A 144,179-nucleotide genomic window follows, 5' to 3' on the forward strand; every position below is an offset into this window, starting at 1 on the left:
TAGATTAGAATTGTATATGCATAATTGTGTTGCATATTTGGCATGACACAGGATTGGTCATTGAGGCATGAGTTGAGGTTGATGGTGATTGTAGTCACAATCTCGTTGTGGTATAGGTTGTTGTCGACCTAGCATTGGTTTTGAGGTAGGAGGATGGTCACCTTTTGTTTAGGCTCTTTTGAGATGAGTCATTTGGCATTACCGTAGTGGTGGATTTGTTAGTTTTGGGCCATGATGAGGTTATAGACCTCTTAGGATCCTTGATTGTTCAGGATGATTCCTCTGGAACTTGCGTTTTTTCGTGGGTGGGTACGTTTGTGGGCTGGTGCATGGCACTGTCATGCTACCGTACTGGCGAGCTACAAGTGCAGTTCGGATGGAATCAATGTTGGTTTTGTTTTGATAGGCATTGTCCTTTGATCGGCGATGATGATAGTTATTTTGGAAATCAGTTGTGGTGATTGATTTAGTTGTTGGTATGGCTGTAGTTGTCATTTTCCTTGAGGAGTTCTTGCATGATAACGCTTTTGGGATCAAGTCGATTGATTGATGTTACGGGTATTGAGAGCACTGCACTGTTAGTGTCACTTGTAGTGTCTCCTCTAGATTCGGAGTTAGATTGTTAGAGTCATACCATTGTGGTAAGGGCTCACATTTGTTTGGAGACAGGTTGTTGTCGCATTGGTTTTGGAGACAGTTTATGGCTAGGAATTGTCCTTCCTTTTACCTAGACACTCTAGGACACGATGTCTACAGGGTTCATTGTTGCTTCATTTTTACTTATGCAGTTTCGTTTACTACCATGTTAGTAGTATGATTTATGATATTGTGATACATGAGTAGGTGGAGGTGTATCCACATTTGACTTCTTGTTGTGTGGCATTAGCATGCCTTCTTTATATGCTTAGAGATGCCATGTAGTTATTGCGCTTTAGTGACATACTTTTGTGCTTATGTGGAGACGTGCAGCATGTACTTTTGATTTTTATCTACGTGAGTAGATTTTCTTTCTGGTGGTTGCATTCCTTGTCATATGCATGACTTCCAGGTTTAGTTTTCCCTTTTGTTTTCCCTCGGTCGCACGTAGTGTGTATGCGGGTTTCCACAAGGGTTTTGTGTTGGTTTGTGTTAGGGACTTCACAAGGAGTGAGTCTCTTCTTTCCATCGTGTTGTGCACTGTTTTGGGGTTAGTTGGTCCATGAGAATCATCGTTGTTGTCTGGAGTCCTTGGTGAGGATTTGATGGATTTTGGTCGGCTTACTTCCATGTAGGAGTTGAAGTCTTTGACCTTGTTGTCTTTCATTTCAGAGATGGAGTTGTGGTGTTGTCCTTTTTAGGACTGGTGGTTCCCTTTCTTTCATGTCTTCCCTTGGGGAGTTTCTGCCATGGCTGTTGACGGCTGTAGTGCTCAGAGTAAGTTGATTGGTGTGAGATCATTTTATGGGGACTTGTGTCCATATCATTGAGGATTTGTTTGATCGTGAGGTGAGCTCGATGCTCTTTTGAGAATGTCTTTTGGAGACTTGTTTCCGTTTTGGAGACCTAGATGTGGTTAACTTCTAGGAGAAGTTTTGAAGGATTGCTGTTGGATATGGCTTGTTGTGGAGTTTCTCGTCCTAGTTATGACTAGGCATGGTCTTGAGGAATCGTAGTTCCAGTGGTTGTTTATGGATCGATAAAAATTGAGGAATTTTGATTTAACTTGGTGTTTCCAAGTATGATTTTGAGAGATTCATTTTATGACCTTGGTTGTTGGCATTTTGATGTATGTGCCACTTGGTGGATTTGTATTTCGAGGATTTAGTCATCCATGATAGGGATGCGGATCTGATGTTTGATTACGGAGTAGTCTTGTAGTTGATCTGTTTCAGGGAGATATGACGGACTTTCGATGAAATGTCTTGTGGAGAGGTTCGTTTTGATTTTTGAAGGTTCCGATTTGATTTTTAGGCTTTGAATTCTTCATTAATGTTGTTGGTTGAAATATTTTGAGACATTTGAGATGCTGGTTTTGATTGTATTGAGGATTTGGGGCCTTAAGCATAGCGGTACCTATAGCATTGTTGTCAGAGTTTTGGGATTGGCCAGGATGGTCTGGCCAGACATCTTTGGACCATATCTCAACTCTCACAAAATGTTGGTCTCCGTAGTGCTTTTGGCAATGATCATTTTTGACATTGATGTCATTTGTACCAAGAGGTTTCTTAGGTAGACCTAGTGGGGGGCAGGTTATGAATTAGTGCCTTATACTATCATGCTACCGTACAAGTTGTGTGTTGTGGGCGAGTACTAGTTGCCGTCGATGCTACCTTACTGACGAGTAAGTGTGGGCGGGCACTAGATACTATCATTGCTACCACACATTCGAGTAGGTCGTGGGTGAGTTCTTGTCGCTATTCGTACTGCCACGTTGTGTTTGTTCTGTACCCTGATTTGATATGTGGTTATCTTGGAGGTCTTTTAGTGGTTGTTTTTGGTTCCTTATGATGGTTTGTCAGGAGGGACGCTTACGGTTGTTGTTTTCCATTCTTTTGTCTGACCTTGGGTTCTTTGTGTCAGTTCAGACTTATCGTGTGGCCATGTGGTCACTTTTCCCTTGAGGGGTTGTCTTGTCATGAGCACGCGGGTGCAATTGACAATGGTTTGTGTGTTCCTTTTAGCTTCGAGGTCACTGGTGTAGCGCGTTGTGAGGTATACTCGGAGATGTACTCTGTAGTTATCCTGGTTTTGCTTTCTGTTTCGTTGGGCTGGATTTCAGGGATGAAATCCCTTTAAGGTGGGAAGGTTGTAATGACCCGGATTTTTCCATTCTGAGTCTGGTTTCTTGTCGATTAGTGTCGTCTCGAGTGCTCTAGAGTGATTTTCGAGACTCTTTTATGTGGATTGACAACTTCCTTTGAGGACCGAGTCATTTCCACATTTTTCATTTTTCGACATTATTCACTTTTTGTCTTTTCCTCATTTGTCACTCTGTTTGTGTAACCACAGTTCTTGTGTTCGGAGTTGGTTTTTGACTTCACTTATCTTCATTCCCAATGATTTTTATGAGATACGTATGTTTACTTTCGTGAGAAAGTACTCTAGTTGCTCCCGGTGTCCATAGGGGCATAAATGTAAAGTTCTTTGGAAACTTTTTCTTTTCTTGGGGTATTTTTCATAAATATCTTTTGAAGATATTTTATTTCAGGGGTATCTAAGAAAATATCTTTTGGAAGATATTTTCATTCTAGGGCAGTTTCGCAGTTTTCACTTTTTGGAGGGGCCATTGTGTAATTAATGAAAGTTATTGCTCAATGCCTTGTTTTGAGTCTGGATCCTCGTACGGGATTCATTTTCACATTTCGTTGAGTCGTGGACTCTTAGAATTTCTTCCTAGACGATATTTTCCAGTTTCAGGGTTTCTGGCCCCAGTTTGCGCCAAACTTGTTTTGGGCATAACTCTCTGCTCGGGACTCAATTTTCGACGCCGTTTCTTCCGTTATTCATATTTTCTCATTTGGAATCTTTTTTGTTCACAGAGTTTTGTTGTTTAAGCGCGTCTACTCAGATTTCACTTTTCCGGACCCGGCGGGGCCCGTTCGGGACACTTTTTGAGTTTTTCTATAAATAGGGGGCCTTTAAGTGAAAAATCAGATTTTTGCTCTCTCTCTCCTCTCTCTTGGCTGGATCTAGAGACATCCATGGCTACCATCTTCTCTCTCTTCTTTTGAGCTTCTTCCCTTCAATGAAATACCTTAATGCCTTAGTGTTTAATGTTCCCCTCGGCGAGGCCTTCGATTCCAACCGATTGGAATCTCATTTTGGACATTTCTTGAGTTCTAGTTTGAAGTCAAGTTGTGTTTTTGATGGGGCTTCCTTGGGATTCATGTTCGTGGTCTTGTCCCTGACAAAACCTAGGAGTTTCGTCGGATTCGGAGCTGATTTATTTTGGTGGGGATTTGAGATTTCATCTCAAATGGAGGTAGGGAATGTTTTAGGCTTTTGTGTGTGTTGTATTGAGTGTTTAGCATGATTATACAACTTATATATGTGCCTTGTATCAAATTTAGAAAGTTGGTAATTTTTAATTCTTTGTATAAGATTTAAAATTCATGATGATATATGACTTTGATTTGAATTGTGGTATGGTAGAAAATCTTGTTTTAACATGTTGGTTAACATATATTAATTTGGGATTGATTAAATAAGAATTGCTCTTTTTAATTAATATTTATCTTTTGTGAAAGATTTAAGTTCATGGCTGTATATTGCATGAAAGTGAGTTGTATTATGCTTCTAAATTAAGTTTTGGCATGTTTGTTAACATACTTTAATTTGAGAACATTTGGTTGAGTTTGGAAATCTAGAGACTTTAATTAAGATAATTAATTAAAATCTATTTTGGTGGTTTCATGGACCTAATTAAGCTTTTGTGTGAATATATGTAATGACCATGATATGTATATTAGCATATATTAAATTGGTGCCAATTGGAAATGATTTGAAATCTAGAGAGTTTAATTATTTTGATGTAATTAGATTCTATCTTGTTTATCCATGGATTTAATCATATTTTAGAAGGTGCTTCTATTTTAAGATCATGGATTTAGACTTGTGAAGTATTCACTTGATTGTGTTATATACATTGAAGGGCATTGTTGTTAAATTTATATTCATGAGAGTATGTTTCTATATGAATATATTGTTGGCTTGTGATTTCGTAGCATTATGGATATGAAGTGCTTATTATGCACAATTGAGAGTTATATTGCTAACTTGTTACTATGTAGTAGTAATATGTATAAATTATGAACTTATTTGGCTTATTTTGGAATCTTGGAACATTGTTGAGTTGAGATGGCTAGGGTTTGGCTCTAGTATAGGGACTTAGGGTGGTCTTCCCTGCGGGTTAGTGCCCGGAATAACCATTGAGGTCTCGGTAGAATTCCGAGCGTGATGTCCAAGTCTTCCACTATTTGTTTTGGCATTCAATTCCAAGTTGACAATTATGTTTACCTTGTTGACTTGTGGTTTTGGCTATTGGCGATTTTGATGTTGTTAAGTACATCCATACTAAATTGATATATTTAGTTGATTTCACACTTTTAGATTTCTAGTTGATAACCTAGAGAATCTATGTATTGATGTGTAGTATTAGATATTCTAATTATGCTATATTGTTATATTTAGTTGATGTTGCATTTTAGACTTCAAGTTGATTATCTTGAGAATCTCTATGTTGTTACTTTGTGTAAGCATGCTCCTATGTTGTTGCTTTGTGTAAGCATGACCCTATGTTGCTAAAATTACATGAATGAGGTGATTGATGTTAGAAATGATCTTAGGTAGCTAGAATGCTCCTTGAGTCTCACCTTTGACATAGACGTTAGGTGGAATGAACCACTATAATTAAATCATGCAAACTTGTAAAACATAGGTCGATGCATGCTCATTTCCTACGAGTAGCTTTATGTTACTCACCCCTACGATACTGGGGCATATTTCAGGTACAAGAATTAAAGTTGAGACTCCCATTATGCTTGGATGACTTGTGGACTTGAAGACTTCCATTTTTGTAAAGGTTGGGTCGGAATGCCAATTATAGTCTTATTTGTCAAATGTGTATATTTAATTCTAAACTTGTAATATGTGCCTAAGCACACTTTTTGATTCTCATTTGTGTATATGACATGAGGCCAAGGGCCAAACTCCTTTTAGAATCACATTTATGTTATGGATGTTGATTTTTGCCTTTAATGAGATTATATGAAGATTCATGTGTTTTAGTATATTATTTTGCACCGGAGCGTGCATTGTCTATGAAACTCATTCATTAGCATTCATTCATCATGTATGAGGTGTGGCCAAAGGCCAAATGGCATTTTAAAACCATCTCATGATTTTAAATTCCAAGTTTTCGTTCCAAACTTCATTTTTGGCATTTTGGCCGTTGGGGGGTCATATTTTGTATCGGCCATATTTTTGAGCTGTGGACCATTGTAGCACATCTTACTAGGTAAGTTACGTTTGCGTCCATAGTCGTTTCTGGGTAAAGCTTCTTCTTTGGTAAAATGAGCCTCCTACGGACTCATTTTTCACTTTTGTTGCATATTCTGACCTAAGGGTATATTAGGAATATCCTTTGGGAAATAAATTCCATTCTTCACATGGTTGAATAGAAAACATGATTTTAGGGGGGTTTTATTTTTTGTGATTTTCTAGAAAATGTCGTCTTGACATCGGAAATCGCTTCCGAAGTTCAGCTCTCAGTTTTTAAATTTAGCAGCTTTTTGGATCCTCTGGACCAGTTTTCTTGGGAGGGCATTTTGGGCATTTCATAGTGATTATTTTTCAATTTTTCTTGTAGTCATGTAGAAAACTCGATTTTGAGGGAGGTTTCTTCCTTGTGTTTTTCCAGAAAATGTCATCTAGGCCTTCAAAAATCCATTTTTTTCAAAAAAACCCCTGCTGCCAGGTTTTTGGGTCGCACCCTTACTGCCCCTTCACATCTAAATGTTTAGATGGGTGTCTCGTAACCGGTTACATGAGTGTGGGCAGTGTTTTTGTCACTGTTTTTGGCCTTCTAACCGGTTAGATGTTCTTGGGTTGGCACTTTTTGACCGTTTTGCCCCTTCTTCTTCCGTTAGCCATATCTTCTTCATCCGGACTCCGAATCAAGTGATTCTTAAGTCTAAATTCATTAATTTTTTGTTGTCTTTCCAATGGTATACTCGGTGGCACCCACTTTTAAGCTGGAAATGATAATTTTGCCCCTAGGTTCATTCTTGTTCGTTTTTGAAACGTTGCTTCCGCATTTGATTCCTTTGGGTTTCGTGACCTCGTTGAGGGTTATATGATGTCTTAGAGCCATGTTGTATCTCTAGAGACTGTTGTTTTGTCTTTTACTTCCGCACTTCGGATCCGTTATCGGGTCATCTTTCGGTTCATTACTGACGCACCGGGTTGAAAAACTTGGGCCGTCACACTTGAATTCGGTACCTAATCAAAACCCCCAGTAACTTCGGGGTGAGTAAATAAGACTAACAAGTTTACTCGTAGAGAATGAGCATGCATGACTCGATTTCTTTAAGATTTTTAGACTGACATGCAATAGTTCAAATGGATCATGCCACCTAACGTCTATGTCAAGATTTGACTCAGGGATCATCCTAAGCTACCATAGTGTAATATCTACAAAAAATCATGATATGTATACACATATGAAACAAGTCAAGGTTGGGATAACCCAAGGAGCATGACAAGAAGTGATACATGGAATCGACGACAAGGCATAATATCTATGCAATTTTAGCACGATTGGAGCATTTCCATTTAACAAGACAAGATTTATACATGAGTTCAAAGACAAGGCATAATATCTATGCAAGTAAACAAGATTGGGACATTCCCATTAGTAAGACAAGAGTTATACATGAATCAAGAACAAGACATAATATCTATGCAAGGACAAGGCATAAAACCTAAGCAAGGACAAGGCATAAAATCTATGCAATTAAACAAGAATGAGATAATCCATATAACACGATGGTAAGTATACTTGAAATCACGAATGAGGCATAATATCTATGCAAATGACAAGATTGAAGCATTTCACATGAGAAGTTTAAATCCTCAAGGAATAACAACTTGAAATTTAAAGAGTGAAATCAACCAATGTGGAAACTTGGATATCGCCCGGATTAAAACCGTACTCTTGTGATCACTTTAGGGTTACTAACCCAAGGGTACCTTCCCCTAGTCTTGGGATCACTTTAGGGATTATCAACCCAAGGGTACCTTCCCTTATTCTTGGGATCACTTTAGGGATTATCAACCCAAGGGTACCTTCCCCTATTCTTGATTGATATCCCAAGTCCCAAAATCAACAAGTTGTGCAAGTCAAGATTGTATAAATATACAAGAAATGCATTAACCACGTTTCAAGCACAACCAAGATTTTGGAACACGCAAGTCATGCCCTAAGTACTCAACTATAATGGCATGTGAAATGTCAAGAAATCATAGTATGCAACTATATAGATAACAACCAAGATATATAGCGCATGGAGTTCATTGAAGTAAATATACTACAAGTATAAGATATATGATTTAATTACTTTCTAAGCAACACATGTGTAATAAATCATTCCAAGACAATTATGCATGTTTATTAACTACATTAATGAAACCAAGATACTAATGTTCACGATGCTTGATAAAAAAATAAGGTTCATGGAATTCAAGTCAAGTTCACAAGTTTAACAAGAATTCATAACAAGGCATGATTAACATGATGGAAGCATATAAGGAAATTTAATCTACTTAAGAGATTAAATTGTCTAGATTACAAGGCAAGTCCAATGTCAAGTTACAAGTTCATTCTAAGCAAGATACAACCATGTGAATTAAGTTCCATACAAAGGAATTAATTAAATATAAGTTTCAAAACTTGTCCGATTATTCTCGATTTGATACATGTGAAGGAACTTGTCAAGGAAAACACGAGTGCAAGGTTAGAAACCTAATCAAGACCAAGGAACCAATGAATTGATTTTGATTAATTCTTTTAATTAAAATCCCTAGATTTTGAAACTCACCCAAATAGTCTCAATTTAATATATGTGAAACTACATGACATGCACGTCACAAATGTCCAGTCGAAAATCCAATGGAGTGAATAGTACACTCGGGATAATTTAATTAATCAAATTAATTAAATATTTCTAGATTTCAAAACAAATTCGATTACTCTCAATTTAATCTCTGTTGAAGAGCATGCTAGGGCCTAATGTAATATGCTAACACATATTGATTTCAAGCTAGTTAAGGCCATGTGAATTAATCTTTCACTTAAGATAAATATTAAATAAAACCTTTAATACTTATTCAAATGTTCTAAATTTAATACATGACAATGAGCATATTAAGGGGCAATATAATATCATGCTACATGTTTAAACCAAGTCATGAGCAATCGGGAAAATCAGATTCCGTACAAGAAAAATAAATAATAAAATCTCTAGATTTTATATTTAATCATGCAAACAAGTTGTATGAGCATCACAAGCATGCTATATAACAAGAAAATAAATTATAACACCCCTTACCTCGATTTGAGATTAAATCTCAAAAGCTCACTGAAATAAAAGTGCTCCGAATCCAACGATACCGGAGGGTTTTGTCGGGGACTACATCGGGAACAAGAATCCGCAAGAAGCCCCATGAAAATCCAAACTTGACTCCAAACCCGAACTCAAAATTTGGTCAGAAACGGGTTCTAATAAGGGCAAAAGGTGCGCCTCGCCAAGAGAAACATTAAACGTTAAGGCCGAAGACTTTTCCTTTAAGAAAAGTGAACCAAAAGAGGAGAGAGAAGATGACAGCCATGGGAGGCTGTGGAATCTGGTCCAGAACGTGTGGAGAAGAAGAGGAAAATTATGTTTTAATTTTTCAAACCCCCTAGTTATAGAAAATCTCAAAAAGTGCCCCGAAAGGGTTCCGCCGGGTCTGGAAAAGTGGATTTTGAGCAGACGTGCTCAAACGGCAAAACTCCATGAACAAATAAGATTTAAAATGAGAAAATATGAATAACAGAAGAAACGGCGTCAAAAACTGAGTCTCGAGCAGAGAGATATGCCCCAAACAAGTTCGGCGCAAACTGGGTTAAAAACTCTGAAACTGGAGAAAAATGACCAGAAGGAATTTCCAAGAGTCCATGACTCGACGAAATGTGAAAATGAATCCTGTACGAGGATCCAGGCTCCAGACGAGGCATTTTGCAATAACTTTCGTTAATTGCACACTAGCCCCTACAAAAAGGGTTAATTGCGAAATTGCCCTAGAATGAAAATATCTTCCAAAAGATATTTTCTTAGATGCCCCTGAAATAAAATATCTTCAAAAGATATTTATGAAAAATACCCCAAGAAATGAAAAAGATTCTGAGGAATTGTGTATCTATGCCCCTGTGGACACCGAGAGCAACCAGAGTACTTTCTTGCAAAAGTAAAGATACATATTTTAAGGAAACCACTGAGGATGAAGGTAAGTGAAGTCAAAAACTAACTCCGAGCACAAAAAGTGAGGTTTTGCCAAACAAGTGACAAACGGAGATAAGACAGAATAGGGAAAAGGACGAAATAGCGCATAGTGTCCAAAAAGTGAAAATGCATAAATGACTCGGTCCTCAAAGGAAGTTGCCAATCCACGGAAAAGAGTCTCAGAAATTATTTCCAAGCACTCGAGACGACACTAAGCGACAAAAAACAGAATTCAGAAAGGAAAATTAAACGAAAAAAATTCATTCGTAAAATTTTAGGAAAAAGGAAACAGAGGTAAATGACCGGGTCGTTACAAGTATTCACATTTTATTTATATGACATTTAATTTTCCATTGTAGCTTGAATGCCTAAGGCATGGCTTGTGTGTATTCCATGACTTGGTTGTGTGTGGTAATTGATTTTGGTGCATTGTGTATATGTGATATACTTGTTGCACAACTTGATGATTTTGGAAAGCTTGTATAGACATTGGAAATTGTTACGGCTAGGGCATGGTTCTAGTACGGGGGATGAGAGTTCCCTCTATTTCATATAGTGCGCACTGGGTGGTACCCTGAGGACTAGTAACCCAAAATCACCAATATAATAGTTTTATTCCGGGTTTAGTTGCGCACTAAGTAGTACATTGCAGGCTAGTAACCCAGAACCACTTGTTTGATCATTGAGACCTTATGTCATTTGCCTTTCCGCCATTGGTTGATTTCACATTCAATTCTTAGTTGCAATTATGGATTACTTTTAACTTGTACTTAGGTGCACGATACTTCATTTTTTTGCTTAGTATACGTGGATTTGTATATTTGTACGCCTTATATATAAAAAAATGCTTAGTATACTTGGATTTGTATACTTGTATGCCATGAATGTCTACATTGCTTAGTATACCTAAAAATGTATACTTAAATATATATATGTTGCATTCCCACTTCATTATTGCTTAGCGTACTTGGTGTGTACACTTGTATATTGATGATTTACTTTCGAGATAACCTAGAATATTTGTGTCTTGTATACTTATCTTAAATACATTTCAATATTGATTGTATACTTGTGTATGTATACTTGTATATTGATTATCTTGTTGCATGCACCGCATGCTTCTACATTGTTTAAATTACTTGCATGATGTGGTTTATGCTAGAAATGTTTTAAGGTAGCTTATGATGCTCTTTGAGTCTCACCCAGGATATAAATGCTAGGTGGCATGGACCTTATATATTGATTTATATCAATTTAATGAACAGTAAAATGTTATGTATATGCATGCTCATCTCCTACGAGTAACTTTATGTTACTCACCCACGTAGTGGGGATATTTTTCAGTTACAGGGACCTTGATTTGGGATGCACACTATGCCATGGAAGTTTCGTAGACTTGAAGTATCTATTTCATGAAAATGTTAGCATGAAATCCTATTTGTAGCTTTGCATGTCAAAACTTGTATCTTTGATTTCATATATGTAATGTGTACATAAGTACACCTTTTACGATATATTTGACATGTATGAGATGTGACTGGAGTCCAATGACCATTATTTTGTATCCCATGTAACTTTTGACTTCAAGAAATATTATGGAAATATTGGAAAATGACAAGTCATTACTTTACCATGTTTGCATCGGGTGTCGGAATTCCATTTTTATTCTTTCATAGTGTCTCATTAATCATGTATGAAGTGTGGCTAAAGGCCAAACGGTAATTTGAAAACATTTCATAATTTTGGATTTCAAATTTTCCATTTCGAGTTCATTGTAGCCATTTTTGGCCGTCGGGGGTCATATTTTGCATTGGCTATTTTTGAGAGCCACAGACCATTCCCGCGCGCTTAAAAATACTAAATGCGTTTGCGTTCATAATCTTTTTAGCCTAGAAATGTATTTAAGGTCAAATGAACACTTGGTGCAAAGTTGCATTTTCCTCGTTTTTGGCCTAGACTGATCAGGGGTGTTCTGTGTATTTCATAGCGCGTTTTATTTTCTTCTTTCAACATAGTCAGGTAGAAAACATGATTTTAGGGGGGCTTCTTTTTCGTGTTTTTCCAGAAAATGTTTTCTTGGTACCGGAAATCCCTTGCGAAGTTTAGTTTTCTGCTATGCATGTTGCAGCTTTTTAACCCTCTTGGCCTAAATTGATCTAGGGGCATTTTGGGAATTTTATTTGAAAACTAAATTCTTGTCTTGATATGGTCACATAGAAAACGTGATTTTAGGGGGAGGTTTCTTCACAACATTTTTCCAGAAAATGTCGCCTCCGACTCGAAAACTCCGCGTCAAATCTGATTTCCTGTGCGCACCTGCACTATTTGAAAAAGTCTGTTGTAATAGCATTTTAGGGATTTCACGTCAAAAATAAAATTTTTTTTTGAGATGGTCAGCTTGAAAAAATTATTTTAAGGGGGATTTTTTCTTCGTGTTTTTTCATAAAACGTCGTTTAGTACCTCAAAATGGCACACGAACTTCAGCATTTTGCCCAGGTTACTATTCATTGCTGTCAAAACACTATTCACGGCCTCGGCGACGTCAAAACTTTGTTTTGACTTTTCTCCTCCATCCGGACTCTGAATCAAGTGATTCTTGAGTCTAACTTCATTAATTTTTTTGCTATCTTTCCAATGGTGTGCTCGGTAGCACTCAGATCTTGCTAAAAATTACTATTTTTCCCTTGGGGCTAAACTTGTCTAGTTTTCTTTTTTTAAAAAAAAAAAAAAAAAAAATTGCTTCCGCTATTCTTTCTTATGAGTTTCGTGACTTCCTATGAAGTCACGGATGTGTCTTGGGAATGATGTACATTTCCAAAGACGTTGTTTCCATGTAAAAGACTATTTTGCCCTTGGGGGCTTATTTGGTCTTTTTCTGATCTTTTCTTCTGCGTCGGTTCTCGTGGAGTTCCGTGGCCTTATAAAAGGTCACTTTGGTGTCCTAGGGATGTTGTATATCCCTAGAGACTTGTTTTGTGTTTTCGCTTCCGCATTTCAGATCCGTTATCGGGTTAAACTACGGTTCATCACGGACGCACTGGCTTGAAAAACCAGGGCTGTCACAGGTGGTACTAGAGCTCCTAGGTTCGAATACCTTAGACGATGGGTTTGGGTGCATATCATGCTTGTGTTGCCATGCTTTATGTGTTTAATTGCTTCTTAATAACATGTTTTGATTTAATAACTTGTTTGTTTGACTATGTAACAACTTGTTTAGAAGCTTACCTTAACTGTTTTAGCATATGATTTATGCTTATCTATCTTAGCATATGATATATGCTTGTTTATCATAGCATATTGTATGTACTTGTCTGCCTTCGCATACTGTATATGCTTGACGACCTTAGTACATTGTACGTGCTTGTCTGAGTTACCATGTTATTTATGTTTGTCTGCTTTAACATGTTAAATATGCTTGTTCATCTTAGCATGATTATATGCAGCATGTCGTCATACTTCACGTCCTTCTCCTGTATACACTGACATGCCTTACGTGATTTTTACTACTTGTGTGAGTAGGTAGCATGTTGCTATGCTATATGCTAGCTGTTTACTTTTTATGTCTTATTTTGACATTGCATGTTGTTCCAGCTTGGTTGGTAGAGATTAATGCCAGGGCATTGTCTCTTGGGGTCTGTCGTATCCCTTGGATATATTCTTGTCTTGCTGTATTTCTTCCTTGGGTAGGAGGAATTCATTTTGTAAGGACCTATGATGGGAACCTTCTTGTCCTTTTTGTCGGTTTGGTTGTTTCGAAACCTTGGTCCTACGGTTGATACGAGTAAAGCCCATGTGAGCGTAGAATCGCAGTCCTTGTCTGGTAGAATGAGACATAGGCCAGGGAGGCACCATTTCATTTCATTTTCCTTCGCGGCTTCATGACGTGGTCGGGGAGCGTTCAGGGTGTTGGTACCGTCTCTTGGGGTTTCGTGGTGACCTGAATGTGATGACATCATTGGGGTCTTGTTTCTATCGTCATAGGACGATGAGTTGGGGTTGACTCCAGTCCTTCCTTGGGGACTAGGAAGGTTTGTCTTCGTGAGCCTCACGGCGAGGTTCTCGTGTATTGCCTTTTTAGGGCGATAGTTTCGGGATTTGGATGGGTATGTTGGCCTAGGATCCTTCCTGTGTAGCCCTGAATAGCTCTTACGAGCTACTGTTGGGGTGTGTATGGTTTCGTGTAATTAATTGCATTGGTGCAATTAATTACTCTCCCTTGTTATTTTAGGGTTCCAATAGAATCCTGTCCAGTTCTCATTGAACTCGTTGGCACCTTGAGTTGAGTTCTCTGCTGGTGTCTCGTAATGGTTAGTGTTGGAACTATCCATACGTCGTTGTTTTATTTTGTGTGGCGTTAGGATTCCACCTTGGGTTTGATCTATTATCGGGGAAGACTTGTGGACTCCTTGTTCCAAGAACCTTAGTGTTCATTCTAAGAGATGATTTCTTTCCTCCCGGTGAGATATTGGACCCATTCGGGTTTTTGGGATTCACTTTCAGTGAGTTCGTCCTTTTGGGAGGCATTTCATCTCTTCTTGCTTTTGACTTATGGGATTGTTATTTGCATAGCCTTTTTTACACGTTTGTATGCCTTGTCAATTTGAGCATGCCTTAGAAACATGTTTAGGATACATGACTATCTGGTAGTTATGTGATGGTGTAGATGATGTGTTTTTCATTTACTATATATGTTTAACATGCTAGCGTCGTAGGTGATGTGTAGCGTGTCTCTTATGCTTGACCCCTATTTGATCGTTAGCATATTTGATTGCTCTTATACACTATGTGTTTAGTTGTATGGTGAGATTTGGTCTATATGATTTGATTTTATGAGTCATGATATAGTCACCTTATGTATGTATGTTTTATGACTGATTGTTTTATTTAGTTCATGCTTTTATCTTTCCTGTACTATGCCTGGGGTTATGTGACCTTGGTTGTCGGGAGTATGTGTGTGAGCTTGATCCGGTGTCTTGATTCCTAGACGTAGCCTTGTAATAGGTCAGTTTTAGGATGATGTGGAGGATTTTGGGTTGTTTGCCTTGTTGGGATTCGTTATGACTAGGACGATGGTGATGTTATTTAATTTCATAAAGTTTGATCCATTAGCTTGAGGGCACAGACTTGTCAGGCTTTAGATTCATGACTGGTGTTGTTGACAATGGTGTTTTGAGACTTAGGGTTGTCAGTTTTCTCGTATTGAGGATGTAAGGCCTTAAGCGTAGCGGTACCTATGGTATTGTTGTCAGAGTTTTGGGATTGTCCATGATGGTCCGGCCGGACATCTTTGGACTATATCTCCACTCTCATAAAATGCCTGGTTTCCGTGGTGCTTTTGGTAATGATTGATGAGCACTGAAAAGTGCGCAATTAAACCCCTTAAACTTAGGTATTCTAAGACCTTTATTTATCTTATTTTCCCGTCTTAGACTAATTTCATGTTATTTCCCTTTTCAGGTGCTTATCCCAAAAATAAGCTAATTCAGCCAAATAAGAGCATTAAAGAAGCTAACTCAAGCTGGATGGAAGAAACGAGCAAAGTGGAAGCAAAATGAAGCAAAGTGTAGAAATCAGCAAGTTCGATCGATCTCAACATTCCTTTGATCGATCAGAGCAAGATTGATCCAGACATTTCAAGATGGATCCAAGCCCTTATTCTTATCCAAAAGATTCCATCATCTTCGATCGATCCAACATTCCTTCGATCGATCAAAATTGCTTGATCTTATTCTCACCTACCACCCCACCTACCACTTTTGTCTCTTTCCCAAAATATCCCAAAATATCTCAGAGATTTGTCTTTATTCAAAAAGGCACAGCCAAGGATAATCGATCTCTGCAGCATTCGATGGATCTCACTTAAGTTTGATCGATCTCACCACAGTTCGATCGATCGAACCTCCTCAAGTCCGGAAAAAAAAAAAAGTTCCAGCTCATTAAAAGTTATCTTATGGTGCAATCATTGGAGGAGCCCTTGTGCACGAGTCCAGACCATTGGGTGTGACACTTGAGCTACCTATATAAAGATTTGAGCTACTTTTTACATATATACAAAGAGATATACTTAGAAACATTCTTAGAGAGGAAGAAAAGAGAGGAGGAGAGGCTAGAGATACATTCTTGGGAGTTCTTCTATTCTTCTAGGGTTTCCATCAAGAAGGAAGTCATTCCTACCATGGAGATAGCCCTTGAGGGTTAGATGGCTACTTCAATGAGTGGTTAAACATCTTCTTCGGGCTAGAGTTAGCCCTAAGCATGCCTACTAGACTCTAATGCTTTATATTTTGAGGGGATTTGTGTTGTAATCTTGTCTTGACACTTATTTTATATATGAATCTTATTTATTCAATAATTTTTGTGTTTTAATACTTCCAATTGATCATTTCATTCGATCCATATGTCTATGTATGTTAGAATAGATGTTCATGTGTTTATCTCTAGTTTTTGTGTTATTGATGCATGTCTATGTGTGTTGATGCTATGGATATAGAGATTGTCAAGGCATAGTGCTTAATAGAATACTATTGTGGTTTATTTGATGGTTCATACTCATGTCTTGATGGATTATGCCTCTCCCTTAGTTTATTTAGTTTAATTTTCATGCCCTTAGCTTAGTTGTAGTGTACTTACCTTAGTTGTTAGATATGAGGACAATCCATGCTTATTGTTTGATGTTCCATGCTTATAAATGCAAGTAGTATTATTCTTTAACCATGTGATGTGTTTGGATTGTGAGCTTAAAGGAAGGATTAATGGCTTAGTTTGATGTATTGTGCTATTTACTAGGTTGCTTAGACAATATATGCTTAATTGGTCATTCGTGCTTGTTGAAACAATCAATCACACACTCTTAAATTGCAACACATGTTTCCTCTCATTAATTATACATTGAATGTCTAGAATGGTGATGTTTAGTGGTGACCTCTAGACCCCAAGACCTCACTCTCTTGTTTTCTCTAAATTTCATTTAAATTGCTTATTTTACATTGAACTTGTTTAGTTTAGTTTATAGTCTAATCAACCAAACAATCCACTTTTAATCACTCGACCTACTAACCTATATATTGTTTCCATTGCTAGTGCACCCACAATCCCTTGGGACGATCCCTACTCACCCTAGCTATATCTTTAGTTAGAGGTAGTAGTGGCAGTTATAAATTTAAAACTTGGCCACACTATTTTGCACAAATTTGGTTGTACATCGACGACCACACCAATGATCGTTTTGGGTATTAATGTCATTTGTATCGATAAGTTTCACGGGCAAGCTTGTTGGGGGCAGGTGATGAATTAGGGCTTAATACCGTCATCCTACTATACAAGTTATGTGTGGTGGGTGAGTGCTAGTTGTCGTCGATGCTATCTTACATTATCTAGCTAGCAATGTAAGTGTGGGCGGGTACTGGACACTATTGATGCTACCGCACCTTGAGTACGTATGGGCAGGTTCTAGTCGCTATTCATTCTGCCATTTTGGTTCTGGTCGTGTTCCTTGTTTTGGTGTGTTGTTGCCTTGGTTTCCTTTGAGAGGTTGATGTTGGGTTGTATGTCAATTCGTTTAGTGAGGTGCTGTCCTTTGGTTCGTGGTTTCGCGTTCCTTCAGTTGGATCTTGAGGCTTCTAGAGATGTCTTTTAGAGATTTATGATCCTTTCCTCAGTGTGACCTTGTGTTCGGTCCTTGTTCATTTTTTCCGGTGATGTTCCTAATTTCAAGGACGAAATTTCCTTAAGGAGGGTAGGTTGTAATGACCCGGTCATTTTCCTTCCTTTCATTTTTCTTAGATTTTTACGGATAAATTTTTTCCATTGATTTTTCTTTTCTAAGTTCGGTTACTCGTCACTTAGTGTCGTCTCAAGTGTTCAGAAATAGTTTCTGAGACTCTTTCCAATGGATTGACAACTTCCTTAAAGGACCGCGTCATTTCCACATTTTTTATTTTTTGACACTATGCATTTTTTGTCCTTTTCCCCATTTGTCACTTTGTTGGCATAATCTCACTTCTCGTGTTCGGAATTAAGTTTTAACTTCATGAGTTTTCATTTCAGTTGTTTTCCTCGAAACACGTAGCTTTACTTTTGGAGAAAAGCTCGTCGGTTGTTTCTTTCTCCCGTAAGAGCGTGGATGAAAGGATTCTTCAGAAACATTGATGTTTCTTGAGGTGTTTTTCATAAATATCTTTTGAAGATATTTTATTTCAGGGGTTTTTGGAAGATATTTTCATTCTGGACAATTTTGTAGTTACCCTTTTTTAAAGGGGGGCATTGTGCAATTAATGAAAGTTATTACAAAATGTCTCATTTTGAGCCTGGATTCTCGTATGAGATTCATTTTCATATTTTGTCGAGTTGTGTACTCTTAGAATTTTCTCACGGTCGTTTTTCCCAATTTCAGGGTTTTCGGCACCGGTTAGTGCCGAACTTGTTCGGGGCATATCTTCCTGCACGGGATTCGATTTTTGACGCCATTTCTTCCATTGTTCATTTTTTTCATTTTGGTCCTTTTTCGTTCACGGTGTTTTGCCATTTGAGTGCGTCTGCTCAAATTTCACTTTTTCGGACTCGGCGAGGCACTTTCGAAGCACTTTTAGGGTTTTACTATAAATAAGGGGTCAAGAAAAATAAAACATTTTATTTTCTCTTCTTTTCCCACGTTCAGCAGCAGCCATGGCTGCCCAAGGGGCTGCCACCTTCTTTTCTTCTTTTGCACCTTCTTCCCTCGTGTAAAATGTCATAGTGCCTTAGCGTTTATTGTAGGCCTTGGCGAGGCGGACCTTTCCCCCTTATTAGAAGTCGATTCCGAACATGTTTGAGTTCGGGTTTTGAGTTCGGATTTGGATTTTCATGGTGCCTCAAAGGTTAAACTTGCTTCCCTCGTAATCCCCGACATAACCTAGGAGTATCGTCAAATTCGGAGCGTTTTCGTTCCGATGGAGATTTGTGATTTCATCATAAAATGAGGTAGGGGATGTTTTAGGTTTATATATGTGTTGTATTGATGGTTTTATAAGCATATACAACTTGTAAGCATGCCTTTGTATTACTTCTAGAATTTAATTTAATTATTTTCTATATTTAAGACTCAATTCTCATGGTTGTATATAACTTCAAATTAAATTGTAGCATGCTATTAAATTAAGCCTTGATGTGCTTGTTAACATATATTAAATTGGGAGGATTTGAATAAGTATTGCAACTTTTAATTAATCTTTCACTTGAATGAAAATTTAATTCACTTGGTTATAACTAGTATGGAATCAACTTTAATGTGATATTAAATTAGGCCTTAGTATGTTCTTTAACATATGCGAATTTGAGAACATTTGGAGTTGTTTTAAAATCTAGAGAAAATTAATTAATTAGATTAATTAATTTTATTTTAAGTGTCCTATTCACTTAATTGGATTTTTGACTTGATATTATTGATGAGCTTGGCATGTTCTATCATATATATCAAATAGAGAATATTTGAATAAGTTTTGAAAACTTATTTTGTTTATTTTCTTGGCATTAAGCTTAATTTATCTAGTTGTAACTAGTGCATAATTAGCTTGTAATATGATTTTAAAGTGGGCTTTGATATGTTCATTAACATACTTTGAATTGAGATTATTTGAATGAGCCTTGAATACTTTGTTTAATAATTTCCTTGTATGAAAGTTAATTCATCTAGTGATGCCTAGTGTAGAATTAACTTGTATCATGAAATTAAAATAGGCCTTGATATAACCTTTTACATATATGATTTGTAGAATTTTTTGAGTTACTTTGAAATCTTGAGAATTTAATTACTTAAGTTAATTAGATTCCCTTTATGCTCCTATTGAGGTAATTAGGCATTGATGTTGTATTCTTGCTTAATTTGCGGTTTGGAACTTGTTATATGGTTATATGATAGTATTCTATGAGTTGAAGTTATGATTTAACATGTAAGTATTCACATTTTATTTATATGACATTTAATATGCCATTGTAGCTTGAATGCCTAGGGCATGGCTTGTGTGTTTTTCATGACTTGGTTGTGCATGGTAATTGATTTTGGTGCATTGTGTATATGTGATATACTTGTTGCACAACTTGATGATTTTAGAAAGCTTGTATGGACATTGGAAATTGTTACGGCTAGTGCATGGCTCTAGTACGGGGGATGAGAGTTCCTTCTATTTCATACAGTGCGCACCGGGTGGTACCTTGAGGGCTAGTGACCCAAAATCACCAATATAACGGTTTTATTCCGCGTTTAGTTGTGCACTAGGTAGTACCTTACGGGCTAGTAACCCATAACCACTTGATTGGTCATTGAGACCTTATATCCTTTGTCTTTCCGTCAATGGCTGATTTCGCATTCAATTCTTAGTTACAATTGTGGATTACTTTTAACTTGTACTTAGGTGCGTGATACTTCATTTTTTGCTTAGTATACGTGGATTTGTATACTTGTATGCCTTATATATAAAAAAATACTTAGTATACGTGGATTTGTATACTTGTATGCCATATATGTCTACATTGCTTAGTATACCTAAAAATGTATACTTGAATATATATATGTCGCATTCCCATTTCAATATTGCTTAGCGTACTTGGTGTGTACACTTGTATATTGATGATTTACTTTCGAGATAACCTAGTATACTTGTGTCTTGTATACTTATCTTAAATACATTTCAATATTGATTGTATACTTGTGTATGTATACTTGTATATTGATTACCTTGTTGCATGTACCCTATACTTCTACACTGTTTAAATTACATGCATCATGTGATTTATGCTAGAAATGTTTTAAGGTAGCTTAGGATGTTCCTTAAGTCTCACCTTGGACATAGACGCTAGGTGGCGTGGACCTTATATAGCAAATTTCACCAAACCCCCAATACTATCAGTTTTTTTATCAAATACCCCAATCTATTTTAGAAAACCCCCAACACTATGAAAATTGATCACATTGCACCAACTCTTTGATTAAATGACAAAACTAATCTTCTGATATACCAAATCATTTAAAAAAATAAAATAGGTATTTTATTAATTACAAAAATACCCTTGGTGACATATATATATATATATATATATATATATATATATATATATATACATATATGTGTATATATATATGCATCTATATATTTTAAAATCAAGCTGATCCCAAAACCCCCAATCAGAGCACTGATTCGTTTGATTCTCTCTCCATCTTTATTTCCGTGCGTCTGTGTGTGTTCATGTAGAACTCATGCCAAACAGAATGTAGTACACGATCAGAGCAATTAAAACCCTAGCAATTTTTTTTTTTTGGTATACTAACAAAATGTAGTACACGATCAGAGCATGAATTAGAGTATTTTAAAAAATAAAAATTAAAAATAAAAGATACTAATCGAAAAGGATTACACTGACCTCTGCAAGTTGAAACCCTAGAAATTGGTAGATTAATTTGATGTGTGTATATACGAATTGAAAAGTTGAGAAGTGAATTAATAATTTCCACTCTAATTCATTATCAAGACCAATATAAACACTAATTTATTACTCTCTCATTTTAACAATTCACAATGGATGACGATTCGATCTCAGACCACAAGTTTATGTGTTGTTCTTTCAATCAATCCCTTTTCAAACACAAACCTCTGCAAAACCCTAGACTTTAACGCTCATTGCCACATCTTGGGCGACAGATCAGAGGTTGGTTTCAAGTCTAAGAATGGTCTGGTCTTGTCCTCAATCAGTCCAAATGGCAGAGCTTTGACCAGTGTAGGTGATTTTATTCCCGAAAGGGGGAAAAACAACAACACAGAGAGAGAGAGAGGAAGGTGTGTAGAAAGAGAAGTGTTGAAGCCTTTTCAATTTTATAATTAGAGATAAACTTTTGAGACAGACAGAAAGAGAGGGGAGTGCTTGTGAAGAGAGACGATGGCTGAAGATTCCATTGGAATTCGATTTGGCTGAAGATTTCATTGGAATTCATTTAGTACGCAACCATCCGTATGGCTTCTGAAGAAGTAAACACTGTCCGAGTCACCACCGACTGTCCAGCTCGTATCGGTTGAGAACTCAGTCGTTGGATCAATTCTCTCCTTGTCGTCCATAATTCCGGTGATGATCTATATATATATATATATATTCAACTGTATATACATTATATACAGCGAAGATGGAGTGAATTTATTCCAGCGACGAGGAGAGAATCTTTAGGGTTTATGGAAATGGAAAGGATGCGTAAGCCAAGTGTAGTGTGAACTGTTTAGGGCGAAATTGGTTTGATTAAAATGACTACGTTTAGTACTAATATATATATACACACACAAAACGCGGTTGTTTTGTGCTTTGCTGACTTAAATGTCAACAAGGCTATTTTTGTAATTGGCAAAATACCTATTTTTGCTTTTTAAAATGATTTGGTATATCAGAAGGTTAGTTTCATCATTTAATCACACAGTTGGTACAATGTGATCAATTTTTATAGTGTTGGGGGTTTTCTAAAGTACGTTGGGGATATTTGATAAAAAAAAAACTGATAGTATTAGGGGTTTCGAGAAATTTGCCTTTTAATGAACAGTAAAATGTTAGGTCTATGCATGCTATGCCATGGAAGTTTCGTAGACTTGAAGTATCTATTTCATGAAAATGTTAGCATGAAATCCTATTTGTAACTTTGTATGTCAAAACATGTATCTTTGATTTCATATATGTAACGTGTACATAAGTACACCTTTTACGATGCATTTGACATGTATGAGATGAGGCCGGAGACCAATGACTATTATTTTGTATCCTATGTAACTTTTGACTTCAAGAAATATTATGGATATATTAGCACATGACAAGTCATTGCTTCACCATGTTTGCATCGGGTGTGGAAATTCCATTTTTATTCTTTCATAGGGTCTCGTTAATCATGTATGAAGTGTGGTCAAGGGCCAAACGGTAATTTGATACCATTTCATATTTTTGGATTTCAAATTTTCCATTTCGAGTTCAATTTCGCCATTTTCGGCCGTCGGGGGGTCATATTTTGCATCGGCCATTTTTTAGTGCCACGGACCATTCCCACGCGCTTAAAAATAGAAAATACGCTTGCGTGCATAATTCTTTTAGCCTAGAAATGCATTTAGGGTCAAATGAACACTTGGACCAAAGTTACATTTTCCTCATTTTTTGCCTAGACTGATCAGGGCCGTTCTGGGCATTTCACAGCGTGTTTTATTTTCTTCTTTTGACACGGTCGGGGAAAAAACGTGATTTTAGGGGGGGTTTCTTCTTCGTGTTTTTCTAGAAAATATCATCTTGGTACCGTAAATCCCTTACAAAGTTCAGTTTTCTGCTATGCATGTAGCAGCTTTTTAACCCTCTTGGCCTAAATTGATCTAGGGGCATTTTGGAAATTTTCTTTGAAAAATAAATTCCGGTCTTAACATGGTCATATAGAAAACATGATTTTAGGGGGGGTTTTTTCACAAAATTTTTCCAGAAAATGTCGTCTCAGACCCGAAAACCCCTCGTCAAATCTGATTTCCTATGCGCACCTGCACTATTTAAAAAAGTCTGTTGTAATGGCATTTTGGGGATTTCACGTCAAAAATAAAATTTTCTTTTGAGATAGACAGCCTGGAAAAATTATTTTAAGGGGGGTTTATTCTTCGTGTTTTTTCATAAAACGTCGTTTAGTACCTCAAAACGGCATACGATATTCAGCATTTTGCCCAGGTTACTATTCATTGCCGTCAAAACACTATTCATGGCATCGGCGACGTCTAAACTTTGTTTTGACTTTTCTCTTCCATCCGGACTCCAAATCAAGTAATTCTTGAGTCTAACTCAATTAATTTTTTGCTGTCATCCAATGGTGTGCTCGGTAGCACCCAGATCTTGCTAAAAATTACTATTTTTCCTTTGGGTCTAAACTTGTCCAGTTTTTTTTTTTTTTTTTTAAATTGCTTCCGCTATGCTTTCTTATGAGTTTTATGACTTCTTATGAAGTCACGGATGTGTTTTGGGAATGATGTACATTTCCAAAGACGTTGCTTCCATGTAAAAGACTATTTTGCCATCGGGGACTTATTTGGTCTTTTTCTGATCTTTTCTTCCGCGTCGGTTCTCGTAGAGTTCCGTGGCCTTATGAAAGTTCACTTTGGTGTCCTAGGGATGTTGTATATCCTTAGAGACTTGTCATCTATTTTCGCTTCTGCATTTCGGATCTGTTATCAGGTCAAACTACGGTTCATAACAGGACGCACTGGCTTGAAAAACCAGGGCCGTCATATCAATGCACTACTAGATTAATTAGGATATAACCAAATCAATAATCAACAAAGCATGTACCCCACAAATGAATGCTAGTGTGCGCCTGTGCTAGTGTAGAATTCTAGAGTGAATTTCAAAACAATTGCAAAATCAAGATGATGTGGACCACAAGTGTAAGCATAATATCAATTTTTCAAAAAATTTACTCCTACATGGCATGCACAAGGCATACAAGGAGTATTGGACTCTCAAGTTAAGCAATTTTTAAATTTTAATTATATAGTCCTCAAAAGATCAAAATCATAGCTAACATCAGTCTTAAATCTCAATCATGCATTTAAAGCTCAACTTAAATAGAATGCAACAAAGCCACCTTACCCCCAAACTTAAACCGCACATTACCCTCAATGTGCAATGAGAATAATGAAAAAGATGGAAAGAATATACCATGGTAGTAAAGACAAGAAGTTCGGCAATGATCCATTGGGAAAAAAGTGCACCCCCAAACTTGAAATCAACAACCTACTTGAATAACCACACTCGCAACCTCACATCAAATATAAAATGGGATAAGAGGTAAATGAAATAATACACTCTAAGGCAATATATTTCAAGATGGAAGAGATAAGAGAGTAAGCCCTATGCCCTATACCAAGCATGGAAGCATGAATACACACAAGGTCATAATGGTAAAAAGATTTTTTTTTTTTTTTTTTTTTTTTTTTTAAGAAACAAGAAAAGAAAGATGAAAAATTAAAAAAATATGCAAAATGGGTGCTAAGTTTAACGTCTTTAGCAAGACAGAATGCCACTTTGAAAGGTTTTTTATTTTTTATTTTTTTATATTATTTAGAACTGTGATCTATCTAAGAATGATCGAATGAACTTCGATCGATCCAAGGCCAGAAAACCTATAGAAAGCTTCGAATGATACACAGAGAGATGATTTTTCAAAGTTTTAAAAAAATTTCTAAGTATAGAATACAGATCAATCGAAAGGAAACTGGATCGATCAAGGAAACTTGGATCGATCGGAGAAGAAAGTTCGAACGATACACAGAGAGATGAAATATGCAGAAATTTCTCGCACGATTGAACTGAGAGATAAGAGTATGTAGAAATGGTGTTTGATTGACCGAACTTGCTTTTGTGATCGATCGAACAGGGAAAAATCCTAGCATGCACAAAAAGAATGAATGATACTCAAGGAGGGCTTGCAAATTGAACATCCCTTGATAACATCAAGGGCATCACTATATCTCTTCATAGATAGGATCCACCAAAAGGGTGACTTCCATATGTCTTTGAAAAACTTGCCCCTCAATGTAGGGTTTCAACCTTTATCCATTCACTTTGAATATGTTCCCATGTTTTAAGCTTTTAATTTCAACCGCCCCATGAGGCGCAACAGAAATGATCTCATATGGGCCTTCCCATTTGGTTGTTAACTTCCCAAGAAAAATTTTTAACCTAGAGTTGAAGAGCCATGCTTTTTAACCGGGTTCAAAAGATTTTTTCACAATGTGCTTGTCATGAAAAGCTTTAGTTCTTTCGTTGTAGAGTTTTGTGTCATCATAAGCATTGTGTCTCAACTTTTCCAACTCATTTAGTTGAAGTAATTGATTCCCTCCGGTTTTTCAAGGACAAGATTGAGCTTTTTAACCGCCCACATAGCTTTGTGTTCTAGCTCAACCGGAAGATGGCAAGGCTTTCCATATACAAGTCTATAAGGAGACAAGCCAATGGGAGTCTTATATGCCGTTCAGTAAGCCCATAAAGCATCATTCAATTTGCGTGACCAATCTTTCCGGGTTGTGTTAACTATTTTCTCAGGAATATGTTTAATCTCCCGATTTGAAACTTCTACTTGCCCACTTGTTTGGGGATAGTAAGGGGTGGCGACTTTATGAGTAACGGAGTACATAAGAAATAATTCCCTTAAGAATTGATTGCAAAAATGCTTTCCTTTATCACTAATCATAGCTCTTGGCATGAGTGAAAATGTTGGATTTAATGAATTGAACAACCACGGAGTGGTTATTAGTTTTGGTAGCACAAGCCTCTACCCACTTAGAAACATAATCAACAGCAAGTAAAACGTATTGAAATCCATAAGACATAGCAAAAGGACCCTTGAAATCAATGCCCCAAATATCAAAGATCTCAACGACAAGAATATTTGTCAAGGGCATCATGTCTCTTCTTGACATTGACCCCATCTTTTGGCATCTCTCACACTCCTTGCAAAAATTGTAGGCATCTCTATGAATGGTGAGCCAAAACAGTTCACTTTGAAAAACCTTCAAGGCAGTCTTCTTTGCACTATGTGCACCACATGCAAGGGTATGGCAAAACATCAAGGCACTCGGAATTTCACTCTCCGTAATGCATCTTCTCACTATTTAATCTGGAGAATATCAAAACAAGATCGGATCTTCCCAATAGTAATTCCGAATGCTGGCAAAGAAACGTTTCTTTGCTTGCTTTGACCAATTGGTCGGAAGTTTGTCAATTGCAAGAAAGTTCACAATGTCGGCAAACCAAGGCATTTGTCCATTAGAAATTTGGAAGAGTTATTCATCCGAAAATGAATCACACATTGGTGGGCTTGGGGAAGACTCAACAACTAACCTCGAAAGATGATCGGCAAGCACATTTTCAGTGCCTTTCTTATCTTTCATTTCAAAGTCAAATTCTTGGAGAAGCAAAATCCATCTTATCAAATGAGGTTTTATTTCTTTCTTGGTCAAAAGATGCCTCAAAATGGCATGATCAGAATAGATAAGAACTTTTGACCCTAAGAGATAAGACCGGAATTTGTCAAGAGCATACACTACGGCAAGTAAGATAAGACCGGAATTTGTCAAGAGCATACACTACGGCAAGTAATTCTTTCTCAGTAGTAGAGTAATTCAATTCAGCCACCGAGAAAGTCTTGTTTGCATAGTATATGGCACATGGAAGTTTTCCTACCCTTTATCCCAAAACTGCTCCCATGGCATAATCAGAGGCATCACACATGATTTCAAATAGTAATGACCAGTTAGAAGGTTGCATAATAGGGGCAGATGATAATAAACCATGGAGTGTATAAAAAGTATCCAGGCATGCTTGATCAAAGACAAAAGGGGTCTCCTTGGCGAGAAGACTGCACAAGGGTCTAGCAATTTTGCTAAAGTTTTTAATGTAACGGGGATAGAAGCCGGCATGACCTAGAAAGGAGCGAACTTCTCTCACCGTAGAAAGTGGAGGCAATTCATAAATGAGCTCAAATTTTGCTTTATCAACCTCGATACCCCTTTTTAAGATGACATGACCCAAAACAATACCTTATTAAACTATGAAATGGCTCTTTTCCCAACTAAGAACGAGATTTGTTTCACGACATCTTTTAAGCACGAGAGATAGATTTTTAAGGCACACATCAAATGAAGACCCAAAGACTGATAAATCATCCATAGGTACTCTTCCACCATGTTCAAGAAATTTGACATCATACACCTTTGGAATGTGGTAGGAGCATTGCACAAACCGAATGGCATCCGTCTATAGGCAAATGTGCCAAAAGGACAAGTTAATGTGATTTTCTCTTGGTTTAAAGGGTCAAGGTCTACTTGATTGTAACCCGAATAGCCATCAAGAAAGCAATAATATTGTTGTCCAGCCAATCTCTCTAGAATTTAATCAATAAATGGCAAAGGGAAGTGGTCTTTGCTAGTGGCAGCATTTAACTTTTTGTAGTCAATGCATACACGCCATGAATGTAATTCCCGATTTCTTGGGAGCTATTTAGGTTGGACTCACCCATTTGTTATCAAAGATTGGATAAATGATTCTTGCATTCAAAAGCTTAACAACCTCCTTTTTAACCACTTTTTCATGTTTGGGTTCAATCTCTGATGAGTGCTGAAAAGTGCGTATTTAAACCCCTTAAGCTTAGGCATTCTAGTACCTTTATCTATCTTACTTTACCATTTTAGATTGATTTCGTATTATTTTCATTTTCAGGTACTTATCCCAAAAATAAGCTATCTCAGCCAAATAAGAGCTTAATTGAAGCAATTCTGGGATGAAACAAAGAAATGAGCCAATTGGAAGCAAAAGGAAGAAAAAGGTGGAAATCAACATCTTCGATCGATCTCAGATCAAAGTTCGATCGATCTCACCACTTCAAGATGGATCAAAGCCCCAATGACATTTTTAGAGATCTCAAAAGTTCGATCGATCCAACACCATTCTTCGATCGATCGAACTGCTTTGTCCTTATCCAAATGATTGATCTTATCTAGTTATACCACCCTACCAACCACTTTTGTCCTTTTCCCAAAAATATTTTCAAAATTTCTCAGATTTGTCTTTATCCAAAAAGCGTTACAAATGAAGATCAATCCATCCTAAGTTCGATGGATCTCAGCAATGTTTGATCGATCCAAGTCCAAGGTTCGATCGATCAAACTTCCTCTAGTGTGAAAAAGTTAAATTTCCAGCTCATTAAAAGTTGTCCTTTATCCAATCATTGGGTAATATTGTGTGCACGACCCCAGCTCATTCTGGGTGTCATTTGACCTACCTATATAAGGATAAGGATTGTTTTTTACAAAGGGGGAGCCAATATAATATCATATCATCTCTTGGAGAGTAAGCTTAGAGGAGGAGGAGGCTAGAGACACCATTGGAGACTCTTCATTAACCAAGGAGCAAATCTCTATCATGGAGTTAGCCCTTGAGGGTTAGAGAAGCACTACCATGAGTGGCTAAACATCCTCTTGGGGCTAGAGTTAGCCCCAAACATGTTTTCTACATCTTGATTTTGTGTATTATTGATGGACTAGTGTTGTAATACATGTTTTGGCACTTATATATATATATATATATATATATATATATATATATATATATATATCTTGTTTATTCAATGATTTATGTGGTTTAATGCTTCCAATTAATCATTTCATTCTATCCATATGTCTATGTATGCTAGAATAGATGTTCATGTGTTTGTCTCTATTTCTTGTGTTATTGATGCATGCCTATGTGTATTAATGCTATAGATTTAGAGATTGTCAAAACATTGTACTTAAAAGAATGCTCTTGTGATTTTCTAGATGGTCCATGCTCATTTTTTGATGGATTGTGCCTCTCCCTTAGCTTAATTAGTTTAATTTCATGTCATTAGCTTAATTGTAGTGTAGTGGTAGCATAGTTGTTAGATGGGAGGACAATCCATGTTTGTTGTTTGATGTTCCATACTTTTGAATGCAAGTAGCATATGTCTCTAACCTTGTGGTGTATTTGGTTTGTGAGCTTAATCAAAGGATTAATGACTTGCTAGATACGTTGTGCTTTTCACATGCTATTTAAACAATATATACTTAATTGCTAGATATTGTGCTTTTCACATGTTGATTAGACAATGTATGCTTAATTGGTCACCCTTGCTAATTGAATTAACCAAACACACACACACACATCAATATTGCAACACACATTACCCTCATTAGTTATTTGTTAAGGGTGTAAAAAAGCATTGCTTAGTGGTGACTTCTAAACCCCAAGATTTCTCTCTCTCTTACTTACTCTTATTTGTATTCAATTATTTAGTTTAATTTGTTCTCTAGTTTAATCAACCAACCAACCATTTGTTTGATCACTCGACCTACTAACCCTAATTGCGATTCCGCAACCAAGTACGACTCTAATCCCTTGGGACGATCCCTACTCACCCTTGCTACGTTAGTAGTAGTGTTGGTAGTGGTTTTTATAAATTTAAACTTGACCCAAAAGGCTTTTCTTGAACCGGACATTCACTACATCAATTTGGCGTGTAGGAATGGCCATCTGGTCAAATTTTGGCGCCGTTGCCGGGGATTAGGCACCGTTGTATTTGTGGAATCAATTAGGAATTAGTACTTTTTTATCGTATCTTTACTTTGTTTTTATTTTTCTTTAGATTACTTATTGTATTTGTTCATCTTTGACAAGGAACATTGAGCTAGTAGGCAAGCAAATGAGCTAAGTAAGCAAGGAAAAATGCTAAAAAATTTTAAAAAAATTGTTATGCTAAGCTATAAATTTGGAGTTGAAGTGCAAAAGGACCTTTGTGAGCTTTTTCTTACTCAATCCCTTAGTTAAATCGTCGGCCCGCGTGGAGGCTTGTTTTTAATTTCTTAGATAAATCGTGAGCCCGTGTGGAGGCAATTTACTTTTCTTTGCATTGTTATCAAAGCATGGGAGTATGTGAACATTGTATGTGGAGGAAGTTTGTTGATTGTTGATTTGTTGCGAAGGAGGAGTGCTTGCTTGTTTTGTTGTGATTTGTGTGTCACTTGTACTCTTGTATAGACCTTGTCATATCATACATTCTAAGCATTCATATGGAAAATCTAGAGGGTAATCTTGGCTACTTAGACCCACGTTTCATGCACAACCTACCTCTTAATCAACATGGCCCCGGAGTTCAAGCTGCAATTCCTCCAATGGTCCTTCGTGATCATTATAATCTTCATGCATACCATGCACCTACTTGCATTGTGTTGCCTAATTTTGAGGCTAATCAATATGAAATCAAGCCCGAGACCATTCAAATGTGTCCACTATTTTATGGCTTGGATGAAGAGGAACCATATAGGCATCTTAATGAATTTCTTGAACTATGTTCCACCGTGAGGTACATGGATGTCCCGGAGGAAGTTCTTAAATTACTTCTCTTCCCCTTCATGCTTAAAAATAAAGTAAAGCATTGGTTCAATACTTTAGGGGTAAATTCAATAACATCTTGGGCACAAATACAAAATGAGTTTTTTAAAAAAATTTACCCCGTAAGTTTGACCAATGTAATGTGCGCTTCAGTTAGAGAATTTTCTCAAAGGGGAGGAGAGTTGTTGCATGAGGCTTGGGAGAGATTGAATGACTTGCTAAGAAAGTGTCCACACCATGGTATTCCAAAATGGCAAGTTGTCTAATACTTCTATAAAAGCCTATCCGACATGCAAAAGGACATAGTTAATACCTCATGTGGAGGTTCGTATTTTGGAAAACATGAAGATGACATTTGGCACCCCTTTGAAAAAATGAGTGAAAACTCTTTGCACAAATATTACACTTCTCGGCTTGATCATGGTTTTAATAAAAAGGAGAAAAGTGTAACAGTGTATCAAATTGAAAGTTCAAGGGAAATTGTAGCCGAGGTTAAAACTCTTTCTCAAAAACTTGATCAATTCTTATTGAATCAAAAACCGGTTATCAATGTATCTCCTTTTCATCATACAACTCATCTTTGTGAGCCTTGCATGACATGGTCAAGTATTTTGCATACTACTTTCAATTATCCCCATGGACATGTTGTTAATGAACACTTTGAACAAGTTAATGCGACATTTGTTCACCCTTATTCAAATGCATATGTTCCATTGTGGAATGAAAGCCCTTATCAAGTTAAAAATCTTCAAAGAAATTACATTCCACCTCATAAAAGAAATGGAGGTTCTTAAGGATTCGTCTCTTCTTCTTTCCATCATCAAAGGATGAATGACCTCTCACCTTGTCAAATGTGTAATTCCCAAGTTGGCTTTCATTATCCTCAAGCACTTTCTAGTAATTCCACATTTGAAGACAAGGTTTTGATGGCCTTGGGTAGCTTAGAGAAGGATACTAACTTGTTACATTCCAACTCTCGCTCCATATCAAAGCTTGAATCCCAAATTGGGACTATAGCTAATGCATTGAATAGAAGAGAAATTGGGAAATTGCCTAGTCAACTCGAGAGGAATCCAAAAGCCCAATTTTATGTGGAAGCAAACCCTACATCGGGGTGTTCTTCCAAAGCTCGAGCGCAAGCCATCACCACCTTGAGAAGTGGTAAGCAAGTGGATAATAGGGTTAAACTACCAAAGGAAGATAGTGAATCGGTGCAACCTAAAGTTGTTACCCATCCAATTCCTAATTCCACTCCTACTCCTTTGAATGAAAATGTTCCTAACCAGAATTCTCAATCTTCTCCATCATCCTCTCAAATTACAAAGTCTTGTGAGCCAAAAGCTTCATTCCCTTATGCTTTAAAAGAAACTTCGCCTTATGGAAGGCAAAAAGGGAAAACACATGACATAATGGAAGTTTTTAAGCAAGTCAACATTAATCTTCCTCTTTTGGATGCCATTAAGCAAATTCCGCCTTATGCGAAATTCTTGAAAGATCTTTGCACACAAAAGAGGAAGAGCAAGGGACCAAGCCCTAAAAAAGTGTTCCTCACGGAGCAAGTGAGTTCCATTCTTCAACAAAACACTCCGCTTAAGTTCAAAGATCCTGGTGCTCCGACTATTTCTTGTGTAATTGGAACTCATAAAATTCGTAAAGCTCTTCTTGACTTAAGTGTAAGTGTCAATTTGATTCCTTACTCCATATAAGTCCAATTAGGGTTGAATGAATTGAAGCCAACCTCGGTGGTGCTTCAAATGGCCGATAGATCCGTCAAAACACCTAGGGGCATGGTTGAGGACATTCTTGTCAAGGTGGATAAATTCTACTTTCTGGTTGATTTCATAGTTCTTGATACCGAACCGGTTGCTAATCCCTCCAACCACATCCCAATCATCTTGGGAAGACCATTCCTTGCCACTGCAAATGCAACAATTAATTGTAGATTCGGGATTATGGACCTCTCTTTTGGCAATATGAGATCAAACTTAATGTTTTCCATGCAAGTCGACATCCCATAGATGAAGATGAGTGTTGCCTTGTAGATGTGTTAGATGAGGTTGTTGAGGAATCGATTCCAACGATGGTAATGAAACAACCAATTGAGCATAGTCTTTCATCTTTTTATCTAATGATCCTCTTGCTTCTTGTCTTCTTGAAATGTATGGAAGTTGTGGATTTGATAATGAAAAATCAATGAATGAAGTAAGCAATCTCATGGAATCTGTTGCAAGCTTAGATTTTCCATCTTGGAAAACTCCAATAGAACCTCTTCCTCCACTCTCTAGCACTCCACCAGTCTCATCTTTAGTCTCTCCACCAATTCTTGAGCTTAAAACTCTACCTTCCAATCTCAAGTATACATTCTTAGGACCAAAAGAGACTCTTCCGGTTATCATTTCTTCAAGTCTTGAAAAAGACCAAGAAGATGCTCTCTTAAGTGTGCTAAAAGAAAATAAGGAAGCCATAGGATGGAGTGTGGCGGAACTTAAGGGAATTGACCCTTCTATTTGTATGCATCGCATACTTATGAAAGATGATGCAAAACCCTTTAGGGATGCCCAAAGGAGACTTAATCCAAACATGAAGGAGGTAATTAAGAAGGAAGTTGTCAAACTCTTAGATGCCGGAATCATTTACCCAATCTCCGACAGCAAATGGGTGAGTCCAACTCAAGTAGTTCCCAAAAAATCGGGGATTACGGTGGTGGAAAATGCAAAGGGTGAGGAAATCTCTAAGCGTACCGCCAATTCATGGCGTGTATGCATTGATTACCGCAAATTGAATGCCACCACTAGAAAGGATCACTTCCCCTTGCCATTCATTGATCAAATTCTAGAGAGATTGGCCGGGCAATAATATTATTGCTTCCTTGATGGCTATTCGGGGTACAATCAAGTAGCCATCGATCCACTAGGCCAAGAGAAAACCACCTTTACATGTCCATTCGGCACATTTGCTTATAGACGGATGCCTTTTGGTTTTACAATGCACCCGCCACATTCCAAAGATGTATGATGTCAATTTTCTCGGATATGGTAGAAGAGTATCTAGAGGTTTTCATGGATGATTTTTCTGTTTTTGGGTCTTCATTTAATGCATGCCTCAAAAATTTAGATCTAGTGCTTAAGAGATGTCGTGAAACCAACCTTGTACTTAGCTGGGAAAAGAGCCATTTCATGGTTCAAGAGGGTATTGTTTTGGGTCACGTTATCTCTAGGAGAGGAATAGAGGTGGATAAAGCGAAGGTCGAGCTTATTTCTGAATGGCCTCCACCTTCAACGGTGAGAGAGGTTCGCTCCTTTCTAGGTCATGCTAGCTTTTACTGCTGTTTTATCAAAGACTTTAGCAAAATTGCTCGACCCTTGTGCAACCTTCTTGCCAAGGAAATTCCTTTTGTCTTTGACCAAGTATGCCTAGACGTTTTTCATAAATTACGTGAATTATTATCATCTGCTTCTATCATGCAACCTCCTAATTGGTCATTGCCATTTGAAATCATGTGTGATGCTTCTGATTATGCCATGGGGGCAGTTTTGGGACAAAGAGTGGGTAAGCTTCCTTGTGCCATCTACTATGCAAGTAAAACTTTCTCGGGAGCTCAATTGAATTACTCCACTACCGAGAAATAATTACTCGCCGTAGTGTATGCTCTTGATAAATTTCGTTCTTATCTCTTAGGGTCTAAGGTTATTGTTTATTCTGACCATGCCGCCTTGAGACATCTATTGACAAAAAGGGAAACAAAACCTAGGCTAATTAGATGGATTTTGCTTCTTCAGGAATTTGATTTTGAAATTAAGGACAAGAAAGGCATCGAAAATGTGGTTGCCGATCATCTTTCTAGGTTATCGATAGAGCCTTTTCCTAGTCTACCAATCTGTGACTCTTTTCTAGATGAACAACTCTTTGAAGTTTCCAATAGAAAAATGCCTTAGTTTGCCGACATTATGAATTATTTGGCAGTAGGCAAGTTACCAACTTCTTGGTCGAAGAACGAAAAGAATCGTTTCTTTGCCAACATCCGGAATTACTATTGGGAAGACCCTGTCTTATACCGATATTGTCCGGATCAAATTGTGAGGAGATGCATTCCGGAGAGTGAAATTCCAAGTGTCCTAGTGTTTTATCACACTATTGCATGTGGTGGGCATTTTAGTGCAAAGAAGACCGCCTTGAAGGTTCTTCAAAGTGGGCTCTTTTGGCCCACTATTTATAGAGATGCCTACAATTTTTGTAAATCATGTGAGAGATGTCAAAAGATGGGCACAATGTCTAGAAGAGATATGATGCCCTTGACCAATATACTTGTTGTTGAGATCTTTGATATATGGGGAATTGATTTTATGGGTCCATTTCCTATGTCCTATGGTTTTCAATACATTCTTCTTGCCGTTGATTATGTCTCAAAGTGGGTGGAAGCATGTGCTACCAAAACAAATGACCACTCCGTGGTCATTTAATTCATTAAATCCAATATCTTTACTCGTTTTAGTATGCCAAGGGCTATAATAAGTGATGTAGGAAAACATTTTTGCAATCAATTCTTGAGGCACTTATTTCTTAAGTACTCTGTTACTCATAAGGTAGCCACTCCCTACCATCCTCAAACAAGTGGGCAAGTTGAAGTGTCTAACCGAGAAATTAAGCATATTCTTGAGAAAATGGTTAACACCACCCGGAAGGATTGGTTAATAAAGCTAAATGATGCTTTGTGGGCTTATCGGACGGCATACAAGACTCCCATTGGCATGTCTTCTTATAGGCTTGTATATGTAAAGCCTTGCCATCTTCCAGTTGAGCTGGAGTATAAAGCCTTATGGGCAGTTAAAAAGCTCAATTTTGACCTTGATAAAGCCAGAGAGAATAGGCTACTTCAATTCAGTGAGTTAGAAAAATTGAGACATGATAAGCGCCGAATATTGCATATTCAAGCGCCCTTAATTGCATTATTTAAGTCCATTGTTTGCTTATTTTATGTAGATTATCCCCATTTGTGTGTTTGTATATATTTTTAGGTCCTTTTGCCAAAAAGGAGTACAAATAAGACTTTGTGGATTTTAGACCATCAAAAGGCACAAGGCTGAATTTCTGGCAGCAGTGGAGTCAGGACTTTGCTCTCCATTTCGACCTAGCAAACTCAAGAACTGGACTTCCCTCATAACATGAAAGATTTAAAGCTCTAAATCATCTTTCCAAATCTTCAAACGGTTTGTCATTCAGAGCTTGGAGTAGAGAGTTATGGCCTTGTTACCAGAGGTGCGGAGAACTGCCTGGCAGCAATGAAATTCTGCCTTGATCTTCATTTTCAACCAACCATCCTTGAGAATTGGATCTCTACCAAAACATAAAGTATTTAAAGCTCTGAATTAGCTTTCTAAATCTTCAAACGGTTTGTCATTCAGAGTTTGGAGCGCAAAGTTATGGCCGTTTTACCAAAGTAGGTCCGGGCGGAGCAAACCAAGCATAGGGCATTCTAGCCAATTTTCGAGTGCTCGAGGCCTTATTTCGAGTGCTCGAAATTAGGGCAGATTGCTTCACGAGATCAGCAGTGGAGTTAGGACTTTGCTCACCATTTTGACCCAGAAAGCTCAAGAATTGGACTTCCATCATAACATGAAAGATTTAGAGCTCTGAATTAGCTTTCTAAATCTTGAAACGGTTTTTCATTCGGAGCTTGGAGCAGAGAGTTATGGCCTTTTTACCAGAGGTGTGTAGAACTGCCTGGCAGCAATGAAATTCTTCCTTGATCTTTATTTTCGACCAACCATCCTTGAGATTTGGATCTCCACCAAAACATGAAGTTTTTAGAGCTTTCAATCAGCTTTCTAAATCTTCAAACGGTTCATCATTCGGAGTTCGGAGCGCAAAGTTATGGCCATTTTACCAAAGTAAGTCCGGGCAGAGCAAACCAAGCATAGGGCATTCTGCCCAATTTTCGAGTGCTCGAGACCCTATTTCGAGCACTCGAAATTAGGGCAGAATTCTACACAACTCAGCCCACTTGTGCTCAGATTTTACCTACTTTGGAAGCTCTCCTTTATGAGTTGGTTGGGGATGTTTCTTGGAGGAGAGAGAGGGCTTTTTGGGTGGATTTCTTATCTAGATAAAGAGGGGAGAGCCACACATTTTGAAAGGCCTTGAATTCTATAAGATTAGAGGAGAGAGAAGAGAGCAAGAAAGAGAGTTCTTCAAGCTTGAAGAAGGGAGCAAGAAAATGGAGGAGGTCTTCAAGCTTCTTCTTCATTCTAAGGCTCCAATGGGTAACTAACTCTTCTTCTAGGGAGGTGATGAAGTCCCTCCCTTGTAAGCATGTTCGAGTGTAGATTTTATTTTGGGATTTCAATGTATAACCTATGGTCTTTTCATGGTCTAGAGCATTTTGCTTCTTGTAATGGATCTTCATGTATTTTAATGATTATTGTTGAATTAATTATCTATCTTAGAAGGTTTATTCTTTTAATCATAGTGCTTGCACTCTCATGGTGACAATGGTAGTGAGATCATGGAATAGTTTTAATGGCATGAAGTTGGAGAACTTTGATAGTCCATTACTTAGGTTCCCCCTTTGATGGTCTATTCTTGATTCCTAACTTTATGTGCTTTTATCATTCAATTAAGGGCTTGATAATCTTTGGCTTAGGGAGCATGTTGAAGACTACACCCAAGTTTAGGTAGTTTAAGCATGTATTTCTTTGATGGATTATTCTTGTTTTTGATTCAATGAACCTCTTGTGGATATTATAGCAACCAAGGGTTGTTATGTATCATGACCATCGTTTATGTTGATTTCCCGAATTTAAATTTAGCCTAGCATGTGTATAGGGATGGAGACGGATTCACTTTCTTAGTTTTTCTTACTCGTATCTTATCTCGCTTCAATTATTGCAAGTTTCTATTTCATGCACTTCACATATTCAATTTAGTGACAAACAAACAACTCCTTATTTCCCCTTCATCATTCTAAGAACGATTCTAGACATTTAGGTTGCCTTAGACTAGCGCAGTCCCAGTGGTTCGACTTACCCGACCAATAGCCCTATTTTACAATGATTCGTGCTATTGCGAAGGTTGATGTATGATTGACCAACCGATCAAGACACAATGTTTATGATAATGCCAAACTCTACAAAGAAAGAACCAAAGCCTTTCATGATAAGCATATTATGAAAAAGTCTTTGGAACCCGGTCAAAAAGGCTGACTTTTCAACTCTAGACTGAAACTCTTTCCTGGGAAATTGAGAACCAAATGGGAGGGTCCTTATGAAATCATCTCTATTGTACCTCATGGGGCGGTTGAAATCAAAAATTTAAGAAAGGGAAACATTTTTAAGGTTATTGGACAGAGGTTGAAACCTTACATCGAGGGTCAAGTCTTTCAAAGATATTTGGAAGCTGCACATCTAGTTGACCCGGTGTATGAGCACATAGAAGATTGCATTGACAAGGGATCAAAAGTTTCGTTTGAACTTAATCCAACAAGTTCTTCAAAGAACCATTCATTGAGTGGAGTTCAAAGCATCTATCACCCCAACAAGGAGGGGATGCATTACAAGATCTTTGATCCGGGCTAAAAGAGCCCAATGTCTTGCTAGAGACGATAAAGACTAGCAAAAACATTTCGTAGGGTGTTAAAACCCTATTCCTTCCTCATTTCTATCTTAAATTTCATTTCTTGCGAAGTCTACATACTTGTTTTTGGTTTATATGCATTGATAGGAACTGTGATTAGGATTGCATGAAATTTTGTGTTGTGATTGAGCATTTTGCATAAGTTCGATCGATCTCAAATGAGAGTTTGATCGATCGAACTTCCACCTGCATCCAACACTTAGAAAAATTTTCTACCTGCATCCACCTACATCCAAATCACCTCTCTGTCCCATCGTTCGAACTTATTCTTAGATCGATCAAGAGACCTTCGATCGATCCAACTTCAAAGTTTGATCGATCTCATGATCCAACACTTAGAAAATTTTTGAGCCTGCATCAACCTGCATATTTCACCTCTCTGTCTCATCGATCAAAACATCTCAAGATCGATCGGAAGTTCTTCGATCGATCTAACTCCGATGTTTGATTGATCTTCAAGTTCCAACACTTAGCCAAAAATTTTGAACCAAGAACCTACATATTTTTGTCCTCTGTCTGATCGATCGAACATTTTGTTCAGATCGATCTCAGTTCTCCATTTCATTGTTTGACTTTGTTTTGACTTTTTCAATTTTTAAAATCCAAAAAATATTTTTATTTTATTCTCATTTTATTTTATTTTATTTTATTTCTCAAAAATACAAAAAGATTTTGTTTTATTTATTGTTTATTCAAAAAAAAAAAAATTCCAAACATACTTCGTGAAGAGATCATTCAAAGTTCAATCGATCTGTGATTCTAGTTCGATCGATCGAACTAATGAGCGACAGTTTTTAAATAAAACCAAGGATAAGATCTCATTCTCCCTCATTTCCAAACCCTAGTTCTTACGCCACTGTAACCTCACCCATTTCATCCATCTCCGGCGAGATCTCCGGAGTGAACCAGGTGTCGATCTCCCCTCTTCTCGGATCTTCTTCCTCTTTACATTTCATCTTTCCTCTCTTTGATTCAAGGTAAGATCCGAGACCCTATTATTGATTTCACACCTCGATTTGTTAAGAGTATGCTTTAAGTGTTTGATCCATTCCAATATTCATGATGATTATTGGCCATAGATGAAGTTTTAAGCTTTTCATGTATAAATGTCTATATTCGTCTTTATGTCGTGTCCATTGTAATGAATTACTTTGATTTTTGGGAGTGTGAGCCATTCTAGGCGATTGGCATTGATGTTTGTTGTGTTGATAGGCCCATGAACATGTTCATGTGGGACCTGTGCTCCCACAGTCACGGATCTGTGACTTCTCATTTTTAACAGAACACAGTTCGATCGATCAGACTTGTGTCACAGATCAATCGAAGTTGTGAGATCGATCTCACTTACTTTCGATCGATCCAACCTTTATGATCAATCTCACATACACACTTTATTCATCTTATATTCACTTCATGCTATCATATTTATACCCAATGCCTGTGATATTCCACATTGGATATTTATGCACATTGGAACTAACTTCCATTGCAAGATTTCCTTATTGTAGACCATGACTAAAATGCCAATTCTTCTACTTCAGCCACACCCGAGGCTCATGATTAGATATGTCGCTTAGAGGAGCAACTTCAGAGTTTGAAGGATATGCTAGTTGCCCTTAGAGCTGACATTGCTACCCTTCATTTGAATATGCTGGCTGCCATTAGAGCTGACATTGCTCGCCTCCGTACGGAGATCTTAACTGCCATTGATGACTTAGCCAGGGAGATCTGCGGAGTTCGCTCTACTCGTCCTGCCCCCTCTGCTTGAGACTCCTAGACTCTTTATCTTTTTATGCTCTCTATCTATGTTGTGTGTCTACTACATTTGTGATACTATTATTTTTGCAGCCGGGTCTGTCGGCTTTGACACTAGATGTATTGCACTTTATTGTTGTTTTTATCTATGATGGATGTCGTATGTTTTTATTGATACATTTTTCCTTTTAACTCCATCAGGTGCATCACAGTGAATTCAGTGAGAGAGTGATATCTGATTTTCAGAACCACCCTTATACCTCTCTCATCTCTTTATCTATTTATCCCATTTACACTTGCATGTCCACTGTGCACTAATTATCCCATTTTGTTATCTGATGAGTTTATCCAAGTGCCAATTTTCAAGACCACAGTTCATCCAAGTTTGGGGGGGCCATGCCACCCACTTTGGATACTTCAGTCCCGATCATTCTATGCCTTAGTTGCACTGGTATACTCTTTCCTTTGTTCTCTTGCACATTGAGGACATTGTGCCATTTAAGTTTGGGGGGAATGGTGCTTTGCAGTGTTAGCTTTAAATTTCAAGATTTTGAGCATGACTTTTGTAATTGAGGAATTTTTCTATGATTGGTCCATATCTAGCGATGATTTTGATCTTTTGAGGACTATATTGCTTAAAATTTAAAAATTGCTTGACTTGAGAGTCCAATACTCCTTGTATGTTTTGTGGAAGCCATTTAGGAGTAAATTTTTTGAAAGATTGATATCTTGCTTACACTTGTGGTCCACATCATCTTGATTTTGTGATTGTTTTGAGATTCATTCTAGGATTCTACACTAGCACCGGCGCACACTAGCATTCATTTGTGGGGTACATGCTTTGTTAATTATTGAATTGGTTATATCCCAATTGAGCTAGTAGTGCATTGAAAGCTTTCATTCTTGATAAAGGTGGATAACAACCCATTTTCACTAAGTAGCTGGGATTCTAGCCTCATCAAGCACTGAACTTTTCGCGCTGAAAGGTGGAGGGCCCAAACTCTAGGTGAGAAGTGGGAAATGATTAGATGGTTGTTGTTTTGATTTGTAGCCTAGTTGATTTGAGCTTGTAAGTCCGTAGGGGTATTTAAATGCCTAATGCCCTAAAGCCATCTGCTTTGGGAGTCATTGACCTAACGCTCGACCTCATGAATCGCTAGAAAGCTTAATAGATCAGCACATTGCACCATGCTTCCATCTTTGATCCTATAAAAAAAATAATTAAAAAAAAAAAATCAAGTGAAAAGAATAAACGCACCTAGAACAATAAAGCTTTAATAAAAGGTCCACTTTTTGTCTTGATGATCAGTACTAAATTTGTGTGCTAGTTTGAAGGTAAGGATGTGATTAATTCTTTAGTTGGCTAAGATAGCAACACATTTGATGCCGGTCCACTCAAAAAGGATTCTAGAGTTATTTTGATTTGCATGATCATTTTCTCGATGCGTGGAGGACCATACTTGCTTGCTTGATGTTGAGATTTTGGAAGATTGCTTGAAAATGTTTGAAAAATTGCATACTTGAGGTAGTTTTCTCCCAATGCTTGTTTGCAATATTGATACATCTTTTGAAAGAAAGAGCTTAATGTTTGTGGGTACCATTTCTGGAAACCCTCACGAGACTTCACTCGTCCACTAGGGGTAACTTAGGAGTTTAAAAGGCTTGTTGCATATGCTAAGTGCAATCGTGTTCCCAACGAAAGTAGCGTTATCCATTTATTGTTTTCTAGATTCATACTTGTATAGTTGTTCATTTCATTCCTTTACTTTCTAGTTCATTGCTAGGGACTAGCAATATTTAAGTTTGGGGGTGTGATGAGTGCTGAAAAGTGCGTATTTAAACCCCTTAAGCTTAGGCATTTTAGTACCTTTATCTATCTTACTTTACCGTTTTAGATTAATTTTGTATTATTTCCATTTTCACACACTTATCCCGAAAATAAGCTATCTCAGCCAACTAAGAGCTTAATTGAAGCAATTCTGGGATGAAACAAAGAAAGGAGCCAAGTGGAAGCAAAAGGAAGAAAAAAGTGGAAATCAACGTCTTCGATCGATCTCAGATCAAAGTTCGAGCGATCCAACATGATCAATCTCAGCACTTCAAGATGGATCAGAGCCCCAATGACATTTTCAGAGATCTCAAAAGTTCGATCGATCCAATACCATTCTTCGATCGATCGAACTGCTTTATCCTTATCCAAATGATTGATCTTATTTAGTTGTACCACCCTACCAACCACTTTTGTCCTTTTCCCAAAAATATCTTCAAAATATCTCAGATTTGTCTTTATCCAAAAAGCGCTACCAATGAATATCGATCCACCCTAAGTTCGATAGATCTCAGCAATGTTCGATCGATCCAAGTCTAAGGTTCGATCGATTGAACTTCCTCCAGTGTGAAAAAGTTAAATTTCCAGCACATTGAAAGTTGTCCTTTATCCAATCATTGGGGAATATTGTGTGCACGACCCCAGCTCATTTTGGGTGTCATTTGACCTACCTATATAAGGATAAGGATTGTTTTTTATAAAGGGGGAGCCAATATAATATCATATCATCTCTTGGAGAGCAAACTTAGAGGAGGAAGAGGCTAGAGACACCATTGGACACTCTTCATCAACCAAGGAGCAAATCTCTACCATGGAGTTAGCCCTTAAGGGTTGGAGAAGCACTACCATGAGTGGCTAAACATCCTCTTGGGGCTAGAGTTAGCCCCAAACATGCTTTCTATATCTTGATTTTGTGTATTATTGAGGGATTAGTGTTGTAATACATGTTTTGGCACTTTTATATATATATATATATATATATATATATATATATATATATATATATATATCTTGTTTATTCAATGATTTATGTGGTTTAATGCTTCTAATTGATCATTTCATTCTATCCATATGTCTATGTATGCTAGAATAGATGTTCATGTGTTTATCTCTATTTCTTGTGTTATTAATGCATGTCTATGTGTATTAATGTTATAGATCTAGAGATTGTCAAAACATTGTGCTTAAAAGAATGCTCTTGTGATTTTCTAGATGGTCTATGCTCATTTTTTGATGGATTGTGCCTCTCCCTTAGCTTAATTAGTTTAATTTCATGTCATTAGCTTAATTGTAGTGTAGTGGTAGCATAGTTGTTAGATGGGAGGACAATCCATGTTTGTTGTTTGATGTTCCATACTTTTAAATGCAAGTAGCATATGTCTCTAACCTTGTGGTGTATTTGGTTTGTGAGCTTAATCAAAGGATTAATGACTTGCTAGATACGTTGTACTTTTCACATGCTATTTAGACAATATATACTTAATTGCTAGATATTGTGCTTTTCACATATTGATTAGACAATGTATACTTAATTGGTCACCCTTGTAATTGAATCAACCAAACACACACAGACATCAATATTGCAACACACATTACTCTCATTAGTCATTTGTTAAGGGTGTAGAAAAGCATTGCTTGGTGGTGACCTCTAAACCCCAAGATTTCTCTCTCTCTTACTTACTCTTATTTGCATTCAATTATTTAGTTTAATTTGCTCTCTAGTTTAATCAACCAACCAACCATTTGTTTGATCACTCGACCTACTAACCCTAATTGCGATTCCACAACCAAGTACGACTCCAATCCCTTGGGACGATCCCTACTCACCTTTGCTACGTTAGTAGTAGTGTTGGTAGTGGTTTTTATAAATTTAAACTTGACCCAAAAGGCTTTTCTTGAACCGCACATTCACTACATCAATTTAGCGTGTAGGAACGGCCATCTCGTCAATCTCCTTTGAGCATCTCTAAAAATTTCTCATCATCTTCCATAAGAATGTAGTACATGCAAATAAAAGGGTCAATTCCCTTTAAATCAGCTACACTCCATCCAATAGCTTCCTTATTTTCTTTAAGCACATTCAAGAGATCATTCTCTTAGTCTTTTTCAAGACTTGAAGAAATGATGACTAGGAAAGTCTCTTCCGAGCCTAAAAAGGCATACTTAAGATTGGAAGGAATAATTTTAAGCTCAAGAGTGGATGGGGAGATTAAAGATGGTACCGGTGGAGTGCTAGAAAGTAGAAGAAGGGGTTCTTTTGGAGCTTCCAAGGTGGAAAATCCAAGCTTGCAACAGATTCCATTAAATTGCTTACTTCACTAATTGAACCGTCACTATCAAACCCGCAATTGCCATACATTTCAAGAAGACTAGAAGCAAGAGGGTCCTCGGAGTGGAGAGATAAAAGATTGTCCTCGGTTGGTTTTTGTACAATCATGGAAGGAATGGACTCCTCAACAATCTCATCCAAGACATCTATAAGGCAACACTCATCTTCATCGATAGGATATCGACTTGCATTGAAAACATTAAGCTTAACCATCATATTACCAAAAGAAAGGTCCATAACCCCCGATCTACAATTGATGGTTGCATTTGCAGCAGCAAGGAAGGGCCTTCCTAAGATGATTGGAATGTGATTGGTAGGGTTGACAACCAGTTTAGTATCAAGAACCACAAAATCAACCGGGAAATAAAACTTGTCAACCTTGATGAGTATATCCTCAACCATGCCCTAGGTGTTTTGATGGATATATCGGCCAATTGAAGTACCACTGAGGTTGGCTTCAAATCATTCAAGCCAAGCTGGACATACACGAAGTAAGGAATCAAATTAACACTTGCTCCTAAGTCAAAAAGAGCTCTATAAACCTCATGGTTTCCAATTACACATGAAATGGTCGGAGGATTGGGATCTTTGAACTTAGGTGGAGTGTTATGTGGAATGATAGAACTCACTTGCTCTATGAGGAATACTTTTTTAGGGCTTTGTCCCTTGTTCTTTCTCTTTTGTGTGCAAAGATCTTTTAAATTTTTTGCATAAGGCAGAATTTGCCTAATTACATCCAAGAGAGGAAGATTTATGTTAATTTGTTTAAACACTTCCATCATGTCATGAATTTTTCCTTCTTGCCTCCCAAAAGGCTAAGTCTCTCTCAAAGTATATGGAAATGGAGCTTTTGGCTCATAAGATTTTTCAACTTGAGGAGATGATGAAGAAGATTAAGAATTCTTAATGGGAGCACGGTCATCTAAAGAAGTAGGAATAGGATCGGAAACGGGACGGACGCTAACCATAGGTTGCACCGGTTCACTATCTTCACTTGGTTTTTCAACGCTATTGTTAATTTGTTTACCACTTCTCAAAGTGGTAATGGCTTGCACTTGCTCTTGGGAAGGACACCCCGATGTAGGGTTTGCCTCTACAAAGTATTAGGCCTTTGGATTCCTCTCGAGTTGGCTAGGTAGTTTACCAATTTCTTTTGCATTTAATGCATTAGCTATCATCCCGATTTGGGATTCAAGCTTTGATATCGATTGAGAATGAGAATACAACATTTTAGTGTTCATTTCCAGACTACTCAAAGCCACCAAAACCTTATCTTCAAATGTGGAATTACTAGAAAGTGTCTAAGGCTGATGAGAGTAAATTTGTGAATCATACACTTGAGGATGGGAATATTGATTCATTCTTTGATGAGAAAAAGATGACACAAAACCTTGAGAACCTTCATTTCTTTTATGAGGAGGAACATATCGATTTTGAAGATTTTTAACTTGAAAAGGACTTGCATTTTCATTCCACATTGGGACATATACATTTGAATGAGGATGAGCAAATGTAGCATTGACTTGTTTAAAGTGTTCATTAAACACATGTCCATGGGGACAGTTGTGACGGCCCAAGTTTTTAAACCTGGTGTGTCAATGATGACCAAAAGATGACCCGTTAACGGATTCGAAATGTGGAAGTGAAAGGTGATCAAAGCAGAAGAAGGGAAAGATTCCGAGGCATGGACGAGCGTTTGTCAGTGCCGAGTGCTCATTCGGCAATCATCAGTGCCGAGCGCTTGTTCGGCACTATCAAGGCTGAACACCCGTTCTGTAATGACCCGGTCATTTTCATTCCTTTCCCTTTCCTCAGATTTTCACAGATATTTTTTTTTGTTTATCTTTTTCCTTTCTGAGTTCAGTTTCATGTCACTTAGTGTTATTTTGAGTGCTCTGGAGTGATTTTCGAGACTCTTTTCTGTGGATTGACAACTTCCTTTGAGAACCGAGTCGTTTCCACATTTTTCGTTTTTCGACACTATTCACTTTTGGTCATTTTCCTTATTTTGTCTTTTTCCCGTTTGGCACTTTGTTTGCGTAACCACATTTCTTGTGTTTGGAGTTGGTTTCTGACTTCACGTATCTTCATTCTCAATGATTTCTATGAGATACGTATCTTTACTTTCGTGAGAAAGTACTCTGGTTGCTCCCGGTGTCCATAGGGGCATGGATGCATTGTTCTCTGGAAACATTTCCTTTTCTTGGGGTGTTTTTCATAAATATCTTTTGAAGTTTTTTTATTTCAGGGGTATCTAAGAAAATATCTTTTGGAAGATATTTTTATTTTGAGGCAGTTTCGCAGTTTTTACTTTTTGGAGGGGCCATTGTGCAATTAATGAAAGTTATTGCTCAATGCCTTGTTTTGAGCATGGATCCTCGTACGGGATTCATTTTCACATTTCGTCGAGTCATGGACTCTTAGAAATTCCTCCTGGTTGATGTTTTCTAGTTTCAAGGTTTCTGACCCCGGTTTGCACCAAACTTGTTTTGGGCATAACTTTCTGCTCGGAACTTGGTTTTTGACGCTGTTTCTTCCGTTGTTCATATTTTCTCATTTTGAATCTTTTTCGTTCACGAAGTATTGCTGTTTGAGCGCGTCTGCTCAAATTTCACTTTTTCAGACCCGGCGGGGCCCGTTCGGGGCACTTTTTGAGTTTTTCTATAAATAGGGGGTCTTAGAAAGAAAAATCAGATTTCACTCTCTCTCTTTCCTCTCTCTTGGCTGGATCTCATGGCAGCCATGGCTGCCATCTTCTCTTTCCTCTTTTGAGCTTCCTCCCTTCATTAAAAAGTGGTAATGCCTTTATGTTTGTTGTTCCCCTTGGCGAGGCCTTCGATTCTAACCGATTGGAATCTCATTTTGGCCATTTCTTGAGTTCGGGTTTGGAGTAAAGATGTGATTTTGATGGGGCTTCCTTGGGATTCATGTTCGTGGTGTTGTCCCCGACAAAACCTAGAAGTTTCGTCGGATTCGGAGCCGATTTATTTTGGTGGGGATTTGAGATTTCATCTCAAATGGAGGTAGGGAATGTTTTAGGATTATTTGTGCGTTGTATTATGTGTTTGCCATGATTATACAACCTATATGCATGCTTTGTATCAAATCTAGGAAATTTGAAATATTTAATTCTTTGTATAAGATTTAATTTTCATGATGATGAGAAATTTGGATTTGAATTGTGACATGGTAGAAACTCTTATTTTAATATGTTGGTTAACATATGTTAAATTGGGATTGATTAAATAAGAGTTGCTCTTTTTAATTAATATTTATCTTTTGTGAAAGATTAAAGTTCATGGCCGTACCTTGCATGAAATTGAGTTGTAATATGCTTTTAAATTAAGTCATGGCATGTTCTTTAACATACTTTAATTTGAGAGCATTTGGTTGAGTTTGGAAATCTAGAGACTTTAATTAAGAGAATTAATTAAAATCTATTTTGTGGTTTCATGGGCCTAATTAAGCTTTTGTGTGAATATATGTAATGACCATGATATGTCTTTTATCATATATTAAATTGAGGCCATTTGGAAATGATTTGAAATCTAGAGAGTTTAATTATTTTGATGTAATTAAATTCTATCTTATTTATCCATGGATCTAATCATGTTTTAGAAGTTGTTTCTATTTTAAGAGCATGGATTTAGACTTTTGATGTATTCACTTGATTGTGTTATATGCATTGAAGAGCATTGTTGTTAAATTTATATTCATGAGAGTATGTTTCTAATATGAATATATTGTTGGCTTGTGATTTCATAGCACTATGGATATGAAATGCTTATTATGTACAATTGAGAGTTATATTGCTAACTTGTTACTATGTAGTAGTAATATGTATAAGTTATGAACTTATTTGATTTATTTTGGAGTCTTGGGACATTGTTGTTACATGTGATATGGCTAAAGTTCGGCTTTAGTGCGGGAGGTATGAGTTCTCCCCAATTGAGATAGTGCGCACTTAGGGTGGTTTTCCCTACGGGTTAGTGCCCGGAACAACCATTTTGTTCTCGGCGGAAATCCGAGACGTGATGTCCAAGTCTTCCACTATTTGATTTCGCATTCAATTCCAAGTTGACAATTAATGTTTAAATGTGACTTGTGGTTTTGGTTATTGGCGATTTGATGTTGTTAAGTACATCCATACTAAATTGATATATTTAGTTGATTTCACACTTTTAGACTTCTAGTTGATAACCTAGAGAATCTATGTCTTGATGTGTGGTATTAGATATTCTAATTATGCTAAATTGTTATATTTAGTTGATGTTGCATTTTAGACTTCAAGTTGATAACTTTGAGAATCTATATGTTGTTGTTTTGTGTAAGCATGCTCCTATGTTGTTGCTTTGTGTGAGCATGACCTTATCTTGTTAAAATTACATGAATGAGGCGATTGATGCTAGAAATGATCTTAGGTAGCTAGGATGCTCCCTAAGTCTCACCTTTGATATAGACGTTAGGTGGAATGAATCACAATAATTAAATCATGCAAACTTGTAAAACGTAGGTCGATGCATGCTCATTTCCTACGAGTAGCTTTATGTTACTCACCCACGTAGTGGGGACATTTTTTAGGTACAAGAATCGAGGTTGAGATTCTCATCATTGCTTGGATGATTGTGGCTTAAAGGCTTTAGTTTTTATTGTGAAGGTTGGCTTGAAATGCCGTATGTAACCTTATTTGTTAAATGTGTATAATTGATTCCAAACTTGTAATGTGTGCCTAAGCACACTTTTTGATTCTCATTTTATGTTTATGACATGAGGCCAAGGGCTAAACTTCTTTTGGAATTACATTTGTATCATGGATGTTAAATTTTTGCCCTTAATGAGATTATATGAAATTCATGCGTTTTAGTATGCTATTTTGCGTCGGAGTGTGCATTGTATATGAAAATTTTCCATTAGCATTCATTAATCATATATGAAATGTGGCCAAGGGCCAAACGACATTTTGAAACCATCTCATGATTTTAAATTCCAAGTTTTCGTTCCAAACTTCGTTTTTGGCATTTTGGCCGTTGGGGGGTCATATTTTGTATCGGCGGTATTTTTAAGCCATGGACCATTGTAGCACATCTTATTAGGTAAGTTACATTTGTGCGCATGGTCGCTTCAGGGCAAAGCTTCTTCTTTGGTGAAATGAGCCTCCTACGGACTCATTTTACACTTTTGTTGCATAATCTGACCTAAGGGTATTTTAGAAATTTTCTTTGGGAAACAAATTCCATTATTCACATGGTCACTTAGAAAATGTGATTTTAGGGGGGATTTCTTCTTCGTGTTTTTCCTGAAAATGTCGTCTTGGCATCGGAAACCATTTCTGAAATTCAGCTTCTGTTTTTTCTATTTAGCAGCTTTTTCGACCCTCTGGACCAGATTTCTTGGGAGGGAATTTTGGGCATTTCACATTGTGTAATTTTCGATTTCTCTTATGTTTCACGTAGAAAACTCAATTTTGAGGGGGGTTTCTTCTTTGTGTTTTTCCAGAAAATGTTATCCAGGCCCTCAAAAATCCACTTTTTCCAAAAAAAACCCTGCTGCCAGGTTTTTGGGTTGCATCTTACTGCCCTCTTCACATCTAACCAGTTAGAAGGGGTTATCTAAATGGTTAGATGACTTGGGGTAGTGTCTTGGTCATGTTTTTTGGCCTTCTAACCGGTTAGATAGGTCATCTAACCAGTTAGATGTTTTGGGTTGGTACTTTTTGACCGTTTTGCCCCTATTTCTTCCGTTAGCCATATCTTCTTCATCCAGACTCTGAATCAAGTGATTTTTGAGTCTAAGTTCATTGATTTTTCATTTTCTTTCCAATGGTGTGCTCAGTAGCATCCACTTTTAAGCTAGAAATGATATTTTTGCCCCTAGGTTCATTCTTGTTAGTTTTTGAAACGTTGCTTCCGCATTTAATTCCTTTGGGTTCTGTGATCTCGTTGAGGGTCACATTGGCGTCTTAGAGTCATGTTGTATCTCTAGAGACCGTTGTTTGTCTTTTGCTTCCGCATTTCGAATCCGTTATCGGGTCATCTTTCGGTTTATCACTGACGCACCGAGTTGAAAAACTTGGGCCGTCACAAGTGGTATCAAAGCTCCTTGGTTTGAATACCTTGGACGACGAGTTTTGGGTGCATATCATGCTTATGTTGCCGTGCTTTATATGCTTATATGCTTCATGATAACATGTTTTGGTTTGATAACATGTTTATGTACTTACGTGCTACATGTGGTATGCCATTTGTTTAGCATTGTTTAAATTTGTCGTAAAGATCATGACATATGATGTATGCTAGATTAGATTTGTATATGCATAACTGTATTGCATATTTGGCATGACACTCATCAAGGCCATCACACGTTCGACACTCATCAAGGCTGAGCAGCCATTCGGCACTCATCAAGGCTGAGCATCCGTTTGGCACTCATCAAGGTCAGTCGTTCTGACCTACATGGTTAGGCGTTCTAACGGAAGGGTCAAACGTTCTGACTTATGGTCAAACGTTCGGACAGACATGGTCAGGCGCTCTGACCTACATGGTCAGGCATTCTGACTGAAGGGTCAAGCGTTCAGACTTGCATGGTCAGGCGTTCTGACTGCCGAATGACGAAATAAAAAACACAATTTGCCGAACGACAAAACAGAAACAAGAAATCAGCCGAATGACAAAACAGAAAGCAAGGAATCAGCTGAACGACAAATAGAATGCAAGAAATCAGCTGAACGACGAAACAAAAACAAGAAATCTGCCGAATGACAAAACAGAATGCAAGTTTAAGGCAACCTTGAGGCTAAATATGCAATCCCAATGATTCGAAACAAGTTTTAAAAACATACTTGTCAACTTTTAAAACTAATAGCTCTTGGCCTCATGTTATACATACAAAATAGGCATCTTCAAGTGTTCTTAGATACATAGTACATATCAAGGAAGCCATCTTAGCTTCTAAAATATCATACATCCATGGTATGCAAAAATATAACATCAAAAGTAAGCATGCAAAACATTTGCTTGACAATATACAAAAATGTTCCAAATTGCTCATAAGCCTCTAAGGATGATTAGCATCTGAGAACATAGTTTCCTTACCTATAAAATAACCCAAACAACTAGGGTGAGTAATCAAGCTACTTGTAGGAAGAAGCATATGCGTATACCCTAAAATTTCAATATCATTGCAAGATCAATATAGACGAATATAAGGGATCATTCCACTTAACGTCTATGTTCAAGGTGTTCTAAGGGATCATCTTAAGTTAACTTAAATGATTCTTTAATAATGTACTTAACAACATCAATTCGCCAATAATAAAAATTAAAACTTACAATTAAGCACTGGTTGTCAACTTGGAATTGAGTGCGAAATCAATTAGTGGAAACCTTGGACATCAAATCTCGGAGTCAACCAAGATCTAAACGGTTATTCCGGACATTAACCTGCTGGGAACACTACCCTAGTGCGCACTATAAATGGGGAGAACTCATACCTCCCGCACTAGAGCCAAACTCTAGCCATGTCATTTGTAACAATGTCCCAAGAGAATCCAAAATCATAATCAAGTTCAAAACTCATATACTATAATTAAGGCATATAAACCACCTTCCATGCACAAGTATTTTGAAACCACACAAACCATGTCTTAGGGTTCCAAGTCTAAAATGGCATACCAAATGACAAGTCCTCATCATGGTATAATGTACAATACAACACCACCAACTTATCAATTTAAATTATGCCTCAACAATAAGCTTTATATACTAAATCTTAACATTATAGTAATAAGCTTCTAAAATAATTACAATTAATAATCCAAAAGAATATAGAATTATCATCACAACAAATATAGCAATTCAAGTCAATAAGAATTGTATATGACATCAATAATTCTACACAATATAAATACTAATAATTCATGCTTAAATCAATAAATCCTAAGTCACATGCGAGGATTTCCTATAATATGCAAGACTACAATATTAAAAGCATATACACAATATATATTAAACCCCAAAAGATCATAAAACACTCAAAGCATAAACATACTTCCACCCCTACCTCAATAGAAAATTGAATCTCTATAATCCAAAGCAACCAAGCTTAAAATGGAAAACAAAACTAGGATTTTAAAGAGAAGAGTGAGAGGAAACTTTTACTTTCCAAGGTTAAAGGTCTAAGGTGAGTGGAAGGAGGCCAAAATGAAATCCAAAGCTCTAAGCCAAGCTTTTCCTTCAATAGAGGCTAGGTTCGGATGAGAGCAAAATGAATGAAGATGAGATCAAATGAAATGTGGTGGGTGGAGGATCTAGTATTCCTCCACTCACTAGGTGTTCTTACACTACCTTTCACACACACACAATGCAAAACTCAATTTGGTGCCTACATTTGTCACCAATCCATGGCTCCTTCCTAGGCTTAATCCTAAGCCTACACTTATCAACCATCCATGCCAATAAGTGCACCAATCCTAGGCCAACAAGTGGGTGAATCTCCACCCTCCACATGTCATAAGATAATGCTTCCAAGTAACTCCACCCCAATGCCAACAAGTGGTTCCATGAGAGCATGACACTTGTCACACTTTCCAAAAATTGCTAAAAGGTCCTTTTCCAAAATATTTTCCAAATTAAATTGCAAGATGGTCCCTAAGACGAAAAATAATTATTTTACATAATTACACTAAAGCCCCAAAAGTCAAGAATGTTTCCAAGAAAGTATGCATCCATGCCTTTTACGAAAAAAGTAAGCAACTAGCATGCTTTTCTACGAAAGTAAATATACAAATATCATGGAAATCAAATATCATGGATGCATGCAAAGTCAGAATCAAATCCAAGTACGAAAAGTGAGGTAATGCAAGGAAAAATGATAAACGACAAAAATACGAAACAGGGAAAAGGACGAAAAAAAGAAATCACCAAAAAAGGAAATGAAGGAAAATGACCGGGTTATTACAACAGTTGGAAGTAGAATGTAGAACATTAGACATGTCATGCAAGGCTCACAAGAATTGTAAGGGTGATGAAAATGAGATGATTTGATAACCGGTTTCTGACTTAACAAAAATTTATCAAGTCTTTGAAAAAGAGTTTTGACCTCGGCTATAATCTCCATTGGACTTTCAAATTTTTCTTTTTATTAGAATCATAACCCAATCGAGAAGTGTGATATTTATGCAATGAATTTTCACTCATTTTTTCAAAAAGATGCCAAACATCATCTTCATGCTTTACAAAATATGAACCTCCACATGATGTATCAACTATGTCCTTGTGAGTGGTGGATAGGCTTTCATAGAAATATTGAACCACTTGCCATTTTGAAAAGCCATGGTAGAGACATTTTCTTAGCAAGTCATTCAATCTTTCCCAAGCTTCGTACAAAAGTTCTCCTTCCCCATGAGAAAATTCTCTAATGGCAGTTCTCATTGAATTGGTCAAACTTACAGGGTAAAATTCTTTAAAAAATTCATTTTGCATTTGTATCCAAGAAGTTATTGAATTTGCCCCCAAGTTGTTGAACTAATGTTTCGCCTTATTTTTAAGAGTAAAGGGGAAAAGGAGTAACCTAAAGACTTCCTCCGGGACATTCATGTATCTCACAGTAGAACATATTTCAAGAAATTCATCAAGATGTTTATATGGTTCCTCATCATTTAAGCCATAGAAAAGTGGACACATTTGAATAGTCTCGGGCTTAATTTCATATTTATCGGCCCCAAAGTTAGGAAGCACGATGTAAGTCGGTGCATGGTATTTATGAAAATTTTAATGATCTCGAAGGATCATTAGAGGAATTGGAGCTTAAGGAGGGTCTTCCATGAAATTTGGGTCTAGATAACCAAGATGGCCCTCTAAATTTTTCATTGATGTAGTTATGATGAAGGTTTGGCTAGGACCGCACAAAATTCAAGCAATGCAACAACAAAATCACAAAACAAGCACTTCTCCTTTGCAACAAGTCAATCAACAACAATAATCCTCCACATACATTAGTCCCATACTCCCATGCTTTGAACAATATACAAAAAAAAAAAAAAAATTGCCTCCACGCGGGCCGATGATTTAACTAGAGAAAGAGTTTAAAAAATCTTATAAAGGGTCCTTAAGCAATTTCAATTTATTTTTCGCTTCTCTTTTTTTTTTTTTTTCTTTTCTTTGCAATTTTTTTTTTTATTTTTTATTTTTATTTTTAGCTTTTTATGCTCTTACTTAGCTTTACTTGGCTTACTTCTTTTGCTCTTCCCTTTCTTTCACCCTCTTACTCAATTCACCTAGCCAATCAAGAATAAACCCAATAAGTAACCAAAATAAAATAAAAATAAAGACAAGATAAAAAAAAAGTACTAATTCCGAATTGATTTCCAAAATACGACGGTGCCAATTCCCCGGCAACAGCGCCAAAAACTTGGTGGGGTGTCGCGGGTGCACCAAATTTGCAACAAAGTGTGTAGTGTGGCCAAGTTTTAAATTTAGATAATGCCACTACTACCACTAACTATTAATATAGCTAGGGTGAGTAGGGATCGTCCCAAGGGAAATGAAGTATATTTAAGCTTAGAAATCGATTTCGGATTAGTAGGTCGAATGATCAAAAAGTAGTTTGATTGGTTGATTAAACTATGATTCAATTAAAAACAATGAAAGTGAATTAGCAATCTAGAAAATAGGGAAAAGATAAAGGAGAGAGGTCTTGGGACTTAGAGTTCACCACTAAACACCACCTTCCTAAACATTCAATGTTTGATGGATTAGGGGGATTGTATGTTGCAACAAAAGTGTATGCCATTAATTGACTTGCCAAGCATGGATGGTCAAGTAAGTATACATTGTCTAACCAAACTAGTGAATAGCACAACATATCAAATTAATGCACATCATCAAATTAGAGAAATATACTATTTGCATTCATACGCATGGAACATCAAACAACAAGCATGGATTGTCCACTTATCTAAGAAAGTAAAGTAACTACACTACATCTAAGCTAATGACATGAAAATTAATCTAATTAAACTAAAGAGGTGGCACAATCCATGAAGAAATAAGTATGAACCATCAAATAAACTACAAGAGTAATCTATTTAAGCACCATGCTTTGACCATCACTAGATTCATAGTATCAACACATATAGACATGCATCAATATCACAATATCTAGAAATAAACACACGAACATTCATTCTAGTAGACATAGACATATGGATAGAATTAAATGATCAATTGAAAGTATTAAACTACACAAATTATTCTAGAAACAAGATATATATATATATATATAAGATGTCAAGACAAACATTACAACACAAATCCCCTTAAATTACAAAGCATCAAAGTCTAGGAGGCATGCTTAGGGCTATCTCTAGCCCCAAGAGGATGGTTTAACCACTCATTGATGTTGTCATCCAAAGCATATTAGTTTTGAAAAATGATATAATTGTCTAGTTTATTTTTATTTTTTTATCAATTATATAACTGACTTAATGTGAAAATTTGTTATTAAAATTTAAAATAAGCACCTAAAAAAAGTTTTATTATTTTTAAAAATTGACAGGAGTCCTTATTGAACTCTATATATTAGTATAACTACAAAAACTTGTTTATAGATTACTCTATTAGTTCCCTAGTGGGTTGAACTCCTTTTACGTATTTTTATTGGTTGTCATAATTAATTACTTACATATCAACAATCAAAGAGTGGTCCAACATCTTCGTTCTCCTAAAAGCTGCTCTCAATGAGCTAAATAAAATCCTAAGATCTTTCCTTTGGTTAGGCCTTGAAATGAAGACCACGGGAGCTGAAGTTAATTGGGGTAAGGTTTGCATACCTAAGGAGGCTAGGGGGTTGGGTATCCCTAACTTAGAAATTTCAAATAAAGCTGGAATTCTGATTTATTTGGGACCTGCACAATGATGATAGAAATAGACTATGGATTAGGTGGTGTAAAACTCATCTCATTAAGTCCAGAAACTTCTGGACTCTCAAGACCCTACAGCCATGTTCATGGAGTTGGAGAAATATTCTATAACTCAGATTCCCTGCAAGACTCCTCATGAAGCACATAATTGGTAATGGAAGTGACACTAATTTCTGGTGGGATAATTGGGCACCAGGTGGTCTTTTGAGCACAAGATTTCCAAGCCAAATTCTCACTAATGGTAGATTTCATATTAACATCTTAGTTGAGAGCTTTATAGCGAACTCATCTTGGTTTTTCCCACAATGTATTGCATCTTCAATCCTAGAACTCCTCACTCTGCATCCTCCATGTTCATTAAGAAGTGACAAATTACTATGGATAACATCACCCATAGGGACATATAGCCTCAAGCACACATCAACTCAACTAATAAGTCAATTATCTTTAATGCATGCAATGGCACAATTTGGTATGGAAATCGCCAGTAATCCTTCGTATGAAGCTCAATCTTTGGTTCAAATTAATGGCCTATTATGAGAATCCTAGTGTTCTATGCCAAGCTCAACCAGAATCACATAACCATTTGTTCTTCAATTGCTGTTTTGTCTCACTAATATGGAGATTTGTCAAAGATAAAGCTCAATTCTGTACCTCAATTATAAATTGGGATAACCTAATCCAACGGATTAGCATGCAATGGAAGAGTAACTCAACTTCAAATCTAAAACGTAAAGTCTGTTTCTCCTCAATAGTTTACCATACATGGGAAGAGCATAATGACAGAATTTTTAGAGGAAAGAAAGCATCACAGAGAGCTATCCTTACCCGCGTCTGCTCCACCAACACTTCCATACTGGGATGGGGATTTTTTTAGGATTGCCTATCATCAAGAAGAATTCTTTGTGAATGGGACATCTTGCCTTCATGCTGTCGTCCTCCTCTAAAACCGCCAGATTGAATTTAGCTGACCAAGCTGCCAGAGCGTTGCTAATGGGGATCATTGGACTGGAGCTTTAATACCCTCCATTAATGGTTAATCAACTGTTAATTGCGGATATTGGTTGCTTTGATTTAGGGCTTTCAAATTGTATGCCTCCTTTGGGCTGTGTTGTCCAACTATGGGCTTGTTTTGGTCTAAGGCCCACTATGTACTTTACATTTATATTTATACAGTTGCTTAAAATTCAAAAAAAATATATATATATCAAGGAGTTTGATTTAAAAAGGTTAACACTTCATTTTCCAATAGAATAGTATGTCAAAATTTCTAACCACACATTAACCTTAAAATAATCAAATAATGACAAGCGTCGCTTGCATATGCCAAAATTGATGTGTGATTTGGTGGCCAAGTTTAAATTTGTAAAATGTCACTACTACTACTAACTACTAACGTAGCAAGAGCGAGTAGGGATCGTCCCAATAGATTTGCAAGGTATTCTGGAATCAATGTTGGATTAGTAGGTCGAATGATCAAATTGGGGTTTGGTTGGTCAATTAAACTAATGGTTCAATTAAAACATTGCAAATTAACAACAATCTAGAAATTAAGGAAAAGAGTATGAGAGAAAGGTCTTGGAGCTTAGAGTTCACCACAAAGCTTCATTTCACCAAATACTAGCAATTGTAAATTAAAGGAAAAATTCACATTGTAAATTGTGCGTGTGTGTGTCAATAATTGAAAACTAAGCATAGATGGCAAATAAGCATAGATTGTCTAATCAATCTAGTGAGTAGTACAACCAATCAAATAAGACCATTAATCATTCAATTAAACCACAATTAATGTACACATAAAAATCTAGAGAGATGTACTACTTACACTCATAAGTATGGACCATCAAACAACAAGAATGGATTGTCTACGCATCTAAGAAATTAAAGCAATTACACTACAACTATGTTAATGACATGAAAATTAAACTAATTAAGTTAAGGAGGTAGCACAATCCATCAAGAAATAAGTATGAACCATCAAATAAACCACAAGAGTAATGAATTAAGCACCATGTCTTGACCATCACTAGATCAATAATATCAACACACATAGACATGCATCAATTTCATAAACTCTAGAGAAAAGCACATGAACATTCATTCTAGCATACATAGACATATGGATAGAATTAAATAATTAATTGAAAACATTAATCCATACAAATCATATAAAAACACAAGATCTATATTTATTCATGCTCAAAACATCAACTACAACTAAAATCCCCAAAAATCTACAAAATGTTAGGTTTAGGAAGCAAGCCTAGAGGCTATCTCTAACCCCAAGAGAAGGATTTAGCCACTCATTGTAGTGACCATGGAACCCTCAAGGGTTGTCTTCAAGATTGGCACCATCTTCTTCCTCTTTGCTTTCTTCCCAAAACTCTAGTTCTAAAGAGAGAAATTATTACTATAATTGGTAAAGTCTAATTGAACAACTAAAGGAATGATGAGCGCTGAAAAGTGTGTATTTAAACCCCTTAAGCTTAGGTATTTTAGGACCTTTATCTGTCTTATTCTACCGTTTTGTATTGATTTCGTGTTATTTCCATTTTCAGGTACTTAAGCTAACTCAGCCAAATAAGAGCATAATTGAAGCAATTCTGGGATGAATCAAAGAAAAGAGCAAAGTAGAGCAAAAGGAAGCAAAGGGTGGAATTTCAGTAACTTCGATCGATCGCAAGAAAAGTTCAATCGATCCAACTTTCATCGATCTCAACACTTCAAGATGGATCTGAGCTATGTTTGTTCCTATTCAAAAATCTCAAAGTTCGATCGATCCAACCTTATTCTATGATCGATTGAACCATCTTATCCTTAGCCAAATGATTGATCTTATCCAGTTGTACCACCCTACCAAGCACTTTTGTCCTTTTCCCAAAAATATCTTCAAAATATCTTAGATTTATTTTTATCCAAAAAGGCGCCGCCATTGAGGATCGATCCAACTTAAATTCGATTGATCGTACCTCAAGTTTGATCGATCGTACCTCAAGTTCAATCGATCGAACCTCCCAAATCCCGAGAAAAATCCAAATTTTAGCTCATTAAAAGTTGTCTCATATCCAATCATTAGAGGATCAGTGGTGTACGAGCCCAGCTCATTTGGGGTGATTTTTGACCTATATAAGGAATATGAGCCACTTTTTAAAGGAGCCTTTTGATATACTTTGATACACATACTTAGTGAGGAAGAAAAGAAGAGGAGGAGGCTAGAGACACCATTGGAGACTCTTCATCAACCAAGGAGCAGATTTCTTCCATGGAGCTTGCCCTTAAGGGTTGGAGGACATCATCCATGAGTGGCTAGACATCCTCTTGGGGCTAGAGTTAGCCCTAAACATGCTTTCTACTTCTTAATTTATGTATTTTTGAGGGGATTTGTATTGTGATTCATGTCTTGACACTTTTATATATATAGATCTTGTTTATTCAATGATTTATATGGTTTAATGCTTCCAATTGATCATTTCATTCTATCCATATATCTATGGATGATAGAATAGATGTTCATATTTTTGTCTCTATTTCTTGTGTTATTGATGCATGTTTATGTGTATTGAGGCTATAGATCTAGAGATTGTCAAAACATAGTGCGTAATGTCATGTTCTTGTGGTTTATTTGACGGCTCATACTCATTGTTTGATGGATTGTACCTCTTCCTTAGTTTAATTAGTTTAATTTCATGTCTTTAGCTTAGTTGTAGTGTAGTTGTTAAATAGGAGGACAATCCATGCCTGTTGTTGATGTTCCATACTTATGAAAGCAAGTAGCATATATCTCTAACCTTGTGATGTGTTTGGTTGTGAGCTTAAAGAAAGGATTAATGGCTTAATTCGATATGTTGTGCTATTCACCATGTTGTTTAGACAATATATGCTTAATTTCTCATCCATGCTTGTTGGAACAACCACACACGCACACTTTGTTGCAATACATGTTCTTCTCCTCATTAATCATTCATTAAAGGTGTAGAAAAGCTATGCTTAGTGGTGATCTCTAAACCCCAAGATCTCTCTCTGTTTTATTATCTCTATTGCATTATTGTTTACTTTAATTTAAATTGCATCTAGTTTAATTCAACCAACCAACCACTATTTTGATCACTCGACCTACTAACCCTAATTTTGATTCCTTAACTTAGTGCGACCCTCAATCCCTTGGGACGATCCCTACTCACCCTAGCTATATTTTTAGTGAAAGGTAGTAGTGGCAATTTCTAAATGTAAAACTTGGCCACATTGCATAAACTTTGGGTTCGGAGTGTGACAACTACACCAAGTTTTTGGCGCCGTTGCCGGGGATTGATTGATTGGCAACGTCATATTTGTGGAATCAATTAGGAATTAGTACTCTTTTGATCGTGTCTTTACTTTGTTTTCAATTTTTGTTACTTATTGTGTTTGTTCTTGATTGATAAGGAGCATTGGGCTAAAAAGGTGAGCAAAGGAGTATTCCAAGCAAAAGAGCTAAACAAGCAAAGGAAAAATGCTTAAAATCTAAAAAAATCGCTAAGATAAAAGCTAAAAATTTAGAGTTGAAGTGCTAAAGGACCTTTGTGAGTTTTTTCTTACTCAAACCCTTAGTTAAATCGTCGGCCCGCATGGAGGCTTGTATTTCAATTCTTAGATAAATCGTGAGCCCGAGTGGATGCAAGTTACTTTTCTTGCATATTATTGTTAAAGCATGGGAGTATGAGAACATTATATGTGGAGGAAGTTTGTTGATTGTTGATTTGTTGTGAAGGTGAAGTGTTTATGTTATTGCTTGTTGTGCTGCATTGTGCATGCATGGTCGTAGATCATTGAGACCCACTCTTGTCCCTTTAAATTTTCATCTTGAATCCATTGTTCGAAACCCTAGGGGAAGAGGTAGTTCTAGTCAATCCATTTCATCAATGGAAGGACACAATGAGGACCATGTGGAGGACCCTGGTCACATAAACCAACAAGGTATCCTCCACCCCCAATGTGCATCATGATAACATGTAAGTTCCATTAGGCATGCCAAGGCCATTTATTCATCCACCACAACAACAAGGCTAAGTTCCATTGGGAATTCCAAGGCCAATCTATGCTCCAACACCTCCTATCATTCAAGGCAACCAAGGTGCCCATGTTGCACCTCTAATTGTTAATCCTCCCCTTACTTTAAAAGATCACTATGTACCTAATGAATATAATGCACCCACATGCATTCAATTGCCACCATTTAGAGCACACCACTATGAAATCAAGCCACAAACCATTCAAATGCTTCCTAATTATCATGGACTTCCAAGTGAAGAACCTTACAAGCATTTGGATGAGTTTCTTGAAGTATGTTCCACTGTAAAATACACGGACATGCCAGAAAAGGTCTTAATGCTTAAACTTTTTCCATTCACCCTTAAAGATAAGGCAAAATATTGGTTTAACAATCTTAGGCCTTTTTCAATAACTTCTTGGGCGGAAATGCAACAAGAGTTCTTGAAAAAGTACTATCCGGTTTCTAAGACCAATGCCGTGAGAACCTCAATTTGAGAATTTTCACATGGGGATGGAGAAACATTTCATGAGGTATGGGAACGCTTTAATGAATTGCTTAGGAAGTGTCCACATCATGACATGCCCAAATGGCAATTAGTTCAATATTTTTTTGAGAGCTTATCGGACAATTACAAAGGTATGGTTAATGCTTCCATGGATGGCTCTTATATTAATAGGCATGAGGATGACGTGTGGTGTCTTTATGAGAGCATGAGCGAAAATTCTTTGCATCGTACTTTATCTTCGAAGAATAGTAGAAATTCTAGTGGTAGGAAGAGTGTTGGCTTACATCAAGTCGACCACTCCAATGGAATTGCCACCGAAATGAAATCATTATCTCAAAGGTTTGATCAATTTTTGATTAACCAAAACTCAGCGAATCAAGAATCTTCCTTCCCTAACCATTCTCATCATGCATCTAATGAGACATGTATGACTTGTTCAAGTGTTTTACATTCTACTTCCAATTATCCCCATGGACATGTGCCAAGCGAGCATCATGAACAAGCAAATGTTGTTTTTGCTAATCAAGGGAACAATCCTTATGGAAATCATTACAATCCTAGTCGGAGGAATCACCCGAATTTCTCTCGGAAAAACCAAAGGGAGGGCTCAAACCCTTCCCAAGGCGATTTTCAAGGAAAGTACATTCCACCTCCACTACAAGGCCAAGGTTCCCAAAGTTTTAGATCATCATACCAATCACAAGGAAACTAATTCTCTAATTCTCATTTTCCCAATCAATCATATTCCCAAGGAAATGTTAGAAGTCCCGCTTTTGAAGAGAAAGTTTTGACCGCTTTGGGCACTTGAGAGGCAAACACACAATTACTTCATTCTCACTCTCAATCCATTGCAAAGCTAGAAACCCAAGTAGGGCAAAAAGCTAGCACTTTAAATGCAAGAGAGAAGGGAAAAATGCCTTTGAATGCCCAACAAAAGCAACAATGTGTTGTGGAGACTCATTCCTCATCGGAAGGTCCCACAATAGAGCATGTCAATGCGGTGACTACCTTGAGAAGTGGAAAGATTGTGGACAACCAAGTGGGTATGTCCAATGAAGAGAGTGAACCGGTGCAACCATAAGTTGACACCCGTCCCGTTTCATATCATATTCCTCCTTCATTACATGTGCATGACCATATAAATGAGAATGTGTTGAAAAGTGATTTGAAATGTGATTTTGAAAAGAAAGATTTACAAAATGACTTGAAAACTTCTTGTATTGAAGAGACTTCAAAGAAAAATTCTGAAAAGGTTTTTGAACCAAAAGCTCCATTTTCGGATGCCTTAAAAGGATCCATTTCAAATGACAAACAAAAGGGAAAAGTAAATCAAATCATGGACATGTATAGACAAGTGAAAGTCAATCTTCCACTTTTAGATGCAATCAAGCAAATTCTGGCTTATGCCAAATTCTTGAAGGACTTGTGCACCCAAAAGAGGAAGAACAAAAGCCAAGCACCTAGAAAAGTGGTCTTAACCAAGCAAGTAAGCTCAATTTTGCAGCATAACACTCTTCCAAAATTTAAGGACCCCGGTTCACCTACTACTTCATGCATCATTGGTGATCATATCATTAATCGGGCTCTTCTTGACCTAGGAGCAAGTGTTAATCTTCTTCCATACTCGGTATATGTCAAATTAGGCTTAGGAGACTTGAAACCGACATCGGTGGTTTTACAACTTGCCAACCGATCAATCAAAAAGCCTAGGGGTATCATTAAGGATGTCTTGATTAAGATTGATAAATTCTTCTTTCCTGTTGATTTCGTTGTCATTGACACGGAACCGGTTCCAAATCCTAAGAGCCAAATTCCCGTTATCCTTGGCCGTCCTTTCTTGGCAACCGCGAATGCCAACATTAATTATAGGATGGGGATAATGAAGATCTCATTTGGCCACATGAAGGTAAAGTTGAATATTTTCAATCCAACCCCCAGCTCATTTGACAAGCATGAAGAGATTAATGTTGTAGAGAAATGTTATAACCTTAAAAGTGAAAGAATTGAGTTTTTGTGTGAGACCAAAGTTTCAAAAAGTCCATCTTCAACCTTGAAATCAAAGAAAGTTGTTTCAAAATCTTGTTTTGAAAGGGCGTGGAAGCCCAAAGATTCTCTTGACCAAGGACCGAAAACGTCTTTTGAGCTTAATCCAACAAGTTACTTAAAGAACCGTTTGTTGGGTGGAGTTCAAAGCACTTATCACCCCATTAAGGAGGGGATGTACTACAAAATGTTTGATCCGGGCTAAAAGAGCCCAACGTCTTGCTAGAGACGTTAAAGACTAGCAAGACATTTCGTAGGGTGTCAAAACCCTATTCCTCCCTCATTTCTATCTTTAATTTCAATTCTTGTGAAGTCTAGATATTTGTTTTTGGTTCATACGTATTGCTAGGAACTGTAATTAGGACTGCATGCACTTTTATGTTGAAATTGAGCATTTTGCATAAGGTCGATCGATCTCCAAGGAAGATTCGATTGATCGAACTTTGACTTGCATCCAACACTTAGAAAATTTTCGACCTGCATTCAACCTGCATCCAAATCACCTCTCTGTCCCATCGATCAAATTTATTCTCCGATCGATCATAAGTCCTTAGATCGATCAAAACTTCAAGTTTGATCGATCGATCGAATATTTTGTTCAAATCGATCTCTGTTCTTAATTTCACTATCTTTGACTTTGTTTTGACTTTTTAATTTTAATTTTAGATTCCAAAAAAAAAATCTTAAAATTTTCAAAAATACTTTGAGGAGAGATTGATGTTAGTTCGATCGATCTGACATTCAGTTCGATCGATCGAACTGGTAAGGGAGTGTTTTTTTTTAAATGAAACCGAGGGTTTCTAGATCGGTTCCTAAGATCGATCTAACCCTCTCAAAACCCCTTTGTCTCTCGTCGCCGCTGCACCCACCTTCTCCATCTCCAGTGAGATCCAAACGTCGATTCTTTCTCTCTCCTCTCGGATCTTTATCTCATCTCATCCTTCGATTTGGGTAAGATCCGAATCTCATCTTGTATTTCGAGCTTCGATTTGCTTCATACATGTTTTCCATGTTAGATCCATGTTATTTTGATGATGAAAATCTCCATTGATGAAGCTTAGACTCACTTTGTATATATATGTATATATGTGTATATATATTTTGTTAGATTTTTAATTTTCAATTTGATCTTGGGAGTATGGGCCTCATTAAGTGATTCGGATTGATGCTATGTTGTGTTGATGGGCCCACGACCTTGTTCGTGAAGGCCCCATGCCATCCACGTTACAGATTTGTAATTGTTCATGTTCTTTGCAAAGTTCGATCGATCGAACATATTTCTCAGATAAATCTAGTGAGATCAATCGAACTTAGTTTCTTAATTTCTCAGATCGATCATGTGAGATCGATCTCACATTTTTTGTGATCGATCGAACTTCACAGATTTCATATACACATTCCATCCATCTTATCTTGTGTCCATGCTATCTCATTCATGCCCAATGCCTGTGATTTTCCACATTGGATGCATTTTACACTTATACTGCTTAGCATGTTCACATCCTGTCACTTCCATAGACTCATGTCATTTATCTGTTTTGTCTATCTTACTTAACATACATGATTCTATTTTGTGCTTTAAACTCTGTATTCTGGCACTGACTTCCCTTGCAAGTTTTTCCTTTTATTTTGCAGACCATGGCTAGGGTCAAGACTATAGCCCGCGAACACTATCACCGCAAGGGCAGGCCGAGTTTGGATGACGAGGCAGGTCCATCTAGTGCCCAAGAGCCTACTTCACCTCAGTCTCCAGTTCACAGCCACCTACAGTCTTTAGACGGAGCATCTCCTTCACACGGTGACACTGAGGCTGACCACATACCATCTCCACCACCACAGCCAGCTCAGCCAGACAAAGAGTTAGACTAGCCATTGCGTAGATACTCACGCCTTTCAGTGGCGCACGAGTCGGTCTTCGACACAGACTTCTTTTCCTAATCGGTCCTTACCCGATCAGCATATGATGATATATTACGGAGAGGCCTTGCAGCCATTCTTTCCCCTGTCACATACCCAGTGTACCCGAGGCTAGTACAAATGTTTTTCCATAACCTTTGGCCTGCCCCGCGTAACACGGCGGAGCTGAGGACCACTATTGATGGTCACTTCATTTCTATTACAGTGGACACATTGTCCAGATCTTGCCACTATCCACATCACTGCCCTCCAGAGCTACAGGACACATATCCCACTCTCTACAGGCCATCATATGCGGACATGGCAGTTCTTCTCACAGGTCACTATGCCGATGGCGAGACTTTTGCCACCCACACCTATCTTCCAGACGACCTGTGGTTTTTCGACTCTGTCTTGTACCATAACATCTTTATGGCAAGCCATAAGATACAGCGGAGAGGTGACTTTTTGACAGCTCTGTACGCATTTTATTCACGGCATTGGCTATCTATCCCAGCGCTCATCTGGAGCGTGATAAGGAAGCTCTATGATAACTACATTAGTAAGGAGAGGCCCAAAAGGGCTAAGTATCTCTCATTCGGCTAACTCATCACCCAGATTCTACGTGATCAGCGCTATCCCTTTCAGCCACAGGAGCGCCCTGAGAGAGGATCCTGTACCTTCCAGAAGAAAGACTAGGATAAGAGCTACAATGCTATTATCATAAGATTACAAGATAACGCAGTAAAGGCGACAGAGAAGCTAGAGGTTGAGGAGGCAACAGCAGCAGCAGACTCGGCAGTGGATGACGTAGCAGTCGATCCGGCTGCCGTACATATAGATATCGATTGGGAGCAGCCTGCCGAGGACGCAGAGCAGCACTCTCCAGTTGGGTCACCCATTCACGCGCAGGAGCAGACTTAGGATTATCATTCTCCCGATCCAACGGTACCTGAGGCTCCAGCACAGACACCCGGCTTTGGAGAGCGACTCCAGGCTTTGGAGGATGCTGTAGTATTTATCCGCGCCGACACGGTCTCTCTCCGAGAGGATGCTGTCTCCATTAGAGCTGATATTGCTACCCTTCGTACGGATGTCATGACCGCATTCAGAGATCTAGCCAGAGACATCTGTGGAGTGCGATCTGCCCGCCCTACCTCTTCTTCCTGATCTCTCTATCTCTTTCCTCCTGTCATCTTATATATCTGTGATATCTGCGTACTTTTGATACTGTTATATTATTTTTGCAACCGTGTCTGTCAGCTCTGATACTGGATGTACTGTACTTTATTCTTTGTTTCTATATGCTTTCTTTATGGATGTCATATTCTTATAGTCTTATATCTGTCTATTTGACTCCATCAGGTGCATCTCAGTGAGTTCAGTGAGAGAGAGTGCTACACAATTTTCAGGACCACCCTTATACCTCTCTCTATTTTTTAGTTGCTATCCCATTTACACTTGCATGTCCACTGTGCACTGTTATTATCCCTTTTGTTATCTGATGAGTTTATCCAAATGCCAAATTTCAGGACCACAGTTAATCCCAAGTTTGGGGGGCTATGCCACCCACTTTGGATACTTCTGTCCCAGCCATTCTTTGCCTTAATTGCATTGGTATACTCTTTCCTTTTGTTCTCTTTGCACATTGAGGACATTGTGCCATTTAAGTTTGGGGGTAATGGTACTTTGCAGTGTTTGTTTTTAAATTCAAAATTTTGAGCATGACTTGTGTATTTGAGGGATTTTCTATGATTGGTCCATGATTAGCTATGATTTTGATCTTTTGAGGACTATATTGCTTAAAATTTAAAAATTGCTTTATAATAACCCGGTCATTTGCCTTCCTTTCCTTTTTCCTGAAATTTTACGAATGAATTTTTTTCGTTTAATTTTCTTCTCTGAGCTCTATTTCGTGCCGCTTAGTGTCATCTCGAGTGCTCGGAATTGGTTCCTAAGAATCTTTTCCGTGGATTGACAACTTCCTTTGAGGACCGAGTCATTTTCACATTTTTCGTTTTTTGACACTATGCACTATTTCGTCCTTTTCCCTATTCTGTCTTATCTCCGTTTGTCAATTTTTGGCACAACCTCACTTCTCATGCTCGGAGTTGGTTGTTGACTTCACGTGCCTTCATCTTGAGTGGTTTCCACGAAATACGTATTTTTACTTTTACAAGAAAGTACTCTGGTCGCTCTTGGTGTCCATAGGGGCATGGATGCAAAGTTCTTTGAAATTATTTTCTTTTCTGGGGGTATTTTTCATAAATATCTTTTGAAGATATTTTATTTTAGGGGTTTTTAAGAAAATATTTTTGGAAGATATTTTCATTCTGGGCCATAAGTGCAGTTTTCACTTTTTGGAGTGGCCATTGTGTAATTAATGAAAGTTGTTGCAAAATGTCTTGTTTTGAGCCTGGATCCTCATACGGGATTCATTTTCACATTTCGTCGAGTTGTGTACTCTTGAAATTTCCTCCTGGTCGATGTTTTCTAGTTTCAGGGTTTTTGGCCCTAGTTTTTGCCAAAATTGTTTTGGGCATAACTTTCTGCTCGGGACTCAGTTTTTGACACCGTCTCTTTCGTTGTTCATATTTTATCATTTTGAATCTTTTTTCTTCACAAAGTTTTGCCATTTGAGCGCGTCTGCTCAAATTTTACTTTTTCGGACCTGGCGGGGCCCGTTCGGGGCACTTTTTGAGATCTCTATAAAAGGGGGGTGAGATATTTCATTTTGCATCTTCTCCCCACTTCATGCATGACCTGGAGCTCCCATGGCAGCCCAAGGGGTTCTGCCATCTTCTCTCTCCTCTTTTGGTTCACTTTTCCTTGATGGAAAGTCTTCGGCCTTAACATTTGTTGTTCCCCTCGCCGTGCTCTACCTTTCCCCCTTATTAGAATTCAGTTTTGACCATTTCTTGAGTTTGGTTTTGAGGTCAAGTTATGATTTTGATGGGGCTTTCATGGGGGTTATGTTCACGGCGTTGTCCCCGACAAAACCTAATAGTTTCGTCGGATTTTGAGCCGTTCCATTTTGGTGGGCCTTTGAGATTTTCATCTCAAATTGAGGTAGGAGATGTTCTAGGTTTAAATTCTTGTTATATAGCATGCTTGTGATGCTTCTACTACTTGTTTGCATGATTAAATATAAAATCTAGAGATTTCATTATTTATTTTTCTTGTACGGGATCTAATTTTCCCAGTTGCTCATGACTTGGTTTAAATATGTAGCATGATTTTATATTGCCCCTTGATATGCTCATTGTCGTGTATTAAAATTTGAACATTTGAATAAGTATTAAAGATTTTATTTAATATTTATCTTAGGTGAAAGATTAATTCACATGGCCTTAACTAGCTTAAAATTAATATGTCTTAGCATGTTATATTAGGCCTTAGCATGCTCTTCAACATAGTTGAATTTGAAAGTAATTGGAGGTGTTTTGAAAATTAGTAATTATTAATTAATTTGATTAATTAATTTGCCCCGAGTGCACTAGTCACTCCATTTGAATTCCGACTTGATATTCTTGATCTACATGCCATATAGCTTCACATATATTTGATTTAGAATATTCGGTGAGGTTTTGAAACCTTTCATTTAATTAATTTCCTTGTTTAAGATTTAATCCTCATGGTGATATACAACTTGGAATTGAATTGTGGCATGCTAGAAAATTAAGCTTTGGTGTGGTTGTTCACATATATTAAATTGGGATTAATTGCATGAGAATTGCAACCTTTATTTTATATTTAACTTTAGTGAAAGTTTAATTTACATAGGTGTAAATTGCATGAAATAAGCTTGTAATGTGATATTACATTAGTCATTGGCATGTTCTCTAAGATATGTTAAATTGAGAGCATTTGGTTAAGTTTGAAAATCTAGAGATTTTAAGTAAAAGAATTAATTAAAATCTATTTTGTGATCTCATTAGCTTAATTAAGATTTTAACTTGATATTTGTATTGGCCATGACTTGTTTACTAGTATATATTAATTGTGGACCATTTGAAGTTGCTTTAGAACCTTGGTAATTAAATTAGCATGATTTAATTAGAGTTCTACTTTGTTGTTCCAATAACCTAATTGAGTTTTAGAATGGATATAGGTGATGACCATGCCATGTCCTTTAATATGTATTAATTTGAGGTTATTTGGAATTGAATTAGAATCTAGGGAATTTAATTATTTTTATTTAATTAAATTCTATCGAATTGAGCCATGGATTTAATTGTGTTTGAAAGTCGTTTCTATATCAAAATCCTGGACATGGACTTGTTGTATATTCATTTGGTTATGTTTTGAGCATTAGATAACATAGTTGTTATGTTTATACTCATGAGAATATGTTTTCCTTATTGAAAATATTGTTGCCTTGTGTAATGATTTGCACATTTCGAATTTAACATCATTCATGCATAGCGTGTAACGAATCGCACACTGAAGATTCGACATTCATCACATCATATTAGTTGTGAATTTAGAGAATGTATTGTATAGGTTTCCAAATTTAGTTGTGCTTAGTAGATAGTTGATTATCTTGCATATTCCTGTTGATATATGCGTTGTTGCACAACTTGTTGATTTTGGAAACTTGGGGATGTCGTTGTTTGACTATGGCTAGGACGTGGTTCTAGTACGGGGGATAGTCCCTCTATATGGTCTAGTGCGCACATAGGGAGGTTACCCATGGGCTAGTAACCCTAAAGTAACTATGTTGTCGGTTTGATTCGACGTGACATCCGAGTATCCACTTTGTTTGATTTCGCATTTCATTTTCAGGTTGATAACTAGATGATGTTGTAACTTGTTGTTTCTTATTTGTCGTTCCATTTTAAGTTACAGGATGTTAACTTTGAGAAATTGTGCTTTATGCGTTGTATTGGAAGTTTCAATATTGGTTAAATTGCATCGATATTGAAAATCGTGTTTTAACATTCTAATAAAGCTTAGGATTGATCCTATTGATTCATTTATAACATAGACATTAGGTGGCATAAACCACTACTGTTATTTTGTGCTTTAGATTCTAAGTTGATGGTTTTGAGAACTTAAACCTTGTTGTATTGTATAATATGCTCTTTTGTTGTTGAATTGCACGGATAATGTGATTCTTGTTAACTTGTATTCAAATATGATTTTTTCTTGTTATATGGATTACTCTAGACCTAGTTCAATTGTATTAAAAAAGCAATTCATGTTAATCTATGCTCAACCATTCTTCTTATCGTGTTCTTTGGATTATCCCAACTATGATTCGTTTCATACACGTATGTATATCATGATTCTTGTTGCTTAGACTCTAAGGTAGCTTAGGATGCTCCCCGAGTCTCACTTGGACATAGACGTTAGGTGGCATGAGCCCCTTTAACATGTTTCACCTTAAGGTGATAAATTTGTAAAATGCTAGGTCGATGCATGCTCATCTCCTACGAGTAGCTTTATGTTACTCACCCATACGATACTGGGGCATATTTCAGGTACGAAGACTTGGTTCGTGAAGCCTAGCATTCCTTGGATGTCGAGTAGCTTTCAAGTTTCCATTTCATGCAAATGTTAGCATGAAATGTCATTTTGTAGACTTATATGTCAAAATATGTATATTTGATTCCATGTATGTAATGTGTACTTAAGTACACTCCTTTCAATGTATTTGATATGTATGAGATGAGGCCGGAGGCCAATGACATGTATATTGTATTCTATACAACTTTTTAACTTTATGAAATATTGTGAAAATCTTGAAAAATCGCAAGTCATTGCTTCACCATAGTTGCATCAGGTGTGGGAATTCCATTCTCATTCTTTCATAGGGTCTCATAAATCATGTTTGAAGTGTGGCCAAGGGCCAAACGGTCATTTGATCCTGTTTTGCATTGTTGGATTCCGTGTTTTCCATTCCGAGTCCATTTTTGCCTTTTTGCCCGTTGGGGGGTCGGATTTTGTATCGGTGGTATTTTTTAGCCATGGACCATTGTAGCGCGTCTAAATAGGTAAGTTACATTTGCGTGCATGGTCGTTTCTGGGCAAAACCTTATCATTTGTGTTTTGAGCCTCTTGTGAATTCATTTCGCATTTTTTTTGCATATTCTGATCTAGGGGCATTATGGACCTTTCACGATGGTTTTATTTTCTTCTTTCAATATGGTTGAATAGAAAACATGATTTTAGGGGGGGTTTCTTTTCCGTGCTTTTCTAGAAAATGTCGTCTTGGCATCGGAAATCGCTTACGAAGTTCAGCTTTCAGTTTTCTATATAAAAGCTTTTTCGACCCTCTGGACCAGATTTCTTGGGAGAGCATTTTGGGCATTTTACATTACATTTTTTTTTAATTCTCTTATGAGTCACGTAGAAAACTCAATTTTGATGGGGGTTTCTTCTTTATGTTTTTGCAAAAAAATTCATCTAGGCCTCCAAATTCAGCCTCTGTTCCGGATTTTTCTAAAAAATAACCACATAGCAACTTTTGGGCTGCTGCTGCCAGCCATGGTGCACCCAGCGCGCGCGCGGCATGCATGGGCGCGCGCATGGGCATGCGCATGGGCGTGCATGGGGGCTGTTATGGCCCCCTCGTCGGGCCGCCGCGACGTCAATTCTTCTTTTGGGCTTTTCTCCTTCGTCCGGACTCCGATTCAAGTGAATTTTTTTTTGAACTTGATTAATTTTTCGTCATCTATCCAACGGTGTGCTCGGTTACACCCAGATATTTCTGAATAATTACCAGTTTGCCCTTAAAGCTTTAAGTGTCCATTTTTCGTCGTCATACCGTTTCTCCTTCGTCCGGACTCCGAATCATGTGATTCTTGAGTCCATCTTGATTAGTTTTTCGTTATCCTTCCAGCAGTGTACTCGATGGCACCCGAATCTACAGTTTTCAAAAATGACTATTTTGCCCCTGGGGGCTTATTTGTCATATTTTTAATCTTTTGGTTCCGCATCAGTTCTTGTTGAGTTCCACGACCTTATGGAAGGTCACTTTGACTTCTTAGAGTCTTGTTTTCTGTTTTCGCTTCCGCATTCGGATCCGTTATCGGATCATCCTTACGGTTCATCACAGGACACGCTGGCCTAAAAACTAGGGTCGTCACATACTTGACTTGAGAGTCCAATACTCCATGTATGCCTTGCGGATGCTATTTAGGAGTAAATTTTTTGAAAGATTGATATCTTACTTGCACTTGTGGTCCACATCATCTTGATTTTGTGATTGTTTTGAGATTCACTCTAGGATTCTACATGAGCACAGGCGCACACTAGCATTTATTTGTGGGGTACATACTTTGTTGATTATTGAATTGGTTATATCCCAATTAGGCTAGTAGTGCATTGAAAGTTTTCATTCTTGATGAAGGTGGATAACAACCCCTTTTCACTAAGTAGCCGGGATTCCAGCCTCATCAAGCACTGAACTTCTCGTGCCGAAAGGTGGAGGGCCCAAAGTCTAGGTTAATAATTGGATTTTAAAAAAAAAAAAAAAAAGTTGCAAAAGCAATAAAAAAAAGTGAGGACTTCTCCCAAAAGGTGAGAAGTGGGAAATGATTAGATGGAGGTTGTCTTGATTTGTAGCCTAGTTGATTTGAACTTGTAAGTTCGTAGGGATGTTTGAACGCCTAATGCCCTAACGCTCGATATCATGAATCGTTAGGAAGCTTAATAGATCAACACATTGCACTATGCTTCCATCTTTGATCCTATAAAAAAATAAATAAATAAATCGAGTGGAAAGAATAAGCGTACCTAGAACAATAAAGTTTTAATAAAAGGTCCACTTTTTGTCTTGATGATCGGTACTAGATTTGTGTGCTAGTTTGAGGGTAAGGATGTGATTAATTCTTTAGTTGGCTAAGATAGCAACATATTTGATGCCGGTCCACTCAAAAAAAATTCTAGAGTTGTTTTGATTTTCATGATCATTTTCTTGATGTGTGGAGGACCATACTTACTTGCTTGGCGTTGAAATTTTGGGAAATTGCTCAGAAACGTTTGAAAAATTGCATACTTGAGGTAGTTTTCTCCCAATACTTATTTGCAATATTGGTACCTCTTTTGAAAGAATGAGCTTAATGTTTGTGGGTATCATTTTTGGAAACCCTCACGAAACTTCACTCGTCCACTAGGGGTTTAAAAGGCTTGTTGCATGTGCTAAATACAATCGTGCTCCCTACGAAAGTGGCGTTATCCATTTATTGCTTTCTAGTTCATAGTTGTATAGTTGTTCATTTCATTCCTTTACTTTCTAATTCATTGCTAGGGACTAGCAATATTTAAGTTTGAGGGTGTGATAAGCACTGAAAAGTACGTATTTAAACTCCTTAAGCTTAGGTATTCTAGGACCTTTATCTATCTTATTCTACCGTTTTGTATTGATTTCGTGTTATTTCCATTTTCAGGTACTTATCCCCAAAATAAGCTAACTTAGCCAAATAAGAGCATAATTGAAGCAATTCTGGGATGAATCAAAGAAAGAAGCAAAGTAGAGCAAAAGGAAGTAAAGGGTGGAATTTCAGCAATTTTGATCGATCTCAAGAAAAGTTCGATCGATCCAACTTTCATCGATCTCAGCACTTCAAGATGGATCTAAGCTATGTTTGTTCCTATTCAAAAATCTCAAAGTTCGATCAATCCAACCTCATTCTATGATTGATCGAACCATCTTGTCCTTACCCAAATGATTGATCTTATCCAGTTGTACCACCCTACCAACGACTTTTGTCTTTTTCCCAAAAATATCTTCAAAATATCTCAGATTTGTTTTTATCCAAAAAGGAGCCGCCATTGAGGATCGATCCAACTTAAATTCGATAGATCTTAGCCATGTTTGATCGATCGTACCTTAAGTTCGATCGATCGAACCTCCCAAATCCCGAAAAAAATCTAAATTCCAGCTCATTAAAAGTTGTCTCATATCCAATCATTAGAGGACCATTGGTGTACGAGCCCGCTCATTTGGGGTGATTTTTGACCTACCTATATAAGGAATATGAGCCACTTTTTGATGGGGCCTTTTGATATACTTTGATACACATACTTAGTGAGGGAAAAAAGAAGAGGAGAAGGTTAGAGACACCATTGGAGACTCTTCATCAACCAAGGAGCAGATTTCTTCCATGGAGCTTGCCCTTGAGGATTGGAGGACATCATCTATGAGTGGTTAGACATCCTCTTGGGGCTAGAGTTAGCCCTAAGTATACTTTCGACTTCCTGATTTATGTATTTTTGAGGGGATTTGTATTGTGATTCATGTCTTGACACTTTTATATATATAGATCTTGTTTATTCAATGATTTATATGGTTTAATGCTTCCAATTGATCATTTCATTCTATCCATATGTCTATGTATGCTAGAATAGATGTTCATGTGTTTGTCTCTATTTCTTGTGTTATTGATGCATGTTTATGTGTATTGAGGTTATAGATCTAGAGATTGTCAAGACATAATGCGTAATGTCATGTTCTTGTGGTTTATTTGACGGTTCATACTCATTGTTTGATGGATTGTACCTCTTCCTTAGTTTAATTAGTTTAATTTCATGTCTTTAACTTAGTTGTAGTGTAGTTGTAAAATGGGAGGACAATTCATGCTTGTTGTTGATGTTCCATACTTATGAAAGCGAGTAGCATATATCTCTAACCTTGTGATGTGTTTGGTTGTGTGTTTAAAGAAAGGATTAATGGCTTAATTTGATATATTGTGCTATTCACCATGTTGTTTAGACAATAAATGCTTAATTTGTCATCCATGCTTGTTGGAACAACCACACGCACACACTTTGTTGCAATACATGTTCTTCCCCTCATTAATCATTCATTAAAGGTGTAGAAAAACTATACTTAGTGGTAATCTCTAAACCCCAAGATCTCTATCTCTTTTTTCTCTCTATTGCATTATTGTTTACTTTAATTTAAATTGCATCTACTTTAATTCAACCAACCAACCACTATTTTGATCACTCGACCTACTAACCCTAATTTCGATTCCTTAACCTAGTACGACTCTCAATCCCTTGGAATGATCCTTACTCAACCTACCTATATTTTTAGTGAAAGGTAGTAGTGGCAATTTCTAAATGTAAAATTTGACCACATTGCATAAACTTTGGGTTCAGAGTGCGACAACCACACCAAGGAACTCTATACAAATTCATCCATTTAGATTATATATAAGCCTCTTTGAGTAGGCAACAAGTCGGAAGTAATGCATTTGATTGGTGGAAATTTGATAGATTCCGGGCGCGCTCGAGAATTCAACAGCACACTGCCAGCAGTCATTTCGATCGATCCAACACTTGTTTTGATCGAACAGAGCTGACGTGGCAAAGATATTTTGACACCTGACAACTTTATCTATTGAGCTGGCACCGCCTTGATCTCGATCGATTGTAGATATCTTCGATCGATCGGGACTTCCTTTTTAGATCTTCTCCTTAGTACAAAGTTGAGCTAAGAGGCTCTTTTTAGCATGTATGAATTTTATTGACCTGAAATAGATAAAAATATAAATAAATATTAAAATATGAAAGGAAAATATATGGATAAATTAAAATACCTTAAACTTATCAGGTAACTTTCTAGAATTTTCGCATGCATCAAAGATTCGCTCAGCACTCACCACAACACCGTCCCATCAGCCGTAGTAATTATTCCCACATGGTAAGAGAAGAAAAAAATGATCAATCTATCACCATAACCAGTATATATAATGGGTACTGACACCTTGTGATCCTTTATTTATCTTAAAATTTTTATTATTTTTGTGAAACTTAAAACAAAGGAGGCAATATTGACCTTGCATAACTTTTATGTAAATTGAATGGTTGATTATGATTTCGCATAAGGAGTTTTGATGATAGTAATTTATGCTTTGATGAATATTAATATTATTGGGTGTAATGTTTCAAATGATTGAACTTATTAATTAAATTCTTTAGGGGGACCTATATTAAACTCCTTTTTTTATTTGTATTTTGCATTAATTTTATTTATTTTTATTTATTTATTTATTTTTACCTAAAAAACCTCTTTAATTATCCAAAGAGATGACTTAGCAAATGGATGTTAGCTAAAAAGGAACTGAAATAGTAATTGACTTAAATACCTATTAAGTCTATTTGAAAATTTACTTTGTAGTGCGTCTTTATTTTTTTATTATTATATAACCTAAATGATATTATTGTCGAAACTAACACTTCTATTGTGTGTTTTTTTTTTTTTTTTTAATATGTTAACATTTTACTAGAGTGTCAAGTTCACATTAGTCACATGGAGGGAATGGTTTTTTTTTTTTTTTAAGAAAAAAACTATTTTGAAATATATATATATATATATATAAAGAAGAAGAAAAACATGTAGGCATAAATACTATAAAAAAAAATAATAATAATAGGAATTATTTCTCGTAGTGTCCCTTCAACAAATCTATATAAAATGAAAATTAATAAAAATCAAAGAAATGAATGCACAATATAATTCTCAAAATATATATATATATATATATATACACAGTAGATATTTTTCAAGGAAAAACCCAGATTTTTATAAGTTTGAAGGCTAGATGGAACAACAAATACATATAATATAAATAATATTTAATGGAACATATTATATATACCATTATATTATGATACATATTATATATAATATTATATTATGATACATATTATATATAATATTATAATGTTATATATAATAAATATATATGTATATATATGATTGGTAAATAAAAAAGTTGAGCAAGAAGAAGAGTACATGTTGCTGCAATGGTAGAGGATATGTAGCTAAGAGTGATAATAGAGTAAATATATGTGGGGTTATTAAAATAGGTATAGGGACATTTTTGTCTCAAAAATATATGAGAAAACTCAATGTCTAAACAACTCCTTTTTAGTTAACTTCTGTCAGTTAAATCATCCCCCTCATATAGTTTAGAGGAGTTTTTTGATAAAAAAATAAAAATAAAAAAAAAATAGAAAAAAGAAGTTTAGTGCAAAACACAAATAAAAAAAAGAGAGTTTAATGCAGTTCACCCAATTTTTTAACTACTTGCAATAATCCATATTATTTTTGAAGTTATACAGTGCATTGGATCTTTGATATTGTGAGAAATTTAATCAAAGAGCAGAATTTAATAAAAAATGAGAACTCAACATGATAAACAAAATAGACGTTATTTGTTGTAGAAACAAATAAAATGGCAGGTTATATTATATATATAACTCTTTATGAGAGAACAGTCCTAAACTAGAGTTTAAGATAAATGAGGAGAGCAAGGAGCATTGAAGCAGAAAATAAGGAGAGAAGGGTAGTAGTTTAGTCATTTTGTTTAATAAAATAAAAAGTTGGAGTATTAGAGAAAGTTGATGGAATGCTAATATTAGCTCCCAAAACAAATTCACATTCATCTTTCATAACATGTCACTGATACCATGTGATGAATAGTTATTATTATATATATATACATATATATATATATATATAAACAGGTGGAGGCAATTAAAGTACTTTTAGTAAGGTTCTTGAAATGTGAATGATAGATAAGGAAGGAATCTTTAGTTTGATAAATGTGTATTTTTTTTTAACTATATAGATATATATATATATATATGAACAATATTTGTATGAGTAAGTCATTTCTACTATGTGATGAAATAACAAATTACAAAATCAATAAAGTAATAAATAAGAAAAATAACTATTTTTAGAATAAATTCAGTCATTTTTTTATTTCTTTATTTATCACTTTCATAATTTTGCAACACTGTGCATTTGTGATTGAATCACGTTATTGATTAGTAGGAATCTACTCATTAGTGAATAGACAAGAAATGGTCATTGATTAGCAGGAATCTACTCATTAGTGAATAGACAAGAAGTGTAAGTTATATACATTGGCACACCTTCCTTTTTTAATATCAATTACAAATGTGTGATAATAATGGCAATGATATTTTTTCTCATATCATGGTAAGTTTTAAAATCGTTAATACCTTTTCACACCAAGAAAGAGTAATTAATCAAAATTTCGTTACACTTTAAGGTCTTTTTTCAATTAATAAGTCATATACACACTATATGTATGTGTATTTTATGCCCGAGACACACACACACACACACATAAATATATATATAATTTTATTTTTTGTAATAGGCTGTCCGAGCCTTGCTCTGACTCATTCACCAAACTATGTGTGCAGAGTGTCTTATACAAATCTGGTAAAATTCAAACTATATCTCCTAAAGAAATTTTTACAAGAGGAATCCAACGTGCTCCACGACCAACCAGTGGTAAAGTTTATTATGAACTCAGCCAACCATTGAGGATACCTATCTATGTATATTGTCAGCATAGTGTCAGCATGTGTACGTGTGTGTATATATCTCTCTTGTATTCCCAAACTCATAGCTCGTAAAAAATTAAATTGAAACTTGGATAGTTTAGACAGACACCACCACCACCACCATTGATGGCCACCCGTGTTGTCTCTCCCAAACTCCTCCACAACCTCCGGTACTTCACCAGACCTTTGAACTCTGCTCCACCTTCAATCACCGCCGTCTCCCCGCTAAACCTCCACGAACCACCTCCACCACCACCCACCACCACTACTGCCACCTCCACCGACTCAATTCTCAATCTGGACGATGTCAAGGAGCTCTTCTCCTCCCTTTCCACCGCCAAGCTGCTCCGATCATCGGCCAACCTTCACGCGGTGGCGATGGAGCAGACGGTGGATGTGGGCACGTGGGTCATGAACTCCGGGCTCATGGACATGGCTGTGCTGCGTGAGATCGTTCTCGGGACTCTGAAACATACCCTTTGTGAGCATTTCTGTGCGGGTCAGAGTCCGGAGGAGGCGGGTCGGACTGTCCTGAAGCTTCGGGAGGCTGGTCTGAGAGGGATGTTGGATTACGGGTCGGAGCACTCAACGGATATGGAGTCATGTGATCGGAATTTGGAGGTGTTTGTTCGGACGGTTGAATCAACCAAGTCACTCCCACCATCTTCTGTAAGCTTTGTAGAGTTTCTAAATCAAGGAAAAAAAAAAAAAAAGTCAAACTTTTCATTCACTGCCAAAAGTTAAATTTTTCTTTCTCAATTTCATAAGATGATTCCTTTTCAATTGGATTTTTTCTTTCATTTTTTCAATTTCATATGAATTTTCAATTTTATTTATTTATTTTAAAGATACAGAAGTATTCTTAAAAATCGATTCAAAGGTGCCCTTAATTATCATTTCCATAAGATCCCCAAGACTAACAAGAACATGAGGATGACTATTTTCTGAAATTCAAATATTAAAAAATGAGGTGACTCTGCTTTACCCAAAGACTTAAAAGACTTTACATAATAGTGGTCCCATTAGATAAGAGACCAACTTTAATTTTTATATTATATTATTTTAAATTTTAAGGAAAAGTGTATATTTTCATACCTTTTGCTCCCGGTAAATTAGGGTGACAGGGACTCAAACACATATAACACTTTCACAAATCTAACATCATTTTGCATAATTTTGATGTTATTGAATATTTAATAAGAAGTTTGTCACCACAATTTATCCTTTTTTGGTATATAATTTTGAAAAATGCAACAAACATGAGAAACAATCACCTATCCAATGAATTATAGAAATTTTCTCTGCATATGTTTTAAAATTTTGCATTGACAATATCATAAATGTTTAAAAGAATTAAAATGTAAATTTTATCCCACAGGTTAGCTTTGTGGTAGTGAAGATCACTGCAATTTGTCTTCCTAGTCTGCTCAAGAGAGTGAGTGATCTACTGAGATGGGAATACAAAGACAACTCTTTCAGTCTTCCATGGAAGCTCAGAACTCTCCCAATTTTCTCCGATTCGAGCCCTCTTTATCACACACCTCAAAAACCAGATCCTCTAACCCCACAAGAAGAGCAAGATCTCAACTTAGCTCATCAAAGACTACTCAAAATTTGTCAAATGTGCCAAGAAGCCAATGTGCCCTTAATGGTCGACGCAGAGGACACATCGATTCAACCTGCCATCGACTACTTCACATACTCTGCCGCGATCACCCACAACAAAGATGACAACCCGATCGTTTTCGGGACAGTTCAGGCTTACCTGAAAGATGCAAAAGAGAGATTGTCACAAACCACAAAAGCTGCAGAGAGAATAGGAGTACCTATGGGGTTTAAGTTGGTCAGGGGAGCTTATATGTCTAGCGAAAGGCGGTTAGCTGCTACTCTGGGTGTTGAGTCTCCCATTCACGACGGCATTCAAGAAACGCACGCGTGCTACAATGGCTGCGCCTCTTTCATGCTCGAGAAGGTCACGAATGGCTCGAGTTCAGTAGTTCTTGCAACCCACAATGTTGAATCAGGTAAAAATTGATCAAACACATCTTTTTAGGGTTAAGTTTTTGGGGAGACTTGACGGTAAAGTTGCTCCATTATAACTCAGTGACCAAAGTTGCTCCGTGTGGATGGACAAGGTTAATGTGCGCAATTGGCCCCACTGAATATTTTTCAAAAAAATTGTCTTTACTGAAATTACAGAAAAACCCTACAATTGCCCCCCTCTCCCACAACATTTTGTATCTTCTTGTTGTTAAAAGCCCCCTCACATAATTTTTTAGGTCAGGTGACTTAGACCCTGCATGCAGAGGTAAGGTTGCATAAATCTTATCCTTCGTAGACTACGCAATGGCGGGAGCTTCGTGCACGAGACTAGATGAAAATAACAAAAAAAGTCGGGTATTAGTAGGTATTGATTTGATTTAACATGTGAATTGGTGATGGTTGGTAGGGAAATTGGCAGCAGCAAAAGCAGTAGATTTAGGTATTGGAAAGGAAAATCAGAAGCTGCAATTTGCTCAACTCTATGGAATGGCAGAAGGGCTTTCTTTTGGTTTGAGAAATGCAGGTTTTCAAGTTAGCAAATACTTGCCATTTGCACCTCTGGACCAAATTCTGCCTTACCTTCTGAGGAGAGCTGAAGAGAACAGAGGACTCTTGTCTGCTTCAACCATTGACAGACAACTCATAAGGTAAATACACACACACACGCACGCACACACAAATCAACAGGACAAAAAGTTGATTTGGTTTTGATGTTTTTTTTTTTCAACTTTTTCTTAATGCAGGAAGGAGTTGAAGAGAAGACTAAAAGCTACAATTCTCTAAGGTCAGAAATTAGAGAAAACAAAATTAACTACCAGATGAAGACGATAAATAGAAATTGTACCTACTAAATAAGACAAAAGTCTTTGTGTTATGTCAGTTATTTTAGTGGACCACATTTTCAGATATTTTTCCTTGGAATGTAATATCATATTAAATTATTCCATCCATGATTATCCAAAATCGGAAATATTTCAGTCTCACGAAATTTCTTCGTTTCGCGAAGTTAGTTATAATGTAAAAAGTTGCATGTTCAAAATTTTAGAATAATTATTTTACATTAATAATGTTAATAGTAAGATTGTATCTAACTCAATTTTATGGGGTTACACCCCGTGACAGACCAAGAGATTTGTATGAAAGGGGGCGACTTTGAACAAAAATAATATATGGTGGGGTATCATTAGAAATTGAGTGGGGACATATTTAAAATTTTACAAAAAAGTACAGACATTTTTAAAAATTTTACAAAATCTATAGGTAATTTTGTAAATAAAAAAACATTTCAGTGGGGGCTCCTACCCCTACTGGACACTTCATGGGTTTGTGACTGGACGCACCTAGGAGCGTAGTTTGAGTTTTACTCTATCTTTGAGTAGTGACATGCATCTTGTGAATTAATAGGGATCTAATGAGAGAGAGAGAGGAGATTTGTATCTAATTCGACAATTAACGAAAATTACATTATGTTGTGACCATAGTCATGGACAACATAAAACTCTACTTGGTAGCATGTGAAATGTCAAAAATAGGTAAATGGCACAAGAGTGGAGATTGATTAGCTGGTTGACTCAGTGTTATGAATAGGACAGCATGGTCTCAATTGATTAATAAATATATCACATGTTTCAAGTGTCTTCATTTGACGACGTATTTGATCTTCCTTTTGCAACAAAAAGATAACTGCTGATGCTTTGATGATGTGGAACCAAAATCCTTCAATTAAAAAAAAAACAAAAAAAAAGCGGAGTTTCTATTCTCACTTATTGATTGTATCTAAACATGTACACAAACATATACTTAATCTGCCTCAAAAAAAGATATTTTATTTAAAGAATCGTAACTCACAAATATATATTAATTTCATTCTAAATTAGATATCCTATTTAAGAAATCGTGACTCTTCACAAATTATAAGTCACGATTCTCTAAACAGAACATTTAATTTGGAATAAATGTAATATATATATATATATATATATATATATATATATATTTTGTAAGTGTTCTCTTAGTTTGTAGGCAATCCCAACATGTACGTTGAATTCAACTATGTCTGACACATTTTAGATATTAAATTCATTATAATTATTTATAAAACTAATATTATATAATATCGTAGTTATTGAATCAGAAAAAATAAAAAATAATAATAATAATGAAGAGAATGGGCTTCCACCGACATTTCAGTGTGTCTATTGAGTGGTGCTATATTGCTATGAGCTGTATATGCAAAAGAAAGTCCATTATTTTTCACCAAAAAACAAGCAAAACAGATGGAGACCATAACATGTCTGGGTGGATTTGCTATTTTATTTGTAGCAAGTGACAAGGAGGGTCTCCTTTCTTCTAGCCAGGTCTAGAGGGTTGTGCTCAATTATGCAAGTAAATTTTCATGTAAAAGAATGAAATATTTTCAATAATTCTATCAAGCCTCTCATACCCTATTAATGTTTACTAACAAATACTTATTAAAAGTGCTTTTCTTTTAGGAATATTCATATACATATATATGTATATTTATATATATATATCATATCCATACTCTCATATTAGCTTATGTGACTATGTCTTTAGCCGCTGGATTGTCATGGATCATAAATAACTGAAGACGCAAACTCAAGTCACAATGCACTCATGACAAGCTTACTATTATTTTTTATTTATTTTAATACATGAGGCCAACCAAGTCTTCCAAAAAAAAAAAACCTCACGCACCCATTTCTCCCTTATGGGATTCGGACTTTCACCATCCTTTTTGAGAAGTAAAAGATGTTGGGAATTTTTGATATTTTTATACAATCTCATTTTTAAGTTCATTCACGTAATCATATTAACATGCTACACTTATATATTCATATCACAGTGTAATCATATTACAATAAATATAGTATAAATAAAACAATATACTAAAATAATAGGCCAGTAAAATATATAAAATCAATAAGAGGAGTAAAGAAAATTTTGGCTTGTTTAATGAAGAGGCATGCAGTATGCGCTGTCCTAAAGCCTTTACAGCCTCCCTACGTGCAGGTTGTGACGATTATGAAAGGCTCCGAGATACAACTCCAGTGTCTTTTATAAGCACGTTCACAGAGAGACAAATCACCAAGTCTTTGTGTCATGTTGCCCATAAACTCATATACCTATAATATTTTGGTGGAATGAAATAAAGGTTTAAACAAAAAGAAATATAAAGGATGGAAGCCAAAAACCGTATATAATCTATTACAATAACCATCTATTTATGGGTTAACTCATGTCTCTAGTCAATAGACACAACCTTTATCAGACACATTTTTATATTTACTCACACCTCTTTAATTTAACTCTAAAATGAAGTTTTAAAAACTTTAAATTGTAAAAACCTAACAAAAGAGACACCACTAGACTGCATTGCCTTTCCTAATCTAGTGACATTCTCTCTCTCATACCTGAAGTAGGGGTTGAGGATTCAAGTCCTTCGCTGCAAGGGTGGAAGTTTGAGTAATTCAGACAGAAAAATAAATAAATAAATAAAGTTAATAGCTAACCCTTTAGACTCTTATACGCAAAGAATATGATTTCCACATATTGCAGCATCAGGCTAATTCAAGGTGGAATCAAAAAAAGAATTCAAGCATCCAAGGAAGTTAAGGAACTTGAAAAGTGGAACAAAAATGAACATGAGTGGCCTAGAATTTGATATGGATGTCAATGTCACACCAACTGGGAACCAAATGGCTGAGGAATCACAGGTTTAGTCAAAGTTGTTATGCTATGCTGATTCAAAAGGTGAGAGCATTACATGTTTGGAAAATGACTGATACGTGTGAGGAAGCATCATCTATCACCATCAATGGAATGTCACCGTTGGATGAATCCTGTGGAAGTAAAGATTCAGATTCCCCTGTAGACAAAAGCCAAACGGTAAAGGGACATATGCAAACCTCCCTCACCACCTAACAATATCAATCGTGGTTCTTGCAATTGGAATCTCAAATTCAAGGGACGTGAGCGAAAAATACTAATATATTATGTATATAAAGTGTATAATTTTTTATACGTTTTGAAATTTTTTTAAGAATAAGTAGTGTGAGCGTATTATTTATCTACTTTTTAAAAAATAGAATGCCACATAATTTAAAAAGTGATGATGTGGTACTTTATTTTTTTTTTTCTCCAAAGCACACTCTGTCCGCAGAGAACTCAATAAAGAGTAATTGTAGGGCCCACAAAAAAGGCACTCTACTTGCTTCTACGTACCGACCCTCTCTCTCTACACGGACACACTATCACTCTAATGTCACTTGCGCCGCGGATGCTCTAACATTTAATTTTTGAGCAAATTAGGGTTTATATGCTGAAAGAACTAAAGTGTCTCTCTATAACTAAATAAAAAAGGATAAAAAAATAATAATTAAATGTAAAATGAAAAAAGTGTCCCTTTTTTTTTTTTTTTTTTTTTTTTCCTTCTTATATATAAGGGCATTATTGAAAGAGAAAAGGGTATTTTTGTAATTTTATATCTTAAAAAATGTTATGTACACACATGACTAAATTTGTAACGAAACAGTGACATCAAACATTTCTGTGATAATTTTTTCTCAAACTTAACGCACTTACATACCCAAAAAAAAATTATTTATCCAAAATTTAAAAATTGAGGGTGTTTTTCCGCTTTGCCCAAAATTCATTGAAACTCTGTTCAGTAGATGTCTATTTCAAAGCATTTTATGACACCAGAAATTAGTTGCTAGTTTACCATCAAACACCAAAATGGTCATAAATTGAATAAGGGAAGGCAAATAAGGAATTGAATAAGCATTTTATGGAGTTTCAATTGAAATTTCCCCCTAGCTCCTACTTTACCATAATTTTTATTCCTAAACACATTTTGGTTCTCCTTTAGCATGCCAGCTCCTTTCCATTACCAAACATGGTCCAAACATTATGCAAGTTGAAAGGCCCTTGCAAGACAAGCTCAGGCATCCATTGCAATTCTCTAGGTCCTTGTGAGTACTGTTCCGAATAATTCTCAACAAGAATTTGACTTGTATCCTTTAACAGTACTGACAAGTAGAACATACTAATCAGTGAAGAGTTTGATATTCCACGAGCCCTTGCATTCCATCCCGTCTAGTGTCACTCCACCACCCCTTTAGAGACGGCATCCATGGTAACAGTTTCCCGAGCTCTTTGCTAATTGTACTAGGACTTGATTGACTATCTTTGATCCCAAACTTTTCTCTTTTTATTGCTTCCATTATATCTTCCATTGACACACATTCGCTGCCTGTGAAATCAATAAGACGAGACTACAACTAAATTATTTTATTCAAAAGAGTTTGAATGGAAGAAACTGAAACACGAAGAGTCAAAAAGTTAATAAAGGGAACTAGAAAATTAGATCTGAAATATGTGCACCTAAAGTTGTAGTACTTATGTGTATGGTATGGACAACAAAAATTATACATACAAATGCATACGTATTATATACACACACGTATATACTTATCAAAAAAAATATATACACACACGTATATGATTATCGAAATATTGAGTCAGATAAAGCAACTGCCTGCCGACAAACTACAGTTGAGATTGCACTACTGTAGGTAACAATAACAGAGTAAATACAAGGAGATATCAACTAACCTCTACGAGCAGCAAGTAAAGCGGCTTCATTGGTGACGTTTGCAAGAGCAGCACCTACAAAGCCTTGGGTAACAGATGCAACCCGGTTGCAGATGAGGCCAGTGTCCTCCTCAAGAGGAACTTCTCTCAAATGAACAGCTAAAATTTTTCTCCTTCCAACTTCATCTGGTTCTCCCACATGTACTTTCCTTGAGAGGCGGCCAGGGCGACATAGAGCTGCATCCAATGCTTCTGGCCTATTAGTTGCAGCAATAACAATCACCTTCGTGTCCGAGTTAAAGCCATCCATTTCTGACAACAACTACAACAACGAAAAGAGTTGTGAGAGCCCATTAAAAGCATGAAATTACTATAGAGAAAAACACATTCAGACCAGGAAACCATTACTTAAGGAGTAACAAACTTTGAAAATTGATCAGGAAAATTTTGTTAACCAGAAAAAAGTCAGTGGTAACAAATTTAATTCAGAATATACATTCAAAGGCGGGAACATTTCATCCATATCATAAAATTATTTATTATTATTATATGTTGTTGTTATTTATTAAAATTTTATTGTTTTTTTCAATCCAATCCTTGCCACCGTATTTGCTTTTAACATTTTTAGTTTTTCTTCTTCGGGGTTAGGATTTTTCAACCACCGTTCCTCAACTATGTATCTATTTCAGCAAAACTTCATGACATCTATAAAAATAATTAGTACTGCTCAATAACATCAATATCATCACCAAGATCCTGCCTACAATAGGCACTGGGAGGGGAAAAACTTGAATCAGACCAAACCTTTAGCTTTCTGCACACAGTGACTGCTCCCAAACTCAAACTCACACTTGTCAGACCAAGCTTTTACCATTGCACCAAGCAACGGCCTCCTCTCAATATCATCAACATAAAATTCAAAATAATTTAAATGCACAAACCTTTTTTTGTTTTTTGGACTAATTTAAAACTTCAGAAAGTTTAGCATACGTGATGAGAAAACTAATGCATAAGAATTGGAAGATAAGGTTACTTGGTTTAATGTATGTTCATGTTCGTTATTGAAGAAATTTGTCTCGCGCTTTCCTCCAACAGAATCAATCTCATCAATAAAAATGATTGATGGTGCATTATTCCTTGCTTCTTTAAAAATATCTCTAACACGAGCTGCTCCTGTTCCAACGAAAATCTCTGTAAATTCACTGGCAGAAGTAGAGTAAAATGGTACTCCTGCTTCTCCAGCCACTGCACGGGCTAGTAATGTTTTTCCTGTTCCTGGAGGACCCGACAGCAGCACACCTTTTGGTAACCTTGCTCCCAGTTTTTCATAGTTAATAGCTCCTTGCAGGCATGAAACCATCTATAAACAAGAAAAAACATCACTACATGGTCAAATGAAAGATTAAATTGGACTTGAGCAGTTTGCAACTATAAAGAAAGATAGAAGGTAAACAAACTTCCAAGAATCCTCGCAAAACTAAAACATATTCATGGCACACATGATTTAATGGAAACATATCATAATGCAGAGTGGTAAATTAAAAGAGTAACAGGGAAAAAACAAAAACAAAAAGCACAAAAAATCAGACAAAGAAATTGTTAGAATAGCTATTTTACTCTTGGCATGAGCAATACATCCTAATGCCCATTATAAGAGAAAGTAGAGTTAGGTAGTATAGTCATATACAACACCTATTGATGCACCGGCAAAAAATGGAAGAGATGTTTGTATGGAAGGTAAGAGACAAAGGGGCTGACTAAAACCCACACGAGGTTAAGTAATTAGAAATGATCTAAAAAGTTAAATACAATAGGAGACGTACGGAAAAAGATAATTCATGTGACCGAAACCATCCATAAGGGATAAAAGTGATGATGTAATAATATGTGCAAGGACTCCAAGGAAGTTTTCGTAGCACTTGTGAGATGGCTCTTTCATGCAAAAGAACATACTAATAAAAGATCTCAAATCATGTACCCAAAAAATGAAAACAGAAAAAACAAGAAAAAGAAGAGCAGCTTTGTAGGTCATAAAAACTCTATTGTGTATTGGCAAACAAATGTTTTGTTTCTAGCTATAGCTTCATTATGCATTCACTTTACAGCATATTATCAATTCCTTAAATTCCTGGTTGTTACATTAGGAAATAATAATGACTAGTTATCTCTTTAAGGTTTCAGTAGCCTAGTCAAGGGCATCATATTAATATAATGTGTTTGTGTATATATATATATATATATATGATTACTCAAGAACGCATGAGTTTGCTGAAAGAATAATGAAACTACCAAAACTCAAATAATCAATATAATGTCAAGAACAACAATAGCTTACCTCCAAAAGCTCTGCCTTTGCATTATCAACGCCCTGCACATCATCAAATCTAACCGTCTGCTTGCTAGGGCGCCGCTTTGTAGCCGAGCTCTTACCAGTATTAAGTTGAAGATAACAGATCCACAAATAAGGAGCCATGTGAAGCATTTGAAGTAAAATAGTAGTCAAGCCACTCCTGATTGATATAAGCACTGGTTGAGGGGCAGAGCTATATGTAATTCCCTTTTCTTTGATGTAACTTAAAAGAACGCGCTCATCATTTTCTATGATTCTAGTTGAATACTGCCACTCGGGGTTCGAAGCATTGGTCCTTGTCAACATTCTCAAAACCACACCGCCCATTGATTGGTGGTTTTCATTCTCAACAATCCTTTCTTCTGTGTTGAAATATATAATCGGCGATCCCTCCTCGAATTGGACCCCTTCTACCTCACCACTTTCTAGGCTCTTTATCAAGTTCGAGTACGGAACTTGTTTAGAGGATGGCATTGCCTTCAATTTCAGAAAGAAGCAGCACAGCCCCAATGCAACAGAGATTGAGGTACAGACCGCCATTGTTTTCATATTCTTACGCAGAAACGTTTCGAGGCCGTTTAACGCAGGCCCAATAGATATACTCTTCAACTTTCTCAATCTTTCGCTCAATCGTAACGAAAACCTTTTAATTCTCTGATTATCTTCTGTTTTCCCCAATTGGGTTTCTTTATCTTCTGTTTTCCCCAATTGGGTTTCTGTATCTCCACTTTTTTCATCGTTCAGTGCCCTGATTTTGGTGTTGGAATCCAATCTTCGTTCGAACTTTCAGAAATCATGAAACCCTAATTTAGGTGAAGGAACTGAAGAAGATGGACCTCTATATCTACCCAGAGATTTGGATTTTTCAACATGACGACGTCTCGCTAATTCTGCAGTAATCAAGATCCCACTAGCTGGAACAAGAGTTAAAGCAGCCATTATAGGACACTAACCCAGTACTGCTTGTACCTAGAGCGAATTTTTTTTTTTTTAACCAACCTAGAGAGAAAATTGCAAAGCTTATTTTCTTCGATATATATATATATATATATATATATATATATATTCACAAGCAGTGCTTGTATTTTGTAAGGAAAGTAGATTACTTGTACAACAAGAATTGAGTTTAGAATGGACATTGCTTTCATACTAGAATCAAACAATGTTTATGGATGGGCTTTAATCAAAATAAAATAGGGAATAAAAAAGAATACAAGGGATTCTTAATTTATAGAAAGAAAAGAAAATATATATATATATATATATAGATGATTTCGTATTTTCTTTTTTTAAATATGATTTCACAATTAAAGGCTGTCACTTTATTTATAATTTTTTAGGAATGTTTTGGGTTTAGGTTTCGGCTTCGTTTGGTCCTCTTTGGGCCTTTGTTTGGTTGTACGCTTGGGCCTTGTTACTCTCTAGGAGTTTTTCTCTTTTTATAAAGCTTACCCATTTTACAAGAAAGAGAAAAAAAAATAAAAATAAAAAATTCCCATCATCTACTACATATCTGTTTAGTTTGTGACACAATTTTCAAGAATTCAAAAAAATCAAAAACTATTTTCAAACCTTTTTTAATTAAGTTTTTTAAAAATAATTCGTCAACCAAGCAGGTTTTTCCACAATTTTCTGATTTACAGTTCTCAAATGCCACCTCCGTTCCATTACACAAAACATGGTTAAACTTCAAAGTTCAACAGGATCGAAGTTGAAAGCCTTTAATCAGGACAGAGCCCCAAAAACTCCAATTACCCGAAAGAAAAAAAATAAAAATAAAAAATAAAAAATTTGAAAGGCCTTCCAAGACAAACTGAAGTTTACATTGCAATTCTCTAGTTCTCCTTACAGTTGTGAATAATTTTTAAAAGAAACATTGAAATAGTTAAAATGGACTAATAATGTAGATTGAATGACAGATGATCTCTTCAACATCGTACTAATTACACCCTATCGTCTAATTCAATTATGATTTCGATGACACTCTTGGTCTACATATAAATAACAGTTGCAATCATTAGAAGACCAAGTTCCAGTAACATTTTAAGACCCCAAAATAGGTAAAATTTGAAGTATTCATACAAAATGCCAGTTTGGCACCATAAAGGAAACAACAAAGCATTTCCTACTTCTCTAAAGAAAAGTCTCAGCAAAAATTTATAGACAATATATATATATATATATATATATATATATATTCCTTCTCATTTAGATGTCACAACATCCTGAACAAGACTTTGACATATATCCTTTAACAGCACTGAAAAGGAGAACATACTCATCAGCTAAGAGTTTGATAGCCCAGGAGCCCTTGCATTCCATCCCGTCTCGTGTCGCTTCTGCCCATCAGAGATGGCATCCATGGGAATAGTTTACCGAGCTCTTTGCCGATTGAACTAGTATTCGATCGACTATCTTTGATCCCAAACTTTGCTCTCTCTATAGCTTCCATTATATCCTCTCTTGACACACATTCACAGCCTGTGAAATCGATAAAATGAGACTACAACTAAATTATTTTTTTCCAACGGATTTTGAATAGAAGAAACTAGAGTACGAAGAGTTAATAAAGGGAATGCAAAATGAGAACTGAAATGTGTGGACGTGAAGTTGTAGTATTCGATGCCTGACATCTATAGGTATGCTCAACAACTGAGTTATCTAACATTATACACATATATGCACACATACATATACGTATATGATGACCATATTTAGAGTCAGATAAGGCAATTACACAAACTACAATTTAGATTGCATTACTGTAGGTAACAATAATGGAGTAAATACACGGAGATATCAACTAACCTCTACGAGCAGCAAGTAAAGCAGCTTCATTGATGATGTCTGCAAGGTCAGCACCTACAAAGCCTTGGGTAAGAGATGCAATTAGGTTGCATATGAGGTCGATGTCTTCCTCAAGAGGAACTCCTCTCAAATGTACAGCTAAAATCTTTCTCCTTCCATCTTCATCTGGTTCTCCCACAAGTACTTTCCTTGAGAAGCGGCCAGGGCGACATAGAGCTGTATCCAACGCTTCTGGCCTATTAGTTGCAGCAATAACAATCACCTTCATGTCCGAGTCAAAGCCATCCATTTCTGTCAGCAACTACAACAACGAAAAGAGTTGTGAGAGCCCATTAAAAGCATGAAATTACTATACAGAACAACAAAACACACTCAGACCAGAAACCATTACTTAAGGAGTAACAAACTTCGAAAATTGATCAGGAAAATTATTGTTAACCAGAGAAAAGTCAGTGGTAACAAAATTTACATTCAAAGGCGGGAACGTTTCATCCCTACAATAGAATTATTTATTATTGTTGTTGTTGTTGTTGTTCTTTGGCTAATTATGGGGATATCACAACAAAGACTTTTAGGGGGCATTACTACCCTCGAAATGGTTTGGAGATGGCATTGTGGGAATTGGGTTTTTCTAGGGATTGGACTGTGACCTTTTATTGTTTGTTTCAATGCAATCCTTGACACCATATTTACTTTTTTACTTTTTCTTCTTCGGGGTAGGTAGCATTTTTCAACCCTCTTTCCTTAACCATGTATCTATTTATTCTATTTAAAATATTGCTTCCTACAATAATTTGCAATAATGTTTAACAGATATTATCATTCTAAAATTCTGTTGGGTGATTCAGTAATTTCAGCAAAAATTCATGACATCCATGAAAATATAACCGCTCAATAATATCAATATCATTACCAAACTCGAAACAGACCAAACCTTTACCATAATTCTGTACAAAGTGACCGCTCTCAAACTCAAACTCACCCTCACGCTTTTCAGCCCAATCTTTTACCATTGCACCAAGCAATGACCTCCTCTCAATATCATCAACATAAAATGTAAAATAATATAAAATGAAAAAAAGTTTTTGGACTAATTAAAAACTTCAGAAAGTTTAATGTACTTGATAAGAAAACTAATGCATCGAAATTGGAAGACAACGTTACTTGGTTTAATGTCTGGTCTCGTTCATCATTGAAACTTCTCCCACGCTTTCCTCCAACAGCATCAAGCTCATCAATGAAAATGATTGATGGTGCATTCTTCCTTGCCACATTAAAAAGGTCTCTAATACGAGCTGCTCCTCTTCCAACAAATAACTCCACAAATTCACTGGCAGAAACAAAGAAAAATGGTACTCCTGCTTCTCCAGCCACTGCACGGGCTAGTAATGTTTTTCCTGTTCCTGGAGGACCCACCAGCAGCACACCTCTTGGTAACCTTGCTCCTAGTTTGTCATAGTTAATAGCTCCTTGAAGGCATGAAACTATCTATAAACAAGAAAAAACACAAGTACGTGGTCAAATGAAAGGTTAAATTGGACTGCAGTAGTTTGCAACTATAAAGAAAGATAAAAGTAAACACACTTCCAAGTGGACACAAAGCTAAAACATTCTCATGGTATGCATGATCTAATGGGAAAATGTCATAATACAGACAGTTGCAAGTTAAAAGAACAATAGAAAGCAAACAAAGAATTTGTAAGAAAAACTTTCTTGTTTTTCTTTTTTTCTTTTCTTTCGAATAAGTTTAAGAATAGCTATTTTACTCTTGACTTGAACAATTTATCCTAATGCCCAGTAAACCACCTTGGTATGTATAGAAGGGTAAAGCGCAAAAAAAGCCCAGCTACAAAAAAAAAAAAAAAAATGGTGCAGAAACCTACCCTGGTGTGACAACACCACCCCTTACATTTTAAAATAGTGGAATAACGACACTCCTTCACCTTGCCGTTAATGGAGCAATTCATTGTCAAAAATACCCTCACTATGAAAGAAAAGGAAAAAAGAAAAGAAAAGAAAAAAAGAAGAGGGATTCAATGAAATGACTAAAATGGATATTTCAATCCTTTCCTTCCTTGCTCGAATATCCATTTCTTGCATTTTTCTTCTCACTCTCTCTCTCTCTCTCTATACACACACACACACACACACACACACACACGTGCGCACACATACATATCAAACTCAAACCTTAGTTCGAATTCGTTGCTTCATCATTCAATCAACTGTGAGCTCTTCCAATGGCTGCATCTGTAGTAGATGCAGAATACCTCAAGGAAATTGAAGACTCGTAATGACTTTTGTGCTTTCATCTGCAGCAAAAACTGCTACTATCATGCTTTGTTTGGCATAATTTTCCTTCTCTTCTTCAATTTAACTCAGTGTTTCATTTATTTTCGTCTGATTTTCTATCTTCAGTTACTTGATTCTCATGCTTGTAATTGATCTATTGGCATTTATGGACATTATGTCGTGTAATTGTTATTTGGTCTAGAGTCTCATTATTAATGAATTCTCTCTCTCCTCCATATATATTTATCCATTTCTCTTTATTTGTTGTACATAGGTTCTCAAATTTTAGGTAATTTTTTAGTGTATTGACTATATTTATGCTTTTAATTGTATAAAAATAGTGATTCACAGAGGCTAGATCATGTTACTTGTTGCAGGTGGTATGGTGCGGGAACTTATGACACCGGAACGAAGACTGGGGACCTGATGGTTTGAGCAGGAACGACAAACTGTACAATCAAAGCTTAAATAATGGTTTGAAGATAGCAATTGATCATTACAGTGTTAAGAGGAGGATATTGATTGTGATCAATTGGTGTTACATGTGTAAGAATGATGAGGAAACGGTTGATCACCTTCTTTTGTATTGCCCAGTGGCTTGGAATTGCTGGATTTTGTTGTTAGGTTTGTTTGGGGTTCAGTGGGTTATGCCCAGGTCCTCCAGAGAATTGGAGAGGTTGTATAGTGGGGGCCCAAGTACGGGATTTCTGAAGTGTTGTGCCTTTGTGCTTCTGGTGGTGTTTATGGCTTGAAAGAAATAGGAGATCCTCAAAGGAAAGGAGAACCCTATTAGGACGTTAAAGTTCTCCATTATTAGCACACTTTTTTGTTGAGTTCTAGGCTATGTTACATGGACTCGGGTACGGGTGTCGGACACGGGTATGTATCCACGTGTCGGACGTGTCAAATCTCCAAACAGAAGGACACATGGACACAGCTAAATATTCATTTTATTAATTATTTTATTTTATTTTCTAGAGTAAAGTAACGTTTTTATCTAATATAATGTTTAATATAGGCATTTAACTCTTTTTAAAGTAATAATATAATGTAATTAAATGATTGGATATGTTTTTTAAGTGCATGTCCAACCAAAAATGTCAGACATATATCCCATACCAATGTCCGAGGGATATGTGTCCGACACAGGTATTTCATTACTTTTGAAGAGTCCATGTAACAAAGGTTCTAGGGAGAAATTGTAAATCCATGGAGGATATTGTTGATTTTTTGGACTCGTTGAGAGTTTAGAGGTCCTATTTGGACTTCTGTAGCTTTTGAGGGATGCGTTCCCCTTTTGAACGCCTTTTTAATGCAAATATTACTTATCAAAAAATAAATAAAAATTCATTATAGTAAGCTTTTACTCCCTAACCATAGGGATTGATGTTGTAGAGAGAAAAAGTGCTGCTTTAGAGAGAGGCTGTACAAAGAGAAAGAGCTTCTGTCGAGCGAGAGAGATGCTGCAGAAGATGGAGGAGGCTTTTAGGGACATTTTTGTCACACAAAGCGCAATTTCGGGTTTTCAGTATGACTTTATGTCAGAAATGATGTTAGTAGCTAGTTACTAGTGTTCTAACGGGATTGGGGGGGGGGGGGGGGGGGGGGGGGGAGGTGCCGCTACGTGCACTGTTGCATGAATTATATGCACATACTTAACAGTAGAGGTTTCCGTGCATGTTTTTATATAACCAGCCGCGCCCGGCTCTGTACCCTATATAGAATAATGAATTACATGTTTATATGCTTACCACAAAATTGCAGATCCCATGGCAACAAAAAGAATTATAACACACTTAAAAAGTATTTCGAGATTTATATATATGTAATCCTGAACTGATTTATATTACTAGAACTTTGAGATCATTTAAGTTTAAAGCATTTGGGCACCTTAATTTTCACAGTCAACAAACACGAACAATCAACCCAATTGGATTTAGTAGTACACACATGACACAACTAAAAGCAATTTTGTGAATTCTGCATTACTGGTGAATATCAACATATGCCAGTAGGGTATGGATGTCAAGGAGCTTCGGAAAATCTTTACACACGTAAATATCCTAACCAGAGCACGACCTGGACTTTGAAAACCAAAGCCTGCTGCACAAATAGGGCTCTGGTTTCAGAGGAAACATCATGAGACCATATATGTAGGATGCACAAATGCATATGTTTACAATCGCTTACAGTCCAACTGATGGTTTTAAAATTCAAAACAAGCAACTTCGGCAGTAGAAAGATGCAGAATTGGCCTCGTGCATCCTTCACTTTTCAAATCAGAACATGACCTTTCAAAACCACCAGAGAGGTGGCTGTTCTTAAAACTTAACCATTGTCTGAATTAAGCTGGAAAATGACCGAAATATCTCAAGATGCAAACCGAGGTGCTTTTTTTACACCACCTAAGAGTTAACCATGCAGGCATTATATTGCCTGCACTAACCAATGCCCCTAGGTAAAACTTGCAAGCCTAAAATTACATAAACCTAGACATTATGCTCCCAACTTGATATGGAGTACAACTTTTCCTCGTCAACAATACATGTTAGATTCTCATTGACGCAGCACTCGTCTGCATATCTTTTTTTTCCTTCTTCTTCTTATCAATGCAACACTCTTCTGCGGATCTTTTTTTCCTGCTTATTTATTTATTTATTTTCCTAATAAATAACCCTTGTTTGATTCAGGGAAAAATAATAATAACACTAGTTTTCACACATTTCCAATCATTTCAGAATCTTACCAAAGAGCTATGTTACATGGACTTCGGTAAAAGTATCGGGTGTATGTATGTGTCCAAGTGTCGGACCTCCTTGAATCACAAACATTAGAAAACAGGAAAATGTGTCAAAAAATTGGGCACCTACCAGGCATTTAAATACATATTTTTTTTTTTTTTTTTTTTGATAAGTCAGGCATTTAAATACATATATTCTAATGTATGATGTAATTATTCTTTCAGGTCATTCTTTATGCTATAATCAATTAGAGAAGTTAAGTTAAATGGGATGTGGTGAAAAAAGAGGTTCAAATCCATCTCACAAGTAGGAAACCCTTCTCTGCCAAAGTTGAGCTTCTTATTTTTACGTCATAACATTCGGAGAATCAGAGTGTCCAATCAGTTAGCAGAGATATGAAAGCCTAGAATCATGGATGAACTTACTATATTAGCCGATATATGATAGCCTAGAATTATGGAATTTGACTTTATTTATGCATATATTTAGGCACAGAATATGCAGTGATTTTATTCAGTTTCCTTTCTTATAATATTAACATGTGCTCTTTTAGTATATAAAGGCTAGTGTTGTGAATGAGTGTTAATCTCATTCAAGCCTTGGAATATTTCTCTTGTATTTATTCTTGGTATTAGAACCAGACCCAACCCTTAATCCAGTATTACGCCAGGTGCCTGCCCGGGAGGTGTCGAGTAGGTAGAGTGGTACAACCGCAACAAGGGCATTGCGAGTTCAGGTTTTGGGGGGGGGGAGGGGGGCGGAATTTGAAGTTCTTGTCCCACATCGGATTCGGATGGGGAAGGTCACGGGCTAATATGGGTGGGTATGCAACACTACCCAACAGTTTAAGCTTTTGGGTGAAAGGGCAAGCACCCAAAAAAAAAAAAGGTCTGTATTTGGATTTTTCAAGAATGGTCCGAGGAGACATTATTGATTGTTTATGGTTTGAGGAGACATTGTTGATTCTTCCATCGACATATTTTAAACATGTGTATGAAGGGGAATGGTCGGAAGAAACATTGTTGATTGTTTATGGTCTTGAGTTAGATAAGACATATTCACAGTGGTTTGGAGATAACCCTATGGTTATGTCTTGGCTAGTCAATTCAATGCAGCCAAACATAGTCATTGGCTATATGTTTATGAAGACCTTATTTGACGATGCATTGTTCAACTTGGGCGACTCTGATATCCATGCAACTTGAGGGGAGTGTTAATAGCCCGAGATATGATAGCCTAGAATGATGGAATTTGGCTTTAGTTACACGAATATTTAGGCATAGAATATGTAGTGATTTTATTCAATTTCCTTTCTTGTAATATTATTAACATGTGCTCTTCTAGTATATAAATACCATAGTTGTGAATGAGTATTAATCTTATTCAAGCTTTTACATATATCTCTTGTATTCCTTCTATTTTGTACTTCTTCTCTTATAACACATACGTCATCTCGTGTCAACATCAGTACTTGAAGGGAAATAGAAGAATCCATGAAACACAACAAAAGAGCCAACTAGCATTTACCTTTACATTTATGCCCAAAGAACTGTATCAACTGTTTGTCTTTTGACATGGAACCCACTTTAAGATTCTCTTTCTTCATGTTATTCTCTTTCTCATGCACCCTATTGAAATATCATTATTATTATTGTTTTTATTTTTATTAGCTGTTTTTAGTCTTTTCTTAGGTGTTTTATGTAAGATCCCTATAATCATGGGATCATGTAGATGATATCCCTGTAATTATGGGATCGCGTAGATTTTGGCATATTTTTTGTCTTTCTTTGATTTGGTTTCCTTTCTTTGTACACTATTCTTGTATATAAATACAGATATTGGCTCTCGGTTTGAGTAAGACAAAACCCAAAACTTCTTCTTTTTGGTATCAGAGCAAAACAAAAACCTTCGCCTCCCCATCTTCCTCCCCCAACGCCGCCACCTGCTCTCTTCATTTTCGCTCACCTCCGGCGCACCTCCATCTCCTCCCAGCCCTTGCGCCGAACCCCTCGGGTAGACCTCTGTTTTTTACTCCTTTTTTAGGAGAATTTCCTTAGGTTTTTTTGTGATATAAGGGTCCTTCTGGTGTTTTTTTTTTCCTTTGTAGGCTGCCAGTGATTGTTAGGTAGCATATTTGGAGGAAAGCGCCGATTTCTCTAGCCTTGTTTTGTTATTTCCTCCCTCTTCAACGTGTGGACCAGCCTTATTTTGGTACTATGAGTGATTCTAGTAGCCAAAAGGACACTTTATCTTCGGGTCGTGACCACACTGCTGCAGTAACCGATACTATTGGTGTCCCTCCTGCCTCAACTCCTCCCAGACCATCTTTTCAGGATTTCAAACAGTTACAATCCCAGATTGGTTAGCTTCAGGACTAGTTCGGAGCCTTATCTACCAGGGCCGGCTCTTCTACCCCCCAACTACTATAGCTACAGGTACTCCTTGTGCTTATCATGTTAAAGCTGGAAAACCTACTTGGGTTCTGGATTTCAGAGCCAATGATCACATAACTAGTGAGTTGTCATTATTTTCTACTCTCATTACCCCAATTAATCAGGCTGTTAGTCTAGCCAATGGGTTAACCACCATTATTCGTAGCAAAGGAGATGTTCATATATCCCCTGATCTTATTTTGCCATCTGTTCTTTATGTTTCTAACTTTGCATTTAATCTTCTATCTGTTGGCAAACTTGCCAAATCACTAAACTATGCAGTGATTTTCTTTCCTCATTACTGTGTTTTAAAGGACCTGTGTTCAATGAAGATTTTAGGCAAGGGATATAAGCACGATGGCATCTACTACTTTAGGGATCCTCCACCGACACCTCCTCCGCTTGCTTCAACCCTTCAAGCCTCTGTTCTTCTAGTTTCCAAGTCTTACGATTTTTCTTTTCAGACTTTAAGTTTATGGCATGCTCGCCTTGAGCATGTAAACTTTCAATATTTATGCTTACTTTTCCCTTCATTAATAACGGCATGTAAGGATAATAAGTTTCAATGTGAGATTTGTGAGCTTTCTAAACATACTAGAACCAGTTATATTTCTCATATGCATCGTGCACCTCGTATGTTTGATCTCATACATTCTGATGTGTGTGGTCCTTCTCCTCTTACTGCTTTTTCGGGGCATCGCTATTAACATTCATTGATGATTATTCCCGTTGCACATAGGTATATTTACTTAAAAAGAAATATGAAGTTTTTCCCTTATTCACTCAATTCATCCAAATGATCAAAACTCAATATAAAACTGTTGTTAGGAATATTAGGTCTGACAGTGGTCGTGAATATGTTTCCAATGAGTTTCGGTCTCAACTTAACCAACAGGGTATTCTTCATCAGTTTACTTGCCCATATGCCTCTGAACAAAATGATGTTGCAGAGCATAAAAACCGCCAACTAATATCAGTTGTTCGATGTCTTTTAAGTGGTATGAATGTGCCAAAGTAATACTGGCACATGGCGGTTCTTACAGTTACTTTTCTCATTAATCGTACCTCTAGTAGAGTCTTAAATGGTAAGGCCCCCTTACAAGTGCTTCAGCCTGATATTACTCTTTTTTCCATCATGCCTTGGGTGTTTGGATGTACATGTTTTGTTCAAAATCGTAGCCCTTCTTGTACTAAACTTGATGACAAGGCCATTAAATGTATCTTTTTAGGATACTCTTCCATGTCAAAAGGTTATCAGTGTTATGATCCAGTACACAAACACATGTATCACTCTCTTGATGTCACGTTTCATAAGCATACCCCTTTTTATGGTTCTAACACTATCTTGCAGGAAACTTCTACTCTCGATCAAGAGGCTTCTCCTGTTGCTCATCCTCTTCCTATTTTTCAAGAAGAGTCTTCTCTTGTGCTTTCCTCACCCCCTTTGCAGGTCTATTCATGCCACCCTCGTGCTCCGCCTCCACTGCCTTCATCCTCCTCAGATTCAGGTTTAGGTAAATCTCTCTCTCCTTTACATTCCCCTGACCCTATTCTTGTTCCTGAGTCTCGGTACCCCACTCGGGATCGCAAACGCTACTCGATTTGGATTCGCTTATAGTACTGATCATCCTATTTCGCAATATATCTCTTATAATGGTCTTTCAGGGTCTTACCGAGCCTTTCTAGGCAAACTTGATTCCATTTCCATCCCAGAAAGTTGTCTGAGGCTCTCCAGAATCCCAATTGGATGTCTGCTATGAAAGTAGAAATGGATGCTTTGCAACATAATGAAACATGTGAGCTTGTATCTCTCCCTCCTGGTGAAAAGACTATTGGTTGCAAATGGGTATTCAGTGTTAAATATCTGGCTGATGGCTCTATTGATCGGTATAAAACCCGTTTGGTGGCCAAAGGGTTTACTCAAATTCCTGGTAAAGACTTTAATGATATCTTCGCTCCAGTGGCTAAATTGACCTCACTTGTCTCGCTAGCTGCGTCTCACAATTGGCCTCTTCATCAGTTTGATGTGAATAATGCTTTCCTTAACGATGATCTTCTTAAAGCTATTTACATGGATCCTCCACCCGGTTTTCAGGCTAAGGGGGAGTATGCTAGAAAGGTCTGTCGATTGCGGAAGTCTTTGTATGGATTAAAACAATCTCCCAGAGCTTGGTTCAACCACTTCAGTGATGTAATTCTATCCATGGAATTTGTTAGATGCCATTCTGACCTTACATGTTTTATTTATTTACCGTTCCTTCACTGGTCGATGTATCATTCTGCTTGTCTCTGTTGATGATATCATCATTACTCGCAATGACATCCCTGGGATTGCTCAAGTAAAGCTTCAATTGGCTAAAGCTTTTGATGTGAAAGACCTTGGGCAGCTCAAATATTTCTTGGGAATTGAAGTTGCTAGATCTAAGCAGGGTATCTCTTTATCACAAAGGAAGTATGTCTTGGATCTTCTTCGAGACACGGGTATGCTTGGGTGTAAACCTGTTTTCACTCCTATGGATCCTAATCTAAAGATCTCGATTGAGTCCAGAGATCTCCTTTCTGATCCCTTGCAGTATCAGCGCTTGGTAGGAAGATTGATTTATCTTACCAACACCCATCCTGATTTGGCTTTTGCGGATAATGTTATGAGCCAGTTTATGGATGCTCCTCGCACAGCTCATATGGATGCGATATATCATATTCTTTGATATCTTAAGTCCTGTCCTGGACTTGGATTATTCTATTCTTCTAGCAAGCAGGTTGGACTATCCTATTTCAGTGATGCTAACTATGTTGGGTCCACGACTGATAGACGTTCCACATCTGGCTTTTGTACTTTCTATGGAGACCATCTTATATCCTAGAAAAGTAAAAAACAACCTATAGTTTCGAGATCTTCAGCAGAGGCTGAGTATCGTGCCATGGCTCAGGGTACTTGTGAGATTCTCTAGCTTTGATCTTTCTTGGAGGAGCTAGGGCTAGGTGAAAAACAGTCCACAAACTTGTTTTGTGATAATAAGTCAAACATCATGCTTGCTTCAGATTCTGTTCTTCATGAGAGGATTAAACATATAGAGGTGGACATTCATCTTATCAGAGAGAGGGTTTGTTCGGGAACTATCAAGTCGTACTTTGTTCATTCCTCTAATCAGTCGGCCAATGTGTTCACCAAGTCTATTGGTCCATCTTTGCTTCATTCCTCGATTACCAAGCTCAGCTTGACTGATATCTTCACTCTAGGTTGAGGGGGAGTGTTGAAATATCTTTAATATTTTTATTAGTTGTTTTTAGCCTTTTATTAAATGTTTTATGTAAGATCATTATAATCATGGGATCGCGTAGATAAGATCCCCGTAATCATGGGATCACATAGATTTTGACATATTTTCTGTCTTTCTTTGATTTGGTTTCCTTTCTTTGTACCCTATTCTTGTATATAAATATAGATCTTGGCTCTTTGTTTGAGTAAGCCGAAACCCAAAACTTCTTTTTTTCACCCTAACTCAAGGAGCATAGAAACAGGAGTCATTGATAAGCTATACTTCTAGAATTTTAGGGAATTATTATGCCCTACACTTCATCCATAAGTACGTACAAAAAATCGAACACACAACAGAACACTTTGATGACTCAAGGATGTTAATTAGACTGAAGTTGGTACTCTAAATTCAACTACTCAGCTTCATAAATGGTAAAGCAATCGAAGGATCCAAGTGTTAACAAAATTATTAAGTACCTATAATACATCAAAAGGATTTTGTATGGAGAATATCTTTCTTCCATACATAATATGGAAGGATGGAAAAATCTTTCTCAAAGTTGTATCGCATGTGTAAAGCAGAAAAGGGTATATTAATCACTACTTGACTCATTGTGCAGTAGCTAGAGATATCTGGAGTATTTTGTGCACTCTTTTGAGGTACACTAGATTTTGTTGTGTTCAGTTGTGGAGCTCATAGGATTGCTGGGGATTGCACAAACAAAATGGTTAAAAGGGCCCGGAGGGCAGCCCCTTTTTGTCTTATGTGGTGTCCTTGGAAGTAGCACTAAAGGCATACTTTCGAGGACGTGGAGTTTTCAGTTTTCACCCCACAAACTAAAAAATGTAATTTTGAATATTTTAAATTTAAGTTGATGGTAGAATTTTCCAGATTTATTCATTATTTTGTTGAATTTACAGGAAACTTAAGTTCATCAAAGGACCTTAATTGATAGCTCCTTTGTATTTTGTGTGTACAAGGCTTGCCCCCCTTTAGGTGCATTCCTTTAATATACTTTTCTTATTAAAAAAATAATAATAAATTTTCAACTCTTGGACGGACCATGGCATTAAGATAATTTAAATAAACCTTTTAATATTTACAAAAACTTTACTATGTAACATTTAAATCCTACAACTCAAACTGGATTAAATCTTTCAACTCAAACTGGATTTGAATCCTAATAGTTCGATGCAAGGCTTGAACCCTTTATATAAGAAAGATTATTAAACCTCAACATTAACAGTTTGAATTTGATTCCATTTGGCATTACGTAATTTTAGTTAAGACAATTCTCAGTGTCATAATGAGTTCGTGATCCATAATATTGATTCTCTCTCTTTTTTCTTTCGTTTTTTCACCCCAAAATTCCTATCCTGATTTTTACCAACAGTCGGACAAGCATAGTTATTTGGCACACCTCACCGCTACACAATTGTCAATTTACAAGTTACATTAAAACTTCTGGGAAGAAAGTTACTTAATTTGAAATTTTAATACACCTTCCAACACATTTACACAATATGGGTGATTAAACAATGAAAATATTAATGAAAAGGAAGCAATTTACTTAATTTGAAATTTTAATACACCTTCCAACACATTTACACAATATGGGTGATTAAACAATGAAAATATTAATGAAAAGGAAGCAATTTTCACTATCTAATATGTTATGTTGGAATATAAAAATAAAACCTAATTTCGAGGAAGTGATAAATGAGAATATGGTGGAAAGCAATGATACCAATAAACATTTCCATCTAATTCCCCACAACAAAAGGGGAAAAAAAACCTTCCAGTTCTTTGCAACATTTGGACAAAGATGGGAAATTGAATCTATGTCGTTTACGGGGGTCATGTGAAGGGGGTGGTGGATCATAAGATCAAACTACCATTTCATATAGCTTTTAAATCAGCTGACATTAAGATGCTTGAATATATACTTTCTACAGGAACTGACATATTTTGTTCTAGAAATAGCGATGTAGTAATATGTGCAACTAGAAAATGTATGATTAATAATCAAAATGTGAGGAAAAACCTAGGAGCAGAGCCTATTAATGACAAAAAGACAAAGTAGATTTATGTGGTATGGTCATATACAATGTAGATCCATGCATGCACCCACAAGAAAAGGAAGATTTGTTTGCCTAGAAGGTAAGAGACAAAGTGCCAGACTAAAAATTACATGAGATGAAGTAATTAGAAATGTTCTTTAAGCAATAAAGGAAACAAAATGAATAGAAAAAGAGAATTCACGTGACTCACACCATCTGTATGGAATAAAGACAAGGATGATTTTCGCCTTTGTTAATATATATTTACTTATCAAAAAAAAAAAGACAAGGATGATGATGATGACGTAGTAATATGTACAATCATTCAAAGGAAGTGTTCCTAGCACTTGTTGGGTGGCTCTTTCATGCAAAAGAGCATACTAACGAAACGGTCTCAAATCATCCACTAAAAAAAGGAAAAAAAGAAAAAGAAAAAGAAAAAGAAGAGCAGCTTTGATGATCATAAAAACTCTATTACCAAACAGATGTCTGTGTTTCTAGATATAGATACTTGTTGCATTCAATTTACATAACATTATTAATTCCATAAATTCCTGATAGTTATGGAAGTAAATAATAATGACTAGTCATCTACTATGTTACATGGACTTGGGCACAGGTATATATCCATACGTCGGACGTGTCAAATCTCTAAACAGAAGGAGACAACACAGACAATGCTACGTATTCATTTCATTTGATTAGTTTGTTTTATTTTCTAGAGTAAAGCAATAATTTTATCTAATATAGTGTTTAATATAGGCTTTTCACTCATTTGAAAGTCATAATACAATATAATTGAATGATCGGAAATGCTTTCAAGTACATGTCCAACCAAAAGTATCACGCACATATCTCATACCCATGTCCGAGCAATATGTGTCCGACACGGGTACTTCACTACTTTTGAAGAGTCCATGTAACATTGTTCCATCTCTTCAAGGTTTATGTAGCCTGGTCAAGGGCATTATTTTAACAAGGAAAAAGAACTCTATGATACCTTCCATGTAATAATTTCACACCTCATCACCATCCAACTCAGTAATACAATGAGTTTGCTGAAAGAATAATGAAACTAAAAAAAAAAAAAAAATCAGCTACACAATATAATGTCAAGAACAACAATAGCTTACCTCCATAAGCTCTACCTTCGCAGTATCAACGCCCTCCACATCATCAAAGCTAACCGTCTGGTTACTAGGGCGCCGCTTTTTAGCTGGACTATTAGCAGAAGAAAGTTGACGATAAAGGAGCCACATCAAAGGAGTCAAAGGAATCCATAGAGATAAAATAGTAATCAAGATACTCCTCATTGACATAAGCACTGATTGAGGGGCAGAGCTATATGTAGTTCCCTTTTCTCTCATCAAAGTAAGAAGATAGCTCTCATCATGGTCTATCTTTCTTGTGGAGTACTGCCACTCGGGGTTAGAAGCACGGGTCTTTGTCAACACTCTCAAAACACTTGCACCCATTACTTGCTGTTTTCTCACAGCGTCACTGCTTGCAACCGTTTCAACCACATTTTCATTCTCAACATTTGTCGCCAATGATCTATCTTCCGACATGGGAGTGTTTTCGGCACAAACCAAGTTGGTGTTGTAATATATACGACGCGATCCCTCCTCAAAAAGGACCCTTTCTACATTCCCATTTTGTAGGCTCATTATCAAATCCGAGTATGGAACAACTTTAGGAGATGGCATTGCAGTTAATCTCAAAAATAAATAGCACAGCCCCAATACAATTGATATTGAAGTAGAGACGGTCACTCTTTTCATATTCTTACGCAGAAACGTTCCAAGGCCATTTAACACAGACCGAATAGACGCACTCTTCAATTTTCTCAACAATAATCGAAATCTCGGGCGCAATCGTAACGAAAACCTCTTCCTAATGTTATTATCTTCTCTTCTTCCCAAATGAGTACTTTTATCTCCATTTTTTTCATTGATCAGTGACCAAATTTTGGTGTTAGAATACAATCTACCTTCAAATTTACAACAATTACGAAAACCCAATACAGGTAAATGAACTAAACTATGGGAAGAACTAGATAATGAACAAGTTACACCTCTATATCTACCTAAAGATTTGGATTTTCCAACATGACCAATCCCTAATTCTTGAGTAATCAGAAGCCCACTATTTGAAACAAGAGCTAAAGAAGCCATTTTTTTATAACAGGGACAGCAAATCTTCCATTATACACACGAAGAATACTAACCCAGTACTGGATTTTCTACGAGATTGCACGCAAAAGTTGTGGAAGAATTTTGAAATGGAATAGCTTTGGGGATAAGATGGGCAATACCTGGGATCAGCTTGGTGGAGGAAATTGCAAAGCGTGTTTGGTATGAGTTTTTGAGGAGATTTTTTGGGTTCTTTTTATCAGTGTTTATATCCACAGAGAACCAACGGTGCGTTTGGGTAAGCACGCGAGTGGGGAAGAGAGAAGGCGAAAGTAATGATGGAGAGAGAAAATGAAAGTGTTGTTAACTTCTTTTTTTTAAATACCAATATACCACGTATAAAACAAAGAAGCGAATAGTTCAATTTTATTAAATGAAGGAAATGAATATTTTGTTATAGGATAAAGAATAAAATACTTCCTTAAATTATGTTGGAATTGGCAGATAACTTTTTCCAAATATATTTTGTGCGCAATACTGAGCTATCACATTTTATTGTAAAATGCTCCGATACCTAAATTATTTTTCATTAAAGGATAATAATGTCTATTTTTTTACTACACTTAAATATTTTTTTTATTTAAATAAACTATGAAAAGATTCATACTAATTTGATGATATATTCTCCATTAAATTTGCATAAATTTATCTTTAATTTTTTTAATTAATTGTTTAAATAAAAAATCTTAAGTACAAAATTTTGAAACAATTTAATTAATTTTTTAATTTTTCATGAATATATTACATGAAAAAGAATGTATTTTTTATTTAAGTAAATTATTAATTTTTCATCAATATATTGTATGAAAAAGAAAGTTTTTATCGTAAAAAAGTTTAAACTGAGTCTAATAAGTTTTATTATAAATAGTAAAATTTTAATAATAAGTTTATCATTTTAGAAAATGATAGTGACAATTTTTTTTTTTTCATTTTTATGATAAATTGATATTAATAATAAATTTAATGTAAATAGCTTAATTAATATTTATATAAGAGAAAAGATAATAAAAATAATTTAATAAAAAATGACAAATTTAATGAGAAATGGTCACATATTCTTTTGCAATAGTTTTGTCCTTGTAGACACCCCATTTTTGTCTTCCCCTTTTAACCAACTAACCTTCCAAATCTCGAGAAGGAACAATGTTTTCATCTCCCGAGACCATTTCCCCAATAGGGCCCGCCTACCATAGAAAACTGAAAATAGACAATCAAATCGTCTGATTGGCCATCGGACTTCACCATTACACTCACGACATCACATAACGACACAAAACACTTCGATCGACCACATCGCACACTTTCCGACACCCGATCACCAATTCCCCAAAAAGGGAAACATTGACATTTTGCACTACAACCCTGTGATCCGATTGTCAAAACAACAAACAGACTTTACCATTGAGTTTAGAACAACCAAAAACCCTAGGGTACACCTCTCCTTGAAGTCTTTACCATTCTCCATCACACACTTTGACCAAAACCATCGGCAGGGCCCTAGCGATCAACCCCAAGTTTGACTTTTCACAAAGATGGACAAACTCACCCACAAAACCTCACCATTGTGCTCAGAAGGTCCAAAAACCTAGAAAAGCACTATAATATTGCCTACTTTCCAACCTAGTTCACCTTTGACCAAGTCTCTACGGTAGGGACCAACCGGTCAATTCTAATATTTGAATTTTCCTCCAAAATGCACAAACAGGCAAACGGATATCACCATTGGATTTAGAGGGTCCAAATATGCAGTACCCCTAATTTTCAGAGCATCTAATTTATTATTTTAATTGCATTTTAATTATTTTATTTGGCTAATTGTTAATTATTTGATCTAAATGGCTATTTGATTAATTTGGTCAATTAGGTCATTTTAAATTATTTAATGTGCTTTATTTGTCATTATTTGTTTATGTCCATTTTGCTTGTTTAATTAATTGGTTTATTTTATTTTAATTGATCATGATTTGGGCTTGGAGTTATTTAACCCAAAGAAATGGGTTGGGTTAATTGGAGAAGGCCTAGATAAGTTATATGGAATTATGGCCCATGGAAAGGTGTTTATATTAATATATATATTTATATGTGTATGTTAATTTATATATATATATATATATATATATATATATATATATATATATGCATATATCATGTGGATATTGATTTGGTAAAATAATACGTGTAGGGATTTATTATTATTATTATTATTATTATTTTAGTTAGTCATAGGTTAGGATTTCTAGGTTAGTATATATATATATGTAGTAGTCAGAAGAAGAGGGTTTTTACATATATGTGAGTTACAAAGAGAGGTAGAGATATAAAGAGAGAGAGAGAGAGAGAGAGAGAGAGAAGAGGAAGAAGAAGGTGACCAGAGATAGCTTGAAGGTTGTCAGAATTAGAAAAGAAGGACGGAGAGCTTATGTAATTGATTTTCAATCCGAAAATCATAAGGCAAGTTATTTATCTATCTCTTTCCCTTTGAATCTATAGTTTCTCCATCACATGCTAGACTTTATGTTTTAAATCAGATAATTAATTGGATTATTAATTGATATGAATGAATTGAAATTAATTGTTATCATTTTTATATGTATTTGTTCTTTAAATTAATGGGTTCTTTGATTTAATGTATAAAACTTGTTTTAAATTGTTGGATCTTGTGTATTTTCGTTGTCTATATCATTGGTGATCACATAGGACTTAGACATCATATTTTAGGACCCAAACGACGGATTTACAGGTCAAAAACGGATCTGCAAAATTGCTCTGCGACTTTGTGCTCGAGCATAAAGGCCGACGCACAGTGCTCGAGCACTAGGAGTTATGCTCGAGCATAGGGATGTTGTGCTCGAGCTCTGGGAGCCTGTTTTCTTCAAAAGTGCTCTGAATGAGCCCGATTTGAGTATAAATGGTCCCGAACATGTTTATAAGTATTGGGGACATTGACACAGGCCTTAAATATATAAATTTGTAATAGACACTCGTGTTTTGATGTTGGATGGGAATAATTAAATTAATTAATAAGTATAATTTAATCTTTCGTGATATTTAATTTGTGTAATTAAATGTAATTGTTGGATTCATTATTATAATCATTGTTGTTGATATATTTAGGATTTGCGAGCATGATACATGGCTGTAATTATTTATTTTATCATGATTAGATATGAGTAAATGGTATTATGATTTTAATCATGCTTCTATCATATTTATTATTCTAGATTCGACTATTATGATTTATAATTACTGTGCCACTATTAGATGTAGCTATGATGAGATTTATTCTTTTTTGTGATGAGATTATTGAGATAACTAATAAGTTAGGCTCCTTGATATTTTACACCATTGTTATACATGATTTTTTTGGATTGGTGTGTATGTGGGTTGGCTAATAAGTCAAGACACTCTACTTGTGCTATTGTTAGATATGACTCTGTTTATTAATAATGTATTTTATATATGTATATGTGAGCCATGATACGAGCTTAAGGTTTCGGAATCAGTGGTTAAGACTGAGGTGTATATTGCTGGTTTAGATAGATAGCTGGATATAGGAGATGTGTGTACCTAATAGAAGAGGACTCTGGACCACCTCATGTGCGATTTTTCCATGAGATATCCACTATTTGGTTGAGTCTGCCCTACTGTTTAGTGAGAGTCTTTATGTGTATATATGTATGTATCAACTATATAGATAGTGCGAACTTGATTGCCGGTTCTCTGATAGGGTCATAGTAGAGCAAACTTGTATGTGGGTCTGACCCACTATTTATTTTTCAGGTACTCGACAGTACCATTCTTAGAGTTGTTTGTGCAAATCAGAGATCGTTCATCTTCATTCTTCCGTATCGTCGATGTAGGACGTTATCTCATATTTCTTTAATTTCTCAGACTTAGTAATATTTATTATTTTAGTTATGGGATTTTATTAGGGGTCCTTGATATACAGATTCCCGAGTTGTACTTTGAAGGTTTATGGTTAACTGGATTTATTTGGAGTATTGGTATCAGATGATAATTATTTATTATTTAGTTTTTTTCCTTTCAGCTTTATTATTTATTTTATTATATTCCTTTTGTATTATGTGTTCGTTTATTATCAGATTGTTTTGATATCCTCGGGTCTTCGGGTGTAGGTCTGGCCAACCTACACGTGAAAATTAGGGGGTATCATAGTTGGTATCAGAGCACTCCAGATTCAAGTGTCTCTAAGGGTTTCTATCGTATTTCAATTTCCGTGTAGCGTATTTTTTGATTTAGAACCTAAGTATTAGAATTCATTGTATTCCTTTATAGTCCGTTAAATGCATATTAATGTTCATCTTTTTGTGCTAACAGAATGGTTAACGCTGGAAGAAGATGGGAAAGGGAGTAGATGTGGAGAACAAGGCAACAAAGGAGAGCGGAGTGTAGGCATCAGAATCTCCTACGACATCAGCAGGCTACAGAGGAGCAGCAGTTGCCTTTGTTTCAAGAGGAGGAGCAAGAGTACCAGGAGCCTCAGGACCAGGGCAACCATCAGATTTCTAGACTAGGATGGTGACACAGTTATGTAAGACACCTCATAGTATAGTTACACCTTTAGGTGTTAGTACCATTTTGCATGAAAGTTGTGGGTATGTGTCCAAAGATATTAGTAGACTTAGATTTCTAGCCAATCTATTTGTTTTGGACATGCACTCTTATGATGTGATACTTGGGATGGATTGGTTATTTCACTACCATGGTCAGGTTAATTGTTAAGATAAGCCTATTGTTTTCGTTATACCGGGTCAGGATATGTACCTTATCGTTATGCCATTACCTTATGGGGATTCTAGCACACACATATTTTACATAGAGGAGAAGACTAATGTATCACTCGATAGTATAACAGTTGTACAAGAGTTTCAGGATATATTCCAAGAGATTCCAGGGTTGCCACTGTGTCGAGAGATAGACTTTATTAATGACCTAGCTCTAGGCACTGCACCTATTGCTAAGGTAGCATACAAGATGGCACTGATGAAGATACGAGAACTGAAAGATCAGATTCAACAACTACTTAGTCAGGGCTTCATTTGTAAGAGTACTTCACTATGGGGAACACTGGTTTTATTTGTGAAGAAGAAGGATGGTTCACTTCACCTGTGTATAGATTATAGGGAGTTAAACAAGGCTACTACTATTCGTAACAAGTATTCTTTGCCCAGGATCAATAACCTATTTGATCAATTGAGGGGAGCCATTTATTTGTCCAAGATTGATTTGTGTTCTAGCTATCATCAGCTTCAAGTTAGGGAGCAAGATGTTACTAAGAGATGAACAGGGTCTTCAGGACTTACTTAGATCAGTTTGTCATTGTATTCATTGATGATATTCTTGTTTATTCTAAGTTAGAGGAGGATCGTGCTGGAGATATTTGCAAGGTATTGTAGATGCTTTGTGAGCACCAGTTATATACCAAGTTCTAGAAGTGTGACTTTTGGCAGCGAAAGGTGAAGTTTCTAGGTAACGTGGTGTCAAAGAAGGGAATAGCGATAGAACCAGCCAAGGTCTCAGCAGTTCTGGAATGGGGACAACCTACCTCACCTTCAAAGATTCGTAGATTTCTGGGATTGGTAGGATATTATTGCAGATTCATTTAGGGGTTCTCGAAAATAGCAAGACCACTCACCTATCTAACTAAGAAGGGTGTACCGTTTGTGTGGGATGAGCACTGTTAGACCGCTTTTGACAAGTTGAAGAGCAAGTTAACTTCGGCGCCTGTTCTAGCTTCTCCACAGAGCGAGATAGAGTATCTTATTTATATAAATGCTTCTTTGTAGGGTTTGGGATATGTTTTGATGCAGGAGGAGCGACCAGTATCGTATAGGTCTTGTAAGCTTAAGCCTCATGAGCTTAACTATCCGACTCACGACTTGAAGTTAGTAGTTGTGGTCTTTGCCTTATGCATTTGAAGGCATTATCTGTTGGAAGAGTCCTTCCGACTGTTTAGTGACCACAAGAGTCTACAATATATGTTCAAACAAAGGGGGTTTAATATGAGACAACGCAGGTGGTTAGAGTTTGTGAAAGATTATCACTTTTCTACATAGTACTATCTAGGAAAAGCGAATGTAGTGGTGCATACACTCAGCCACCGACCTTGTTCTAGTCTTTCAACATTGTTTGCTACAAAATGTGATGAAGACAATTGATGAGTTATCTGATGCTTTTGTGGCTTGCGTAGTAATTACACCTACTATCATCCATAAAGTACTTAAGGCGCAACTTACAAATCAACAGTGCATTGATAGAGTTGCAGAGTTAGCTTTTGGGGATGTTCCATTTTATTCTATTAGGACAGATGGAGGCTTAAGGTATAAGGGACATTTGGTAGTACCTTCTGCTGATGATTTGAAGAAGGATGTGATGACTGAGATTCACAAATCTGAGTTCTCTATTCATCCAGGTGGAGATAAGATGTTCAAGACATGAAGCGACAATTTTGGTGGGCAGGTATGAAGAGGGACATAACTATTTTTGTCTCTAAGTGTAGTACTTGCCAGGTGGTTAAAATTGACCATTAGAGACTGCCAGGTGCTTTGGAACCACTTCTTATATCGGAGTGGAAATGAGAGAGTATTTATATAGACTTTGTTGAGGGATTGCCTAATTCAAATATAAATCATAACTCCGTTTGGGTCATTGTTGATAGATTGACCAAATCAGCTTATTTCTTGCCTATTCGCACTGATTTCACTTCAGAACAGTTGGTGAGGCTTTACATTGCAGAAATTGTGAAGCTACATGGCATACCATTGTCCATCATATCAGATAGGGATTCAAACTTTGTATTAGGATTTTGGTAAAGCTTCCAGAAGGATTTAGGTATAGAGTTACATCTTCGCACTACTTATCATCCTCAAATAGATGGACAAATGCATCCTTGATTTTAAGGGCAATTGGGAGGAGTACTTGCCACTTAGAGAGTTTGCTTATAACAATAGTTGCTAGAATACTATTAGTATGACACCTTTTGAGGCATTGTATAGTCGATAGTGTAGATCTCTTGTTTGTTGGTTAGAGGTTGGTGAGAGCAGATTTTTGGGTCCTAAATTCATTAAGGATACCTCTAATAAGATCGCTCTTATTCGAGATCGTATGCGCGCTGCTTAGAGTAAGCAGAAGAATTATGTTAACCGTTATACTTGTTCACTAGAGTTTCAGGTTGGGGATCAGGTTTTGCTCAAAGTTTCTCCTATAAATGGAGTGATATGCTTTAGGAAGAAGGGGAAGTTGTTGCCACATTTTGTAAGTCCATTTATGATTATGGATCATGTAGGGCCTGTAGCTTGTTGATTAGTACTTCCGAACTATTCACATCTTGTCCACAATTTTTTCCATGTTTCTATGTTGCAAAATTTTTTGTGAGATGAGGATCGTTATCAGCATATAGATGTTGGTGAGATAGAGTTGCAGCCGGATGCGACATATGTAAAGCCACCTTGTCGTATTATTGATCGTAGGAATCAGGTATTTTGCACCCAAGTCATTTCTCTTGTACGTGTTCAGTGGAACCATCATAATTAGGTCAAGTCCACTTGGGAACGGGAAGATGAAATCCGTTCAAAAATTTTAGAAATTTTTGAATAAGGTATGTGGTGAATTTCGGGGACGGAATTCCTTTGTTAGGGGGGATAATGCAATACCCCTAATTTTTAGAGCATTTAATTTATTATTTTAATTGCATTTTAATTGTATTATTTGGCTAATTGTTGATTATTTTATTTAAATGGCTATTTGATTAATTTAGTCAATTAGGTTATTTTAAATTATTTAATGTGTTTTATTTGTCATTATTTATTTATGTGCATTTTGCTTGTTTAATTAATTAGTTTATTTTATTTTAATTAATCATGGTTTGGGCTTGGAGTTATTTAACCCAAAGAAATGGGTTGGGTAAATTGGAGAAGGCCTAGATAAGTTATATGCAATTATGGCCCATGGGAAATTCTATATTTTTGTGATGGCCTTGGTTTTCAAACCCAGTGTGTCTTGTAATGACCCGAAAGATGACCCGATAGCAGATCCGGAATGCGAAAAAGAAAAAAAAAACAAGGTTTCTAGAGATGCGCGTCATCCCTAAGACACAAAAGTGGCTTCCTATGAAGCTGTAGGACTCAAAGAAAGCAAATGCGGAAGCGAAAATTTGAAAACGGGCAAGTTTAACCCTAGGGGAAAAATAGTCATTTTACACATATTTGGGTGCTACCGTGCACACTATTGGAAAGACGGCGAAAAATAAATAAAGTTAGACTCAAGAATCGCCTGATTTGGAGTCTGGATGAAAGAGTTATGAAACCTCAAAAATTTTAAATAAAAACAAAAAAAATGGCATGCTCCCGGGTCTGTTTTGGAAATGCTGCAATTCGAAAGCTTAAATGGATTTTTTTAGAAAAATGTTGTGAAGTAACCCCCCCTAAAATCATGTTTTTTAATCAACCATGATCCAAACTAAAAGTAATATACAAGCTGGAATGCCCAAAATGCCCCCAAGATAAATCAGGTCAAGAGAATTTTAAACATGCCGAGTTGCTGCCAAAGAAATGGAAATGGGGCTTCGGGAGGTTTTTAAAACACCTAAATTGAATATACAGTGTTAAAATACACCCACAAGACCCTTGAAAGTTTCAGAACGGTCGACACGATTTTCAAAAAAAAAGTCAATGAATAGTAATATGCTCTAAAATTTTAAAAGAGGCTTAAACCAGAAAATCTGAATTGACGAAGGTTTTCGAGACCAAGACAACATTTTTTGGAAAAACGCTGTGAAGTGATCCCCCCCCTAAAATCAAATTTTCTAAGTGACCATGTCAAGGGAAGTTCTTATTTTTCAAGTGAAGTACCCAAAATGACCATAAACATCCATTTCATACAAATGTGATGTTATGTGCAAAGTGAACATGCATGCAAACTGTACACACAAATTTTGTAAGTCTGCAAATAGAAACAAAATACGGAGCAAATAATAATTTATTAATTTGGAAAATTTGAGTACAATCCTTTATAATAATATTCTTTACAAAAAGAATGGTCTTCTGATTCGATCTCCTTTCTATTGTTGGTTGGATCCAAGGGCTGCACGAACTTGTTCTTGAATCACCGTGGAATTTGATGAAGAACGGCACGACTTTGAATGTGCTTGTTGTTCTTCGCTTTTGGGTTTGGATTCTGAATTTGTGTCTCTGACTTCTGAGTCTCTGGATTTCTGAGTCTCTGGATTTCTGAGCTTCTGAATTCTGAATTTGTGTCTGAATTTCTGGACTTCTGAATTTTGAATTTGTGTCTGAATTTCTGGACTTTTGAATTCTGAAATTGTGTCCTTTGTTGAATTTGAGGAAGAACGACACGTCTTTAGATGTGTTTGTTATTCTTTGTCTTAAAAGAGAAGAGAATTTGTTGAATTTGGTGAAAAACGGCATGACTTTGGATGTGCTTAGTATTCTTCGCCTTCAGGTTTGCCCTTGAGATTTCTAGCCATCTGGATTTCTGATTCTCTCAAGTTTTGGACCTTCTAGACTTCTGAGTCTTTGGATTTCTGGACTCTAAATTTATGTCCTTTGTTTCTTCCTCCAAACCTCTATTTATAGGCTTCTTGGATTAATAGGATGATGACAGGTGTCCTCTCCTGATAAAGAAAAAATCATAAATGGGCTGGGTCGGTTATATTATGATAATTATCCTTAAAAATAATTATTCTAAATATATTTTATTAGGAATAATTATCTTTATATTTAGCCATCTGGGCTGGGCTAATTAAATAATTTAAGTGGACCAAACTTGGGCCAATTAAATAACTTAATTAAACATTAGGCCCATATTTAATGGGTCCATTTGTCAAAACCAAAGCTCACTAAAATTTTAGTGTCTACAAATTGCCCCTACTTCGAGTCCCATGTTTGACAGGACTTATCTCCTTTTTCAAGTGGGACTTGAAGTATCTAACTTTCCTCTTTTTTATTTATTTTTATTATTTTTTTATTTTTTATCCAACTTTGGATTGTAAGATTTCATCTTTTACCAAATTATACAAATCCCAATACAAATAGGAGATATTTGGTTGCCTATATATACCACCAATATTATAGAGTTTAACATTAATTGCAATTGTCTCTAAAGACTAGTCAGATTACAACCTCCGAAGACTGTGTTGGATTGCGGCCTCTACTTAAAAACAAATAATTGGTATGACTTTTTCTTCACTCTTCTTCTTCTTCTTTTTTTTTTTTTTTTTTTTTTCTTCACACGATATTTTATTTATTTATCTAAAAATCACGATCTTTTTTTTTTTTTTTCAAATCTCACGCTCTTTCTTCTTCTTCTTCTTCTTCTTCTTCTTCTTCTTTTTTTCGAGGAGTGTTTCTTCGTCCCTTTCTTTTCATCTTCTTCATGTAATCTCTGTTGATGAGCACTGAAAAGTGTGCATTTAAACCCGTTAAGCTTAAGCATTCTAGTACCTTTATCTATCTTACTTTGCCATTTTAGACTTATTATGTGTTATTTATATTTTCAGGCACTAATCCCAAAATTTAGCTAACTCAGCCAAATAAGAGCTTAATTGAAGCAATCCTGAGATAAACCAAAGGAGGGAGCAAAGTGGAGAAAGAAAGGAGCAAAAAGGAATCAAGTTGTGCAGCTGAAAAGTTCGATCGATCCAACTTAGAGTTCGATCGATCGAACATCTATGATCGATCACAGTACTTCTCGATAGATCCAACCTTGGCCTTTGCTGAAATTCCAAGTTCGATCGATCGAACATCACCTTCGATCGATCGAACCCTATTTTGTCATATTCAAATGATTGATCTTATCCACAGCTGTACGCCTACTAACCACTTTTGTCTTTTTCCCCATAAATATCTTGAAAATGTCCCAGCCTTGTCATTATCCGGAGGAGTCAGACCACTTCGATCGATCCAAGATGCAGTTCGATCGATCCAAGTTAAGGTTCGATCGATCGAACTTCCTCCAGCGAGAAAAAGTTAAAGTCCAGCTCATTTATTCCGTCTTTCATCCAATGATTGGAGAATATGGCTTGCACGACCACAGCTCATCATGGGGTGTATTTGACCTACCTATATAAGGAATATGATACACTTTTTGAGGGAGTCTCTTGTCACACATTGAAAATTGATCTTAGAGGCTCTTCTTGGAGAGGAGGAAGTACGGAAGCTAGAGCACCATTGGAGGAGATCTTCACCAACAAGGAGCAGCCATGGAGTTAGCCCCTGAGGGTTGGATCATCACTACCATGAGTGGCTAGACATCCCCTTGGAGCTAGAGTTAGCCCCAAGCATGCTTTCTATACTCTAATCTTGTGTATTATTGAGGGATTAGTGTTGTATGATACATCTTGATATTCATGTATATATAAATCTTGATTATTTCATGGTTTGTATGGTTTAATGCTTCCAATTGACTATTCTATTCTATCCATATGTCTATGTATGCTAGAGTAGGATATTCATGTGCTTATCCCTAGATTTAGTGTTTTTGATGCATGTCTATGTGTATTGATGCTATAGATCTAGAGATTATCAAGATGATATGCTTAATGAATGCTATTTTGGTTCATTTGATGGTTTATGCCTATTCTTGATGGTTTGTGCCTCTCCCCTAGTCTAGATAGCTTTATTTTCATTCTAGTAGTGTAGATTTAGTGTAGTGGTAGTGTAATGTTAGATGGGAGGACAATCTACTCTTGATGTTTGATGTTCCATGCTTGTGAGTCCAAATGGCATATTCCTCTAATATTGTGTTGTATGTGGATTGTGAGCTTAATGAAGGATTAATGACTTGTTTTGATCTATTGTGCTATCCCCATGTTGTCTAGACAATATATGCTCTATTGTTTAGATATATTGTGCTCTTCACATGATGTTTAGACAATACTTACTTGATTTGTCATCCTTGCCAATTGAATCAACCTAATGCACACACACCCTTATCATATTGCAACACATCCATTACCCTCAATTGATCACTTGTTAGTAGTATAGAAAAGTATTGCTTGGTGGTGATCTCTACACCCCAAGACCTCTCTCTCTCTTGTTTACTTCATATTATTTTATTTAGTTGAATTCAATTTAGCTTAATCAACCAACCAATCAATTGTGTGATCACTCGACCTACTAACCCTAATTACCATAGTTTCACAATTCGATACACCATCTAATCCCTTGGGACGATCCCTACTCGCCCTATCTATATTTTATATAGAGAAAGGTAGTAGTGGCTTTCTATAAATGTAAAACTTGGCCACCTCCTAAATTCACAACTCTTCAAGCTTGACTTGGTATCGCGACCCTTGTAAAGGACCGGTCAGTTTTTGGCGCCGTTGCCGGGGATTTTAAATTGGCAACGTCGAATTGTGAAATTCAATTAGGATTAGTACTCTTTTGATCGCGTCTTTACTTTCTTTTTATTTTCTGTTTTTGATTGCTTATTGAATTTGTTCTCCATTGACTAGGTGCATTGAGCAAGGAGCTAGCAAAGTAATTCCAAGCTAAGGAGCAAAGCAAAGCAAAGGAAAAATGCTTAAAATGAAAAATTGTTAAGTAAAATTGCTAAGCTAAGCTTTTAATTTTGGCGTTGAAGTGCTAAAGGACTATTGTGAGACCTTCTTACTCAATCTCCTTAGTTAAATCGGGGGCCCACGTGGAGGCATTTATTTGACATACATTGCATTTGAAAATTGTGGTTTTGAAGTTTAATTGCATTGTTGAGAAAGTTGCTTATTCGTGTTGCATTGTGCATGTATGGTCGTCGTTCATTGAGACCTACTCTTGTCCCTCTTGATTTGCATTTAGAATCCACTATTAGGAATCCAAGGGGAAGAGGAAGTTCACATAGAACCAATCTACCTATGGACGCTCTCAATGATGATCATGTTGAAGACCTTGGTCACATAGACCAACAAGGCATCCTTCATCCTAATGTGCAAAATGATAATATGTAAGTTCCATTAGGCATGCCTAGGCCATACATTCATCAACCTCCTCAACAACAAGGCCAAATTCCAATGGGAATTCCAAGGCCAATGTATGCACCACAACCCCCCATCATTAATCAAGCTCAATATAACCAAGGTGTCTATGTTGCACCTCAAGTTGCTAATCCACCACTCGCATTGAGAGATCACTATGTGCCTAATGAGTATAATGCACCCACATGCATTCAATTGCCACCATTTAGAGCACACCATTATGAGATTAAAGCACAAACTATCCAAATGTTACCTAACTTTCATGGACTTCCTAGTGAAGAACCTTACAAGCATTTGGATGAGTTTCTTGAAGTTTGTTCTACGGTTCGATACACGGACATGCCAGAAGAAGTTTTAAGGCTGAAAATTTTTCCATTCACCCTTAAAGATAAGGCGAAGTATTGGTTTAACAACCTTAGGCCTTTTTCTATAACTTCTTGGGCAGAAATGCAATAAGAATTTTTGAAAAAGTACTATCCGGTTTCTAAGACCAATGCTATGAGAATCGCCATTAGAGAATTCACACATGGGGAGGGAGAAACTTTCCACGAGGCATGGGAACGCTTCAATGAATTGCTTAGGAAGTGTCCTCACCATGACATGCCTAAATGGCAATTGGTCCAATTCTTCTTTGAAAGCTTATCGGACAATTATAAAGGCATGGTTGATGCTTCAATGGGAGGTTCTTATATAGACCGGCAAGAGGAAGACGTGTGGCGTCTTTATGAGAGCATGAGTGAAAACTCTTTGCATAGAACATTGTCATCTAGGAATGGTAGAAATTCTCAAGGTAGGAAGAGTGTTGGCTTGCATCAAGTTGACCACTCAAATGATATAACCGCCGAGATGAAGTCTTTATCTCAAAAGTTTGATCAATTGATCAATCAAAACTTGGCGAATCAAGTGTCTTCCTTTCCTAACCATTCTCCTAGAGCTCAAAATGAATCATGTATGACTTGTTCTAGTGTTCTTCATTCTACTTCTAATTGTCCTCATGGACAAATTCAAAATGAACCCATTGAGCAAGTTAATGCAACATTTGTGAACCAAGGGAACAATCCTTATGGTAACCATTACAATCCCAGTTGGAGGAATCATCCCAATTTTTCTTGAAAAAACCAAGGGGAGGGCTCAAACTCTTCCCAAGGCGGTTTTCAAGGGAAATACATTCCACCTCCACTTCAAAACCAAGGATCCCAAGGTTCAAGACCATATAACTCACAAGGAAATCAATTTGCTAGTTCTCATTTTCCTAACCAATCATATTCTCAAGGAAATTCTAGAGGTTCCGCTTTTGAGGAAAAGGTTTTAAATGCTTTGGGCACTCTAGAAGCAAATACTCAATTGTTGCATTCTCATTCTCAATCAGTTGCCAAGCTAGAAACCCAAGTAGGGCAAATAGCTGAAACACTTAATGCTAGAGAGAAGGGAAAGATGCACATGAATGCCCCAATCAAACAACAATGTGTTGTAGAAACCAAATCCTCATTGGAAGGGCATAATGTTGAGCATGTCAATGCGGTAACAACCTTGAGAAGTGGTAGGGTAGTAGACAATCAAGTTAGAATGCCTAATGAAGAGAATGAACCGGTACAACCTCAAGTTGTCACCCGTCCCGTTCCACACACTATTCCTCCTTCATTGCATGTGCATGATCTTGAGAATGAGAAGCCCTCAAATTGTGAGTTGAAAGATGATTTCCAAAGAGATTCATTGAAAACAGTGTTGAAAAATGTGTTTGAGAAAGTTCTTTGAAAAATGTTATTCATGATTCTTCTTTGAAAAGTGATTTGAAATCCAATGAATTGAACAAGTCCAATGCTGAGAATTCTTTGAAAGAAAATGCTGAAAGAGTTTTTGAAAAAGCTCCATTTCTGGACGCCTTGAAAGGGTCCATTTCAAAAGAAAGGCAAAAGACCAAGAACAATGAGATAATGGATATGTTTAGGCAAGTCAACGTCAATCTTCCACTTTTGGATGCAATTAAGCAAATTCCGGCTTATGCCAAATTCTTGAAGGACTTATGCACCCAAAAGCGGAAGAACAAGAGCCAAATATCAAAGAAAGTGGTTTTAGCCGAACAAGTGAGTTCCATTCTACAACACAACACTTTGCCAAAGTTTAAGGACCCCGGTGCACCTATAACATCTTGTATCATTGGTGAACATGTCATCAACCGGGCACTTCTTGACTTAGGGGCTAGTGTTAACCTTCTTCCCTATTCGGTTTATGTCAAATTGGGCCTAAGTGAATTGAAACCGACGTCGGTGGTTTTACAACTTGCCGACCGATCCATTAAGAAGCCTAGGGGGATAATTGAGGATGTGTTGATTAAGATTGATAAGTTCTTCTTCCTGGTTGACTTTGTCGTCATTGACACGGAACCGGTGCCCAATCCAAAGAACCAAATTTCGGTTATCCTTGGCCGTCCTTTCTTGGCAACCTCAAATGCCAACATAAATTGTAGGACGGGGATAATGAAGATTTCTTTTGGGTACATGAGAGTGAAGTTGAACATCTTTAACCCCACGCCCAATCCATTTGACAAATATGAGGAAGAGGTTAATGTGGTAGAGGAATATCATGATCTTGCTTGTGAAAGGAATGAGCTTTTGTGTATGAACAATGTTTCAAAGCCTTCATCTTCAGCTTCAGCATTGTATGTAAGAAAAGTGATTTCGAACTCTTGTTGTGAAAGGGCATGGAAGCCCAAGGAAAGTTTTGACAAGGAACTCAAGACGTCTTTTGAGTTTACCCCAACAAGTTCTTCCAAGAACCATTTGTTGAGAGTGACTCGAAACATCTCTCATCCCAAAAAGGAGGGGATGCATTGCAAGATCTTTGATCCGGGTTAAAAGAACCCTAGGTCTTGCTAGAGACGTTAAAGACTAGCACCGAAATTCGTAGGATGTCAAAACCCTATTCCTCCCTCATTTCTATCTTACATTTTGATTCTTGCGAAGTCTAGATACTGTTTTTGTGGTTCATATACATTGGAAGGAACTGAGTAAGGGATTGCATGAGCATTCAAGTCATTTTGAGCATTTAGGCATAATTTCGATCGATCCAAGTTTTGGTTCGATCGATCGAACATTGGTTCGATCGATCCAACTATGGACTCGATCGATCCAGCTCTCATTTTGCACCCAACACTTAGAAAAAATTTGGACCTACATCCAAATTCCAAAATGCATGCTCTCGAGATCTCCAAATTTTCAAAAGTTCGATCGATCGTAAACCATTTCGATCGATCGAACTACCTTTCGATCGATCCAACATGTGGTTCGATCGATCATGAGTCCCAACACTTAGAAAAATTTTCAGGCCTCATCCATTTTTCAAAAATGTATGCTCTCGGGACTTTTCAAAATTTTTCATGTTCGATCGATCGAATTCCAACTTCGATCGATCCAAGGTTCCAACACGTGTCAACTCTTGAGCCCTTAAACTCGTACATTCTTTATCCTCTTCGATCGATCAAAATTTGCATCTCATTAATTTAATTTCCTTTGATTTTTCAAAATTCAAAATTCAAATTCGAAATAAAATAAAATAAAAAAATTCAAAATTCAAAATTAAAAAAAAAATTCAAAATTCGAAATTTGCATTTCATTAATTTAATTTCCTTTGATTTTTCAAAATTCAAAATTAAAAAAAAAAAAAAAAAAAAAATTCAGGGCAGATGTCATGGCTTGCTTTGCCAATCTCTCCAGCCGACTCCCTGCACCTGCACCCGCACCTGCACCTCCAGCCACTGCAGATCTTCACGATCAGGCCTCTTGAGACTCTACTTCCAGTTGTTCTATGCTTTCATTTCTTTTATTCTGGATCTGTATTATACTGTCACTGTTACTGTATTATACTTTGCGGCCGGTTTGTCGGCTTTATTATTTTATTGATGTACTTGCACTTTATATTCTCTATATATTGCTTTTTGATTATGGATGTCTCTTAGTATCTCATATTTGTATGTTTGACTCCATCAGGTACACCACAGTGACTTCAGTGAGGGAGCGCTGCTCAATTTTTCAGGACCACTCTTACACATCTCTCTCTATTCTCTATTTATCCCATTTTACACTTGCATGTCCACTGTGCACTGATTATCCTATCTTGTTATCTAATGAGCTTAACCGAGTGCAATCTTTTCAGGACCACAGCTTTTCCCAAGTTTGGGGGGGCCATGCCACCCACTTTGGATACTTCTATCCCGATCATTCATGTCTAAAGCACTGGTATACTCTTTCCTTTGTTCTCTTCACACATTGAGGACAATGTGCAGTTTAAGTTTGGGGGTATTGGTGTATATTTCAGTGTTGCTTTAAAATTCAAATTTTGAGCATGTCTTGTGTATTTGAGAGATATTTCTATACTTGGTCCATTTCTAGCTATAATTTTGATCTTTTGAGGACTATATTGCTTAAAATTTAAAAATTGCTCGACTTGAGAGTCCAATACTCCTTGTATGCCTTTTGAATGCCATTTAAGAGTAAAAAAAAAAAAAAATTAATATCATGCTTGCACTTGTGGTCCACATCATCTTGATTCTGTGATTGTTTTGAGATTCATTCTAGGATTCTACACTAGCACCGGCGCACGCTAGCATTCAAGTGTGGGGTACATACTTTCTTGATTATTGAATTGGTTATATCCCAATTGGGCTAGTAGTGCATTGAAAGCTTTCATTCTTGATAAAGGTGGATAACAACCCCTTTTCATTGCGTAGCCGGGATTCTTGCCTCATTAAGCAGTGAACTTCTCGCGCCGAAAGGTGGAGGGCCCAAACTCTAGGTTAATAATTGAAAAAAAAAAAAAAAAGTTGCAAAAAGCAATAAAAGTGAGGACTTCTCCCAAAAGGCGAGAAGTGAGAAATGATTAGATGGTTGTTGTCTTGATTTGTAGCCTAGTTGATTTGAGTTTGTAAGTCCGTTGGGGTGTCTTAACACCTAATGCCCTAAAGCCATCTGGTTTAGGAGTCATTGACCTAAAGCTCGCTACATGAATCTTCTAGAAAGCTTAAGAGATCAACACATTGCACAATATTTCCATCTTTGATCCTCAATAAAAAAAAAAAAGAAAAAAGAAGAAGAAAATGAGTGAAAAGAATAAGCGCACCTAGAATAATAAAGCTTTAATAAAAGGTCCACTCTCTTATCTTGATGATCGGTACTAGATTTGTGTGCTAGTTTGAGGGTAAGGATGTGATTACTTCTTTAGTTGGCTAAGATAGCAACACACTTGATGCCGGACCTCTCACATGGATTCTAGACTTGTTTTGATTTTCATGATCATTTTTTTGATATGTGGAGGACCATACTTGCTTGCTTGATATTGAAATTTTGGGAGATTGCTTAGAAACGGTTGAAAAATTGCATACTTGATGTAGTTTTCTCCCAATGCTTGTTTGCAATATTGGTGCCTCTTTTGAAAGAATGAGCTTAATGTTTGTGGGTACCATTTCTGGAAACCCTCACGAGACTTTACTCGTCCACTAGGGGTAACCTAGGGGTTTAAAAGGCTTGTTGCATATGCTAAATGCAATCGTGTTCCGTACGAAAATGGTGTTATCATTTTACTTGCTTTCCAGTTTATACTTGTATAGTTGTTTATTTCATTCCTTTACTTCTTAGTTCATTACTAGGGACTAGCAATATTTAAGTTTGGGGGTGTGATGAGCACTGAAAAGTGCGCATTTAAACCCGTTAAGCTTAAGCATTCTAGTACCTTTATCTATCTTACTTTGCCATTTTAGACTTATTACGTGTTATTTATATTTTCAGGCACTAATCCCAAAATTTAGTTAACTCAGCCAAATAAGAGCTTAATTGAAGCAATCCTGAGATAAACCAAAGGAGGGAGCAAAGTGGAGAAAGAAAGGAGCAAAAAGGAATCAAGTTGTGCAGCTGAAAAGTTCGATCGATCCAACTTAGAGTTCGATCGATCGAACATCTATGATCGATCACAGTACTTCTCGATAGATCCAACCTTGACCTTTGCTGAAAATCCAAGTTCGATTGATCGAACATCACCTTCGATCGATCGAACCCTATTTTGTCCTATTCAAATGATTGATCTTATCCACAGCTGTACGCCTACCAGCCACTTTTGTCTTTTTCCCCATAAATATCTTGAAAATATCCCAGCCTTGTCATTATCAGGAGGAGTCAGACCACTTCGATCGATCCGTGATGCAGTTCGATCGATCGAACCCATTTTCGATCAATCCAAGTTAAGGTTCGATCCATCGAACTTCCTCCAGCGAGAAAAAGTTAAAGTCCAGCTCATTTATTCCGTCTTTCATCCAATGATTGGAGAATATGGCTTGCACGACCACAGCTCATCATGGGGTGTATTTGACCTACCTATATAAGGAATATGATACACTTTTTGAGGGAGTCTCTTGTCACACATTGAAAATTGATCTTAGAGGCTCTTCTTGGAGAGGAGGAAGGAGGGAAGCTAGAGCACCATTGGAGGAGATCTTCACCAACAAGGAGCAGCCATGGAGTTAGCCCTTGAGGGTTGGATCATCACTACCTTGAGTGGCTAGACATCCTCTTGGGGCTAGAGTTAGCCCCAAGCATGCTTTCTATACTCTAATCTTGTGTATTATTGAGGGATTAGTGTTGTATGATACATCTTGATATTCATGTATATATAAATCTTGATTATTTCATGGTTTGTATGGTTTAATGCTTCCAATTGACTATTCTATTCTATCCATATGTCTATGTATGCTAGAGTAGGATATTCATGTGCTTATCCCTAGATTTAGTGTTTTTGATGCATGTCTATGTGTATTGATGCTATAGATCTAGAGATTATCAAGATGATATGCTTAATGAATGCTATTTTGGTTCATTTGATGGTTTATGCCTATTCTTGATGGTTTGTGCCTCTCCCTTAGTCTAGATAGCTTTATTTTCATTCTAGTAGTGTAGATTTAGTGTAGTGGTAGTGTAATGTTAGATGGGAGGACAATCTACTCTTGATGTTTGATGTTCCATGCTTGTGAGTCCAAATGGCATATTCCTCTAATATTGTGTTGTATGTGGATTGTGAGCTTAATGAAGGATTAATGACTTGTCTTGATCTATTGTGCTATCCCCATGTTGTCTAGACAATATATGCTCTATTGTTTAGATATATTGTGCTCTTCACATGATGTTTAGACAATACTTACTTGATTTGTCATCCTTGCCAATTGAATCAACCTAATGCACATACACCCTTATCATATTGCAACACATCCATTACCCTCAATTGATCACTTGTTAGTAGTATAGAAAAGTATTGCTTGGTGGTGATCTCTACACCCCAAGACCTCTCTCTCTCTTATTTACTTCATATTATTTTATTTAGTTGAATTCAATTTAGCTTAATCAACCAACCAATCAATTGTGTGATCACTCGACCTACTAACCTTAATTACCATAGTTTCACAATTCGATACACCATCTAATCCCTTGGGACGATCCCTACTCGCCCTATCTATATTTTATATAGAGAAAGGTAGTAGTGGCTTTCTATAAATGTAAAACTTGGCCACCTCCTAAATTCATAACTCTTCAAGCTTGACTTGGTATCGCGACCCTTGTAAAGGGCCGGTCATCTGTCCACATGTAGCCTTTGTCTTGCATGAATTTCTTCTTCTTTTTTCACTTTAGTCACAATGAGCTTCTAGATTCATATACACCATACATATTGCATAATCCCTACACATGCCAAACAAGAAAACAAATGATTACTAACATTTTTTTTTTCTTCAAAACTGATAGTCGTTTGTTTTTATTTTTATTTTATTATTATTATTATTTTTTTCACATGTTTCTTTCCTTGCTTTTTTTTTTTTTTTTTCTCCTTTTTTTATCGCATTTTTTTTTTCTTTCTTCTCTTTTTTTTTTTTTTTTTCTTTCCTTTTTCTTTCTTTCTTTTTGTTTTTTCATGCGTTTTTTTTTTGTTCCACGCATTTTTTTGTTCTTCCTTTCTTTTTTTTTTTTTCCTTCTCCACACTTGCTGGAGGAAACAAATATTTGTTTTCTTCTTTTTTTTGTTCACGCTTGGTGAAAGTAAGTTTTTTTTTTTTTTTTTTTTTTTTTTTTTTTTTTTTTTTTTCACGTTCGTTGGAAGTTGAATTTTTTTTTTTTTTTTTTTCTCTCTCTCCAAGCTTCCTGGAGAAACAATTTTTTTTTTTTTTTTTTTTTTTCCTCTCCATGCTTGCTAGAGAATTTTTTTTTTTTTTTCCCCTCTCCACGCTTGCTGGAGAAACTTTTTTTGTTTTGTTTTTTTTTTTTTTTTCCTTTCCACGCTTGTTGGAGAAACTTTTTATTTATTTATTTTTATTTTTTTTCCTTTCCATGCTTGTTGGAGAAACTTTTTTTTTTTTTTTTTCCTCTCCACGCTTGCTGGAGGAAATTTTTTTTTTTTTTTTTTCCCTCCCCACGCTTGCTGGAGAAACTTTTTTTTTTTACTAGTCCGTAAGGAACCATTGTTCCTTCGGAACGCATCTAGTCCGTAAGGACCCATTGTTCTTTCGGAACGCAACTAGTCCGTAAGGACCCATTGTTCCTTCGGAATGCAACTAGTCCGTAAGGACCCTTTGTTCCTTCGGAATGCATCTAGTCTGTAAGGACCCTTTGTTCCTTCGGAATGCATCTAGTCCGCAAGGACCCTTTGTTCCTTCGGAATGCATCTAGTCCGCAAGGACCCTTTGTTCCTTCGGAACGCATCTAGTCTGTAAGGACCCATTGTTCATTTGGAACAAAAATCTTCCATGCATGCTAATCTGCACTTTTTTTTTTTTAAGCAAGGGGTGCTAGGCAACCATGGTGTTTTTCAAGAGTTTCAAGCCCCATACTATCACCATTTTGGAGCGCGAACAAACTCTGAGAGCTTATGCCACCAGCACAGACAGTGTCGTCAGCAGCCACGAATCAGCCCAGAGAGCAACGATAGATGCAGATGGAGAGAGATTTTACCACTAACTCCGACAACATTATCAACACCCGTCGCCAGAGCATCTTCATCAGCCATGGATCATCCAGTAGGCATTGATAGAGCGAGACCAGACTCTGAGAGGTTATGCGACTAGCACATACAACGTTGTCAACACCCGCCACTATAGCGTCTTCATCAGCCATGGATCATCCAACAGCCATTAATAGAGCGAGATCAGACTCTAGGAGGTCATGTGACAAGCACAGACAATATCGTTAGCAGTCACGAATCAATTTAGAGAGCAGCAATAGATGTAGATGTAGTTTATTAGCCTTCATTAACCACAGATCAGACATCAACCATTCATACCACTAGCATTGTTAGCCATCGCCAGAGCATCTTCATCAGCCATGGATCATCCAGCAATCATTGATAGAGTAAGACCATACTCTGAGAGGTCATACCACCAGCATCATTAGCCATTATCAGTTTTGATGATGATTTCAAGCCGAAGCTCCACCAAAAGATCTGACTCAGTGTACAAGTTTACTTATGCATCAGACACCAGTAGCCACTTGACATAAAGTTACAGAGTTAAGCAAGTGTGCTTGTGCATATCTGTCTCGAACATAGAGCTATATTGTAGATGCTGTAAGGATGTGACAAACAAAGCTTGCATGCCTATGCCTCCGTGTGGTGATTTGTTTTTACTTTAGCAATATCTTAGCGACGCCATGAATTTTCTTTGACGCAATACCTCAATAGAAAACCAAATTTCTCTTTCAGCAACACCTCGGCGGAAAGCAAATATTGTTTTAGCAATACCTCGACGGAAAGCCAAAATTTTCTTTCAGCAACACCTCGGCGGCAAGCAGATTTTTTCCTTTCAACGACACTTCAGTGTTGAGTATTACAACAACACCTTGGTGATGAATCGAATTCTTCAGCGATGCCTTTGTAGCAAGCAAAATTTCTCTTTCAGTAATACCTCGGCGGTGAGTAGAATTTTTCTAGGCAGCTACAGTCTGGTAACGAACCAATTTATTTCTTCGCAACTACACTTTGCCGGATCAAAATTTCCTTTGTAGCTAAAATTCTAGCGAGGGACCAAAATTCTTCTTTGTAGCTAAATTTTGGCGGTGGGCCAAATTTCTTTGTTGCAGCTACAATTTGGCGGTAGACCAAAATTTTCTTTGCAACTACACTTTGGTGGATCAAAATTTCCTTTGTAGCTACAATTATGGCGATGGACCAAAATTCTTCTTTATAGCTACATTTTGGTGGTGGGCCAAATTTCTTCGTTGCAGCTACAATTTGGTGGCAGACCAAAATTTTCTTTGCAACTACACTTTGGTGGCATGCCAAGTTGACAGGTGGGACGAGCACTTTTGATATCATGCGATGAGCATACTTTGCCCCCTTTTTTTTTTTTTTAGGTTGACTGAACTTGGAACAAACTTCCAAGATGCTTACATACCTTAAACAGGAATCAAGTCATCATGTAGTTCACAATTTTTTATTTTATTTTTTATTTATTTTTTTTCAGATGGACAATTTATACTCGTGCCAAGGAGTGTTTTTTTTTTTTTTCCTTCAGATAGACAGTTTATACTCATATCAAGGAGTGTCAATTTTTTTTCAGGTAGACAGTTTAAGGTTGTGTCAAGGAGTGTCATTTTTTTTTTTTTTTGTTTGAGAGATAGTTTAAACTCGTATCAAGGAGTTCTTGATTTTTTTTTTTTTTAAGGTAGACAGTTTAAACTCGTGTTAAGGAGTGTCATTTTTTTCAAGTTGATAGTTTATTCTCGTGTCAGGGAGTATCATCGACAGTTTAGGCTCGTATCTGGGAGCACCATCGACAGTTTAGGCTTGTATCTGGGAGCATCATCGACAGTTTAGGCTCGTATCTGGGGGCATCATCGACAGTTTAGGCTCGTATCTAGGAGCATCATCGATAGTTTAGGCTCGTATCTGGGAGCACTTCAACTTTAATAACTTTCTTCATCTTTGTAAGAATCAGGCGACAATCCAAGCTTATACTAGAGGGCACGGGCTATTTTGTCGTCACTTTGAGGATCTTGGTTTCCTTGACTTAATGCATTTCCCTGATTTAACGCCCCCTGTGATTTTGCACTTTCGGTTGAAGTCATTGTTGTAGTATGGTGCGTTTCTTGATGCAAGTCTTTCGAGTTGATGCTTATAATGAAAGATGATGCTACTTCATCGTCTGAGTTAAGAAGTATATTGTCTTCTTCTTCTGACTCACTTCCCTCATCTTTTTGAACGTTGTCGGATATATCAAGAACATCTTCTCTAGCACCATGACTTTCCATGCTAAGCTCCATATCGTGGGCTTGAGTAACAAGCTCTTCAAATGTGCGAGGCTTAATCCCTTGTAGGATGTAAAGAAGCTCCCAGTGCATGCCTTGCATACATGCTTCAACTGCAGAAATTTCAGATAAACGATCGTTGCAGTTAAGACTTAGAGCTCGCCAACGGTTGATGTAGTTAACCACGGGTTCACTCTTCATTTGTCTTGTATTTGTAAGCTCGAGCATATTAACAGTACGACGAGTGCTACAGAAACGGTTGAGAAATACTCGTTCCATCTACTCCTAACTGTCAATACCTCTAGCTTTAAGGTCTGTGTACCAATCAAATGCATTCCCTTTGAGGGAACGAACGAATTGCTTGATAAGGAGATCTCTGTTTGTACCAGCATTGCCGCAAGTTTCTACAAAGTGTGCAACATGTTGCTTGGGATTTCCTTTTCCGTCAAATTGTTGAAGCTTTGGAGGTTGATACCCAACCGGCATTTTTAAGATGTCAATTCTTTCCGTGTAAGGCTTTTAGTACATGCAAGCACTTTGAGGAACGCCACTGTATTGTTTGTTTATGCAATTCACTATCATGTCTTGAAGTTGTTAAACAGAAAGTAAGGTGACAGAGACAGCTTCAATTGTTGGATTAGCGGACACGTCATTTTGATTATTAATTGGAGTGTTCTCTAGCGTAGAATTAGAATGAGGAATTCGGCCTTTGCTGGACTTAGCATTGTCGTCACGTAATTTTAACTTTTCTGTCAGTGAGGCAATTTTCAGATCTTGCTCCTTGAGAGAGTGTTGTAATCTTTCAATTGCATGGGCCATAGTCGTCAATTGCACTTCATACGAGGTAGTACTCGTCATCATGACTGGCATAGTGATGGAGCCAGAAAAAATCTTTGGCCCTGGATGGACTAGCCTTGAACTTGTGACTGGAGCAACCTTTGAGGTTGTAGGTGTTGGTGAACGTGCAAGTTTTAAAAACTTTTCGAGGGATTTTAATTCATAGATCTTGATTCATCACATAGAGACAAGTTTTATGTAAAAATAAAACATGATGTATCATTCAATTAAAAGACTGAATACTTACATCAAGGTTTGAGTAAACCTTAGATCTCTCCTCTAAAGTGAATGTTCTCACTTATTGTAGATCCCTTTTGCTAGACACCTTTTCCATGGATCTCCATCTTCTTGGTAATGTTATTGCCTTTAAGAATCACTCATAAGCCTCCATGAGTGACCTTGGAAAACTAAGTTTGTGGGAGCCTCCATTAGATGAGAACACTAACCCTAATTTTCTAGAGAAAGAAAATTTATTCCTTTTTCCTTCTTTCCAAAAATCACCCCTAAAATATTCATAGACCATGTATATTTATAGGCAACATAAAGGTAAAGAAAAGGAAACAACAAATCCTTCTCAATCTCTAATTCACATGTCTCAAATCTAATATGATTCCAATATCAGGTTGGGCTATGAGCGAGAATCTATTGGGCCTATTATTTTATTGGCTACAATGAATTAATAATTGGGCCGGTCCATGGACCCAATTCAATTAATTCATAAATTAATTTCTACTCCACTAAAAGAAATTAATTGAACTCCAATTAAATAATAAATAACCACTAAGTCAATATTGCACTTTGACCCCTCTATGCATAATTAGTTATCGGATAAATAAAGCCATCAATCCGACTACTAAATTAATATATTTATTTTGGTACCATTGATTATTTCTGGCTCGATCACAATAAAATATTTGTTTGACAAAAATAATAATTTAAATAAATAAATATATAATAAATCATTTTGTCTAAAAACACACGAAGGCCTTCAAATTTACTTTGTGATCAACCATAATCAATACAAAATAAATACAAGTAACAATGATGCAAATATTGAAAATATGACCCTCTAACTATTAATTACATAACTACCCAAAGTGTCGGTCTAAGGATCCCGAAGAATCCGCCGAACAAATCAAAGTAATTATTAATTAATAAAAGAGTTTATACTTTTCTCATGCTTAAGAGTCAAATGCCATGACAGTGATAAGGAACAATTGCATACGACGGCTCTCGCAATATATCTTAACCTAACGCGGATCCAGTTCAAATCTTAATTAATTATGAGTCCATCCATAATTACCGACTATGAACCATTTATGATTACTATTTATATATCATGCATTGATTGCCATCACATAAATATATATAAATATCTCTTGTAATCAAATGGACACTATCAATTCTATAATGAATCGAAATATAATACATTAAATTCACCAATTGTATAAAACATAAATATTTCAGAAACGTCAGGAATATATGTCACTTTAATCCAAACAGGAATTTGCTATGCCAGGGCATATAAATCCCAACAGCTCCCACTTGCCCTCATAGCCAATTCAAATTGCACCTAACTCCAATGTTATCCAGATGATGATCAAAATTATTGATCAATGACACCTTTGATAATGGATCAACAAAGTTGTGTTCCAATGCAATGTTCTAGCTACAAGTACATTTTCTTGCCGGATAATATCATGTAGAACATGATACTTCTTCTCAGTGTATCTTGTTCCTCTATAGAACATTGGGTCATTGGTTTGGACTACTTCTGCACTATTATCACAACATAGCTCAATAGGCAGGCTAGTATACTCCACAACCTCTAAATCAGTAAGATCAAACCAATAGGCTTCCTTTGCCGCCTTTATTGCTGCAATATATTCCACCTGCAGGTTTGAGTCAGCAGTTAAAATCTGCTTAACAATCTACCAACTGATTTCCCTTTCATTAAGTGAACATACACTAAGTTATGAACCTCATAGTATCTAGTTCTGATTGAAAATCAGAACTAGCATACCTGACTAGAACCATATCATCACATCCATAAATGAGTATGATATCCTTGGTCCTTCTTAGGTACTTAATGATATTTTTCACAACAGACCAGTTATCAAGTCCAGGATATCTTTTGACTATCCATACTATGTAGCAGATGTCCTATTTGGTATAGACCATGGCATATATGAGACTTCCATACACCAAAGCATATAATTCCAGTCTCATTAACTCAATCTCCTCTGCTAGTCTTGGAAAACTACTTACTAGAGAGAGCAATCCATATCAATAAAGCAAGAACTCATTCTTTGAGTTATGCATACCAAACCTGGTCAAAACTTTATTAATGTAGGATTATTAAGATAAGCCTATTTTCCTTTTAACCTGATCTTGTAAAAGCTTGATCCTAAGAATATGGCTTACATCTTGAAAATCCTTCATTTAAAAGTAATTGAACAACTACCTTTTTATTGATGACAAAACCCCCACATCATTCTAAATGAGTAGGTTGTCATCAATATATATAGAATCAGAAAAATAATGACATTCCCTTGTACACTCATGATTTATTCACTAAGAAATCTTCTGGTGTCTTTTTGTAGATTAACTTGCCTTCCATAGGTATCACCCTACTAGAAAGTTTTACAAGATTCCAGAATTTATTAGAATACATAGATTCCAACTCTGATTTCATAGTAACTCGCCAAAACGATCTGTATCCATATCGGTTCACGCTTCCGTGTAGCTTACTGGGTCCAACTCATGTTTAACAGGGATGTCCATAATGGTCTCACCTAAAAACTTGATTCTGTCGGATTGGATGATAATCCTCCCACTACCTTAATGTACCGATGCAGGAATCTGTGTACTAGATGATGCTGACGCATCAATAGGGAATTCATATATTATTCTCAATCTCTATAATAAGTGTGTTCATATGTGGTATATCTGGTACTCTTACCATATTCTCTAACACTATGCTACTAAGTATGTGATTCATAATATGATTCTCCTATAGATAAACAGTGAGTGTAAACAATCAACTTTTATCATTGAGATCATAAAATAATCCGTCCTAGTGACATTTTAGAGTAGCTATCAAATCTATCATGCATATGATCTGTTTCCAACTTACTTGTCCATATCAAGCGCACATGTGCAAGACTACCCTATATGTGCATGTGATTCAAACTAAGATTTAGTCAAAAACACAGCTCAACAGTATCCTTGAGACAGACTAAGATGGAATGCAGTTCATAATGCGCATCGATGTCATTAACGCTAAACTCTTAAATGAAAGAGATAATATGGCATAACTAATCATAGATCTAACCATGTTAAGTGGAATTCTGTTATTCCTATTTGACACCTAAATTAATTTAGCGTCAATTGCGGAAAACTGGTACACAACACCCTCATTGACCATATAGTCTTTGCACTATCCCAAGAAATACTCAAATACTCGATCAGATTGAAGTGTCTTAATTAGTTTACCTAATCTGTGCTCCACATCAGTCTTGACCCTCTTGGAATATACCAAAAGTATAAGACTTGTGTCGCAACAGGTAAATTTATCCAAAACGTGAGTAATCTTGATTGGATGTTCATAAGACCACACGTGTCCGTGTGTACCGACTCCAATTGTTCTTTATGTCTATTTCATTTGGCTGATTAAGCCCTTAGAGTTATCTATCCTTCAAAACATGATTCACAAGTTTGGTTTAGGCTCCTCTGCCTCACTAGGTAATTAAACTTCTTTGACCAATCTTTGAATCTCATTTTGACTGATTACAACCCAAAAATAGATACCAAAAAATACAATGAGTCAGGAATAACAAATTTTCTCTTAACATTCAATCTAGAGATGCAACATTAATTTCTACATCCTGCAAATCTTAAGAGTTTGTGATTATAGTATATTAACCATCTTTCAATGCACCAGAAGCAATCGCATATCTATTCAATTTTATAAAACCAGTTTTACAAAATAACGATCCAGTTTTTATAAACCACAAGTGAAACAAAAATTTGATAGCGCCTAACCTCTGTGCATAAAGATAATTCTCTAATACTAATATCCTCATACTCTCTAATTTCAGATGTAATACTCCCACTGACTTAGCTACAACCTTGACATCAGGTCAAGTACAAATATATTCCATATCATCGAGACTTCTGGATTCCTGAAATCCTTACAATGAATTGCAAACATGTTTAATGGCTCCAGAATCTATTCATCAGGAATTAATAGATACAACCACATAACATGGCTCAATGATTAAATATATATTTTCCTATGCCACGTCATTGCTTAGACAGTTAGTCCTTTAGTGTCTTAGTTAGCGACAAAAGAAACAGTTTTCTTTGCCCTCAACATACACTGCCTTATTCCCTTTAACCTTTTGGATACCCATGTTTTGTGTTAGCCTAGTCCTATTATCATCCTTCTTCTTTACTTTGCCCTTCCACTTGGGCCTAGAAGAAGATGGTATAGACTAGGTTAGATTGATAGGAATACTTATACTATTTGATTATCCTTTCATTTGTTACCAATTCTATAAGAATATTAGCGAGTATGAACTCAGACTGATTCCTTATTTAGTTCACTCTAACAGAATCGAACGAGTTTGGTAACAAGGCAATAATCATGCCAACTTGAAACTTACCACTCAAGTCAGCCCTATTGATCTCCAGTTAATTTTTTTAAATAATAAACAATCATTTTCAAAATACAATTTCATAGTGGAGTTCCTTAGGCTATCTTGATGCTATTCAAGTCTGACATAGTACTTTGGCATACTCTCTATCTAATCTCACCAAAACATCTTATTGGAATTTAACATGATGCTTGAAGAAAATAAAATAATGTAAATGTTAGCTTTGGAGCGTATTCGAGGTAAACTCTAGAATATTGCACCAAGTCATCTCATTTGCCTTATTTCACTTATTCAAAGTATTAATGTTCTCTTGGGTATCTTAAAGTAAAAGGATTAGGTTTAGGAGTAGTAAATACATTTGTACCCTTACGTTGTGAATAAAATATCTAAGTTCCTTTCCCAGTCAATATTAATGAGGTCCAGTTACATTGAATATGTAAGCAAGCAGATAAACTGGATTAGACATAATTAATCTGAATATAAATACATTCATACAATATGCAAGGTGAATGATTAATACTGTCATGCATATTTAAAATTAAAATGAGTTTGTTAACCACATAATATAATAAATCTCAATCGAACAAGAGATCATTATCATTATTGGTGAACAATCCCTTTTAATTAATGCGGGTCCCTCAACTCTGTAGCATAATAAATCAACCAATCAATATGTCAATAACTTATCCTGTTGGAGGAGTTCATTATTACTATTGTTGAGATTCATTTACTATTAGGCGAGCACTTCCATTAAAATAGTATGTGGGTCCCTTAACCACTGCATGAAAAATCGAATAACCAATACGCCAATAACTTATTCGGTTGGCGAAGTTCATTATTGCTATTGGCGGGCAAATCCCATCATCTCCATATCTCTTAAGACAATGCCTTGTCTATATATATGAAATGACTCCCGATTATGTTTAACCTTTCTAAAATCACCTAGTGTAGACCACTCCGTTGGGGAGCTAACACTATTGATTTTAGATTGAGTGTATAACGTTATTAATGCTCTAATGAAAAATAAAACATTAAATATCTTGTCATTATAATCTAGACTTTTTAAATCATGCGTAGGGCCTTATTTTTAAAGATCTAATTACAATGAACATTTAATATTATTATTTTCATGAGATAACCATTCTTGTAATATTAAGACTCTTCAAATCATGCGTGGGGCCTTATTTTTGAAGATCTAATTATAATGATTTTAATAACGAAGGCCATGGGGTAATGTATAAAAATCCCCGCTCCCACTCAATTTTTAATCATTCATAATTAGGGTTTTCATTTTATTCATTTACATGATATAATGCATGCAAAACGTCTTGATTTTAATCCAATTAAATTTAGAAAATATTTGGACTTTCAACGATTCACTAATATTTAATTTGAAACACACTTTAAAAATAATTTACAAAAATAAATTTTTTTTTTTGTTTCCCTATAAGTGCCCTCAAATTAATTAGTAATCAAATGCAATTAATTTTCATAATTTAATTAATATAAATCAAGTCATTTTAATTAAATATCATGGATCCAATGCATGAACAATAATAATTAGCAATTAATTATTTCATGCATCACATATATCACATAAATAAATAAATAAATGATAAAGCAGATAAAATGGCCAATGGATTTAGCTTTTAACATTAAAAACTAAATAATATTAAAACAAGCCAGGAGGTCCACTGTAATGTCCTACGCATTTGCAGGAGTCAAAAACACAGTCAAACGCACCCTGGATGAGCCCCCATGCGCCTACCACGCGCTCACAACTTTCCCCACACGCATGCACGCGCTGGAGGGAGGTGGTAGGGCCTTTCACGCGCTCCCACGCGCGTGTGGGAGTGAGCTGCGCGTGTGGTTGGAAGCAGACGCGTGTCACGCGCTTGCACGCTCCTGGATCCGTGGCCTTTGTTCGGCGCGTGTTTCTCACGCGCCGGAATGCTTGTTCTTCTCTGGCGCGTGAATTACACGCGCCAGAATGCCAATTCTGCCATCAGCTTTGGCGCGTATACCTCACGCGCTTGTGAATTGGTTATCTTCTTCAGTGTACCATGGGCGCTGCTCCACTGGATTATTTTCCCTCGTCGCGGGCAACTTTCCGGTCGCCGTAAAATCGCCGAAAAATTTCCAGAAATTAATTAAAAAATTCCAGAAATTAAATTAGGCCTTAAAAATTCCAGAAAAATTTCGAAAAATTTCTAAAAAATCCCAGAAAATTCCTGAAGCCTAATTTAACCCTCTTGGACCTTCTTAAAGCTTCATAGCACCCTTTGATGAATATTACATGGCTTTAAATAAATTTACAATTTGAAATACAATGGGAAAAATTAAATTACATCATTGAACTTTCAAACGGCTAAATCAAAGCCTTAATTACATTCATCCAAAGATAAAATTACATTCAATTATCCTATAAGCTTCATCCATGGCCCAAACACACATCATCATCCATTCACAATTATACATACATCATTATATATCAATATATATCAATATATTAATTCATACATCAACATACATTAATAAATAAATATATATGCATATCAAAATTGGATCCATAAATAATGAATTTTGATAAAAACATGATCTCTAGTAATGAATCAAACCATGCTCTGATACCATTGTTGGTGAATGTGCAAGTTTTAAAAACTTTTCGAGGGATTTTAATTCATAAATCTTGATTCATCACATAGAGATAAGTTTTATGTAAAAATAAAACATGATGTATCATTCAATTAAAAGATTGAATACTTACATCAAGGTTTGAGTAAACCTTAGATCTCTCCTCTAAGTGAATGTTCTCACTTATTGTAGATCCCTTTTGCTAGACACCTTTTCCATGGATCTCCATCTTCTTGGTAATGTTATTGCCTTTAGGAATCACTCATAAGCCTCCATGAGTGACCTTGGAAAACTAGGCTTGTGGGAGCCTCCATTAGATGAGAACACTAATCCTAATTTTCTAGAGAGAGAAAATTTATTCCTTTTTCCTTCTTTCCAAAAATCACCCCTAAAATATTCATAGACCATGTATATTTATAGGCAACATAAAGTTAAAGAAAAGGAAACAACAAATCCTTCTCAATCTCTAATTCACATGTCTCAAATCTAATATGATTCCAATATCAAGTTGGGCTATGAGTGAGAATCCATTGGGCCTATTATTTTATTGGCTACAATGAATTAATAATTGGCCCGGTCCATGGACCCAATTCAATTAATTCATAAATTAATTTCTACTCCACTAAAAGAAATTAATTGAACTCCAATTAAATAATAAATAACCACTAAGTCAATATTGCACTTTGACCCCTCTATGCATAATTAGTTATCGGATAAATAAAGTCATCAATCCGACTACTAAATTAATATATTTATTTTGGTACCATTGATTATTTCTGGCTCGATCACAATAAAACATTTGTTTAACAAAAATAATAATTTAAATAAATAAATATATAATAAATCATTTTGTCTAAAAACACACGAAGGCCTTCGAATTTACTTCGTGATCAACCATAATCAATACAAAATAAATACAAGTAACAATGATGCAAATATTGAAAATATAACCCTCTAACTATTAATTACATAACTACCCAAAGTGTCGGTCTAAGGATCCCAAAGAATCCGCCGAACAAATCAAAGTAATTATTAATTAATAAAAGAGTTTATACTTTTCTCATGCTTAAGAGTCAAATGCTATGACAGTGATAAGGAGCAATTGCATACGACGGCTCTCGTAATATATCTCAACCTAACGCGGATCCAGTTCAAATCTTAATTAATTATGAGTCCATCTATAATTACCGACTATGAACCATTTATGATTACTATTTATATATCATGCATTGATTGCCATCACATACATATATATAAATATCTCTTGTAATCAAATGGACATTATCAATTCTATAATGAATTGAAATATAATACATTGAATTCACCAATTGTATAAAACATAAATATTTCAGAAACGTCAGGAACATATGTCACTTTAATCCAAACAGGAATTTGCTATGGCAGGGCATATAAATCCCAACAGTAGGAACCTTCCTCCTTGCCCTCAGCGAAGTGGAATTTGAACTTGTGACTGGAGCAACCTTTGAGGTTGTAGGAACCTTCCTCCTTGCCCTCAGCGAGGTGGAACTTGAACTTGTGACTGGAGCAACCTTTGAGGTTGTAGGAACCTTCCTCCTTGCCCCCAGCGAGGTGAAGGCGGTATGAGTTTGAGTTGTTACTTTGACATATTTGGCAGAATTGACTCTCATCGCATCGTGCTGTCTTTTGGCAGGAATGAATGATTTGACCATGCTCCACATCATTGAACTTGCAGAGGTGTTTGTACCACTTGATGAAGTTGCAACCTTCTTGCCACCTTTTATGATGGTATTGATGTTGTCCGTCATGACCGCGATGTCTTTGGTGGTGTTCTTGCTCTTCGTCTGAATCTTATTGAAAGTCATAGAATCTGACGTCGAATTTATTGAAGATTTGATGTAGGAGAAAGAGATGAGAGGCAGAGGATGTCCCACTGGGCGTGCCAGAAATTTGTACACACAAATTTTGTAAGTCTGCAAATAGAAACAAAATATGAAGCAAATAATAATTTATTAATTTAGAAAATTTGAGTACAATCCTCTAGAATAATATTCTTTACAAAAAGAATGGTCCTCTGATTCGATCTCCTTTTTGTTGTTGGTTAGATCCAAGGGCTGCACGAGCTTGTTCTTGAATCACTGTGGAATTTGATGAAGAATGGCACGACTTTGGATGTGTTTGTTGTTCATTGCTTTTCGGTTGGGATTCTAAATTTGTGTCTCTGACTTCTGAGTCTCTGGATTCCTGAGTCTCTGGATTTCTGAGCTTCTGAATTCTGAATTTGTATCTGAATTTCTGGACTTCTGAATTCTAAATTTGTGTCTGAATTTCTAGACTTCTGGATTCTGAATTTGTGTCCTTTGTTGAATTCGAGGAAGAACGACACGTCTTTGGATGTGTTTGTTGTTCTTCGTCTTAAGAGAGAAGAGAATTTGTTGAATTTGGTGAAGAACGGCATGACTTTGGATGTGCTTGGTGTTCTTCGCCTTCAGATTTGCCCTCGGGATTTCTGGCCCTCTGGATTTCTGATCCTCTCAATTTCTGGACCTTCTGGACTTCGGAGTCTCTAGATTTCTGGACTCTGAATTTGTGTCCTTTGTTTTTTCCTCCAGGCCTCTATTTATAAGTTTCTTGGAGTAATAGGATGATGACACGTGTCCTCTCCTGATAAGGAAAAAATCATAATTGGGTCGGGCCGGTTATATTATGATAATTATTCTTAAAAAATAATTATTCCAAATATATTTTATTAGGAATAATTATCTTTATATTTAACCATCTGGGCTGTGCTAATTAAATAATTTAAGTGGACCAAACTTGGGCTAATTAAATAACTTAATTAAACATTAGGCCCATATTTAATGGGTCCATTTGTCAAAACCAAAGCCCACTAAAATTTTAGTGTCTACACAAACGTAATATGCATTTTTAAGCGTGTTACAATGGCCTATGGCCTTAGTACATGTCATTTGCAAAATATCATACCTTACACCTCAAAATACTTTAATTTCATAAGTTAGACATAAAATCAAAAGTGTACAAATGTAAACTTAAAGTTACATGGCCTTTGGCCTTAAGTCATACACATAAAATAAAACACAAAAAGTGTACTTAGGTACATATTATATACCTAAGGTAAAGATTACAAGTTTTGACATATTAAACCAAAAGAAAGATAACATGCTAACACGTGCATGTTTACAAAATAGGCAAAAGTGCTTCAAGCAACCAAGTAAACCTAAGGATGTTGTGCATCCCAATACAAAGTCTCCTTACCTGAAAATATCCCAAACCACTAGGGTGAGTAAATAAGTTACTCGTAGGAAGAAGTGCATGCGTATACCCTAAAGTTTCCAGTGTCATGCAAATTCAATATAGATCAATACAAGGGATCATTCCACTTAACATTTAAATTGTAAGGTGAACTAAGGGAGCATCTCAAACTACCTTAAGCAAGTGAAATAAAATACGCAATATACTAGCATACTAGGCATAAGTATACTAAACAAAATTGAAACATATATAAACCATTCACTACTAGTAAACTCGACAAGCTACAACTTCAAAAGTAATGTCAACTTATAAACGAAAATGAAATGAAACAACGGAATACTCGGATGCCTTCGTGGATCAAACCACGCATGTAGTTATTTTGGGTACTAACCCGCTAGGAACCACCTAAGTGCGCACTATATAGGAAGAACTAGTATCTTCTGCTCTAGAGTCGTGCTCTAGCCGTTCAAAGGTCGACGCCCCAAGTTTCCAAAATCAACAAGAAACGTATAACTTAAACACTTTAAGTAAAATGCATTTAAACACCTACCATGCACAACCATACATGGATTCACATAAATCATGCACTATAGTCTCCAACTACAATGCATTCAAAATTTCGAATCTTCAATGTGTGATTCGTTACACATAACAAGGCATATAAAATGTCAAGTCTTCAATGTGCAACTTGTTACACGCTACAATTGATATCACATATCAACTAAGTCTAATTACCATAGTAGCATAAATATTAAATTAACAACAACATAGTAATAAACATACAAGGTAATTAATAATAATCTATAAGAATTCCACATTTCAACAAACATAAATTCTAAAATTTAATAAGCCACTAAATTAAATAGCATATTCACACAAGATAAATATATATTCTAGAATTTAGTAATCTACTAAATTAATTAGCATCTCTACACAAGATAAATATATATTCTAGGATTTAGTAATCTACTAAATTAAATAGCATCTCTACGCAAGATAAATATATATTCTAGAATTTAGTAATCTATTAAATTAAATAGCATCCCTACACAAGATAATTAAACTACATATGCTTTGAATCATTAAACCTATGGTCAAGTATATAGAAATTACATCTTAATGCAATCCTACAATTCAACAAGCATGTATACAACATATATAGAACCTCAAAAATAATTAATTTAGGAAATAAACATACAACAACCTTTACCTCACTAGAGGATTGTTCCTCTAGAACCTAAGGCAAACAAACTCAAAATGCAAAACTAAAAAACACTCTTCTAGATCAAGAAGAAAGAAAGCTATGATCTTCAATGTTGGAGACCAAATTCCTCAATCAAGGGGGTCAAATTTCAGAAATGGCAAAACAGGTTCCAGGATTTCCCAAACTGCCTACTCAAGATTCACCCCTCTAGAATCCCATGCAAACAAGATTAAAATAAAAAACTCGAAAAAGGAGTTCTAGATCAATAAGAGAGGAAGATATGATCTTCAAGGCCCAAGAT

The 144,179-nt window shown here is 36.4% G+C and overlaps 3 protein-coding genes, 1 non-coding gene and 1 pseudogene across 4 annotated transcripts; 1 reads left to right on the plus strand and 4 right to left on the minus strand.

The window, feature by feature from the left end:
- Positions 1 to 61,922: 61,922 nt before the first annotated feature.
- LOC132267893 (small nucleolar RNA R71) lies at positions 61,923 to 62,021 on the minus strand (annotated as a pseudogene).
- Positions 62,022 to 79,102: 17,081 nt separating this feature from the next.
- On the plus strand, positions 79,103 to 82,290 carry LOC132267261 (proline dehydrogenase 1, mitochondrial-like). The gene is made up of 4 exons (XM_059768380.1): positions 79,103 to 79,892; positions 80,602 to 81,247; positions 81,673 to 81,913; positions 82,010 to 82,290. Exons 1-4 carry the CDS (start codon positions 79,350 to 79,352, stop codon positions 82,047 to 82,049), a joined length of 1,470 nt encoding a protein of 489 aa, XP_059624363.1. The 5' UTR covers positions 79,103 to 79,349; the 3' UTR covers positions 82,050 to 82,290.
- Positions 82,291 to 85,577: 3,287 nt separating this feature from the next.
- On the minus strand, positions 85,578 to 90,171 carry LOC132266265 (probable inactive ATP-dependent zinc metalloprotease FTSHI 3, chloroplastic). Its single transcript, XM_059767119.1, has 5 exons — positions 90,103 to 90,171; positions 89,218 to 90,015; positions 87,916 to 88,242; positions 86,904 to 87,204; positions 85,578 to 86,541 (listed from the first exon to the last, which is right to left on the minus strand). Exons 1-5 carry the CDS (start codon positions 90,169 to 90,171, stop codon positions 86,339 to 86,341), a joined length of 1,698 nt encoding a protein of 565 aa, XP_059623102.1. The 3' UTR covers positions 85,578 to 86,338.
- A 1,053-nt stretch (positions 90,172 to 91,224) lies between these two features.
- LOC132267262 (probable inactive ATP-dependent zinc metalloprotease FTSHI 3, chloroplastic) lies at positions 91,225 to 107,299 on the minus strand. Its single transcript, XM_059768381.1, has 4 exons — positions 105,959 to 107,299; positions 93,205 to 93,528; positions 92,041 to 92,341; positions 91,225 to 91,713 (listed from the first exon to the last, which is right to left on the minus strand). The coding sequence occupies exons 1-4, from the start codon at positions 106,997 to 106,999 to the stop codon at positions 91,514 to 91,516; spliced, it is 1,866 nt and encodes a 621-aa protein (XP_059624364.1). The 5' UTR covers positions 107,000 to 107,299; the 3' UTR covers positions 91,225 to 91,513.
- A 13,220-nt stretch (positions 107,300 to 120,519) lies between these two features.
- On the minus strand, positions 120,520 to 120,628 carry LOC132268021 (small nucleolar RNA R71). Its single transcript, XR_009469166.1, has one exon. It is a non-coding gene; the product is annotated as a small nucleolar RNA R71 (small nucleolar RNA).
- Positions 120,629 to 144,179: the final 23,551 nt, after the last annotated feature.

The sequence above is a fragment of the Cornus florida genome, unplaced genomic scaffold, assembly GCF_030987335.1.
Source record: "Cornus florida cultivar Cherokee Brave unplaced genomic scaffold, ASM3098733v1 CherokeeBrave_3.0.0_Hap2_Chr07, whole genome shotgun sequence".
NCBI lineage: Eukaryota > Viridiplantae > Streptophyta > Magnoliopsida > Cornales > Cornaceae > Cornus > Cornus florida.

Coding starts and splice junctions, on each gene's coding strand:
- LOC132267261 (XM_059768380.1), top strand. CDS start 79,350: ATGGCCACCCGTGTTGTCTCTCCCAAACTCCTCCACAACCTCCGGTAC. Junction 81,248..81,672: donor AACCCACAATGTTGAATCAG/GTAAAAATTGAT, acceptor GATGGTTGGTAG/GGAAATTGGCAGCAGCAAAA. Junction 81,914..82,009: donor ATTGACAGACAACTCATAAG/GTAAATACACAC, acceptor TTCTTAATGCAG/GAAGGAGTTGAAGAGAAGAC.
- LOC132266265 (XM_059767119.1), bottom strand. CDS start 90,171: ATGGCTGCTTTAACTCTTGTTCCAGCTAGTGGGATCTTGATTACTGCA. Junction 88,243..89,217: donor CAAAGGCAGAGCTTTTGGAG/GTAAGCTATTGT, acceptor TCTTGTTTATAG/ATGGTTTCATGCCTGCAAGG. Junction 86,542..86,903: donor TTTACTTGCTGCTCGTAGAG/GTTAGTTGATAT, acceptor TTGATTTCACAG/GCAGCGAATGTGTGTCAATG.
- LOC132267262 (XM_059768381.1), bottom strand. CDS start 106,999: ATGGCTTCTTTAGCTCTTGTTTCAAATAGTGGGCTTCTGATTACTCAA. Junction 92,342..93,204: donor GAGACCAGACATTAAACCAA/GTAACGTTGTCT, acceptor TCGTTGTTGTAG/TTGCTGACAGAAATGGATGG. Junction 91,714..92,040: donor TTTACTTGCTGCTCGTAGAG/GTTAGTTGATAT, acceptor TCGATTTCACAG/GCTGTGAATGTGTGTCAAGA.